The following is a 139,688-nucleotide window of genomic DNA, read 5'->3' on the forward strand; positions in this document are numbered from 1 at the left end:
TGGCTTTTTAGAGCAGCTTGTTGTTGAGCCCACTAGGGGATCGGCTGTACTGGATTGGGTATTGTGTAATGAACCGGAGGTGATTCGAGAGATTGAGGTGAAGGAACCCTTAGGAGGCAGTGATCATAACATGATTGAGTTCACTGTGAAATTTGAAAAAGAGAAGCCGAAATCTGATGTGTCGGTATTTCAGTGGAGTAAAGGAAATTACAGTGGCATGAGAGAGGAACTGGCCAAAGTTGACTGGAAAGGGACACTGGCGGGAAGGATGGCAGAGCAGCAGTGGCTGGAGTTTATGTGAGAAATGAGGAAGGTGCAAGACAGGTATATTCCAAAAAAGAAGACATTTTCGAATGGAAAAAGGATGAAACTGTGGCTGACAAGAGAAGTCAAAGCCAAAGTTAAAGCAGAGGGCATACAAGGAAGCAAAAATTAGTGGGAAGACAGAGGATTGGGAAGTTTTTAAAAGCTTACAAAAGGAAACTAAGAAGGTCATTAAGAGGGAAAAGATGAACTATGAAAGGAAGCTAGCAAATAATATCAAAGAGGATACTAAAAGCTTTTCCAAGTATATAAAGAGTAAAAGATAGGTGAGAGTAGATATAGAACTGATAGAAAATGATGCTGGAGAAATTGTAATGGGAGATAAGGAGATGGCGGAGGAACTGAATGAGTATTTTGCATCAGTCTTCACTGAGGAAGACATCAGCAGTATACCGGACACTCAACGGCGTCAGGGAAGAGAAGTGTGCGTAATCACAACTACGACAGAGAAAGTACTCGGGAAGCTAATAGCCTAAGGGTAGATAAATATGGACTTCATATTGCCTATATGGACTTCAGTAAGGCCTTTGACAAGGTCTCACATGGAAGGTTGGTTAGGAAGGTTCAATCGTTAGGTATTAATATTGAAGTAGTAAAATGGATTTGTACTGGGTCCAATGTTATTTGTCATATACATTAATGATCTGGATGATGGGGTGGTAAATCGGATGAGTAAGTATGCAGATGATACTAAGATAGGTGGAGTTGTGGATAATGAAGTAGGTTTTCAAAGCTTGCAGAGAGATGAGTGGGCTGTTAGAAGAGTGGGCTGAAAGATGGCAGATGGAGTTTAATGCTGATAAATGTGAGGTGATACATTTTGGTAGGACTAATCAAAATAGGACATACATGGTAAATGGTAGGACATTGAAGAATGCAGTAGAACAGAGGAATCTACTGTTACGTAACCGGCAACAATGAATATCAGTTGAGACAGGTTATATAAAAACAACCAAACATTAATTAAACACGGATAAAAGATAAGGAAAAAAAAAACAAACGAAAACTTTAACCGGAAGTTAACCGCTATGCAGCCGTTCAACAACTCGTCATTCGGCACTGGTTCTTAAAGCGTTAAATGCGAAAACAGTTCTTAAAGCAATAAAGTCAGATATAGTTCTTAAAATGGTAAATTCGAAAGTCCAACAGCTTTATACGTTCAATTGGGAGAGACTTCTCTGGAGAAGGACTTCTTCATAGACGCGACTTTCCTGCTGGTTCTGTCCAAAGGATTCACGATGAAAGAAATAAACAGTTTAAAACAACTGACCTTAAATTCCTTTTAGATAGAGAGAGAGAGCACCTTGCATGAACTCTTTGCTCTTTTGGCAAGAGTTATCTCGATGCAGGTCGCTACTCCTTCAACGAAGACTCAATATGGTTGATCCTCTGTTAAACTGCCGAAGGATGCTGACTCCTCTCAATCCTTCGGGTCCTGTACTTCGATAAAGCCTTCACTCTCCCTTCTACTGCTGGAATAGAGTAAATCAGCACATCTAGCCAAAAATTTCCAGTCCAATAATATTGTATCTTGCAACAGAACGCAACACTCCGTTTTAAAAATGAAACTACGTCACAAAAACAAACACGCAACAGAAACGGAGACACAGCACGTTCTACCTGGAAATCTACAAACTAAAAACTGACTGCGTCATCTGTGATCTTCCCTTTATATACCTGTGGTACACACGTCATCACGTGACCTCAGCGGCAGGAAAATTACATCAGGTGACCTCCAAAAGACCATTACATCATTCTCACACAAAAAACAGATCTCCTTGAGCATATAACACTAGGAATAATGGTGCACAGTTCCCTGAAGGTGGAATCTCATGTGGATAGGGTGGTGAAGAAAGCTTTTGGTTTGCTGGTATTTATAAATCAGAGCATTGAGTATAGGAGTTGGGATGTAATGTTGAAATTGTACAAGGCATTGGTGAGGCCACATTTGGAGTATTGTGTCCAGTTTTGGTCACCAAATTATAGGAAAGATGTCAACAAAATAGAGAGAGTACAGAGAAGATTTACTAGAATGTTACCTGGGTTTCATCTCCTAAGTTACAGAGAAAGGTTGAACAAGTTGGGTCTTTATTCTTTGGAGCGTAGAAGGTTGAGGGGGGACTTGATAGAGGTATTTAAAATTATGAGGGGGATAGATAGAGTTGACGTGGATAGGCTTTTTCCATTGAGAGTGAGGGAGATTCAAACAAGAGGACATGAGTTGAGAGTTAAAGGGCAAAAGATTGGGGGTAACATGAGGGGGAACTTCTTTACTCAGAGAGTGGTAGCTGTGTGGAACAAGCTTCCAGCAAAAGTGGTTGAGGCGGGTTCGATGTTGTCGTTTAAAGTTAAACTGGACAGCTATATGGACAGGAAAGGAATGGAGATGCAGCACAGAGCGTCATAGGAAGTCATTCCTGCCTGTGGCCATCAAACTTTACAACTCCTCCCCTGGAGGGTCAGACACCCTGAGTCAATAGGCTGGTCCTAGACTTATTTCATAATTTACTGGCATAATTTACATATTACTACTTAACTATTTATGGTTTTATTACTATTTATTATTTATGGTGGAACTGTAACAAAAACCAATTTCCCCCAGGATCAATAAAGTATGACTATGACTATTAGCGATGATCTTTCAAAAGTCGATAGATTCTGTCATGGTTCCGGAGGACTGAGAGATTGCAAATGTCACTCCGCTATTTAAGAAGGGGGCAAGGAAGCAAAAAGGAAATTATAGACCTGTTAGCTTGACATTGGTGGTTGGGAAGCTGTTGGAGTCGATTGTCAAGGACGAGGTTACGGAGTACCTGGAGGCATATGACAAGATAGGCAGAACTCAGCATGGATTCCTTAAAGGAAAATCCTTCCTGGCAAACCTATTGCAATGTTTTGAGGAAACTACAAGTAGGCTAGACAAGGGAGATGCAGTGGATGTTGTATATTTGGATTTTCAGAAGGCCTTTGACAAGGTGCCACACATGAGGCTACTTAACAAGATAAGAGCCCATGGAATTACGGGAAAGTTACATACGTGGATAGAGCGTTGGCTGATTGGCAGGAAACAGAGAGTGGGAATAAAGGGATCCTATTCTGGTTGGCTGCCGGTTACCAGTGGTGTTCCACAGGGGTCCGTGTTGGGGCCGCTTCTTTTTACATTGTACATCAACGATTTGGATTATGGAATAGATGGCTTTGTGGCTAAGTTTGCTGATGATACAAAGATAGGTGGAGGGGCCGGTAGTGCTGAGGAAACAGAGAGTCTGCGGAGAAACTTGAATAGATTGGGAGAACGGGCAAAGAAGTGGCAAATGAAATACAATGTTGGAAATTATATGGTTATGCACTTTAGTAGAAGGAATAAATGGGCAGACTATTATTTAAATGGGGAGAGAATTCAAAGTTCTGAGATGCAACGGGACTTGGGAGTCCTCGTACAGGATACCCTTAAGGTTAACCTCCAGGTTGAGTCGGTGGTGAAGAAGGCGAATGCAATGTTGGCATTCATTTCTAGAGGAATAGAGTATAGGATCAGGGATGTGATGTTGAGGCTCTATAAGGAGCTGGTGAGACCTCACTTGGAGTACTGTGGGCAGTTTTGGTCTCCTTATTTAAGAAAGGATGTGCTGACGTTGGAGAGGGTACAGAGAAGATTCACTAGAATGATTCTGGGAATGAGAGGGTTAACATATGAGGAACGTTTGTCCACTCTTGGACTGTATTCCTTGGAGCTTAGAAGAATGAGGGGAGACCTCATAGAAACATTTCGAATGTTGAAAGGCATGGACAGAGTGGATGTGGCAAAGTTGTTTCCCATGATGGGGGAGTCTAGTACGAGAGGGCATGACTTAAGGATTGAGGGCGCCCATTCAGAACAGAAATGCGAAGAAATTTTTTTAGCCAGAGGGTGGTGAATCTATGGAATTTGTTGCCACGGGCAGCAGTGGAGGCCAAGTCATTGGGTGTATTTAAGGCAGAGATTGATAGGTATCTGAGTAGCCAGGGCATCAAAGGTTATGGTGAGAAGGTGGGGGAGTGGGACTAAATGGGAGAATGGATCAGCTCATGATAAAATGGGGGAGCAGACTCGATGGGCCGAATGGCCGACTTCTGCTCCTTTGTCTTATGGTCTAAGTGCAATTATGAAGAAAGCACCTCTACTTCTTTGAGAGTTTGCAGAGAATCAGCATGACATCTAAAACTTTGACAAACTTCTATCGATGTGCAGTGGAGAGTGTATTGACTGGCTGCATCATGGCCTGGTATGGAAACACCAACACCCTTCAACAGAAAGTCCTACAAAAAGTAGTAGATACAGCCCAGTCCATTGCAGGTAATGCCCTCCCCACCATTGAGCACACCTACACAGAGTGTTGTCATTGGAAATCAGCATCTATCATCAGGGACCCCACCACCCAGGACATGCTGTCTTCTCAACACTACCATCAGGGAGAAGGCACAGACCTTCAGGACTCACGCTATCAGGTTCAGGAACAGTTATCAACCCTCAGCCATCAGCCATCAGCCTCTTGAACAAACGGGGATACATTCATTCAGCTTCACTTGCCCCATCATTGAAATGTTCCCACAGCCTGTGGACTCAATTTCAAAGACTCTTCGTCACATTCTTGATGTTTGCTTATTGTTATTATTTCTTTCTTTTTGTATTTGCACAGCTTGTTGATTTTTGCATTCTGGTTGAACACCCAAGTTGGCTGGTCTTTCATTGATTCTGTTATGGTTATTATTCTATGGATTTATTGAGTATGCCTGCAAGAAAATGAATCTCAGAGGCAGATGGAGTTCAACTCAGAAAAGTGTGAGGTGGTTCATTTTGGTAGGTCAAATATGATGGCAGAATATAGTATTAATGGTAAGACTCTTGGTAGTGTGGAGGATCAGAGGGATCTTGGGGTCTGAGTCCATAGGACACTCAAAGCAGCTGCACAGGTTGACTGTGTGGTTAAGAAGGTTTAAAGGTGTATTGGCCTTCATCAACTGTGGGATTGAGTTTAAGAGCCGAGAGGTAATGTTGCAGCTATATAGGACCCTGGTCAGACCCCGCTTGGAGTACTGTGCTCAATTCTGGTCGCCTCACTATAGGAAGGACATGGAAACCGTAGAAAGGGTACAGAGGAGATTTACAAGGATGTTGCCTGGATTGGGGAGCATGCCTTATCAGAATAGGTTGAGTGAACTCAGCCTTTTCTCCTTGGAGAGACGGAGGATGAGAGGTGACCTGATAGAGGTGTATAAGATGATGAGAGGCATTGATCATGTGGATAGTCAGAGGCTTTTCCCCAGGGCTGAAACGGCTAACACGAGAGGCATAGTTTTAAGGTGCTTGGAAGTAGGTACAGAGGAGATATCAGGGGTAAGTTTTTTATGCGGAGAGAGGTGAGAGTGTGGAATGGGCTGCCAGCGCTGGTGGTGGAGGCGGAATTTTTGTGTACTTTATGCAGTCCTGGGTAGGTCTGTACTCTTGTGCAGTTTTTGTGTTGTTTTACATAGTTCAGTGTAGTTTTTAGATTGTTTCACATAGCACCATGGTCCTGAAAAATGTTGTCTCGTTTTTACTGTGTACTGTACCAGCAGTTATGGTTGAAATGACAATAAAAGTGACTTGACTTGACTTGAAACGATAGGGTCTTTTAAGAGACTCCTGGACAGCTACATGGAGCTTAGAAAAATAGAGGGCTATGGGTAAAGCCTAGGTAGTTCTAAGGTGGGGACATGTTCGGCACAGCTTTGTGGGCCGAAGGGCCTGTATTGTGCTGTATATTTCTATGTTTCTATGTATATGGTGACATATATGTACTTTGATAATAAATTTACTTTGAACTCTGAAGTTGTACAGTCAAAGGGGAAGCCACAGGACCAGCCCAGGAGAGAGGTCTCTGGCGAGCTGCATCACTGGGAGTTTAACATCAAAGGATATACTTTGTATAGAAAGGACAGGCAGGAAGGCATAGGTGCTCCTGTGGCTCTGTTGGCAACAGATGGAAATAGATCTTTAGAAAGAGATGACATAAGGTCGGAGAATATTGAATCTTTGTGGGTGGAGTTAAGAAATTGGAAGGATAAAAAAACTATTATGGGAATCATATATAGGCCTCCAACTGGTAGCCAAGATGTGGGGTTGAGATTGAAAAGGGAGCTGGAAAAGGCATGTAATAAGGGTAATGACGCAATTGTAATGTGACATTTCAATATGCAAGGGGATTGGGAAAATCAGGTTGGTGTCGGATCGCAAGAGAGGGAACTTGTTCAATGCCTATGAGGTAGCTTTTTAGAACAGTTTGTGCTTGAGCCTACTCGGGGAAAGACCATCTTAGGTTGGGTGTTGCGTAATAACCCAGATATTATTAGGGGGCTTAATGTAAAGGAACCCTTAGGAGACAGTGATCATAATATGACTAAATTCATACTGCAATTTGAGAGGGAGAAGCACAAGTCACATAGAAACATTGAAAACCTACAGCACAATACAGGCCCTTCAGCCCACAAAGCTGTTCCGAACATGTCCCTACCTTAGAAATTACGTAGGGATACCCATAGCCCTCTATTTTTCTGAGCTCCATGTACCTGTCCAGGAGTCTCTAAATGGTTCAGAGGTGCAGAGGGACTTAGGAGTCCTCGTCTAAGACTCTCAGAAGGTTAATTTACAGGGTCTGGATAAAGAAGGCAAATGCAATGTTAGCATTTATTTCAAGGAGAATAGAATATAAAATCAAGGAGATAATGCTGAGGCTTTATAAGACACCAGTCAAGCTGCACTTCAGAATCAGAATCAGGTTTATTATCATCGGCACAACGTGAAATGTGTTAACTTAGCAGCAGCAGTTCAATGCAATACATAATATAGAAGAAAAAAATAATAAATGAATAAATTACAGTATACATATATTGAATAGATTTAAATTGTGCAAAAGCAGAAAAATATATACTTAAAAAGTGAGGTAGTGTTCACGGGTTCAATGTTCATTTAGGAATTGGATGGCAGAGGAGAAGAAGCTGTTCCTGAATCGCTGAGTGTGTGCCTTCAGGCTTCTGTACCTCCTACCTGAAACTATGCCTCTCGTAACAGTGAGAAAAGGGCATGCCCTGGGTGCTGGAGGTCCTTAATAATGGACGCTGCCTTTCTGAGACACCGCTCGGGAGTATTGTCAACAGTTTTAGGCCCCATCTCATCTCAGAAAGGATGTGATGTCATTGGAGAGAGTCCAGAGGAATTTCATGAGGATGAGTCCAGGAATTAAGGGGTTAACATATGAGGAGCATTTGGCAGCTTTGGGTCTGTACTCACTGGAATTTAGAAGAATGTGGGGGGGGTTCTCATTGAAACCTACCAAATTTTGAAAGGACTAGATAGGAAACATCCTCCCTACATCTGCCCCATGTGTCCTGAAGTAGAGGGCACAGCCTCAGAGTTGAGGTAGCAATCCCTTAGAACGAGGTAAGGAGGATTTTTTTTAGCCAGAGAGTAGTGAATCTGTGGAACGCTCTGCCACAGACTGTGGTGGAGGCCAAGTCCGTGAGAATATTTAAGGCAGAAGTTGATCATTTCCTGGTCAGTCAGGGCATCAAAGGACATGGCAAGAAGGCAGGTGTATGGGGCTAGTGGGATCTGGGAGCAGCCATGATGGAATGGCAGAGAAAATTCAATGGGCTGAATGGCCTCATTCTGCTCCTATGTCTTGTTGTCTTACTCTTGCCTCTCTTTTACACTTTATTTATCTGAAGAAACTTCTAGTATCCTCTTTAATACTATTGGCTGGCTTACTTCTGTATTCTATTTTAACCTTTTTAATGTCTTTTTCTGTTGCCTTCTGTTGGTTTTTAAAAGCTTCCCACTAATTGTTGCTGTATTGTATGGCCCCTCTCTGGATTCTGTACTGACTCACTAAACTGTTACACAGTGGAATTATGTTTAATTAGTGCAGGAGAACTGCAAAAAGGAAGATTTTTTAAAAAGTCCAGCAGATATTGAGGAAGTTGTACCAGATTTACAAACGTATAAAAAAACCAAATGATTAAAAATAAATCTAGTCAAAGATAATAGAGACAATGACAGCAGAAAATTATTAAATATTTTGTGAAGGGGAAGATTCGGCACGGACTAGAAGGGCCGAGATGGCCTGTTTCCGTGCTGTAATTGTTATATGGTTATATGGTTGGAGGCATCGGATGAATGGGCAAGGGAAACTTGGACAAAATTTTCTTTTGCTCCCTTTTTGCACTAATTTTTAAATTTCTGAATATGTATTTATAGTTTTTATGTATTACAGTGTGCTGCTATCACAAAACAAACTTCACGACATATGCCAGTGATAGTAAACTGGATACTGATTATCTCCACTTTTGGCAATTGTTCTCTCTTATCAGTCTTAAGTGTCTTTAACGTTATTAGGTGGAGGCATGGTTACCACACTGAGTGTTTTTGTGTATTTTTCAGATTACACATCAGTGTAAAATTGGAGCCCACTGGAATCTGGGGAAGGACATGCACACAGCTGTGAATCCAATAGTAGTACCATCATTGCCCACGTGAGGGCAGCTGTGAGCACAGGAACATGAAATGACGAACAAACGGCACAAAATGCTGAAGGAACTCAGCAAGCCTAAACCATCGACTGTGCTCTTTTCCATAGACGCTGCCTGGCCTGTAGAGTTCCTCCAGCACTGTGTGTGTGTTGCTTAGATTTCCAGGATCTGCAGATTTTCTCTTGTTTGTGATTAAATTGCTAGCAATGACAGGAAGACTTTCCTAACGAAGGCTGGAGACACAAAATCCATTCCTCTTTCCACAGAAACTGCCTGACCTGATGAGTTTTGCCAGCAATTTTGATTTAAACTAACCATCTGTACACCCTCACTGGATTTAGCACTCCTGATGTGATCGCCTCTAGTGAGAGCAAGCTGCAGCGTGCACTGTCTGGAATGCCCAGCCCGAGTTCCCAGGCATGCGTCATTTCAACTCTGTTTCTCCACACTGACCTAACAGCCTTTGGTCTCCTCCACTGCCGGGGTGAGGCACCACCTCATATTCCACCGGGGCAGTGTACAACCCAATGGTATGAACATTGAATTTGTTATTTACTTATTGATGAGGCCTCTCCGGCCCACCAGGCCTTGCCACCCAGCAACCCACCTATTTAACCCTGGCCTAATCTCAGGACAATTTACAATGACCAATTAACATAAGAACATAAGAAACAAAAGAATTATGAGCAGGAGTAGGCCATCCCGCCCATCCAGCCTGCCCCGCCATTCAATAAGATCATGGCTGACCTGTCTGTAACTCAGCTCCATCTCCCTGCCTTTTCCCCAGAACCCTGAATTCCCTTACTATGTAAAAACTTACTGTACCAAACTGTTTCTTAAATATACAGTGTTTAGTGAAGAAGCCTCAACTGTTTCCCTGGGCAGAGAATTCCACAGATTCACCGCTCTCTGGAAAAAAACAGTTTCTCCTCATCTCTGTACAAAATCTTCTCCCCTGAATCTTGACGTAATGTCCCCTAGTTCTAGTCTCACCTACGAATGGAAACAACATTCCTACTTCTATCTTATCTATCCCTTTCAAATTGTTGTATGTTTCTATAAGATCCCCTCTCATTCTTCTGAATTCCGGAGACTATAGTCCAAGGTGACTCAATCTCTTCTCATAGGTTAACCCCTTCATCTCTGGAATCAACCTGGTGAACGTCCTCTGCACTGCCTCCAAAGCCAGTATATCCTTCCTCAAGTGTGGAGACCAGAACTGCACACAGTACTCCAGGTGCAGCCTCACCAGTACCCTGTATAGTTGCAGCATGACCTCCCTGCTCTTGAATTCAATCCCTCTAGCAATGAAGGCCAACATTCTGTTTGCCTTCTTAATAACCTGTTGTACCTGCAAGCCAACTTTTTGCGATTCATGGACAAGCACTCCCATGTCCCTCTGCACAACAGCGTGCTGCAATCTTTCACCATTTAAATAAAAATCTGCTCTTCTATTATTCCTTCCAAAGTGGATGATCTCGCATTTACCAACATTGTATTCCACCTGCCAGACCTTGGCCCACTCGCCTAACCTATCTATATCCCTCTGCAGACTCTTCACATCCTCTGTACAATTTGCTTTTCCACTCAGTTTAGTGTCATCAGCAAATTTTGCTACGCTACACTCAGTCCCTTCTTCCAAATCATCAGTGTAAATGGTAAACAGCTGTGGGCCCGCACCGACCCCTGCGGCACCCCACTCACCACTGGCTGCCAACCGGAGAAACACCCATTTATACCAATTCTCTGCCTTCTGTTGGTTAACCAATCCACTATCCATGTCAATACACTTCCTCCGACTCCATGCATCCGTATCTTACTTATAAGTCTCTTGTGTGGCACCTTGTCGAAAGCCTTCTGGAAATCCAAGTATACGACATCCACCTGTTCCCCTCTATCCACTGCACTCATTATGTCCTCAAAGAGCTTCAGTAAGTTTGTCAAACAGGACCTGTCCTTTCTGAATCCATGCTGCGTCTGTCTAATGGAACCACTCCTTTCTAAATATTTTGCTACTTCTTCCTTAATGACAGCTTCAAGCATTTTCCCGACGACAGATGTTAAACTAACTGGCCTATAGTTGCCCGTCTTTTGCTTACATCCTTTTTTAAAAAAGTGACGTGACATTTACTGTCTTCCAATCCGCCGGGACCTGCCCAGAGTCTGGAGAGTTTTGATAAATGATTACCAACGTGTCTACTTTGGCATTTTGGTTCCAGTGATCATAACACCATTAGTTTCAATTTGATCATGGACAAGGATAGATCTTGTCCTAGGGTTGAGGTTTTGAACTGGAAGAAGGCCAAATTTGAAGAAATGAGAAAGGATCTAAAAAGCGTGGATTGGGACAGGTTGTTCTCTGGCAAAGGTGTGATTGGTAGGTGGGAAGCCTTGAAAGGGGAAATTTTGAGAGAGCAGAGTTTGTATGTTCCTGTCAGGATTAAAGGCAAATTGAATAGGAATAAGGAACCTTGGTTCTCAAGGGATATTGCAACTCTGATAAAGAAGAAGAGGGAGTTGTATGAAATGTATAGGAAACAGGGAGTAAATCAGGTGCTTGAGGAGTATAAGAAGTGCAAGAAAATACATAAGAAAGAAATCAGGAGGGCAAAAAGAAGACATGAGGTTGCCTTGGCAGTCAAACTGAAGGATAATCCAAAGAGCTTTTACAAGTGTATTAAGAGCAAAAGGATTGTAAGGGATAAAATTGGTCACCTTGAAGATCAGAGTGGTTGGCTTTGTGCGGAACCAAAGGAAATGGGGGAGATCTTAAATAGGTTTTTTGCATCTGTATTTACTAAGGAAGCTGGCATGAAATCTATGGAATTGAGGGAATCAAGTAGTGAGACCATGGAAACTGTACAGATTGAAAAGGAGGAGGTGCTTGCTGTCTTGAGGAAAATTAAAGTGGATAAATCCCCGGGACCTGACAGGGTGTTCCCTCGGACCTTGAAGGAGACTAGTGTTGAAATTGCGGGGGCCCTGGAAGAAATATTTAAAATGTCGCTGTCTACGGGTGAAGTGCCGGAGGATTGGAGAGTGGCTCATGTTGATCCGTTGTTTAAAAAAGGATCGAAAAGTAATCCGGGAAATTATAGGCCGGTGAGTTTAATGTCGGTAGTAGGTAAGTTATTGGAGGGAGTACTAAGAGACAGAATCTACAAGTATTTGGATAGACAGGGGCTTATTAGGGAGAGTCAACATGGCTTTGTGCGTGGTAGGTCATGTTTGACCAATCTGTTGGAGTTTTTCGAGGAGGTTACCAGGAAAGTGGATGAAGGGAAGGCAGTGGATATTGTCCACATGGACTTCAGTGAGGCCTTTGACAAGGTGCCGCATGGGAGGTTAGTTAGGAAAATTCAGTCGCTAGGTATACATGGAGAGATGGTAAATTGGATTGGACATTGGCTCGATGGAAGAAGCCAGAGAGTGGTGGTAGAGAATTGCTTCTCTCAGTGGAGGCCTGTGACTAGCGGTGTGCCACAGGGATCAGTGCTGGGTCCATTGTTATTTGTCATCTATATCAATGATCTGGATGATAATGTGGTAAATTGGATCAGCAAGTTTGCTGATGATACAAAGATTGGAGGTGTAGTAGACAGTGAGGAAGGTTTTCAGAGCCTGCAGAGGGACTTGGACCAGCTGGAAAAATGGGCTGAAAAATGGCAGATGGAGTTTAACACTGAGGTATTGCACGTTGGAAGGACAAACCAACATAGAACATACAGGGTTAACGGTAAGGCACTGAGGAGTGCAGTGGAACAGAGGGATCTGGGAATACAGATACAAAATTCCCTAAAAGTGTCGTCACAGGTAGATAGGGTCGTAAAGAGAGCTTTTGGTACATTGGCCTTTATTAATCAAAGTATTGAGTATAAGAGCTGGAATGTTATAATGAGGTTGTATAAGGCTTTGGTGAGGCCGAATCTGGAGTATTGTGTTCAGTTTTGGTCACCAAATTACAGGAAGGATATAAATAAGGTTGAAAGAGTGCAGAGAAGGTTTACAAGGATGTTGCCGGGACTTGAGAAACTCAGTTACAGAGAAAGGTTGAATAGGTTAGGACTTTATTCCCTGGAGCGTAGAAGAATGAGGGGAGATTTGATAGAAGTATATAAAATTATGATGGGTATAGATAGAGTGAATGCAAACAGGCTTTTTCCACTGAGGCAAGGGGAGAAAAAAACCAGAGGACATGGGTTAAGGGTGAGGGGGGAAAAGTTTAAAGGGAACATTAGGGGGGGCTTCTTCACACAGAGAGTGGTGGGAGTATGGAATGAGCTGCCAGATGAGGTGGTAAATGCGGGTTCTTTTTTAACATTTAAGAATAAATTGGACAGATACATGGATGGGAGGTGTATGGAGGGATATGGTCCGTGTGCAGGTCAGTGGGACTAGGCAGAAAATGGTTCAGCACAGCCAAGAAGGGCCAAAGGGCCTGTTTCTGTGCTATAGTTTCTATGGTTCTATGGTACTATAACCTCTGCCAATTCCTTCAGTATCCTGGGATGCAACCCATCAGGACCAGGGGACTTATCTACCTTCAGGCCCTCTAGTTCGCTCATTTTATTGAGGTGCTCACCTCCCATTTCATCCATAACATCATTCTTTGGCATATTAGACGTGTCCTCCACCATGAAGACCGACACAAAATAGCCATTTTATGCCTCAGCCATTTCCTTATCACCCAATATCAATCTCCCTTCTCGTCTTCCAAGGGACCTACGTTAACTTTAGCCACCCTTTTCCGCTTTATATATTTATAAAAACTTTTGCTATTTGTTTTTATATTTTGGGCTAATTTACTTTCAAACTCTATCTTCCCCTTCCTTATTTCTTGTTTCGTTGTTCTCTTGTTGCTTTTTAAAGTTTTCCCAATCCTCCAGTCTCCCACTACTCTTCGCGACTTTGTACACATGAGCTTTTAATTTGATACTATCTTTTATTTCCTTAGTTATCCAAGGCTGGCTCTTCCCACTTACTATCCTTACTTTTGACAGGAATATACTTTTGTTGAGCACTGCGAAAAATCTCTTCAAAAGTATTCCACTTTTAAAGAACATAGAACATAGAACAGTACAGCACAGTACAGGCCCATCAGCCCACAATGTTGTGCTGACCCTCAAACCCTGCTTCCCAAATAACACACCACCTTAAATTCCTCCATATACCTGTCCAGTAGTCTCTTAAACTTCACTAGTGTATCTGCCTCCACCACTGACTCAGGCAGTGCATTCCATGCACCAACCACTCTCTGAGTAAAAAACCTTCCTCTAATATCGCCCTTGAAATTCCCACCCCTTACCTCAAAGCCATGTCCTCTTGTATTGAGCAGTGGTGCCCTGGGGAAAAGGTGCTGGCTATCCACTCTGTCTATTCCTCTTATTATCTTGTACACCTCTATCATGTCTCCTCTCATCCTCCTTCTCTCCAGAGAGTAAAGCCCTAGCTCCCTTAATCTCTGATCGTAATGCATACTCTCCAAACCAGGCAAATCCTGGTAAATCTCCTCTGTATCCTTTCCAATGCTTCCACATCCTTCCTATAGTGAGGTGACCAGAACTGATACAGTACTCCAAGTGTGGCCTAACCAGAGTTTTACAGAGCTGCATCATTACATCGCAACTCTTAAACTCTATCCCTAGACTTATGAAAGCTAACACCCCATAAGCTTTCTTAACTACCCTATCCACCTGTGAGGCAACTTTCAGGGATCTGTGGACATGTACCCCGAGATCCCTCTGCTCCTCCACACTACCAAGTATCCTGCCATTTATTTTGTACGCAAACAACAGGAATTCTGCAGATGCTGGAAATTCAAGCAACACACATCAAAGTTGCTGGTGAACGCAGCAGGCCAAGCAGCATCTGTAGGAAGAGGTGCAGTCGACGTTTCAGGCCGAGACCCTTCGTCAGGACTAACTGAAGGAAGGGTGAGTAAGGGATTTGAAAGTTGGAGGGGGAGGGGGAGATCCAAAATGATAGGAGAAGACAGGAGGGGGAGGGATGGAGCCAAGAGCTGGACGGGTGATAGGCAAAAGGGATACGAGAGATCATGGGACAGGAGGTCCGGGAAGAAAGACGGGGGGGGGGGGGGGACCCAGAGGATGGGCAAGAGGTATGTTCAGAGGGACAGAGGGAGAAAAAGGAGAGTGAGAGAAAGAATGTGTGCATAAAAATGAGTAACAGATGAGGTACGAGGGGGAGGTGGGGCCTTAGCGGAAGTTAGAGAAGTCAATGTTCATGCCATCAGGTTAGAGGCTACCCAGATGGAATATAAGGTGTTGTTCCTCCAACCTGAGTGTGGCTTCATCTTTACAGTAGAGGAGGCCGTGGATAGACATGTCAGAATGGGAATGGGATGTGGAATTAAAATGTGTGGCCACTGGGAGATCCTGCTTTCTCTAGCGGACAGAGCGTAGATGTTCAGCAAAGCGGTCTCCCAGTCTGCGTCGGGTCTCGCTAACCAGCACGCCTTGGGACTGGGGGAGGAAACCAGAGCCCCCGGAGAAATCCCAGGCACTCGTGGGAAGGAGCGTGCAAACTTGCTTACGGAGGATGTTGGAATTGAACTTTGAAGTCCTGAGCTGTAATACTCTCAGGCTAACTGCTACACTACCATGACACTCCAAGAAAACACCTTACCCAACTTAGTGCTCAAACGCACAACTCTGAAATTAAACAGCTCACGCTCCACTGACTGAGCTACCTGGGCTTACAGGTAACTCCCTCCCTGGTGCTTCCCTCTCTATCTCTGCAATCCACCTCCCATCTTTTGTTCCATTTCTTACAATGCGTTCCGACCCCCCCCCCCCCATCAGCCATTTCTGTCCCCTTCCTGACTCTGGTCCTCATCTCCTCCCCCTTCTGGGTCCACCTTCCCTTTACGGTTCCCATTATCACCTTCCTTACTGCTCAGGCTCGAGCACTTGCATCAACTTATCACCCAGGACGTGCCCTCTTCTCTCTGCAACCATCGAGGAAGAGGTACAGGAGCCTGACAACACACACGCAACATTTCAGGAACCATTTCTTCCCCTCCACTATCAGATTTCTGAATGGACAATGAACCCATCAACAACACCCATTTTCCTTGCTCATTTTTGCACTACTTGTTCTATTTCTTACATCCTTCACATACATGAGTAAATATTTTTACGTTACGTCTCCGTCTAAATGTGCAATGAGCAATCATAGTAATTTATAATAGATAGAACAGTCAATGTAATATAGAGTACACTCAGATCAGCGTGAATTAATCAGTCTGATGGCCTGGTGGAAGAAGCTGTCCCGGAGCCTGTTGGTCCTGGCTTTTATGCTGCAGTACCATTTCCCGGATGGTAGCAGCTGGAATAGATTGGGGTTGGGATGACTCGGGTCCCCAATGATCCTACGGGCCCTTTTTACTCACCTGTCTTTGTAAATGTCCCGAATGACAGGAAGTTCACAATTACAGATGCGCTGGGCTGTCCGCACCACTCTCTGCAGAGTCCTGCGATTGAGGGAGGTACAGTTCCCATACCAGGCAGTGATGCAGCCAGTCAGGATGCTCTCAATTGTGCCCCTGTAGGAAATTCTTAGGATTTGGGGGTCCATACCAAACTTCTTCAACCGTCTGAGGTGAAAGAGGTGCTGTTGTGTCTTTTTCACCACACAGCTGGTGTGTACAGACTACATGAGGTCCTCGGTGCCAGGCAGTGATGCAGCCAGTCAGGATGCTCTCAATTGTGCCCCTGTAGGAAATTCTTAGGATTTGGGGGTCCATACCAAACTTCTTCAACCGTCTGAGGTGAAAGAGGTGCTGTTGTGTCTTTTTCACCACACAGCTGGTGTGTACAGACTACATGAGGTCCTCAGTGATGTGGATTCCGAGGAACTTAAAGCTGTTCACCCTCTCAACCCCAGATCCATCGATATCAATAGGGGTTAGCCCGTCTCCATTCCTCCTGTAGTCCACAACCAGCTCCTTTGTTTTTGCGACATTGAGGGAGAGGTTGTTTTCTTGACACCACTGTGTCAGAGAGATGATTTCTTCCCTGTAGGCCACCTTGTTATTGTTTGAGATAGAGCCGATCAATGCAGTGTCGTCAGCAAATTTAATTAGCAGATTAGAGCTGCGAGAGGCGATTATTGTACTTTATAGATTTTATTATATATTGCACTATACTGCTGCCACAAAGCAAATTTCACAACATAAGCTGGTGATATTAAACCTGACTTTCCTCTCCCACTTGCTTCCACATCCGTTTTTTTTAAACCCTCGTCTGATTTCATCTTTCATCCACCTGCCTTCGTCTCCCAATTCCACAGTTTCCCTCCTCCTGCTCTTGCTCGAACTGGCCATCATCGCTCTTTGATCCATTATTATCTACTGCTCCCCCTTTAGATCAGCCCTTCCGCATGCCTCGTGCTGTCGACAATTCCTTTCTCCCTGGAAATTCGCTAATGAAGGAACAGATAAAATACTGCACTTACGACATATGTCTACGATTTGGACTATGGGATTAATGGAATTGTGACTAAATTTGCCGATGATACAAAGATAGGTGGAGAAGCGGGTAGTGTTGAGGAAACAGAGAGCCTGCAGAGAGACTTAGATAGTTTAGGGCAGTGATCCCCAACCACCGGGCCGCAAAGCACGCGCTACCAGGCCGCGAGGAAATGATATAATTTGGCAATATGAGTCAGCTGCACTTTTCCTCATTCCCTGTCATGCCCGCTGTTGAACTTGAACACACGTGTCATCCATGTCAGCGCGGGAAGGAGATCAACTCCTCGAGCTTGCAAATGACGGCGGGCTGAAAAGTATGTTTGACATAACATCTCTGCCGGCATTCTGGATCAAAGTCAAGGGTAAAAATCCTGAGATAGCCACGAAAGCACTGAAAACGTTGCTTCCATTTCTAACATATCTCTGCAATGAATGCAACAAAAACTAAATTGCAGAATAGACTGGACATAAGGAACCCCCTTCGAGTATCGCTGTCTCCCATCACCCCTCGATAGGACCGTCTTGTTGCAGGAAAACAAGCCCAGGGCTCCCACTGATTCAGCGATATTGGTGTGTTACAATGATTTTACATGTTCATACGGGGAAAATATGTGCTATGTGTTTAATATCCAAATGTTACTTAAAATGTTATGATGCTATTGACTTATAAGTGACTTATAATTGACTTATCACTATATTCATGCGAGGAAAATATGCGCTGTGTGTTTAATATTAAATTCGTTAGATAAACCCTTTTAGAAACAAAATTGAGTGTATTGGCCACTTATAAGTGACTTAACACCTATATTCCGGTCATGATTAACACCACCACCCACCCCAACCAGGGTTGCCAACTGTCCCGTATTAGCCGGGACATCCCGTATATTGGGCGAAATTGGTTTGTCCCATACGGGACCGCCATTGTCCCATATTTCCCCCGCTAAGGTACAGCGTTCCTATGAAACCATTCGTAAAATGAAATGGCGTAAAGCGAAGAAGCAATTACCATTAATTTACAGACGTTTGTATATGCGAACAGTTTTTGAGCGTTCCCAGACCCAAAAAATAACCTACCAAATCATACCAAATAACACATAAAACCAAAAATAACACTAACATATAGTAAAAGCAGGGATATGATACACAGCCTATATAGAGTAGTTTCACTGAACAGAATCGCCAAAAATGATTTGTAGAAAAAAAAATCGGCACGTACACAGCACGCATGCGCACACAGGTGCCCGCGCAAGGCTTCATGGTCATTGAAGTCTTTCTGAGGTAAACACAATGTATTTGACTGCTACTCTTGTACGTTGGCAACCCTACCCCCACCCCCACTTCCCCCACCCGGTCAGCTGGTCCGCAAGAATATTGTCATTAATAAACCGGTCCGCGGTGCAAAAAAGGTTGGGGACCCCTGGTTTAGGGGAATGAGCAAAGAAGTGGCAAATGAAATAAAATGTTGGAAAGTGTATGGTCATGCACTTTGGTGGAAGAAATAAACAGGCAGACTATTATTTAGATGGGGAGAGAATTCAAAATGCAGAGATGCAAAGGGACTTGCGTATCCTTGTGCAGGATACCCTAAAGGTTAACCTCCAAGTTGAGTCAGTGGTGAAGGCGGCAAATGCAATGTTGGCATTCATTTCTAGAGGTATAGAATATAACAGCAGGGATGTGATGTTGAGGCTCTATAAGACACTCGCGAGACCACACTTGGAGTATTGTGTGCAGCTTTGGGCTCCTTATTTTAGAAAAGATATACTGACATTGAAGAGGGTTCAGAGAAGATTCACGAGAATGATTCCAGGAATGAAAGGGTTACCGTATGAGGAATGTCTGGCAGCTCCTGGACTGTATTCCCTGGAGTTCAGAATGAGGGGGGACCTCATAGAAACATTCCGAATGTTAAAAGGCCTGAACAGATCAGCAAAGTTATTTCCCATGGTAGGGGATTCTAGGACAAGAGAGCACGACTTCAGGATTGAAGAACGTCCATTTGGAACTGAGATGCAGAGAAATTACTTTAGTCAGAGGGTGGTAAATCTGTGGAATTTGTTGCATGAGCGGCTGTGGAGGCCAAGTCATTGGCTGTATTTAAGGCAGAGATAGATAGGTTCTTGATTAGCCAGGGCATCAAAGAGTATGGGGAGAAGGCAGGGGAGTGGGGATGACTGGAGAAATTGGATCAGCCCATGATTGAATGGTGGAGCAGACTCGATGGGCCAAATGGCCTACTTCTGCTCCTATATCTTATGGCCTTATGGTCTATTCAGGTCAGATTACAGAACAGAACCTGATGACATTGACATGTGCCACCTTTTCTCATTCCTGTATTATGGAATAATGTTGAACATATATTTAAGAATCAACATTTTTGGAATGAGTTTATTAAAAGATATTGCACAATCAAGTTGTTTCCGTCCCTCAGTATAACTACATAACCACCATGTATGTACAGGTTCTAATGCGTATGGCAATTGTGAAAATGCCAAGATAAGAGGCTGAAAATTAAAACTCTCAAACTACTGATTTGGTGATTAAAGCCAATAGTTAACTGGTTCTGCAGTTTGCATTGACATATTGGTATAGTTATGTGTGTACAGAGCAACCCAAATCCCTCTCTGATGGGTCCATATCCATTTCTTCTCACTTGCCGCCCGGTTGTGAGGAACCATGGTGGATCTCCGGGGTGTAAGTCAGGAGCACTATCATCACCCACAAATGCAGCAGCACCTACAAGAGAAATAATCTTTTAAATAATCTTTTCACCAAACTAGTATCATCACCCACAAGTGCAGCAGCACCTACAAGAGAAATACTCTTTTAACCAAACAGGGTAAGGAAATGTTGAGAGAAGCATCTACTCTATGATTTTGAGAAAATCAGAGAGTTTCACTAACAATCAGTTTTCAGTAGTTTGGGCTGCAGGATTTATTAGTGGCCTCTTCATCATTCACACCCTGTAGCTGTGTCAAACCCAACAGGCCCATATAAAATCCAGCAAAAAGCATTAAGAGAGCTATGAGAAGGGAAAAGATGAAATGTGAGGGCAGTTTAGCCAATAATATAAAGCAGGATACCAAAAGTTTTTACAGTTATATCAAGAGTAAAAAGAAGGTGAGATTTGATATTGGACCACTGGGAAATGATGCTGGTGAGGTAGTAATGGGGGACAAAGAAATGGCCAATGAACTTACTGGGTATTTTGCATCTGGCTTCACTGTGGAGGACACTAGTAGTGTGTCAGAGGTTCGTGAGTGTCAGGGAGCAGGAGTGAGTGCCATTGCTATTACAAAGGAAAAAGTGCTAGGCAAACTGAAAGATGGTAAGGTGGATAAGTCAGCTGGGCCAAGTCTTGAGAGAGGTTGCTGAAGAGATAACGGATGCCTTGGTCATGATCTTTCAAGAATCACTTGATTCTGGCATGGTCCCAGAGGACTGGAAGATTGTAAATGTCACTCCACTCTTTAAGGAGGGAGGAAGATAAAAGAAAGGTAATTATAGGCCAGTTAGCCTAACCTCAGAGGTTGAGAAAGTCTATTATTAACGATGAGGTTTTGAGGTAGTTAGAGTCTAATGATAAAATAAGCCAAAGTCAGCATGGTTCCTGTAGAGGGAAATCTTGCCTGACAAATCTGTTAGAGTTCTTCGAGGAAGTAACAAGCAGGGTGGACAAAGGAGAGTCAGTGGATGTCATTTACTTGGATTTTCAGAAGGCGTTTGATAAGGTGCCACTCATGAGGCTGCTTAACAAGATAAAATCCTATCTTAGATACTGGCATGGATAGAGGAATGGCTGACAGGCAGGAAGCAATGAGTGGGAATAAAAGGGTCCTTTTCTGGTTGGCTGCCAGTGACTAGTGGTGTTCCTCAGGGGTCAGTATTAGGACCACTACTCTTCACATTGTCAATGATTTAGATAACGGAATTGAGGGCTTTGTGGCAAAGTTTGCAGATGATACGAAGATAGTTGGAGGGGTAGGTAGTGCCGAGGAAGCAATGTGATTGCAGCAGAATTTAGACAAACTGGAAGAATGGGCAAAAATGTGGCAGGTGGAATACAGCGTTGGGAAATGTATGGTAATGCACTTTGGTAAAAGAAACAACTGTGCGGACTATTGTCTAAATGGGGAGAAGGTTCAAACATCAGAGGTGCAGAGGGAGTCCTCGTGCAAGACTCCCAGAAGGTTAATTCACAGGTTGAGTCTGTGGTAAAGAAGACAAATGCAACGCTGGAATTTATTTCAAGGGGAATAGAATATAAAAACAAGGAGATAATGCTGAGCCTTTATAAGACATGAGTCAGGCCTCACTTGGGAGTATTGTCAACAGTTGTGGACCCTATATCTTAGAAAGGATGTGTTGTCATTGCAGAGTCCAGAGGAGGTTCACAAGGATGATTCCAGGAATGAAAGGTTAACATATGAGGAGCATTTGGCAGCTTTGGGCCTGCACTCACTGGAATTTAGAAGACTATGGGGAGATCTCAATGAAACCTACTGAATGTTGAAAGGTCTAGATAGGGTGGATGTGGAGATGATGTTTCCTATGGTGGGGATATCCAGAACTAGAGGGCACAGCCTCAAAATTGAGGGGTGACCCTTTATAACAGAGGTATGGAGGAATTTTTTTAGCCAGAGTAGTAAATCTATGAAATGCTCTGCCACAGACTGCGATGGAGGCCAAGTCCGTGGGTATACTTAAGGTGGAAGTTGTTAGTTCCTGATCAGTCAGGGCATCAAAGGATATGGCGAGAAGGCAGGTGTATGGGGTTGAGTGAGATCCAGGATCAGCCATGATGGAATGGCGGGGCAGACTCAATGGGTTGTATGGCCTCATTCTGCTCTTATTTCTTATGGCCTGATGGTCTAAATTGAATCCTGTAGTGTGATTTTAATACAGATTTAAACTCACATCTTTTTCCTTTAAGTTAGTAGCCAGCACTGTGAATCCAAACAAAAAGTGACTGAACCTGTCTGCAATGAGCAGGTAATCGGCAGGGTAGATTTTAGTCAGAACAGACTTTATCCTTCCTCACACTCAACTGTCCAAACGTGGAGACAAACGGAACTTCTCTCACCAGTTGTACCTTCCTCAGTAATGAATTCCAGAGCATTGTGTGTTGGTACGCTGAACAATCTAATATCACAGCACTTCAGGATCATTAGTATTGAATTCCCCAGTTTCAAACACTTGTCAATTTATAACTAATAACAGACTACACCTGTGCAGCTATGCCGAAATGTTGCTGTGCAGGACAACCTCATTTCCCGTGTCCTTCAGTGCAGAATGCTGGGAAACAGAGACCAGAATGGACATATAGCTACTAACAGGCTGAGGGAAGATTTGATGGAAGTTTAAAAGATTATGAAAGGCAGAGAGTAGACAGACAGTATTTTTTTTCCCAGGCTAAAAAGTTATAATATCAGAGGGCATGCATTAAAGGTCAGAGAGAGTAACCTCAAAGGAGATCTGAGGAGTAATGTTTTTACAAACGGAGAGTAGTGAGGTGCCTGGAATACACTGCCGAGGTGGGGTAGAGGCAGATACACAGAGACTTTTAAGAGATGTTTAGATAGGTACATGAACGTGAGGGAAATGGAGGGATATCGAGATTGTGTAGGCAGAAGGGATCAGTTTAATTGGCCATTTGATCACTAATTAAGTTGTTTGGTTGGGCCGAGGGGCTTGTTTCTGTGCTGGACTGTTCGATGCTCTATGTTCTAACCCTCGGTTTAGCAAGACTGCAATAAAAGAGTGATATTTAAAAAGAGCATTTAGAATTTATCTCACTCTCATTTTTGCCTTCAGTCAGCAGCTCAAGAGAATAACTCATCATTCACTCAGACAGACAGACCATGAAGAGGGTTGACACAACCCGGCCTGACGGGAATCCTTCAGACTTCTTGGGAGCCAGCACCGAGGGTGAACACATCAGCCTGTGGTTTATGCAGCTGCATTTTCAGATCAGATTTTTCAATCTCCATTTCATTCAGTGTGACATCAGCAGCAGGAACATCGATGAAGAGTTCAGTGGAGTTAGAATATTTGTTGTTGTGTGAACCCCCCCCGGTTCAGTGTAGACAGAGCAGTTGTTGTGTAACCACCCCCCACCCCCCCGGTTCAGTAAAGACAGAGCAGTTGTTCTGTGACCGCCCCCCCCCCCCAGCGGTTCAGTGTAGACAGAACAGTTGTTGTGTGACCCCCCCCCCCCCCGCCCCAGTTTAGTGTAGACAGAGCAGTTGGAAATGCAGGTTTGAACTCAGTGTGGTATTAAAGGTTTTCCGTGGTGCTATTAACTCATTGGCCTGGCAGAGACCACTAATTCCAGTAGACGCTTTAAGCTAAGTCAAACCCTAAGCACTATGACATACTATAATACTTCAGTCATACATTGTAACCGGTAAAAGAATAAACTCACCATATAAATAATTACAAATACCCTTGCGATTGGATATCGCCTCAGAAAAATTCCTAACCGGATGCTGTGAAAGACATGAGGTGTTATTTCGAAAGCCATCAATAAAATGAAAATAAAATATTAAATCACCTTATGAAATATAAAATTCCAATCAAATGTGTACAAAAAGTACACAATTACTGCAGATTCAGTAAAGAAAATGTTAGAACAAACAGTTAGCAGCAGACACTTACCTGAATCGATCAATTGTATTTGCAGCTTTGCGAACTTTGCCATACATTCCTACTGAACCGTCTGGTTCACCAAAAAGAACCGGGACGCTTCTCAAACGAGCACCTAGTTCAAGTACAACTTATTCATTAAAATATTTCAGCAATTCAGACATTTGTGTCTTTTTTAAAGAAAGCAAAACTGAATGGAAATGTGAGTGAGATCTCCATGGACCAAGGGTGATCATTGATTAACGGCACAGTGCACCAGTACAACAGGCCACCCACTCTGAGTCACCAACATAATGCAGCTATGATGTCCTGTGTAGGTGAAATGCTGGTGCTGCTCCCCAGTGTCAGCTCAGTGCAAGACAAGCTGGACTGCCTTTGTCTGCAGCTGCTCTTACACAGGATGAGGAACTCTATGGGCTCATTCTTGCAGAAACGTGGCCCCAGGACAACATCCCACACACCATCAATCCACAGGCCATGACACTCCGGGACTTGGGATACATTACTATCATTTTATCGGTTTTTTTGTAACTTCTTTTCTGCTGTCATAATCATCCATGCTGTGTGATAGAAATACAATAGTAAATTTAACTTCAGTGAACTCAATTACAGATGCTCGCCTTGCAAGTAAATTAATTCAAACTAAGGGTTTAATATTAACCTTAGGGTTGGCACGGTTGTATAGCTAATAGTGTAACACTTCACAGTACCAGTGATCACCAAACTGGGATTTAGTTCCTGCCGCTTGTATGGTCTCCCTGTGATCAGTCCGTAAGGACCTTGTACGGTCTCTCTGTGATCGCACTGTAAGGACTTTGTACGGTCTCTCTGTGATCACGCCATAAGGACTCTGTACGGTCTCTCTGTGATCATGCTGTAAGGACTCTGTACGGTCTCTCTGTGATCACGCCATAAGGACTCTGTACTGTCTCTCTGTGATCGCGCTGTAAGGACTTTGTACAGTCTCTCTGTGATCAGCCTGTAAGGACTCTGTACGGTCTCTCTGTGATCACGCTGTAAGAACTTTGTACGGTCTCTCTGTGATCGCGCTGTAAGAACTTTGTACGGTCCCTCTGTGATCAGGCTGTAAGGACTCTACGATCTCTCTGTGATCGCGCTGTAAGGACTTTGTACGGTCTCTCTGTGATTGCGCTGTAAGGACTTTGTACGGTCTCTCTGTGATCAGGCTGTAAGGACTTTGTACGGTCTCTCTGTGATCGCACTGTAAGGACTTTGTACGGTCTCTCTGTGATCGCGCTGTAAGGACTTTGTACGGACTCTCTGAGGTCGCGCTGTAAGGACTCTACGGTCTCACTGTGATCGCGCTGTAAGGACTTTGTACGGTCTCTCTGTGATCACGCTGTAAGGACTTTGTACGGTCTCTCTGTGATCGTGCTGTAAGGACTTTGTACGGTCTCTCTGTGATCGCGCTGTAAGGACTTTGTACGGTCTCTCTGTGATCAAGTTGTAAGGACTTTGTACGGTCTCTCTGTGATCAGGCTGTAAGGACTCTGTACGGTCTCTCTGTGATCACATTGTAAGGACTTTGTACGGTCTCTCTGTGATCGCACTGTAAGGACTTTGTACGGTCTCTCTGTGATCAGGTTGTAAGGACTTTGTACGGTCTCTCTGTGATCAGGCTGTAAGGACTCCGTACGGTCTCTCTCTGATCACGTTGTAAGGACTCTGTATGGTCTCTCTCTGATCACGTTGTAAGGACTTTGTACGGTCTCTCTGTGATCGCGCTGTAAGGACTCTGTACGGTCTCTCTGTGATCACGTTGTAAGGACTCTGTACAGTCTCTCTGTGATCACGTTGTAAGGACTTTGTACAGTCTCTCTGTGATCAGGCTGTAATGACTTTGTACGGACTCTCTGTGATCGTGCTTGTAAGGACTCTGTACAGTCTCTCTGATCGCGCTGTAAGAACTTTGTATGGTCTGTGATCACGCTGTAAGGACTCCGTACGGTCTCTCTGTGATCGCACTGTAAGGACTCTACGGTCTCTCTGTGATCGCGCTGTAAGGACTTTGTACGGTCTCAATGTGATCGCGCTGTAAGGACTTTGTACAGTCTCTCTGTGATCAGCCTGTAAGGACTCCGTACGGTCTGTCTGTGATCAGGCTGTAAGGACTCCGTACGGTCTCTCTGTGATCGCGCTGTAAGAACTTTGTACGGTCTCTCTGTGATCGCGCTGTAAGGACTTTGTATGGTCTCTCTGTGATCACGCTGTAAGAACTTTGTACGGTCTCTCTGTGATCGCGCTGTAAGAACTTTGTACGGTCTCTCTGTGATCGCGCTGTCAGGACTTTGTACAGTCTCTCTGTGATCAGGCTGTAAGGACTCTACGATCTCTCTGTGATCGCGCTGTAAGGACTTTGTACGGTCTCTCTGTGATCAGGCTGTAAGGACTTTGTACGGTCTCTCTGTGATCGCACTGTAAGGACTTTGTACGGTCTCTCTGTGATCGCGCTGTAAGGACTTTGTACGGACTCTCTGAGGTCGCGCTGTAAGGACTCTACGGTCTCTCTGTGATCGCGCTGTAAGGACTTTGTACGGTCTCTCTGTGATCACGCTGTAAGGACTTTGTACGGTCTCTCTGTGATCGTGCTGTAAGGACTTTGTACGGTCTCTCTGTGATCGCGCTGTAAGGACTTTGTACGGTCTCTCTGTGATCAAGTTGTAAGGACTTTGTACGGTCTCTCTGTGATCAGGCTGTAAGGACTCTGTACGGTCTCTCTGTGATCACGTTGTAAGGACTTTGTACGGTCTCTCTGTGATCAGGCTGTAAGGACTTTGTACGGACTCTCTGTGATCAGGCTGTAAGGACTTCGTACAGTGTCTCTGTGATCAGGCTATAAGGACTCTGTACGGTCTCTCTGTGATCACGTTGTAAGGACTTTGTACGGTCTCTCTCTGATCACGTTGTAAGGACTTTGTACGGTCTCTCTGTGATCAGGCTGTAAGGACTTTGTATGGTCTCTCTGTGATCAGGCTGTAAGGACTCTGTACGGTCTCTCTGTGATCGTGCTTGTAAGGACTCTGTACAGTCTCTCTGATCGCGCTGTAAGAACTTTGTATGGTCTGTGATCACGCTGTAAGGACTCTGTACGGTCTCTCTGTGATCGCGCTGTAAGGACTCTACGGTCTCTCTGTGATCGCGCTGAAAGGACTTTGTACGGTCTCTCTGTGATGAGGCTGTAAGGACTCTACGATCTCTCTGTGATCGCGCTGTAAGGACTTTGTACAGTCTCTCTGTGATCGCGCTGTCAGGACTTTGTACGGTCTCTCTGTGATCGCGCTGTAAGGACTTTGTACGGACTCTCTGTGATCGCGCTGTAAGGACTTTGTATGGTCTCTATGTGATCACGCTGTAAGGACTTTGTACCGTCTCTCTGTGATCAGGCTGTAAGGACTTTGTACAGTCTCTCTGTGATCAGGCTGTTACGACTCTGTACGGTTTCTCTGTGATCACGTTGTAAGGACTTTGTACGGTCTCTCTGTGATCGCGCTGTAAGGACTTTGTACGGTCTCTCTGTGATCGCGCTGTAAGGACTTTGTACGGTCTCTCTGTGATCAGGCTGTAAAGACTTTGTTCGGACTCTCTGTGATTGCACTGTAAGGACTTTGTACAGTGTCTCTGTGATCAGGCTGTAAGGACTCTGTACGGTCTCTCTGTGATCAGGTTGTAAGGACTCTGTACGGTCTCTCTCTGATCACGTTGTAAGGACTTTGTACGGTCTCTCTGTGATCAGGCTGTAAGGACTTTGTACGGTCTCTCTGTGATCAGGCTGTAAGGACTCTGTACAGTCTTTCTGATCGCGCTGTAAGAACTTTGTACGGTCTGTGATCACACTGTAAGGACTCCGTAGGGTCTCTCTGTGATCAGGCTGTAAGGACTTTGTACGGACTCTCTGTGATTGCACTGTAAGGACTCTGTACGGTCTCTCTGTGATCACGTTGTAAGGACTTTGTACGGACTCTCTGTGATCGCGCTGTAAGGACTCTACGGTCTCTCTGTGATCGCGCTGTAAGGACTCTGTACAGTCTCTCTGTGATCACGCTGTACGGACTCTGTACTGTCTCTCTGTGATCAGGCTGTAAGGACTTTGTACGATCTCTCTGTGATCAGGCTGTAAGGACTTTGTACGGTCTCTCTGTGATCGCGCTGTAAGGACTTTGTACGGTCTCTCTGTGATCAGGCTGTAAAGACTTTGTTCGGACTCTCTGTGATTGCACTGTAAGGACTTTGTACAGTGTCTCTGTGATCAGGCTGTAAGGACTCTGTACGGTCTCTCTGTGATCACGTTGTAAGGACTCTGTACGGTCTCTCTCTGATCACGTTGTAAGGACTTTGTACGGTCTCTCTGTGATCAGGCTGTAAGGACTCTGTACAGTCTTTCTGATCGCGCTGTAAGAACTTTGTATGGTCTGTGATCACGCTGTAAGGACTCTGTACGGTCTCTCTCTGATCACGTTGTAAGGACTTTGTACGGTCTCTCTGTGATCAGGCTGTAAGGACTCTGTACAGTCTTTCTGATCGCGCTGTAAGAACTTTGTATGGTCTGTGATCACGCTGTAAGGACTCTGTACGGTCTCTCTGTGATCGCGCTGTAAGAACTTTGTACGGTCTCTCTGTGATCGCGCTGTAAGAACTTTGTACGGTCTCTCTGTGATCGCGCTGTCAGGACTTGGTACGGACTCTCTGTGATCGCGCTGTAAGGACTTTGTACGGACTCTCTGTGATCGCGCTGTAAGGACCCTACGGTCTCTCTGTGATCGCGCTGTAAGGACTTTGTACGGTCTCTATGTGATCACGCTGTAAGGACTTTGTACGGTCTCTCTGTGATCAGGCTGTAAGGACTTTGTACGGTCTCTCTGTGATCAGGCTGTAAGGACTTTGTACGGACTCTCTGTGATCGCGCTGTAAGGACTTTGTATAGTCTCTCTGTGATCAGGCTGTAAGGACTCTGTACGGTCTCTCTGTGATCACGTTGTAAGGACTCTGTACAGTCTCTCTGTGATCACGTTGTAAGGACTTTGTACGGTCTCTCTGTGATCAGGCTGTAAGGACTTTGTACGGTCACTCTGTGATCAGGCTGTAAGGACTTTGTTCGGACTCTCTGTGATTGCACTGTAAGGACTTTGTACAGTCTCTCTGTGATCACGTTGTAAGGACTTTGTACGGTTTCTCTGTGATCGCGCTGTAAGGACTTTGTACGGACTCTCTGTGATCGCGCTGTAAGGACTCTACAGTCTCTCTGTGATCACGCTGTAAGGACTTTGTACCGTCTCTCTGTGATCAGGCTGTAAGGACTTTGTACAGTCTCTCTGTGATCAGGCTGTTACGACTCTGTACGGTTTCTCTGTGATCACGTTGTCAGGACTTTGTACGGTCTCTCTGTGATCGCGCTGTAAGGACTTTGTACGGTCTCTCTGTGATCAGGCTGTAAGGACTTTGTACGGTCTCTCTGTGATCAGGCTGTAAGGACTTTGTACGGACTCTCTGTGATTGCACTGTAAGGACTCTGTACGGTCTCTCTGTGATCACGTTGGAAGGACTTTGTACGGACTCTCTGTGATCAGGCTGTAAGGACTCTGTACGGTCTCTCTGTGATCGTGCTTGTAAGGACTCTGTACAGTCTCTCTGATCGCGCTGTAAGAACTTTGTATGGTCTGTGATCACGCTGTAAGGACTCTGTACGGTCTCTCTGTGATCGCGCTGTAAGGACTCTACGGTCTCTCTGTGATCGCGCTGAAAGGACTTTGTACGGTCTCTCTGTGATGAGGCTGTAAGGACTCTACGATCTCTCTGTGATCGCGCTGTAAGGACTTTGTACAGTCTCTCTGTGATCGCGCTGTCAGGACTTTGTACGGTCTCTCTGTGATCGCGCTGTAAGGACTTTGTACGGTTTCTCTGTGATCGCGCTGTAAGGACTTTGTACGGACTCTCTGTGATCGCGCTGTAAGGACTCTACAGTCTCTCTGTGATCGCGCTGTAAGGACTTTGTATGGTCTCTATGTGATCACGCTGTAAGGACTTTGTACCGTCTCTCTGTGATCAGGCTGTAAGGACTTTGTACAGTCTCTCTGTGATCAGGCTGTTACGACTCTGTACGGTTTCTCTGTGATCACGTTGTAAGGACTTTGTACGGTCTCTCTGTGATCGCGCTGTAAGGACTTTGTACGGTCTCTCTGTGATCAGGCTGTAAGGACTTTGTACGGTCTCTCTGTGATCAGGCTGTAAAGACTTTGTTCGGACTCTCTGTGATTGCACTGTAAGGACTTTGTACAGTGTCTCTGTGATCAGGCTGTAAGGACTCTGTACGGTCTCTCTGTGATCAGGTTGTAAGGACTCTGTACGGTCTCTCTCTGATCACGTTGTAAGGACTTTGTACGGTCTCTCTGTGATCAGGCTGTAAGGACTTTGTACGGTCTCTCTGTGATCAGGCTGTAAGGACTCTGTACAGTCTTTCTGATCGCGCTGTAAGAACTTTGTATGGTCTGTGATCACGCTGTAAGGACTCCGTAGGGTCTCTCTGTGATCAGGCTGTAAGGACTCTGTACGGTCTCTCTGTGATCGCGCTGTAAGAACTTTGTACGGTCTCTCTGTGATGACGTTGTAAGGACTCTGTACGGTCTCTCTGTGATCACGTTGTAAGGACTTTGTACGGTCTCTCTGTGATCACGCTGTAAGGACTTTGTACGGTCTCTCTGTGATCAGGCTGTAAGGACTTTGTACGGACTCTCTGTGATTGCACTGTAAGGACTCTGTACGGTCTCTCTGTGATCACGTTGTAAGGACTTTGTACGGACTCTCTGTGATCGCGCTGTAAGGACTCTACGGTCTCTCTGTGTTCGCGCTGTAAGGACTCTGTACAGTCTCTCTGTGATCACGCTGTAAGGACCCTACGGTCTCTCTGTGATCGCGCTGTAAGGACTTTGTACGGTCTCTCTGTGATCGCGCTGTAAGGACTTTGTACGGTCTCTCTGTGATCGCGTTGTAAGGACTCTGTACGGTCTCTCTGTGATCAGGCTGTAAAGACTTTGTACGGTCTCTCTGTGATCGCGCTGTAAGGACTCTGTACGGTCTCTCTGTGATCACGTTGTAAGGACTTTGTACGGTCTCTCTGTGATCAGGCTGTAAGGACTTTGTACGGTCTCTCTGTGATCACGTTGTAAGGACTTTGTACGGTCTCTCTCTGATCACGTTGTAAGGACTTTGTACGGTCTCTCTGTGATCAGGCTGTAAGGACTTTGTATGGTCTCTCTGTGATCAGGCTGTAAGGACTCTGTACGGTCTCTCTGTGATCGTGCTTGTAAGGACTCTGTACAGTCTCTCTGATCGCGCTGTAAGAACTTTGTATGGTCTGTGATCACGCTGTAAGGACTCTGTACGGTCTCTCTGTGATCGCGCTGTAAGGACTCTACGGTCTCTCTGTGATCGCGCTGAAAGGACTTTGTACGGTCTCTCTGTGATGAGGCTGTAAGGACTCTACGATCTCTCTGTGATCGCGCTGTAAGGACTTTGTACATTCTCTCTGTGATCGCGCTGTCAGGACTTTGTACGGTCTCTCTGTGATCGCGCTGTAAGGACTTTGTACGGTTTCTCTGTGATCGCGCTGTAAGGACTTTGTACGGACTCTCTGTGATCGCGCTGTAAGGACTCTACAGTCTCTCTGTGATCGCGCTGTAAGGACTTTGTATGGGCTCTATGTGATCACGCTGTAAGGACTTTGTACCGTCTCTCTGTGATCAGGCTGTAAGGACTTTGTACAGTCTCTCTGTGATCAGGCTGTTACGACTCTGTACGGTTTCTCTGTGATCACGTTGTAAGGACTTTGTACGGTCTCTCTGTGATCGCGCTGTAAGGACTTTGTACGGTCTCTCTGTGATCAGGCTGTAAGGACTTTGTACGGTCTCTCTGTGATCAGGCTGTAAGGACTTTGTACGGACTCTCTGTGATTGCACTGTAAGGACTCTGTACGGTCTCTCTGTGATCACGTTGGAAGGACTTTGTACGGACTCTCTGTGATCGCGCTGTAAGGACTCTACGGTCTCTCTGTGATCGCGCTGTAAGGACTCTGTACAGTCTCTCTGTGATCACGCTGTACGGACTCTGTACTGTCTCTCTGTGATCAGGCTGTAAGGACTTTGGACGATCTCTCTGTGATCAGGCTGTAAGGACTTTGTACGGTCTCTCTGTGATGAGGCTGTAAGGACTTTGTACGGTCTCTCTGTGATCGCGCTGTAAGGACTTTGTACGGTCTCTCTGTGATCAGGCTGTAAAGACTTTGTTCGGACTCTCTGTGATTGCACTGTAAGGACTTTGTACAGTGTCTCTGTGATCAGGCTGTAAGGACTCTGTACAGTCTTTCTGATCGCGCTGTAAGAACTTTGTATGGTCTGTGATCACGCTGTAAGGACTCCGTAGGGTCTCTCTGTGATCAGGCTGTAAGGACTCTGTACGGTCTCTCTGTGATCGCGCTGTAAGAACTTTGTACGGTCTCTCTGTGATCGCGCTGTCAGGACTTGGTACGGTCTCTCTGTGATCGCGCTGTAAGGACTTTGTACGGTTTCTCTGTGATCGCGCTGTAAGGACTTTGTACGGACTCTCTGTGATCGCGCTGTAAGGACTTTGTACGGTCTCTCTGTGATCCAGTTGTAAGGACTCTGTACGGTCTCTCTGTGATCACGTTGTAAGGACTTTGTACGGTCTCTCTGTGATCACGCTGTAAGGACTTTGTACGGTCTCTCTGTGATCAGGCTGTAAGGACTTTGTACGGACTCTCTGTGATTGCACTGTAAGGACTCTGTACGGTCTCTCTGTGATCACGTTGTAAGGACTTTGTACGGACTCTCTGTGATCGCGCTGTAAGGACTCTACGGTCTCTCTGTGATCGCGCTGTAAGGACTCTGTACAGTCTCTCTGTGATCACGCTGTACGGACTCTGTACTGTCTCTCTGTGATCAGGCTGTAAGGACTTTGTACGATCTCTCTGTGATCAGGCTGTAAGGACTTTGTACGGTCTCTCTGTGATCGCGCTGTAAGGACTTTGTACGGTCTCTCTGTGATCAGGCTGTAAAGACTTTGTTCGGACTCTCTGTGATTGCACTGTAAGGACTTTGTACAGTGTCTCTGTGATCAGGCTGTAAGGACTCTGTACGGTCTCTCTGTGATCACGTTGTAAGGACTCTGTACAGTCTCTCTCTGATCACGTTGTAAGGACTTTGTACGGTCTCTCTGTGATCAGGCTGTAAGGACTTTGTACGGTCTCTCTGTGATCAGGCTGTAAGGACTCTGTACAGTCTTTCTGATCGCGCTGTAAGAACTTTGTATGGTCTGTGATCACGCTGTAAGGACTCCGTAGGGTCTCTTTGTGATCAGGCTGTAAGGACTCTGTACGGTCTCTCTGTGATCGCGCTGTAAGAACTTTGTACGGTCTCTCTGTGATCGCGCTGTAAGAACTTTGTACGGTCTCTCTGTGATCGCGCTGTCAGGACTTGGTACGGACTCTCTGTGATCGCGCTGTAAGGACTTTGTACGGACTCTCTGTGATCGCGCTGTAAGGACCCTACGGTCTCTCTGTGATCGCGCTGTAAGGACTTTGTACGGTCTCTATGTGATCACGCTGTAAGGACTTTGTACGGTCTCTCTGTGATCGTGCTGTAAGGACTTTGTACGGTCTCTCTGTGATCGCGCTGTAAGGACTTTGTACGGACTATCTGTGATCAGGCTGTAAGGACTCTGTACGGTCTCTCTGTGATCACGTTGTAAGGACTCTGTACAGTCTCTCTGTGATCACGTTGTAAGGACTTTGTACGGTCTCTCTGTGATCAGGCTGTAAGGACTTTGTACGGTCACTCTGTGATCAGGCTGTAAGGACTTTGTTCGGACTCTCTGTGATTGCACTGTAAGGACTTTGTACAGTGTCTCTGTGATCAGGCTGTAAGGACTCTGTACAGTCTCTCTGTGATCACGTTGTAAGGACTCTGTACGGTCTCTCTGTGATCACATTGTAAGGACTCTGTATGGTCTCTCTCTGATCACGTTGTAAGGACTTTGTACGGTCTCTCTGTGATCAGGCTGTAAGGACCCTACGGTCTCTCTGTGATCGCGCTGTAAGGACTTTGTAAGGTCTCTCTGTGATCGCGCTGTAAGGACTTTGTACGGTCTCTCTGTGATCAGGCTGTAAGGACTCTGTACGGTCTCTCTGTGATCAGGCTGTAAGGACTCTGTACGGTCTCTCTGTGATCGCGCTGCAAGAACTTTGTACGGTCTCTCTGTGATCGCGCTGTGAGGACTTTGTACGGTCTCTCTGTGATCAGGTGTAAGGACTTTGTACGGTCTCTCTGTGATTAGGCTGTAAGGACTTTGTACGGTCTCTCTGTGATCAGGTGTAAGGACTTGGTACGGGCTCTCTGTGATCTCGCTGGCTTCCTCCCACATTCCAATGCACGTTGTACATTCGCTACGCTGCTGCCGGAAGCATAGCAACACTTACGGGATGCCCAGCACAATCGCCACTGATCTGATTTGATGCAAACAATACTTGACACTGTTTCGATGTACTTGTGACAATAAACTTCATGTGAATCTGAAGAAACATGCCACCCACCAGTCAAGAACCCCAGAGGCCAGAAAATGAAAGCAATGACTACCTGCATACCTTCGTTAGTTTCCAATGCTGATACATTAATAACAGGGCCGTTAACATTGCTGCCCTGGCTATTTTTCAGTTGCTGCTCAAGACGTTCCAGCTGGAAGCAAAGTGAGTTCTTCTCAGTACTGAGGGCCTCTAACACAGTCTGCTTCTGGATCAGAGTTTCAGTCAGCTGGTGCAGCCGGTTCTCCAGTTCCGTGTGGCTGCTACTCAAAGTTTTGTTTGTAAGCTGAAGGTAAAACAATAACAGAGAATTAAGACCAGTTTTGCCAGCTCTTTGATAAAACTATCCATGAGACATAGGAGCAGAAATAGGCTATTTAGCCCATTGAGTCTGCTCCACCATCCCATCATGGCTGATTTATTATCCCTCTCAACCCCATTCTCCTGCCTTCTCCCCATAACCTTTGATCCCTCAACTAATCAACCTCCACTTTAAATACTCGCAATTACTTGGTCTGCACAGCTGTTTGTGGCAATGAAGTCCACAGATTCACTACTCTCTGGCTAAAGAAGTTCCCCCTCAGCTCTGTTCTAAATGGACTGCTCTATTCTGAGGCTGTCCTAGACCTCCCCCACGATACAAACGTCCTCTCCACATTCACTCTATCTAGACCTTTCACTGTTCGATAGATTTCAATGAGATACCCCCCCCCATTCTTCTAAACTCCAGCCAGTACAGCATCAGAGCCATCAAACGCTCCTTATATGTTAACCCTTTCATTCCTGGGATCATTCTTATTAGATTAGATTAGATTAGATTCAAGTTTATTGTCATTGTGCCGAGTACAGATACAAAGCCAATAAAATGCAGTTAGCATCTGACCAGAAATGCAAAGAATAGTATTATTTACAAAATAACTGCGAATAAAACCTAAGTGCTACAGCACACAAATATAAAAGTACTGAGACAGTACAATATGGGTGCAATACTGCTTAGCGCTGTGATGTGAGGTTCAGCAGTGTCACAGCCTCAGGGAAGAAGCTCTTCCTGTGCCTGCTGGTACGGGAGCAGAGGCTCCTGTAGCGCCTACCAGATGGGAGGAGAGTAAAAAGTCCATGGTTAGGGTGAGATGCATCCTTGATAATGCTTTTCGCCCTGCCCAGGCAGCGTTTATGGTAGATGTTCTCAATGGTGGGCAATTTGGTGCCGATAATCCACTGGGCAGTTTTCACCACACGCTGAAGTGCTTTGTGGTCCGGAACTGGACAATTGCCATACCACACTGAGATGCAGTTGGTCAGTATGCTCTCAATGGTACGGCGGTAAAAGTCCTTCGGTATCCTGGGACAGAGGCGAGCTTTCTTGATGCTCTGCAGGAAATAAAGGTGCTGTTGTGTCTTTTTGATCAGGATGGAGGAGTTCAGGGACCAGATGAGATCTTCGGAAATGTGGACACCAAGGAATTTGAAGCTTGATACACACTCCACTACAGTTCCGTTGATGTAGATGGGGACGTGAGTGTGACTCCTGGCATGCCTGAAGTCCACAATGATCTCCTTGGTCTTCTGGGTGTTAAGGGCCAGGTTGTTGTCGGCACACCATGCGGCCAGGTGCTGGACCTCGTCCCTGTAGACTGTCTCGTCATCCTCCTCTATGAACCTCCTCTGGATCCTCTCCAATTCCAACACATCTTTTCTCAGGTAAGGGACGCTAAGCTGCTGACAATACACCAAGTGGGGTCTGACTAATGCCTTATAAAGCCTCAGCATTACATCCTTTCTTTTATATTCTAGTCCGCTTCAAATGAATGTTAACATTCCTTCCTCACCACCAACTCAAGCTGTAAATCGACCTTTGGGGAAGCCTCCACAAGACTCCCAAGTCCCTCTGCAGCTCTGAATATGGAATTTTCCCACCATTTGGAAAATATTCAATGCTTTTATTCCTTCTACCAAATTTGCAGATACAACTATTGCTGGCAGAACCTCAGATGGTGATGAGAGGGCCTACAGGAGTGGCATATACTGGTTAGCTGAGTGGTGTCACAGCAACAACCTGGCATTCAATGTCAGTCAGACCAAAGAGCAGAGGGAACACAACACCAATCCTCACAGAGGGATCAGAAGTGGAGAGAGGGAGCAATTTCAAGTTCTTGGGTGTCAAGATCTGTGAGGATCTAACCTGGTCCCAACATATCAACACAGTTATAAAGAAGACAAGGCTGTGGCTATATTTCATTAGAAGATCAGCAGAAAGCCATTGATTAGACAATCAAGATTTGAATAGCTCAGACTCAGCGGAAAGCAGCTGATTGGGCAGTCGAGGTCAGGTGGCCAAGCATTTTGAAAAGCTCAAACAGATAAATAGAGGGATAGCTCAAGTGGAGTGGCCAGTGAGTGAGTGGGCCAGTGAAGGAGTGGAGCTTTGAGGCTTTGACTCGAGAGGCTTCGACGAGAAGAGGCGGAGGACAAGCTTGCTTGCAGTTAGTTTTTACAATGCCTCCTGAGACGGTGATGTGCCTCTCCTGTGAGATGTGGCAGTCTTGGGGGAACGACCCTCTCCCGCAGAGTCTCATCTGCCAGAAGGGCATATGGCTGGGCGATCTGGAAGACCATGTAAGGAATCTGGAGCAGCAGCTGGATGATCTTCGACTCATAAGGGATGATGACGCTCGGGGGGGCGCTGCCAGCGGTGACCCTCCGCAGGACACGGTTGACAGTGACGCTCGGGGGGACGCAGCCGACGGTGACCCTCGGGGGGATGCTGCCGGCAGTGACTCTCGGGGGACGCGGCCGACAGCGACCCTCGGGGGGATGCGGCCGGCGGTGACTCTCGGGGGGGCACGGCCGACGGCGACCCTCGGGGGGCGCTGCCGGCAGTGACTCTCGGGGGGGGGGGGGCGCGGCCAACAGCGACCCTCGGGGGACGCGGCCGACGGCGACTCTCGGGGGGACGCAGCCGGCGGTGACTCTTGGGGGGACGCAGCCGACGGTGACCCTCGGGGGGGCGCTGCCGGCAGTGACCCTCGGGGGGACGCGGCCAGCGGTGACTGTCTAGAGGATGTTACCATCAGTGACACTCTAAATAACGGACACTACCAATAATGACTCTGCAGAGGACACTCCCGGTGTTTTCCCTCCAGAGGATGTTACTGATGCTGGTGAGGTCGTAATGGGGACTAAGAAATGGCTGATGAATTTAATGGGTACTTTACATCTGTCTTCACTGTGGAAGACACTAGCTGTGTGCCAGAGGTCCGTGAGTGTCACTGCTGATAATAAGGAAAAAGTGCTAGTCAAGTTTAAATGTCTTAAGGTGGATAAGTCACCTGGACCAGATGGACTACATCCCAGAGTCCTGAGAGAGGTTGCTGAAGAGATAACAGATGAATTGGTCATGATCTTTCAAGAATCACTGGATTCTGGCATGGTCCCAGAGGACTGGAAGATTACAAATGTCCCTCCACTCTTTAAGAAGGGAAGAAGGCAATAGAAAGGACATTATAGGCCAGTTAGTCTAGCCTCAGTGGTTGGGAAAGTGTTGGGAGTCCATTATTAAGGATGAATTTTCAAGGTGCTTGGAGACTAATGATAAAATAAGTGAAAGTCAGCATGGTTCCTGTAAAGGGAAATCTTGCCTGACAAATCTGTTACATGTTCCGTAAGGAAGTAACAAGCAGGGTGGACAAAGGAGAGGCAGTGGATGTCATTTACCTGGATTTTCAGAAGGCATTTGATAAGGTGCCCACATGAGGCTGCTTAACAAGATAAAATCCTATGGCTTTACAGGAAAGATACTGGCATGGATAGTGAAATGGCTGACAGGCAGGAAGCAGCAAGTGAGAATAAAAGGGGCCTTTTCTAGTTGGCTGCCAGTGATTCAGGGGTCAGTATTGGGATTGCTCCTTTTCACATTGTTTGTCAGTGATTTAGATAATGGAATTGATGGCTTTGTGGCAAAGTTTGAGGATGATACGAAGATAGATGGAGGGGGAGATAGTGCTGAGGAAGCAATGTGATTGCAGCAGGACTGCGACAAATTGGAAGAACGGGCAAAAAAGTAGCAGATGGAATACAGTGTTGGGAAATGTATGATAATGTATTTTGGTCAAAGGAACAATACTGCGGACTATTGTCTAAATGGGGAGAAGGTTCAAACATCAGGTGCAGAGGGACTTGGGCGTCCTCATGCAAAACCTTCAGAAGGTTAATTCACAGGTTGAGTCTGTGGTAAAGAAGGCAAATGCAATGTTGGCATTTATTTTTTGCTTTCATTTTGCACTACATTTTCAATATATATATATATCAAAAAATTATCATCTGCAATATATATCTTATTGTAATTCATAATTTGTTGATTATGCTTTGCATCGTACAGCTGTTGTAAAACTCCATTTCACGAGTTATGCCAGTGCTATTAAACCTGATTCTGAAGTGAGCACAACCAACATTTCAGGCCAAAACCCTTTATCAGGATTTAGTAATCCTTGCAAGCTCAGCATATCTATTTGTTATTCGTTATTAGTGGGCCACTACCTATTGGTACCTTCGGAATACCTGCATTACACAGACGGCTGCAGCTCTTGGTGGAAAATCCACCACAGACAGTCCCAACCCAGCTGTGAGAAGAGGCAGGTTGGCCATGGGCTAGCAACCCTACCCCATAAACACCCAGAGCTACTGAAATGCCAACGGAAGCCCCGGAGACCTCATCCCTGGGGGAGGAAGGATCTTACCAAGCTGGAGAAACGTGAAAGACTGGCCCAGGACAGAGTATTCTGTCAAGCAGTGTTGCCAGTCTACGTCCCAGTGATCAACAATAGCAGTAATCAGCTCCTCGTGGGGATGAGGGTGGGAATATTAATACTGCCTTTGCCAGCCACACTTGCATTACAAAAATAAAGAGTACTTACTACATTACAATAGAATCTCTGAAAGAGAGAATAAAACTACTTCATGTGAATACAAACTAATCATCTGAAGCGCTACCTGATTCCGGAGTTTCTGAATTTCGTCCTCTCGATCCTTCACTCTCATCTGCAGTGTGTTCTTTGTACGGTGAAGTTCATCTTCTATATATTGAAACTCCTGAATTCAACAGGGAGGGAAAAATACAAGTAATTACTTACTAAAAATGCACAGGAACTTAACCTCTCACAGACTGATGATATTTACACACACCAATATTGTAGTTATCCTTCCGTGTGGTTACAGATGAACTCCATTAGAAACAGCTCTTAGCTAATTGTCGTCAACTATTTTGATATTTATGAAATAGTCTGACAGAACACAGTTCATATTCTTAAAAAGCAAAATCCTTTGCAAATGTTAGCATCCTGATGTGCTATTGTACCTACATTGAAGCCTTACAGAGTCTAGAAAAGCAGGAGGTTCACGGGAATGATTTTGGAAATGAAATGGTTAACATACGAGAAGCTTTTGATGGTTCTGGGCCTGTATTCACTGGAATTCAGAAGAATGAAGGGGCATCTCATTGAACCCTTTCAAATATTGGAAGGCTCAATATAGAGGATGTAGGGAGAATGTTTCCCCAGAATTAGGCCATTCGACCCACTGAGTCTACTCCACCATTCCATCAGGGCCAATTTATTATCCATCTCAACCCCATTCTCCTGCCTTTGATGCCCTGCTAATCAAGAACCTATCAACCTCTACTTTAAACATACTCAATGACTTGGCCTCCACAGCTGTCCGTGGCAATGAATTCCACGGTTCACCACCCTCTAACGAAAGAAATTCCTCATCTCAGTTCTAAATGGGCGTTCCTCTATTCTGAGGCTGTGTCCTCTGGTCGTAGACATCCCCACAATCGGAAACATCGTCTCCACATCCACTCTGCCAAAGCCTTTCAATATTCAATAGGTTTTAATGACACTAGACTATAAATGCAAGGACGTTACACTGAGGCTTAAAAGGCTTTGGTCATACCACACTTGGAATACTGTGTGCAGTTTTAAGAACATTAAGAACTTAAGAAACAGGAGCAGGAGTAGGCCATCTGGCCTGTCGAGCCTGCTCTGCCATTCAATAAGATCATGGCTGATCTGGCCATGGACTCATCTCCACCTATCTGCCTTTTCCCCATAACCCTTAATTCCCCTACTATGCAAAAATCTATCCAACCTTGTCTTAGATATTTTTACTGAGGTAGCCTCCACTGCTTCATTAGGCAGAGAATTCCACAGATTCACCACTCTTTGAGAAAAGCAATTCCTCCTCATCTCTGTCCTAAATCTACTACCCTGAATCTTGAGGGTATGTCCCCTCGTTCTAGTCTCACTGACCAGTGGAAACAACTTTCCTGCCTCTACCTTATCTATCCCTTTCATAATTTTATATGTTTCTGTAAGATCTCCTCTCATTCTTCTGAATTCCAGCGATTAATCCCAGGTGACTCAATCTCTCCTCATAGTCTAACCCCCTCATCTCTGAAATCAACCTGGTGAACCTCCTCTGCACCACCTGCAAAGCCAGTATATCCTTCCTCAAGTATGGAGACCAGAACTGCACACAGTGCTCCAGGTGCGGCCTCACCAGTACCCTGTATAGTTGCAGCATGACCTCCCTGCTCTTGAATTCAACCCCTCTAGCAATGAAGGCCAACATCCCATTTGCCTTCTCGACAGCCTACTGCACCTGCAAACCAACCTTTTGTGATTCATGCACAAGCACTCCCAAGTCCCTCTGCCCAGCAGCATGCTGCAATTTTTTACTGTTTAAATAATAATTCGCTATTTCATTTTTCCTTCCAAAGTGATTGACCTCGCATTTACCAACATTGTATTCTATCTGCCAGACCCTTGCCCACTCACTTAACCTATCTATAACCCTCTGCAGACTTTCCGTAACTTCTGCATAATTTGCTTTTCTTCTCAATTTAGTGTCATCAGCAAACTTAGGTACAACTACACTCAGTCTCCTTTCCAGATCATTAATGTATATCGTGAACAGTTGTGGGCCCAGCACCGACCCCTGTGGCACACCGCTCACCACTGATTGCCAACCAGAGTAACACCCCTGTATCCAACTCTCTGCTTTCTATTAGTTAACCAATCCTCTATCCATGCCAATACATGGAACCTTTTTCTCGGGTCCCTTATCTAACAAAAGATGTGCTGGCATCAGAGAGGGTCCAGAGGAGGTTTGCGTGAATGATTCTGGGAACAAAATGGTTAATGTACGAGGCCGCTGTTGGGTATGGTCCTTCATTGATTCTGCTGTGTTCCTTGGATTTACAGAGTATGCCCACAAGACAATGAATATATGTACCTTGATAATAAATTCCAAGTACAGGCCCAGAGCTAAATGCTCCCCATACATTAACCCTTTCATTCCAGTAACCATTCTCATGAATCTCCCCTGGACCCTCTCCAATGTCAGCACATTTTCTTAGCCAGGGACTCAAAACTGCTCACAATACTCCCAGTGCGGTCTGACCAATGCCTTATGAAGCCTCAGCACTACACGCTTGCATTTATATTCTAGTCCTTTCAAAATGAATGCTACCATTGCATTTGTCTTCCTCACCACAGACTCAACCTGCAAGTTAACCTTTAGGGAATCCTGCACAAGGACTCACAAGTCCTTTCACATCTCTAATTTTTGAATTTTGAATTTTCTACCCATTTAGAAAGTTGTCAGTGCCTTTATTCCTTCTACTAAAGTGCATGACCATACACTTCCCCACACTGTATTCCATCTGCAACTTCATCAATTCTCCCAATCTGTCCAAAGCCTTCTACTTCCTCAACACTACCTGCCCCTCCACCTGTCTTTGCATCGTCTGCAAACTTGACCACAAAGCCACCAATACTGTCAACCAAATCGCTGACATGTATCATGAAAGTAAATGGTCCCAATACCAACCCCTGCACAACACCACTTGTCAGTGGAAGCCAACCAAAATAGGCCCTTTTACTCCCACTCTTTGCCTGCTAGGAGTCAGCCAGTCATTTGTCCATGCTAGAATCTTTCCTGTAAAACCACAGGCTCTTATCTTGTTTAGCAGCATCCTGTGTGGCACCTTGTCAAAGGCCATCTGAAAATCCAAGTAAACAACATCTACTGACTCTCCTTTATCTATCCTGCCTGTTATTTCCTCAAAAAATTCCAACAGATTTGTCAGGCAAGATTTTCCCTTGAGAAACCATGCTGACTACGGCTTGTTTTCTCATGTGCCTCCAAGTACCCTGGGACCTCATCCTTAATGATCGACTCCAACATCTTTCCAGCCACTGAGGTCAGTCTAACTGGCCTAAGAAATCGATGTTCATGCCATCAAGTTGGTGGCAACCCAGATAGAACATAAAGTGCTGCTCCTCCAACCTGAGTGTGGCCTCATCGCAGCAGTAGAGGTGGCCGTGAACGAACATGTTCAAATGGGAATAGGAAGAGAAATGAAAATGGGTGGCCACTGGGAAATCCTGCTTTTTCTGGTGGACGGACCGCAGATGCTCGGCAACACGGACTCCCAATCGACCTCAGGTCTCATGGATAGTCAGGAAGCACCGGATTCAGTAGATGACCCCAAAAGGCTCACGGGTGACATGTCGCCTCTCTTGGAAGGACTGTTTGGGACCCTGAATGGTGGTGAGGAAGGAGGTGTAGCGGCAGGTGTAGCACTTGTTCTGCTTGCAAGGGTAAGTGCCAGGAGGGAGATCAGTGGGGAGGGACGAATGGACAAGGGACTTACATAGGAAGCAATCCCTAAGGAAAGCAGAAAGTGGAGGGGAGGGAAGGATGTGCTTGGTGGTGGGATCCTGTTGAAGATGGTGGAAGTTTCAGAGAATTACGTACTGGATGCGGAGGTTGGTGGGGTGGTAGGTGAGGAAAAGAGGAACCGTATCCCTGGTGGGGTGGCAGGAGGATGGCGTGAGGGCAGATGTGTGCGAAATGGAAGAGATGCAGGTGACAGCAGCATTGATGGTGAAGGAAGGGAACCCCCTTTCTTTGAAGGAGGAAGATATCTCCTTGGTTTTGGCCTATAGTTTCCTTTCTTCTTCCTCCCTCCCTTCTTAAAGAGTAGAGGGACATTCACAACTTTTCTCTGGGAACATTCCAGAGTCTAGTGACTCTTGGTGAAAGATCATTACTCATGCCTCCACAATCTCTTCAGACACCTCTTTCAGACCCAACAGTATAGTCCATCTAGCCCAGGTGACTTACCTAACTTCAGACATTTCAACTTTCCGAGCACCTTCTGCTTGGTAATAGGAGCTATTCTCACTCTTGCCCCAACACTCACGGATTTCTGGCATACGCTGGCGACTTCCACAGTGAAGATTAAAGCAAATTACTTACTAAGTTTGCCTACCATTTCTTTGTTCCCCATTACTACCTCGTCAACATCACAGAAAAAAAACATAGAAAACCTACAGGCCCTTCAGCTTACAATCTTGTGCCAAACATGTACTTACTTTAGAATTTACCTAGGGTTACCCATAGCCCTCCATTTTTCTAAGCTCCATGTACTTATCCAGGAGTCTCTTAAAAGACCCTATCATATCCGCCTCCACCACCACCGCCGGCAGCCCATTCCACACACTCATCACATTCTGCGTAAAAAAACTTACGTCTGATATCTCCTCTGTACCTACTCCCAAGCACCTTAAAACTGTGTCCTCTCGTGTTAGTCATTTCCACTCTCATATATATTTAATTCTTTATATATCTGGAAAGACTTTTGGTATCCTTTTCAATACTATTAGCTAGCTTACCATCATATTTTATTTTTTTCTCTCCTTACGGCTTTATTAATCACTTTCTGTTGGTTTTTAAATATTTTTCAAATCTCTGAAGTCCCACTAATTTTTGCAATATTATATGCCCTCAAAAGACCCGGTTGCCATATCCTGCCTTTAAAATATGTATCTATCCTGCATCTTCCAAGTTGCCCCGAGAAACACCAGCCATTGCTGTGTAGCTACCATTCCTGCTAGTGTTCCCTTACAATCAACTTCAGCCAGGTTCCCTCTCATGCCCCAGCAATTCCCTTTACTCCACTGTAATACTGATACATCTGACTCTATCTTCTCCCTCTTAAAATGCCGGGTGTATGCTATCATTTTATGATCATTGTCTCCCAAGGGTTCCTTTACCTTAAGCTCCCTAATCAAATCTGGTTCATTACATAACACCCAAACCAGAATTGTCTTTCCCCCTAGAGGGCTCAACCATAAGCTGCTCTAAAAAGATACCTTGTAGGCTAAGTTCCCTGTAAGCTGTGCGCGTGCAACCAGCACACAAAGGAAATTAATGTGCGCACAAAAGGTAAAATAATGTAGTAATTAATAATTATACTTATTGAAAATAATCTTTTAGCTAAATATTTCTGTTAACTAGTTAGGCGGTTTTTGAAATACCACAATGCACGTCACTCACTAATTTACGTCACCTCATCTTTCCTGTTCCGGTCTGTACAGCTGCATCACGGCGGCAGCCATCTTTGGCAGACAGTGTTCATATTGTAGTTTACAAAGATCGGTTTCAAATCCTGTAGATAACTTACTAAGTTTTTATTGAAAAAGATCAGTCAAGTGACCCTGTGGCTAAATACTGTCACAAGAAATTGATAAACATCACATACAAAGTCGCTTGACAGGTTTTAAGTGATGTCTTTGATGAACTGGCTGCACTGTGCAAGATTCTGCAAAAGGGTGGCCTGACACCGATTGATTCATTTCATTTTGCACGAGACAAAATTAACAAGATAAGAAAGCAGTTTCTGGGAGACAATGTTTCGTGGAGTGACAAAGTTAAAGTTTTGCTAAGCCAACAACGTGAAGAAAATGTCACAGTAGATACAAGTTCTCTGTTGTCTTTGTGTTCATTTAGAAGAAAGGTTTCCTGAAGATGAGGTACAAGAATGGTCAGCTTTTGATTTCTCCGCAATTGCAGATTGTGACTTCACATTTGGCAATAAACAAGTTAATGCCTTATGTCTAAAATATCATGATTTTCTAGTTGAAAATACTGTAATAGTTGGACAGTTTAATGATTTCAAATTTTCCGTGCAAGAAAAAATTAAATCCAAACTGATTTCAAACTTTGCTCAAATGGTGGCATTTGTACTTCAAAATGAACAGTTTTGCGACCTTGCACAGTTGATGGACATTGGGGGAACCTTTCTTGCGTCTAGTGTGGACTGTGAGCGAGGTCTTAGCCTAATGAATCAACTCAAAAACAAGCTGAGAAGCCATTTAGGTGAATGTCATTTGGACATGTTAATGAGAATCAAAAGCTATCAATTGGATGGAAGTTCTATTAGTCCAGATAGAGTTTACGAAGAATGGGTAAATGCCAAAGACAGGAGAGTTTTGCCTCCATGTTACAATTCAATTCATCCCATCGACTGCAATTTTGCTGCCACCTACCTGTCCTTTCTCAGTCTCACTACACACTGCCTCCGCTTGTTTTACCAACTGCCCCATCCTCAGCCCTGTCACTGTGATTTCCATTCATGTGCCAAATTTGTTTTAACCCTCCCAAACAGCTTACCTGTGAGGATATTGGACCACCTCAGGTTCAGGTGCAACCCATCCCTTTTGTACAGATCCCAATGATCCAGAAATCTGACCCCCTGCCCCATTTCCTCAGCCATTCATTTATCTGTCCTACCATCCTACTCCTACCCTGATTAAGCACGTTGCACTGGGAGTAATCCCAGTTTGACATCCTGCTCTTCAGTCTCTTCCCTAGCTCCCTACACTTACTGTGCAGGACCTCTTCCCCCTCTCTACCTGTCACTGGTGGCAAAGTGCAGCACGACTTCTGGCTGCTCACCATCCATCTACTACCCGAAGCCTGCACGCTGGGCGTGACCACCTCGGTAAAAGAGTCCACGATGGTCCTCAGTACATCCAGCGCCAGTTCCTTGGCCTTGTCAGTCAGGAGCTGAATTTGGGTGCAATTCCTGCAGAAGCCATCATCAGGGAGACTGTTAGATACCCTGAAATCCCACATCTCACAGGAGGGGGAGTCTAGGACCAGAAGGAACAGGCTCTGAATTGAGTAAGATCCATTTAGATGAGGAGGAATTTCTTTAGCCAGAGGGTGGTTAGTCTGTGGAATTTATCGCCCCAGGCATGCCAAGTGATTGGGTATATTTAAAGCAGAAGTTAATAGGTTCTTGATTGGTCAGGGCATCAAAGATTACCGGGAGAAGGCAAAGGAATGGGGTTGGGAGAGATAACAAGTCAACTGCGATGGAATGACAGAACAAACCAATGGGCCGAATGGCCTTGTGCTACTCCTATGTCTTATGCCGTTGAAATAAATAATTTTAACGCATCAATTTAATGTAAGCTTTATTTACTTAGGTGCTCTGTAAAAGGGGAACATCGTGGCATTCCACCACATAACTGTTCACAGCTTCTGACTTACCAGGTCCATTTTCAACAAGATTCAAGAAATGTAACGATACATTGAACACTACGCTCATTACTGAGATGCTAAAGAACTATGATTTAATAGTTTTAAATACCTCTAGGTACATGTCACATCATTGAAAAAGTTAGAAACCATTTTATTTTGTTGATACTCACAATAATGATTTCACCTTTTTCTAGAAACGCTCTGAGGCCGCACACTGGATGGTGCTCAACAATCTGCTGGAACAACTCAGTAGATGGAGCAGCATTTGCATAAGAAATGGATTATCGACTTGTCAAGTCAAAACCCTGCTTCAAGACATCCAAAGAAAAGGTGGCCTTTCACCCTCTCTTATGCAGGGTTTCTACCCAAAACCACAGCGATTCACTTCCTCGCACTGATGCCATTTGACCTGCTGAGTTCCAACAAACTGCATCTGCACACCCCTGTGGTCCATCACACAATCAAAGCTTTATCAAAACTGTTAATATTTTGCATTTTATATTGTGTGAACTTATTTGTGTTAATATTTTGTTTTATCTGCTGTGTGTGATACGTATTGTGAGTCACCACAGCCTGGAGGAATTTTGTTTCATTTTGTTGTATACATGTACAGTGAAATGACAACAAACTTGGTCTTGAACCTGATTTTACTTTGACACATACCTGTTTCTGACGTTCTAGTTCAGCTTCCATTTCCTTTTTGGATGCTAGTAGTGAATGGATTTGTTCTTGTAGTTCTTGAATTTGTTCCCTGAACGATTCTACCTCACCTAACTGTTGAGCCTCAGTATCCTAAAATCAAATTCAAGTGTAGAAGTTGAATCAGTCAGCAATGCTTCATTACACAGACCATTCCAGGGTTCCAAATTGCACAAGACTTCTTCAAATAAATTTACATGGGATCAATTTCAGATCATTTCACCGTAAAGTGTATGCTTCATATCAGAATGGAATATAATTACAAATTTACCTCTGTCGCAAAATAAATCCCCACCCATCAAAATCAGCAATGATAATTAACAACTGCATTTACATTTGCCAAAATAGTTACATCATGCATGTACAATAACCTATACTGGGATTTTTTAAATTTAAAACAATTTCTGTCAGACTGTGGTCTACAGTGGCAAAACTGTCATTTACTAATTATTCTAAAGTTAACTTCAGTCTCCTTTATTTATCACAGAGGGAGAATATATAGTCCTTAAAGGTTTCAGGGCAAATTAACAAGGATCTAGTTCAGGGGTTCCCAGCCTAGGGTCCACGGACCCTTCGGTTAACGGCAGGGTTCCCAGCCTAGGGTCCACGGACCCTTCGGTTAACGGCAGGAGTCCAGGGCATAAACGAGGTTGGGACCCCTGATCCAGATCAAGAAGAGCTTGAAATAATTGCCCCTTCCTGAACTATCAATGGACCACTGGTAGACTGAGAAATACTCAATTCAGTAGCAAATTTCACCCTTTTGCAATTCACAGTTAATACAGGGGATTTTTTGAGAACACACCAATTTCCTGAGTTTCCAACAATCTTTCAATAGAACGCTGGGCTCCCATTTAAAACCCCATCCAAACATCGAACCACAGATATGAGGCAAAGAGTGGGAACAAAGGGAGCTGCCCGTGACTAGTGGTGTTCCACAGGGATCCGTGTTGGGACCGATTCTTCGTTGGGACAACACGAAGAAAGGTGATCCACAGGGATCCGTGTTGGGACCGATTCTTCGTTGGGACAACACGAAGAATGGTGATCCACAGGGATCTGTGTTGGGACCGATTCTTCGTTGGGACAATACGAAGAAAGGTGAATGAGGTAGGTAGTGCTGAGGAAGTAGGAAGTCTGCAGAAAGATTTGGACAGATTGAAAGACAGGGCAAAGTGATAGATGGAAAATAGTGTAGGGAGATGTTTGATCATGCACTTTGGTAGAAGGAATAAAGACGTAAACTATTTCCGGAATGGGGAGAAAGTTCAAGAATCAGAGGTACAGAGGGACTTTGGGATCCTTGTGCAGGATTCCTTAAAGGTTAACTTGCAGGTTGAGCTGGTGGTGACGAAGCCAAATGCAACATTAGCATTCGTTTCTAGAGGAAAAGAATATAAAAGGAAACAGGAAGATCAAACAGTTTAACACGTAGCTAAGAAGTTGGTGCAGGAGAGGGGACTTTAGATTTTTGGATCATTGGGCTCTCTTCCAGGGAAGGTGGAACTGTAAACCTGTACAGAAAAGATGGTTAGCACCTCAGCTGAAGAGAGATTACTAATATCCCAGTGGAAGGTTTGCTAATGCTGCACTGGCGGGGTTGGGGGGAGTGTTAAACTAGAGTTGCAGGGGGATGGGAACCAGAGAGCCAGAGTAGACAGTGTTCATGGGTTAAGGGTGAAAGGTGAAGAGTTTACAGGGAACATGAGGGGCAATTTCTTCTCTCAGAGGTTGCTGACATTGCAGAACAAGCAGCCAGTGTGAGTGATGGATGCGCATTGATTTTAACATTTAAGGGAAATTTGGATGGGAGAGGTGTGGAAGGCGATGGTCAGGGTGCAAGTCCATGGGACTAGGCTTGGACTTGATGGGTCGAAGAGCTTACTCCTGTGCTGTGGGTGTTCTATCAATATGAAATTCTTCAGCCAGAGGGTGGTGAATCTCATTGCCACAGACAGCTGTGGAGATCAAATCACTGGGCATATATAAAGCAGAGGTTGATAGTTTATTGTTTATTCAGGGCGTCAAAGGATACGGGGAGAAGGCAGGATAATGGGGTTGAGAAGAATAATAAATCAGCCATGATGGAATGAAAGGCCGAATGGCCTATTTCTGCTCCCAACTCACTGGGCTTCCATTTAAAATCCCACCCAAAAAGCACACCATGGAGAAACGCAGAGCCAAAATGCCAGGTTTTCCTGTCAGAGCCATTTCCATCTTGTGGTGCTTTGTTCAGTCACAGCTAAAGCAAGCAGGAAGAGTTTTACAGCTGATGACAAGAGGTACCTACCTGCAGTTCTGTCCTCAGTGATTGGATCTGACCCAACAGTCTCTGGATCTCTTCCCGCTGCATGTCACGTTCATGCCGCACCTCCTCCAGCTCCAGTGTGCTAATCGCATGGCTCTCAATACCTTCAATCCCTGAACCCTCCTTTAGGCTGTTAATCAGTTTCTCTTTGGACTGTGGAAGAACAGCGTAAAGATTTGATAACAAGTTTGTGTTAAGTAATTTTAGTATGGTAACGGAGAAAAACGATGAACATTCCTTATATAGGCCTATTGACACCTGTATTGTTGAAAGTTCAAAGTACAATTTATTATCACAGTGTATACATGTCACCACATACAACCCTGAGATTCTTTTTCCTATGGGCGTACATAGAACATAGAATAGTACAGCACAGTACAGGCCCTTCGGCCCACACTGTTGTGCCGACCCTCAAATCCTGCCTCCCATATAAGCCCCCACCTTAAATTCCTCCATATACCTGTCCAGTAGTCTCTTAAACTTCACTAGTGTATCTGCCTCCACCACTGACTCAGTGCATTCCACACACCAACCACTCTCTGAGTAAAAAACCTTCCTCTAATATCCCCCTTGAACTTCCCACCCCTTACCTTAAAGCCATGTCCTCTTGTATTGAGCAGTGGTGCCCTGGGGAAGAGGCGCTGGCTATCCACTCTATCTATTCCTCTTAGTACTCAGCAAATCGATAGAACAGTAACTGTAAACAGGATCAATGAAAGAGCAAGACCATAGAAGAGAACAAACTGCAAATGCAAACATAAATAAATCGCAATAAAAAACGAGAGCATGAAATAACAAGATAAAGAGGCCTTAAAGTGAGATCATTGGTTGTGGGAACATCTCAATAGATGAGTGTCATTATCCTCTTTTGTTCAAGAGCCTGATGGTTGTGGGATAGTAACCGGGTGGTGTGTCCTGAGGCTCCTGTATCTTCTACCTGATGGCAGCAGTGAGAAAAGAGCATGGCCTGGGTGGGGAGGGTCTCTGACGATGGATGCTGCTTTTCTTCGACAGCATTTCATGTAGATGTGCTCAAAGGTTGAGAGGGCTTTACCCGTGAGGTATTGGGCCAAATCCAGTACGTTTTGTAGGATTTTCTGTTCAAAGGCTTTAGCGTTTCCATACCAGGTCATGATGCAACCAGTCTATTCAGTCCTCACTGCACATCAATACAAGTTCGTCAACAACTGGCAAACCCATGTTATGGGAGGGGGAATTGCTTTCAAGAAAATGGTCTACAAGTGATTTTCCTTAACACAAACCTCCACACACAAATCTGTAAGGGTAGAGCTTGGGTAGTGGTTTGTGAACTCTAAAGCAAATTTCTGACACCCAAACAGCTGTAATCTGGGGATCACCTGGACTACACTTGCTCCTCTTTGATGCAATTTTGACGTCCTACTCAACGTGAACCATTCATTAGTCATGGAACACTCCAGCACAGAAATATGCCTTTCCTTCCTGAACTACTAATCTGGCTATTCCTATTCCATAGCCCTCCATACCCCTCCAATCCATGTGCCTATCCAAATTTCTCTTAAACGTTGAAATTGACTCTGCAACCAGCAGCTGTGCTGGCAGCTCATTCCACACCCTCAACATCCTCCAAGTGAACAAGTTCCCCCCACGTTCCCGTTGGGTGCAGTCTTTCACTGATTCTATTACCTTTCTTGGATTAATGAGTATGTACGCAAGAAAACAAATCTCAGGGTTGTACTGTGATAATAAACTTACTTTGAACTTTAAAGATTTCACCTTTCACCCTTAACCCATAATCCATAGGGTAGTCCCACCCAACTTTAGTGGAAAAAAACCTGCTTGCATTTACCCTATCTATACCCCTCATAATTTTGTGTACTTCTATCAAATCTCCTTTCAAACATATCAAATTAAAACACCTTGACTGTATATTTAGGAGTCTAATCTAAAATTGGCATTTTCTGCCGGAAAGTTGCAAAAGCATCTCATGATGGGATAAGGTAAATACAAAAATTACTCCAAACTATCAAATAAAGCTCATTCTTGCCACCTAGTGACCACATTCCAGTATTGCAATGCACCGGTGAAAAACATTAAAGTTCAAATGAAAGTTTGTGTCCCCCCCTTGTGAAAGTAGTTCAAAGGAGCCTAATGCTGTTGTTCAGTTCTGCCCTCTAACAGCAACATTCTGTTAACATAGAAACATAGAAAATAGGTGCAGGAGTAGGCCATTCGGCCCTTCGAGCCTGCACCGCCATTTATTATGATCATGGCTGATCATCCAACTCAGAACCCTGCACCAGCCTTCCCTCCATACCCCCTGACCCCCGTAGCCACAAGGGCCACATCTAATTCCCTCTTAAATATAGCCAATGAACTGGCCTCAACTGTTTCCTGTGGCAGAGAATTCCACAGATTCACCACTCTCTGTGTGAAGAAGTTTTTCCTAATCTCAGTCCTAAAAGGCTTCCCCTTTATCCTCAAACTGTGACCCCTCGTTCTGGACTTCCCCAACATCGGGAACAATCTTCCTGCATCTAGCCTGTCCAATCCCTTTAGGATTTTATACGTTTCAATCAGATCCCCCCTCAATCTTCTAAATTCCAACGAGTACAAGCCTAGTTCATCCAGTCTTTCTTCATATGAAAGTCCTGCCATCCCAGGAATCAATCTGGTGAACCTTCTTTGTACTCCCTCTATGGCAAGGATGTCTTTCCTCAGATTAGGGGACCAAAACTGCACACAATACTCCAGGTGTGGTCTCACCAAGGCCTTGTACAACTGCAGTAGTACCTCCCTGCTCCTGTACTCAAATCCTCTCGCTATAAATGCCAGCATACCATTCGCCTTTTTCACCGCCTGCTGTACCTGCATGCCCACTTTCAATGACTGGTGTATAATGACACCCAGGTCTCGTTGCACCTCCCCTTTTCCTAATCGGCCACCATTCAGATAATAATCTGTTTTCCTATTTTTGCCACCAAAGTGGATAACTTCACATTTATCCACATTAAATTGCATCTGCCATGAATTTGCCCACTCACCCAACCTATCCAAGTCACCCTGCATCCTCTTAGCATCCTCCTCACAGCTAACACTGCCGCCCAGCTTCGTGTCATCCGCAAACTTGGAGATGCTGCATTTAATTCCCTCATCTAAGTCATTAATATATATTGTAAACAACTGGGGTCTCAGCACTGAGCCTTGCAGTACCCCAGTAGTGACTGCCTGCCATTCTGAAAAGGTCACATTTATTCCCACTCTTTGCTTCCTGTCTGCTAACCAATTCTCTATCCACATCAATACCTTACCCCCAATACCGTGTGCTTTAAGTTTGCACACTAATCTCCTGTGTGGGACCTTGTCAAAAGCCTTTTGAAAATCCAAATATACCACATCCACTGGTTCTCCCCTATCCACTCTACTAGTTACATCCTCAAAAAATTCTATGAGATTCGTCAGACATGATTTTCCTTTCACAAATCCATGCTGACTTTGTCCGATCATTTCACCGCTTTCCAAATGTGCTGTTATCACATCTTTGATAACTGACTCCAGCAGATCCCCCACCACCGACGTTACGCTAACCGGTCTATAATTCCCCGGTTTCTCTCTCCCTCCTTTTTTAAAAAGTGGGGTTACATTAGCCACCCTTCAATCCTCAGGAACTAGTCCAGGATCTAACGAGTTTTGAAAAATTATCACTAATGCATCCACTATTTCTTGGGCTACTTCCTTAAGCACTCTGGGATGCAGACCATCTGGCCAGGGACTTCGGTGGTGCTGAACTAGCCTATGTTTTAGACAGTAAGATGTTTCACTTTTAATTCAGCTTTATTGAAGATGTTACACAAATGAATCTGGTCATTTGAATGGAACACAGGAATGGGAGCCCCAGCGAGAGAAGCCAGAGAGGGCCAGGTACAATTTTATTTACTTATTTAGACATGCAGTGTGGAACAGACCCTTGCGGTCCTTCAACCCGTGCCACCCAGTAACCCAATCTAATCACAGGACAATTTGCAAACCTATTAACTGGTACGTCTTTAACTTGTGGGAGCTAACCCGCCTTCTCAAAGGGGATGCCAGAATTGAACTGCAAACTCCGACGCTCCGAGCGGTGAGCCAGATGCTGAACCATTGGGATTTTTGATTAGTTGGATAACTGTTCATCATCCTCTCCAAGAGCAATTCCAGGCTCTCTAAATACTTTCTCCTCTACCTCAATGCTTTCTAGCCATAGAGCACTCTAACTCTTTATTCCCAAAGTGATCATCACAAATTACACATCTAAAAAAAATCACAAGGATGTTGTCGGGACCTGAGGGCCTGAGTTATAGGGAAACATTGATTAGGGTTAGGGTTCCATTCCCTGAAACACAGGAGAATGAGAGAGATTCGATAGGGGTATACAGAATTATGTGGAGTACAGAAACATAACAGAATGAGGGAGATTCAATAGGGGTATACAGAATAATGTAGAGTACAGAAACATAACACAATGAGGGAGATTCGATAGGGGTATACAGAATTATGTGGAGTACGGAAACATAACAGAATGAGGGAGATTCGACAGGGGTGTACAGAATTATGTGGAGTACGGAACATAACACAATGAGGGAGATTCGATAGGTGTGTACAGAATTATGTGGAGTACGGAAACATAACAGAATGAGGGAGATTCGACAGGGGTATACAGAATTATGTGGAGTACGGAAACATAACAGAATGAGGGAGATTCGATAGGGGTATACAGAATTATGTGGAGTACGGAAACATAACAGAATGAGGGAGATTCGATAGGGGTATACAGAATTATGTGGAGTACGGAAACAACACAATGAGGGAGATTCGATAGAGGTATACAGAATTATGTGGAGTATAGATAGAGTAAATGCAAATATCATGGGTTTAAGGGTGAAAGGTGAAATGCTTAAGGAGAACATATGGGGAACTTGGTCATTTAGAGGGTGGTGAAGGTATGGAACAAGCTGCCAGTTGTGGAAGCAGTGCTAATCTCAATATTTAGTACAAATGTGTAGAAGATGATGCGAGGCATTGATCGTGTGGATAGTCAGAGGCTTTTTCACAGGGCTGAAATGGCTAACACGAGAGGGCACAGTTTTAAGATGCTTGGAAGTAGGTACAGAGGAGATATCAGGGGTAAGTTTTTTTACGCAGAGAGTGGTGAGTGCGTGGAATGGGATGCCAGTGACAGTGGTGGAGGAAGATATGATAGGGTCTTTTCAGAGACTCCTGGATGGCTACATGGAGTTTAGAAAAATAGAGAGCTATGGATAAGCCTAGGTAGTTCTAAGGTGGGGACATGTCCGGCACAACTTTGTGGGCTGAAGGGCCTGTATCGTGCTGTAGATTTTCTATGTTGAAGTACATGGAAGGGAGAGGTTTGGAGGGCTATGGCCTGGGTGCAGGTCGATGGGACTAGACAGGTTAATACTTGGTGTGGAGCAGAGAGCCTGTTGCTATGTTGTAGTGCTCTATGTTATGCTATTATGTGTTGTATATGTTTATAGGCTGTAAATTGTCTCCATTGCTGAGTTGGGACCCTCGTGGCTCAAAGTACGTTCCACATAATAAATTATCCATTTGACATTACTTAGCTAAATATACAAGTTTGTTGTACTTCTTCATAACTTTGTCCTCACTTGCAGGATTCGGGAGGCCTTTTGCTTGTACTCCACCAGTTCCTGTTTAGCAGAATCCAGGCTGGTCTTGGCAAGTTTGAGCTGCTGCTGGTGATCTTCTGCCCTCCTCTTCTCTTCAATCGCCTTTCTCTCAGCTGCTGTCAGCGCTTCTGCGAGACTTTGACGCTCACACTCTATCTTACTGAGGCGAGCTGCAAATTCAGTCTGAACAGAAAGAACAAAAGTGTTTTATTTTCTTCAGAGATACAGTGCAGAACAGCCCTTTCTGACCCACTGAGCTCTACTCCCCAGCAACACACTTATTTAACCCTACCTCAATCACAGACAATTTACAATGACCTACTAACTGGTAAGTCCTTGGACTGTGGGAAGCAACCACAGCACCCGAAGGAAACGCACGCACTCACAGGCAGGATGTACAGAGGACACTGGAACTGAATCCCAGACTCCCAACACCACAAGCTGCAACAGCATTGCAGTAACCACTATGCTACCGTGACAACCTTGCTCTTGATTTTTGATTTTTCAGCAAGTTCAAGTCACTGTGCTAAACAGATTCTGGGAAGAAGACTGTATCACTTTATAACAGCTTTCCAGCACATACAATTATAAGAATTTCTCTCTCACGTTTACCTACTTCATCCTTACTGTCCAGTCTCATTAAATGACTGACTGTGTTGCACAGCACACTCAAATGCCTTCTTCATCCAGATGAGAAATAAAGTCACACACATTAAAACAAAAATACAGTGGACTCTGGTTAATTGGACAGCTGTTTATTTGGGACAACTCTTAAAAGAGCAGAAACTAATCAAGAAAATAGGATTCCCTTGTTTATTTGGGACACTATACCGCCTAATTGGGACAGGAGACAATGACCGAACAGTTTCTAATTAGCATCAGTTACACGCACTTGTGTGGTCATTAGACTCTACATCGTGTTTAGGACGAACAGTTTTTAAATAGCATCAGTTGTCTGCGTTTGTGTTACGTTATCTATTTGGGCCGATGGACTGCAATACAAAACATAGTGATTTTTTGATAATGTTATTCCTTTATTTTGACTTTAGAAAACTTCAGACACTTGCCAAGAAGTCACAAAAATATTTGACACAAGCCAAAGCACAACCCTAGGTATGTATCTGCGCTGATTTTGCTTATTTACAGTCAATCAAAAGAACACGGCAACGTACACTGGATGAATTCCTCCATGGGCAACTATTTGCAACTAATAACAGTTTTATAGTACTGTAGTGCTATTTGTACTGTTTTAATTTGCTCTGTATTTCATTTAAATACATAATTTGTTATTCAGTTAAATGGTAATTTGTCTTTCTATACCTTTTTAACTACTTCCATGAAAGTTCATCTAATTGGGGCATCCAACATACACTGGTTCCAACATGTCCCAGTTACCCGGAATCCACTGTATTAATTTTAAACGAGAGATACAAACATCATGAGTTGAGAATAAAGAAATAAGAGGTGAAACTGGGACAAGGGTGAACTCTGGTGGAATTCCACAAACACAATGAAAGGTTCAGTGCAGATGTTCTGCATGTCAGCTGTCATGGACAGTATACTACTTCAGTCCAAGGATTAGAAACACATCCTCAATTATGTATGGTAACTATATATTCACAGCTGGGAACTGTACTCTACTGCAGATTTCCAGTGGAATTGAGTTTCAGAGATGGAGAACCAATGTGATCGTACTTTTGCTAACAACAGGAATTCTGCAGATGCTGGAAATTCAAGCAACACACATCAAAGTTGCTGGTGAACGCAGCAGGCCAGGCAGCATCTCTAGGAAGAGGTGCAGTCGACGTTTCAGGCCGAGACCCTTCGTCAGGACTAACTGAAGGAAGAGTGAGTAAGAGATTTGAAAGTGGGATGGGGAGGGGGAGATCCAAAATGATAGAAGACAGGAGGGGGAGGGATAGAGCCAAGAGCTGGACAGGTCATAGGCAAAAGGGGATACAAGAGGATCATGGAACAGGAGGTCCAGGAAGAAAGACAAGGGGGGGGACCCAGAGGATGGGCAAGAGGTATATTCAGTGGGACAGAGGCAGAAAAAGGAGAGTGAGAGAAAAAATGTGTGCATAAAAATGAGTAACAGATGGGGTACGGGGGGAGGTCTCTAACTTCCGCTAAGGCCCCACCTCCCCCTCGTACCCCATCTGTTACTCATTTTTATACACACATTCTTTCTCTCACTCTCCTTTTTCTCCCTCTGTCCCTCTGAATATACCTCTTGCCCATCCTCTGGGTCCTCCCCCCCCCCTTGTCTTTCTTCCCGTACCTCCTGTCCCATGATCCTCTCATATCCCTTTTGCCAATCACCTGTCCAGCTCTTGGCTCTATCCCTCCCCCTCCTGTCTTCTCCTATCATTTTGGATCTCCCCCTCCCCCTCCAACTTTCAAATCCCTTACTCACCCTTCCTTCAGTTAGTCCTGACGAAGGGTCTCGGCCTGAAACGTCGACTGCACCTCTTCCTACAGATGCTGCTTGGCCTGCTGCGTTCACCAGCAACTTTGATGTGTGGTACTTTTGCTATGTGCTGCCAAGGACAAATTTCTATCCTATTGTACTTCTCTGCATCACAGACAAATTCTCCCTAATCACAATCAATGAAGTTTGTTTTAAACTGTTATAAGAAAAAAAACATTTGCCTCTGTGCTATGGCATAATGATAAAATACCACTTGTCACCATGACAAGTTTTAGAAAGCATGACTGCATCAGACAATGAAATCTGTATTTATTCTGCTGAGCAAAGTGTGCGACATAAACAAAATCCATCGTGTGATTTTTGTGCTTTTTTATATAACGATTGACGCTTAAGGTACAGACACAAACAATATGAGAATTAACTACTTATAAAAGTCTTCACACTTTATGCTTGGATTTACATATTTAATTTTTCCTTTCTTAATTGCTTGGAAAGCAAATGGACACAAAATAAAAACGCTTTTGTCCATTTCAGCTTCATAGAGCATAGAACAGTACAGCACAGGAACAGGTCCTTCGACACACAAGGTTGTGCCAAACCAATTAAATTAGTAATCAAATTGCCAGCTAACTTAATCTCTTCTGCCTCAACAATGTCAATATCCTTTCATTTTACTCACTTTCATGTGTTTATCTAACAGCCTCTTAAATGCCTCTGCCATAACTGCCTCTATCACCACCCCAGGGAGCAGATTCCAGGCACCCATTCACTCTCGATGTGAAAAACTTTCCCCTCACATCTTTAAAATTACCCCCTCTCACCTTAAATTCACACCCTCTGATATTAGACATTTCAACCCTGGGAAAAAGATACAGTCCGTCTACTCTATCTATGCCTCTCCTAACTATATAAACACCTATCCAATCTCCCATCAGCCCTCACCAGTCCAGAAAAGCAGTTTGTCCCACCGCACGTTACAACGCATGCCCTGTAATCCAGGCAGCTTCGAAAGTGCGTCGTCCAACAAACCAGTTAAAATAGCTCCATAATCTGATTTAATGCAAATTACAAATCAGACCAAGTTAAATCCTAACTGGAATTCAGCTTCCCGTTCTGGGTACCTTTTGTTCAGACCAACCTGCATCTGAGTATAATTCTCTTGTTCTCTTTTAAGGGTTGATTCGGCATCCAGAAGACTCTCTTGCATCGTCTGGTAGGCTTGGTTATGCAAGCTGCTGCCTTCATTATGATCCTGCAGAATCCTTTCAGTAAAACAGGAGTGTCACTATAAAACTCTCCTTGGGATTTGATAGATGTAATGTGTAAATACACAGTACAACGACATGGATTAGTCTATATTATCTCACTTCCATAACATTTAGGAATTTTCAATTTGCTCACCGTTTAATACTGCCAGTTAGAGGCACTAACAATCATCTTATTACATCAACGAGGGTGTATGTCAACAGCAAAACTTACTTAACCCCCAGTAAATGGGCAATTAAATTGAAGCTCCAGCATGCATAATGAGGAAAGTCTCAATGCCAAGAGGAACAATAAACCCAGCACATGGTAATATACATTAAATATGGAAAAAAGGCAACACTTTGGATATTGAAGTACAGGAGCTATACAGTTATGCTAGCTTAATGAGGAAAGTGAAATCAGGAAACCAGCACATTCTTTGACATAACTGATTAGAATGGATGTGAAATATGTTAACTTGTAATGATGTACCTCGGGCATACAACAATTTAACACATTTATTCCGCAAACCGACATCACCACAAATAGTAGCATAAACATTTGAGCATAAGTAGTGAACTCTAATATACATATCACCTTCACTCTTGTATTCATCACCCTTTTTGATTTTACCCCCATGATACACTGCAATGATTGGCCATTGTTGTTTGGCACGCCAAAGGCTCGGCCTAAGAGTCTGGCTCAGATTTGAAAGCCTAGGATCTCGGGGCTCTGCAGATGGGCAGATCAAGGGTCCGTGTCACGACAGGAGACTCATGTGTCTTTGGTGGATCAGGTTATCTGCGACTGTGTGCCTGGAGACCCGGGATCTTTGCGAAAAAAGCGTTGTAACGAACTTTTAACATTGTAAACCAGCGAGTTGTTTGTTATGTCTCCCCGCTGAGACACCTCTTCCTCTCTTATTAGGGAAGGAGAGAACCTGTCATATGTCGTATACTGGGTGAAACGCTAAGTCTTTGGGATAACTGCAAGTCTCTGTCTTTGCTGTTGCTTTGCTCATGCTTGGGTGCTTGGTGGCAGTGCTGATGCTTTTTTTTGCCGATGGTGGGGGGGGAGGGGAGATTGTTGCTTGCTGCCGTTTAACATGGGAGGGGAGAGCTGGGGGAACTTTGGGTTCTAACATTTAACTGTCATTCATTCTGTGGGGCACCCCTCTGTTTTTGTGGATGCTTGCAAAGAAAAAGGATTTCCAGATGTACAGTGGCATGCAAAAGTTTGGGCACTCCTGGTAAAAATTTCTGTTACTGTGAATAGCTAAGCGAGTAAAAGATGAACTGATTTCCAAAAGGCATAAAATTAAAGATGACACATTTCTTTAATAGTTTAAGCAAAAAAACTTTTTTATTCCCATCTTTTACAGTTTCAAAATAACAAAAAAGGAAAAGGGACCGAAGTAAATTTTGGGCACCCTGCATGGCAGTACTTAGTAATACCACCCACCCCCCCGCCCCCCTTGGCAAGTATCACAGCTTGAAAATGCTTCTTGTAGCCAGCTAAGAGTCTTTCAATTCTCGTTTGGGGGATTTTCACCCATTCTTCCTTGCAAAAGGCTTCTAGTTCTGTGAGATTCTTGGATGGTCTTGCATGCACTGCTCTTTTGCACCAGGAATTGAACCTGGGTCACTGGTACTGTGAAGGGCTAAGCTAACCATCGTGCTACCCAGCCAGACGTGAAGTGTTGCACCTTGGCAGGTCAAATGTAAAGAGACAGTACACTGTTAAGGACAAGACCCTTAACAGTCTTGATGAGGTCCAAGTTCTTAACTCTCTAAAAGTGGCAATGCAGGCTGATAGGGTGATTAAGAAGGTATACGGCAGGTCGATGGGGTTATTAAGAAGGTATACGGCAGGCTGATAGGGTGATTAAGAAGGTATACAGCAGGCTGATGGGGTTATTAAGAAGGTATACGGCAGGCTGATGGGGTGACTAAGAAGGTATACGGCAGGCTGATAGGGTGATTAAGAAGGTATACGGCGGGCTGATAGGGTGATTAAGAAGGTATACGGCGGGCTGATAGGGTGATTAAGAAGGTATACGGCAGGCTGATGGGGTTATTAAGAAGGTATACGGCAGGCTGATGGGGTTATTAAGAAGGTATACGGCAGGCTGATGGGGTTATTAAGAAGGTATACGGCAGGCTGATAGGGTGATTAAGAAGGTATACGGTAGGCTGATGGGGTTATTAAGAAGGTATATGGCAGGCTGATAGGGTGATTAAGAAGGTATGCGGCAGGCCAGTGGGGTGACTAAGAAGGTATACGGCAGGCTGACCTTTATGAGTTGAGCCACTGAGCTCAAAAGTTAGGAAGTTGCTCTCCACATCGTCCTGCCCAGGCTTGCGTATTTAGACAGCTAAGAACAATATCCATGGTCAGCTCTGACCAACAAGGGCCCTCACTGTGAACTGCATCCTTGATTTCACTAAATGTTATAAATGAAGAGCTGCATGTTTTTCCTTTCAAAAACGCCATGAAATAAATAAAAATCTCATGAAAGGAACAAGTGTTAAAATCTCTTTTTCAGTCTGTTTCTCATCCAAATTCAGTGCCTTTTGGAAGCTTTATGGAATAAATTTTATCTAATGAACAACATGCATGCCAACAGAGTCATTGCTACCTGTTTTTCTCACTCTGCAGCATGTCTATCACTTCAGTGCGCGTCTTCAGCAGCTGATCTGCCTCTTCCAGCCTCACTTTGAGCACTGCCAGCTGAGAATCCTTGGCACTCAGCACCTCGTTCAGGTCGTCCACCTGAGAGCGCAGCTCCCGACTGATCCTGTCTGTCTTCCAGTTTTCCGTATTCCATTTCTCAATCTGTTTCCTGGATTTATTTAACTCTACAAACACAAAAATTACCATGACATGAAAGTACAGATCACAGAGGCTGTTCACCCCAACCAACTGCATCTGGAATAATGCAATGTTTTTTGCGCAAATTTCCAAATTAAAGGACTATTGTAAAACAAAATATCATGGCTCTTGAGATCTTTGGCTTCTCTTACTTGTTTAATCCTTTCAAATTTAATTTCTCTCATTGCTGTATTTGAGTTCACTTAGGAATAATTAATGTAACCCTCATCAGTTTAATACCTTCTCTACTTATTGTCGCTCAGGCTGTCTATTGGAACGAGTGTCAGAAAAATTCCAACTTTTCCTTGTACGTACAACCCCTGGTTCTGGAAATCAGTCAGGAATTTGCTTAGGCCCCACGTCGCCCCCTACTCACCGCGTTTCCTCCCACTTCCTGCATCAAACCCACTCCCCACATCGCCCCCACACCCCTACTCCTCATGTCGCAGCCACTCTCCACGTTTCCCCCACTCCTCGTCGCCCCTACTCCCCGCATCGCACCTATTCCCCCACTCCCCATGTCGCCCACACTCCTCACATTGCCCCCACATAGAACATAGAATAGTACAGCACAGTACAGGCCCTTCAGCCACAATGTTGTGCCGACCCTCAAACCCTGCCTCCCATATAACCCCCCACTTTAAATTCCTCCATATATCTGTCTAGTAGTCTCTTAAACTTCACTAGTGTATCTGCCTCCACCACTAACTCAGGCAGTGCATTCCACGCACCAACCACTCTCTGAGTAAAAAACCTTCCTCTAATATCCCCCTTGAACTTCCCACCCCTTACCTTAAAGCCATGTCCTCTTGTATTGAGCAGTGGTGCCCTGGGGAAGAGGCGCTGGCTATCCACTCTGTCTATTCCTCTTAATATCTTGTACACCTCTATCATGTCTCCTCTCATCCTCCTTCTCTCCAAAAAGTAAAGCCCTAGCTCCCTTAATCTCTGATCATAATCCATACTCTCTAAACCAGGCAGCTGTACCCTTTCCAATGCTTCCACATCCTTCCTATAGTGAGGCTACCAGAACTGGACACAGTACTCCAAGTGCGGCCTAGCCAGAGTTTTATAGAGCTGCATCATTACATCACAACTCTTAAACTCTATCCCTCGACTTATGAAAGCTAACACCCCATAAGCTTTCTTAACTACCCTATCTACCTGTGAGGCAACTTTCAGGGATCTGTGGACAGGTACCCCGAGATCCCTCTGCTCCTCCACACTACCAAGTATCCTGCCATTTACTTTGTACTCTGCTTTGGAGTTTGTCCTTCCAAAGTGTACCACCTCACGAACTCCATCCGCCACTTCTCAGCCCACTTCTGCATCCTATCAATGTCTCTCTGCAATCTTCGACAATCCTCTACACTATCCACACCACCACCAACCTTTGTGTCGTCTGCAAACTTGCCAACCCATCCTTCAATCCCCACATCCAGGTCGTTAATAAAAATCACAAGAAGTAGAGGTCCCAGAACCAATCCTTGTGGGACACCACTAGTCACAATGCTCCAATTCGAATGTACTCCCTCCACCACCACCCTCTGCCTTCTGCAGGCAAGCCAATTCTGAATCCACCTGGCCAAATTTCCCTGGATCCCATGCCTCCTGACTTTCTGAATAAGCCTACCTTGTGGAACCTTGTCAAATGCCTTACTAAAATCCATGTAGATCACATCCACTGCACTACCCTCATCTATATGCCTGGTCACCTCCTCAAAGAACTCTATCAGGCTTGTTAGACATGATCTGTCCTTCACAAAGCCACACTGACTGTCCCTGATCAGACCATGATTCTCTAAATGCTCATAGATCCTGTCTCTAAGAATCTTTTCCAACAGCTTTCCCACCACTGACGTAAGGCTCTCTGGTCTATAATTACCCGGACTATCCCTACTACCTTTTTTGAACAAGGGGACAACATTCACCTTCCTCCAATCCTCCAGTACCATTCCCGTGGACAACGAGGACATAAAGATCCTAGCCAGAGGCTCAGCAATCTCTTCTCTCGCCTCGTGGAGCAGCCTGGGGAATATTCTGTCAGGCCCCGGGGACTTATCCGTCCTAATGTATTTTAATAACTTCCTGCATTTCCCCCACTCCCCTACTCCTTGCGTCACCCCCACTTCCCTACTCCCCACATCTTCCCTAAAATCGCCCCTATACCCCACATCGCCCCCTACGCCCCCACTCCCTGCGTCTACCTCTCGACTCCTAAATTCAGACCTACGGTTGATGAAGGTCAATGCACCGTATGCCTTCTTAACCACAGAGTCAACCTGCGCAGCTCCTATGGACTCGGACCCCAGGATCCCTCTGATCCTCCACACTGCCAAGAGTCTTATCATACTATATTCTGCCATCATAAGAGCAGAATGAGGCTATTGAAAATGCACCACCATTCCATTAATTCGAGAAATGTGTAATTTTGTGGCAGCAGTATATTGCAATACATAATGAAAGGAGCGCAGAGTGGGGACTCAGGACAGTGTGATCGCGGGACCGTCGCGGCAGGGGGAGGAGCGAAGGGCTCCGGACAGTGTGATCGCGGGACTGTCACAGCAGGACGAGGAGCGAGGGGCTGGGGAGAGCGCTGAGTGCTGGGAAACAGCTGAGGAGCTGAGGTGAGTGTGATTTAAAAGGAGTGCGGAGGGCAACTGAAGGGTTAAACAGTGTTGATTAGTTGATTAGAGGGAGTGAGTATTGGAGATAATTGGCAGGGACAAATAAAAGGAGGGGTAACTGAAGAGGAGTGGCCAGTGTGCGAGTGGCTCAGGGTAGGAGTGGAGCTTTGAGGCTGAGGCTGAGGCTGAGGCTGAGGCTGAGGCTGAGGCTGAGGCTGAGGCTGAACCTGCTCCCAGTGAGGTAAGGCTGGGTAAGTTCCTTTAATTACTCTAATTACCTTAGGAGTAGGAAATGGAGGCAGCAGTTAGGGCAGTCAAGTGCTCCATTTGCTGTATGTGGGAAGTCAGGGTGAGCACAATTGTCCCTGATGACTACACCTGTAAAAGGTGCATCCAGCTGCAGCTCCTGACAAACTGAGTTAGGGAACTGGAACTGGAGCTGGAGCTGGATGAACTTCAGATCATTCGTGAGGCAGAAATAGACAGGAGTTACAGGGAGACAGTCACCTGTAAAAGTCAGGAGGCAGGTAGCTGGATGACTGTCAGGAGAGGGAAGGGGAATAGACAGAATGAGCAGAGCACCCCTGTGGCCATTCCCATCAATAATAAGTATACCATTTTGGGTTCTGTTGGTGGGGACAACCTACCAGAGACAAGTTGTAGTGGTTGCATCTCTGGCTCTGAGACGGGATCCTCAGCTCAGAAGGGAAGGAGGGAAAAGAGAGGAGCAGTAGTGACAGGGGATTCGATAGTTAGGGGACAGATAAGAGGTTCTATGGGAGAGATCGAGAATCCTGGATGGTCTGTTGCCTGCCTGGTGCCAGGGTCCGCGATACCTCGGATGGAGTTCTCGGTATTCTCAGGAGGGAGGGTGAGCAGCCAGATGTCGTGGTCCATGTAGGGACCAATGATGTGGATAGGAAGAAGGAGGAGGTCTTGCAAAGAGAGTTTTGGGAGTTCGGTGCAAAGTTGAAGGATAGGACCTCCAGGGTTGCAATCTCAGGATTGCTACCTGTGCCACGTGCTAGTGAGGCTAGAAACAGGAAGATAATGCAGCTAAATACGGGACTAAGGAGTTGGTGCAGGAGGGAGGACTTCATGTTTCTGGACAATTGGGCCTTGTTCCAGGGAAGGTGGAACCTGTTACGACGGGACGGGTTGCACCTGAACTGGAGGGGGACTAACATCCCTCCAGGTAAGTCTGCTAGTGCTGCCCTGGGGGGTTTAAACTAGATTTGCAGGGGGAGGGGAACCAGAGTGTTAGAGCAGATAGTGAGGTGGAGGAGGGTAAAGGTCATGAGAGGACTGCATGTATAGACAGTAATCAAAGGTTTGTACAAAATAGAAATGTCCTCAGGTGCATCTATTTCAATGAAAGGAGTATTGTAGGTAAGGCAGATGAATTTAGGGCGTGGATCGACACATGGGATTACGACATTATTGCTTTTAGTGAGACTTGGTTGCAGGAGGGGCAGGACTGGCAGCTTAATGTTCCGGGGTTCTGTTGTTTCAGATGCGACAGAGGGGGAGGGATGAAAGGGGGAGGAGTGGCATTACTAGTCAGAGAGACTATCACAGCTGTGCATAGACAGGACAGCCCAGAGGGCTCATCTACAGAGGCCATATGGGTGGAGCTGAGGAACGGGAAAGGTGTGACCACACTAATAGGGTTGTATTATAGCTCGCCCAATAGTCAGAGCGAATTGGAGGCGCAAATCTGTGGAGAGATAGCAGACCGATGTAAGAAACAGGAAGTTGTAATAGTAGGGGATTTTAACTTTCCACATATTGACTGGGATTCCCACATTGTGAAAGGGCTAGATGGCTTGGAGTTTGTCAAATGCGTTCAAGAAAGTTTTCTAAATCAATATATCGAGGTACCTATGAGAGAGGATGAAATACTTGATCTCCTATTAGGGAACCAGACAGGTCAGGTGACAGAAGTATGTGTAGGTGACCACTTTGGATCCAGTGACCGTAATGTCATTCGCTTCAAGTTAATTATGGATAAGGATAGGTCTGGTTCTTGAGTTGAAGTTCTAAATTGGAGAAGGGCCAATTTTGTGGAAATGAGAAAGGATCTAGGAAGAGTGGTTTGGGATAAGCTGTTTTCTGGCAAGGATGTGTTCAGTAAGTGGAAGGCCTTCAAAGGAAAAATTTTGAGAGTGCAGAGCTTGCATGTTCCTGCCAGGATTAAAGGCAAAGTTAACAAGCATAGGGAACCTTGGTTTTCAAGGGATATTGGTGATCTGGTTAAGGAAAAGAGAGAGGTGTATAGCAGGTATAGGCAACAAAGAACAAATGAGGTACTTGAAGAGTATAGAAGATTTAAGAAAATACTAAAGAAGGAAATCAGGAAGGCAAAAAGACATGAGGCAGATGATGTGAAGGTAAACCCAAAGGGTTTCTACAAGTATATTAGAGTAAAAGGATAGTAAGGGACAAAATTGGTCCCCTAGAAGATCAGAGTGGTTGTCTGTGTGGAGCTACACGAGATGGGGGAAATCTTAAACAGTTTTTTTTGCATCAGTATTTATTCAGGAAACTGGCAATGTGTATATGGAAAGAAGGGAAACAAGCAGTAGTGTCCTAGAACATATAGAGATTAAAGAGGAGGAGGTGCTTGCTGCCTTACAGCGAATAAAGGTAGATAAATCCCCCGGGCCTGACATGATATTTCCTCGATCTTGAGAGAGACTAGTGTAGAAATTGCAGGGGCCCTGGCAGAAATATTTAAAATGTCCTTAGCCACGAGTGCAGTGCCAGAGGATTGGAGGGTAGCTCATGTTCCGTTGTTAAGCAAGGCTCCAAAGGTAAACCAGGTAATTACAGGCCAGTGAGCCTGACATCAGTAGTAGGTAAACTATTGGAGAGATCAGATATACAAGTATTTAGACAGCCAAGGGCTGAGTAATGATAGTCAGCATGACTTTGTGCGTGGTAGATCGTGTTTAACGAATCTTGTAGAGTTTTTCGAGGAGGTTACCAAGAAAGTAGATGAAGGAAAGGCTGTGGATGTTGTCTACATGGACTTTAGTAAGGCCTCTGACAAGGTGCCACATGGGAGGTTAGTTCAGAAGGTTCAGACACTAGGTATCCATGGAGAGGTTGTAAACTGGATTTGAAATTGGCTGTGTGGGAGAAGACAGTGGTAGTGGATGATTGCTTCTCAGACTGAAGGCCTGTGACTAGTGGTGTGCCTCAGGGATCTGTGCTGGGACCATTGTTGTTTGTTGTCTATATCAATAATCTATTGGATCAGCAAGTTTGCTGATGACACTAAGATTGGAGGTGTTGGAGACAGCGAGGAAGGCTTTCAAAGCTTGCAGAGGGATCTGGGCCAACTGGAAAACTGGGCCAGAAAATGGCAGATGGAATTTAACGCAGACAAGTGAGGTGTTGCATTTTGGAAGGACAGATCAAGGTAGGACATGCACAGTAAATGGTATGGCACTGAGGAGTGTGGAGGAACAAAGGGATCTGGGAGTTCAGATATATAATTCCCTGAAAGTGGCATCACAGATAGACAGGGTTGTAAAGAAGGCTATTGGTATCCTGGCATTCATAAATCAAAGTATTGGGTATCGAAGTTGGGATGTTATGGTGAGGTTGTATAAGACATTGGTGAGACCAAATTTGGAGTATTGTGTGCAGTTCTGGTCACCTAACTATAGAAAGGATATCAGTATGAAGATTTACTAGGTTGCCGGGTCTTCAGGAGTTGAATTTCAGGGAAAGATTAAACAGGTTAGGACTTCATTCCTTGGAGCGTAGAAGAATGGGCGGGGGGGGAGATTTGATAAAGGTTTACAAAACTGAGGGGTATAGACGGAGTAAATGCAAGTAGGCTCCTTCCACTTAGATTAGGAGAGATATGAGAGGACATGGCTTTAGGGTGAAAGGGGAAAGTTTTACGGGGAACTTCTTCACTCAGAGAGCGGTGGGAGTGTGGAACGAGCTGCCATCTGATGCGGTAAATGCGGGCTCACTCAAGTTTGAAGAATAAATTGGATAGATACATGGATAGGAGAGGTCTGGAGGGTTATGGACTGGGTGCAGGTCAATGGGATTAGCGGAATAAAGTTTTGGCACAGACTAGATGGGCCGAACAGCCTGTTTTCTGTGCTGTAGTGTTCTATGGTTCCAATAAATAACTATAAACTGAGAAAAATCAAATTACATAGTACAGTACTACTCTAGGTGCTAGTAGGTCATCAGAAGTTCTAGATAGCGGAAGGAGGCAGTGAATAGTGAACACACACTTCAGCAGGTAAGTTTTGTTTATAAAAAAACAAAATATACAAAATATTTACATGAATAAGAACAAATTAAAATTCCAACATGCTGTTAGGTTCCAAATCTATCAAATTCCTTTTCAGTTAGAATCAGTAAGATTCATTAGAATAACCTTTATTACTCCAATTTCTCTAATTAGTTCTAGTGTTATTCCCTATTTAAAAGTTTACAGACTAACCTTTCCTTTTTATTTATCCCTAGTTAGAAAACTAATTGAATTTCTATTCCTGAGTATAATGGTTAGCTTTAGTTCTAGTCAGTATGTCTACAAATTCAAATTCAAAAATTATATATAAACAACTTAACTCCTTTCACAGCAATTCTCCAACATCATGACTTTTAGACAAAGTAAATCTCCTTCAGTAAGTTATTAAAGTCTTTGCAAAAATAATCAGTTCTTGCAGAAAATCAAATTCAGATCCTTCGAATGAAAATAAACTTGTACGTCCAACCGCATTAAATCTTCTACACCATTAAACATTTCATTCCCATGCAGGTTCTTCAGTCTTGGTTGGTTCGCCATCTTGTTTATTGTTTTGTTGGATGAAATAGTTGATCATCCACAGAAAGTCGATTCATAAAACAATACAAAAAAAAAAACCATTTCCCTTGGTGTGGTTTAACAGAACGAATTCCTGGTTATACAGTAAAGATCTTAGACACTCATCTGTGCTGATACTGTCTCGTTACAGCTGATACTTGTCATAGCTGTAGCTTCAATAAATCTTTTATCGCTATCGTCTCTCCTCCAGGGGTTTCACCCTTCGGTTTTCAAGTGAGGTAGAGATACTCACTACTAATTCCACTTTTAACAGTTGCTATCTTTAGTTTCTAATAGTTTGCTGCATTTCTCTCGCTTTCCCATGCTGCGTCAGCCACACATTGTTCTCACATAGCTTCCCCCCACCCCCATCCCCCAAGTTCTCTTTTAATTCTGTAATACCTCGTTTTCATCCGTCCACAGGTTTAATTAACCTGGGTCATATCTAACTATACCCTTATAGTTTTGTATGGCTCTGTCAAATCTCCTCTCAACCTTTGACATTAGAAAAAATACAGTCCTAACCTATTTAATCTTTCCTTATAACCCAGATCCTCCAGACCCAGCAACATCCTTGTAAATTTTCTCTGTACCTGATACATTGATTTATGAAGGCCAATGTGCCAGGAGTTTTCTTTACAACCCTGTCTACCTGTGATGTCACTCTCAGTGACTTATGTACCTGTATTACCAGAACCCTTTGTTCTACCACACTCCTCAGTGCCCGACCATTCACTGTGTAAGACCTACCCTGGTTGGTCCTACTGAAGTGCAAACCATTGCACGTGTCTGCATTAAACTCCATTCGACACTTTCCAGCCCATTTTTCTGCAGATACAGATCCTGCTGCAAGCCATGATAGCTTTCCTCAGTGTCCACTACACCCCCAAAACTTGGTGTCATCCGCAAATCTGCCGAACAAGTTAACCACATTATCATCCAGATCACTGATATAGATGACAAGTAACAAAGGACTCAGAACCAGTCCCTGTGGCACACCACTAGTCACAGGCCTCGAGTCAGAGAGGCAACCATTTATTACCACTCTCTGGGTTCTCCCACAAAGCCAATGTCTAATCCAATTTACTACCTCATCCTGAATGCTGAGTGACTGAACTGGTCTTGACCATCTTCCCATGTGGGACTTTGTCAAATGCTTTTCCAAAGTCTACATGCTTTACAACATCCACTGCCTTGTCTTCATCAACTTTCCTAGTAACTTCATTGAAAAACTCTGCATGATTGGTTAGACATGACCTATCACGCGCAAAGCCACGCACACTATCCTTAATCCGTCCATTTCTATCCAAATACTTATATCCGGTTCATTAGAATACTTTCCAATAACTTTCCTACACTGATGTCAGACTCACTGGCCTATAATTTCCTAGTTTATGTTTAGAGCCTTTTTTTTAAAACCCGTGAACAACATCGGATATCCTCCAAACCTCTGGTACCTCACCTGTTGCTAAGGATGTTTTAAATACCTCTGCTAGGACCCCAGCAATTTCTGCCTCCCATTGGGTCAGAGGGAATAACTGGTCAGGACATGGGGCTTTAGCCAACCTCATTTGCCTCAGGGTAGCAAACACCTTTTCTGTAATCTGTACAAACTCCATGAAATTGGTGCCTCTTTGCCTCACTTCTATAGACTCTATATCCATCTCCTGAGTAAAGAGGCAAATAATTAATTTAAGATCTCCCTCATTTGTTTTGGCTCCATTCTGGTCTTCCATAGGACCAATTTTGTCTCTTGTAATCCTTTAGCTCTCAACATGCTTACAGTATCTCCTGGACTCTCCTTCTCCTGGCCTATAAGTTCCTTTCTTCTGCTTCTCTCCCTTAATTGCAATTTTCCGGTCTTACGGAACCACTCCAGAATCTATTGCCTCCACAATCTCTTCAGCCACCTCTTTCACAACCTTGGGATGTATACCATCTGGTCCAGATGACCCAATTACCTTCAGACCATTCAATTTCCCAAACACCTTCATCCTAGTAACATCTGGCATTCTACTAGTGTCTTCCACAGTGAAGACTGATGCAAGATAATTAATCAGTTTGTCCACCATTTCCTTGTTCCCCATTACAACCTCTCCAGCATCATTTTCCAGTGGTCTGATATCTACTCTCTCCTTTCTTTCACACTGATTGTACCTGAAGAAACTTTTTTGTATTCTTTTTAATATTATTGGCTAGCTTACCTTCATTGTCCATGTTTTCCTCCTTTATGACTTTTTTAGTTGCTTTCTATTAGTTTTTAAAAGCTTCCCAATTCCCTCACTTCCCACTAATTTTTGCCCTCTTTGGTTTTTATGTTAACTTTGACTTCCCTTGTCAGCCATGGTTGTGTCATCCTGCCTTTAAAATATTGGCACAACATTACCCTCCCTCAGAGACATTTATACTGGCAGACTTCAAAAGAAGGCTACTTGTATTTCAAAGGATCCCACTCATCCTGGACATCACCTGTTTTCCCCTCTACCTTCTGGAAAGAGATACAGAGCATTAAGGACGACAGCAAAGAGACTCCTTAACAGCTTCTACCCACAAGCAGTGAAATGTATAACACCTCCTTCCCTTCTCCTGCCCCCCTCCTAAGATGGCGACAGCTAAATGCATCACACTTCCAGGAATGGCAGGTGTGCAATAGTCCTACCACCCCCCCATCCATATTATTAATTTTGGACTGCACTCCTGAGGTTTTAGAGTTGATTTTATGTATATATTCTTTGTCATGCTGCAAAACGTTGAGCTGCTAAACTGTTTCATTGCTCCACAACAATGACAATAAAGATATTAAATCACAATTACTTTTTTGGGAAGTATCTATCCTATGCCTCCTGACTTGCTCCCAGAAAGTACAGCCATTGATGCTCTGCTGTCATCCCTGCTGGTGTTCCCTTCCAATCAATTTTGGCCAGCTCCTCTTTCATGCCTCTGTAATTTAGCACCTCTGGTGGGGGAACATGTCGCGTCCTTTTCGGGGTGGCTTGTCCACCTTTGGTCCCCACCTGGCACTCGGCTCTCACTTGTGGCTCCCCGTAGCTGTTTGCATGTGACAGCGGCCACACCCCAGGCAATGGCTTCAACAAGCCGGCTAAACCAGGTGAGGGTAGCTGACGGGTCTCAAACCCTCGGTGAGATAGGGAGTTGTCTATCCCAGCATATGAAGGCAGACTCCAGCGGATTGAGCGGACAAGGCCAACAGAAGGTCCAACAGTCAAGAAGGCGGTCTCTGCCAGCGTCGTGGAAAGTGTAGAGCAGAACAAGACACAGAAGACGTCCTGGTCATCCACTGCGCCTAGTCCCATCTCCAGCCGTCTCCACTCTTGTCTTGCCGCTGGATCCAGATGGGAATTGGGAAGAGAGAGTGAGGCTGATGCTGCGCAACTCTCCCTCACTTAAATCCAAATCACACACTAGTCTTGACACCATCATAATGGTGTCGAGGTCTTCATCGACGACAACGATGGACGAACAACAACTACAACTCCATTCTAATACTGACTTTAGCTCCTTCTCAAATTGCAGGGTGAATTCTAACATTATGAACACTGGTCCCTAAGGGTTCCTTTAGCCCATGCTCTCTAATCAATTCTGGTTCATGCATAACAACCAATCCAGAATAGCTGATCCCCTGGTGGGCTCAATCACGAGCTGCTCTAAAAAGCCAATCCAGCACTAAACTGATTTTCCCAATCTACCTGCATATTGGGGTACTCCTCTGTTTTTGTGGATGTTTGCAAAGAAAAAGTTCCAGGACGTATATTATATACATTTCTCTGACATTAAATGTACCTATTGAATTCCCCCATGATTATTGTAACATTGCTCTTTTGGCACACATTTTCCATCGCCCATTGTAATTTGCAGGCCACATCCTTACTATTGTTTGAGGGGTCTGTACACAACTCCAATCAGGGTCTTTTTACCCTTACAGTTCCTTAGCTCTACCCACAACGATTCTGCATCTTCTGATCCTACGTCACTTGTTTCTAATGATTTGATTTCATTTTTTCCCCAACATAGCCACCCCATGCCCTCAGCCTACCTGCCTGTTCTTTCGATACAATGTGTATCCTTGGACATTAAGCTCCCAGCTATAATCTTCTTTCAGCCACGATTCAGTGATGTTCACCTCATACTTGCCAATCTGTAACTGTGCTACAAGATCATCTACCTTATTCTGTATACTGCGCACATTCAGATGCAACACCTTGGAGTCCTGTATTCATCCTTCTTATTTTGTCCCCCTTTTACATTGCAACTCATCCCATTGACTAAAATTTTGCCTTATCACCAGCCTTCCCTCGCTAGCAGCCTCACAATATACTGCCTCTGTTTGTGAACTAACTACCTCATCGTCAGTCCTTCTCTCCGGTTCCCACCCCTCTGCCAAATTAGTTTAAACCCACCCAAACAACTCCAGCCAACCTGCCCAAAGGGATTTTGGTCCCCTCGGGTTCAGGTGTAACCTGTCCCTTTTGCAAAGGTAGTACCTTCTGGAGTAGAGATCCCAAAGATCCATAAATCTGAACTCCTGCCCCCCGCACCAGCTCAACCAAATCATCCTATTCTTGCCCTCACAGATGTGTGGCACAGTCAGCAATCCAGAGATTACTACTCTGGGGATCCTGCTATTTGACTTGCTACCTAGCTCCCTAAAATCTCTCTTCAGGACTTCCTCAGTTTTCCTATCTCTGTCATTAGTGCCAATATATACCAAGACTTCTGGCTGCTCACCCTCCTCCTTGAGAATGCTGTGGTCCTGATCCTGGAACCCTGGGACCTGGAAGGTAACATACCACCTGGGTGTCTCTAGATTGCGTCCACAGAATTGTCTCTGTTCCTCAAACTATAAAATCGCCTATCACTACTACAGTCTGCTTCAGCTCCTCTTCTCCACCACAGTGCCAGAGAGCAGTCGCTGCAGCTCCCCTCTGGTACGTCGTCCTGCTCAAGTGTCCAAAACTGTCTACTTGTTATTGAGGGGAACGGCCACAGGGGTGCTCTGCACTAGCTGTCTATCTCCCTTTCCTCTCCTGACACTCACCCAGTTACTTGCATCCCGCAACTTTGGGCTGACTACCTCCCTGTAGCTCCCGTCTATCATTTCCTCAGTCTCCCATATGAGTCAAAGGTCTTTGAGCTGTAGCTCCAGTTCTTTAAAATGTTCTGAGGAGCTGCACCTGGTGTAGATGTGGCTATCTGGGAGGCACTAACAGATGAGGAATGAGAAATAAAGAGGATGAAGAAACTTATCAGATACTTAGCTCACACAAGCCTAATAAGCCAAAGCCACTCCAACAACGGTCCAGCCACACAACGGCTTCTCCGCTTACCCTGCCTTATTTTTGTCTTTTCTAGTGAACACCTAGATAGAGTGGCCATGGAGATGTTTCCTATGGGGGGAGTCTAAGGCCAGAAAGCACAGCATCACAATGCAAGGATGTCCCTTTACAACAGAGATGAGGAAGAATTTCTTTAGCCAGAGGGTAGTGAATATGTGCAATGCAATGCATTGCCACGGACACCTGTGGAGACCAAGTAGGTAGGTACTGTATACTTAAAGCAAAGGTTGATAAGTTCTTGATTAGTAAGGATATCAAAGGTTATGGGTAGAAGGCAGGAGAACAGGGTTGAGAGGGATAATAAATCAGCATGATGGAATGGCGGAGCAAACTCGGCGGGCCGAAACACTGATTGTTTATTCATTTCCACAGGTGATGCTGCCTAATGTTTTATGGTCTTATAATTTGTCACTGTCGTGTCAATTTCCATACTTTCAAATAATAAATTCTTTATTTTTCGTTTGTTTTCAGCCAGGCTTTGTGTTGGTGGAGCATATCCACATCCAAATGACACTCATTCACACGTTTGAGCCGACAACACACTCTGGAATTCTGCGTCATTCAATGCTCTTTTCAGACTGCAGCTGCCAAAAATAGATTCCATCTTCCCCTCCGAGACACTGACTCACCTGTGCCGGATATTCCTCAGCTGCTTATTAGCTGTTAATAAGTGCTGTATAAAGAAAGACTGCAGGGGAGTTCAGTCTCTCACACAAGGTCCAAACCTGTACTGAACTCCTGTCAAAATCAGTAGCCCCATTAGTGCTTCTCCCTCTTACTTTAGCTCAGGAATACAGACGTCAATGTTGTCAGTATGAAACAGTGAAGCTGTCCTTCATTGAAGATAGTGCCTGCAAACAAAGCGACCAAGGGCAACATCCTTCAGACAGTTCAAGAAAGTCAAACAAGAGACAATCTGCAGATGCTAGAAATCCAAGCAACACAACAAAATGCTGAAGGAATTCAGCAGGCCAGGCAGCATCTCTGGAAAAGTGTACAGTCGATATTTTGGGCTGAGAACCTTCGGCAGCACTGGAGGAAAACAGATGAGTAGATTTAAAAGGTGGGGAAGGGGAGAGAGAAACACAAGGTGGTATGTGAGGGGGAGGGATGAAGTACTGAGCTGGGAAGCTGTTTGGTGACAGCAACAGACAGCCATGGAAGAAACAAAAGGGGGAGGCGATGGGCAGGCAAGGACTTAAGGTGAGAGAGGGAAAAGGGGATGGGGAATGGTGAAGTGGGGGGGGGGGGGCATAACCAGAAGTTCAGGAAATCGATATTCATGCCATCAGGTTGGAGGCTACCCAGACTTCCTCCACCATCTCTCGCAATTCCTTTCATCTCCGCCGCATCTGCTCTCAGGTTGAGGCTTTTCATTCCAGGATGAGGGAGATGTCTTCCTTTTTAAAAGAAAGGGACTTCCCTTCCTCCACCATCAACTCTGCTCTCAAACGCATCTCCCCCATTTCACGCACATCTGCTCTCACTCCATCCTCCCGCCAGCCCACTAGGAATAGGGTTCCCCTGGTCCTCGCCCACCACCCCATCAGCCTCTGGGTCCAATGTATTATTCTCCGTAACTTCCGCCACCCTCCAACGAGATCCCACCACTAAGCACATATTTCCCTCCCCCCCTCTCTCTGCCTTCCGCAGGGATTGCTCCCTACGCGACTCCCTTGTCCATTCGTACCCCCCATCCCTCCCCACTGATCTCCCTCCTGGCACTTATCCTTGTAAGCGGAACAAGTGCTACACATGCCCTTACACTTCCTCCCTCACCACCATTCAGGGCCCCAGACAGTCCTTCCAGGTGAGGCGACACTTCACCTGTGAGTCAGCTGGGGTGATATACTGCGTCCGGTGCTCCCGATGTGGCCTTCTATGTATTGGTGAGACCCAACGCAGACTGGGAGATCATTTTGCTGAACACCTATGCTCTGTCCGCCAGAGAAAGCAGGATCTCCCAGTGGCCACACATTTTAATTCCACATACCATTCCATTCTGATATGTCTATCCATGGCCTCCTCTACTGTAAAGATGGGGCCGCATTCAGGTTGGAGGAACAACACCTTATATTCCGTCTGGGTAGCCTCCAACCTGATGGCATGAACATTGACTTCTCTAACTTGCGTTAATGCCCCACCTCCCCTTCGTACCCCATCCATTATTTATTCACATACACACATTCTTTTTCTCTCTCTCTCCTTTTTCTCCCTCTGTCCCTCTCACTACACCCCTTGCCTATCCTCTGGTTCCCCCCTCCCCTTTTTCCTTCTCCTGGGCCTCCTGTCCCATGATCCTCTCATATCCCTTTCACCAATCACCTGTCCAGCTCTTGGCTCCATCCCTCCCCCCCCCCCCGTCTTCTCCTATCATTTTGGATCTCCCCTCCACTTTCAAATCTCTTACTAGCTCTTCCTCCAGTTAGTCCTGACGAAGGGTCTCGGCCTGAAACGTCGATTGTATCTCCTCCTAGAGATGCTGCCTGGCCTGCTGCGTTCACCAGCAACTTTGATGTGTGTTGCCAGAATATAAGGTGTGGCCTGATCGCGTCAGTAGAGCAGGCCATGGATTGACATATTGGAATAAGAATGGGAAGTGGTATGTCAGAGGGCTGCAGAGATCACAGAGGGGGAGCAGTGAGAGAGGGGTTCACTGCACTCCCGTTAAAGGGAAGATTTAAGAGAGAATGGGTAGAACAGACCGTGGCAACTGACACCGAACCAGGATGGCAGACTGTGGGTATTTTGGTCAATTGGAGAACTCGTGAAGATATTTCTCCGTCCTCTTTGAACAGAACCTCTGGAACCACATCTCAGAAATAATTATCTATTGTAACATGCACAAAATGCTGGAGGAATTCAGCAGGTCATGCAGCATTAATGCAGTGAATAAGTGGTTGGCATTTTGGACCAAAACCTGATAAGGTTACGACCCAAAACATCAACACTTTATTCCTCTCCATAGATGCTGCCTGTCCTGCTGACTCCTTTATCAACTTGTGCGTGTTGCGTTAGTTTTCCGTCATCTGCAGAATCTCTTGTATTTACAATGACCTATTCATGGAAAGGAGAACCAGCACTTGCCACATACCTAAAGCTTCAATTCCCTTCTTACCTTCTTGAGTTTGCACTGATTTCTGAATCACCGAAGCCATTTCTTGGTTTAAGGAGTTCACCTCATTCCGCAACAACTGGTTTTCAAGCCGAAGGTTTGATAGCTCTTGTGACTGATTCTCATCCTTATTCAAGAAAGTTGTGCCTCCTGCATTCCCCAATGCTTCTTCCTTTGATGGCTCTATTTGGGTACTCTGATTCACACTGGAGCTTTCCAATCTTTCTGAATCTTTTAAAATAACAATTAATAAATCAATCTAATAGTATACATGGAAATTCAGTTTACAATTCAAAGTTTCCAATATTTATACAAATAAATTGTAAGTCAATGATTTGCCTGTCGGCAGTTGTTGTGATGAGGAACAGGCCCTTCCAGGCCGTCACCTCAGCAACACCCCACAACCCCGCTTCAACCCAGATCTAATCACCGGACAATTTACAATGACCCAGCGTATCTTTGGACTGTGGAGGAACCGGAACATCCAAGAAAAACCATGGAAGGACGTACAGAGACTCCCTACAGGGAATATTGGAATTTGACTCTGAACTACAACATCCTGAGCTGTAATAGCATAGCACTAACCGCTATTTGCTATTACCACTTCAAAATCTGTTTCAGTGAATCAGTTTACTAACGTTCCAGTACAAAATATTTATGATAGATTCTTCAGGATTTTACGTGTACAGCATTCCTTATTAGGATTGCAGATCAGTAGTTTCGGAAGCCTTCGTAACTAAATAATCGTATTGACAGAATTAATTTTAACGATCAAAAATTGTATGCAACTCCAATTTGGGTTAGTTGACCTTTGTGCCCATTGGCCCAACATGGTGCCTAGTTCAAGGAGGCCCACTGGTTAGAAACATAGAAAACCTACAGCACAATACAGGCTCTTTGGTCCACAAAGCTGTGCTGAACACGTCCCTACCTTAGAAATTACTAGGGTTACCCATAGCCCTCTATTTTTCTAAGCTCCACGTACCTATCCAAAAGTCTCTTATAAGACCCTAGGGAATTGAGTAGAAGAGCAAGGAAATCCTTTTGCATTTGTACAGGGCCCTGGTGAGACCACACCTGGAGTATTGTGTGCAGTTTTGGTCTCCAGGGTTAAGGAAGGACATCCTGGCTGTGGGGGAGGTGCAGCGTAGGTTCACTAGGTTAATTCCTGGGATGTCCGGACTGTCTTACGCAGAAAGGTTAGAGAGACTGGGCTTGTACACGCTGGAATTAAGGAGATTGAAGGGGGATCTGATTGAGACATATAAGATTATTAAGGGATTGGACAAGGTAGAGGCAGGAAATATGTTCCAGATGCTGGGAGAGTCCAGTACCAGAGGGCATGGTTTAAGAATAAGGGGTAGGTCATTTAGGACAGAGTTGAGGAGGAACTTCTTCTCCCAGAGAGTTGTGGAGGTGTGGAATGCGCTGCCTCAGAAGGCAGTGGAGGCAATTCTCTGGATGCTTTCAAGAAGGAGCTAGATAGGTATCTTATGGATAGGGGAATCAAGGGTTATGGGGACAAGGCAGGAACCGGGTATTGATAGTAGATAATCAGCCATGATCTCAGAATGGCGGTGCAGGCTCGAAGGGCCGAATGGTCTATTGTATCCGCCTCCACCACCGTTGTTGGCAGCCCATTCCACGCACTCACCACTCTGAGTAAAAAAACTTACCCCTGACATTTCCTCTGTACGTGCTCCCCAGCACCTTAAACCTGTGCCCTCTTATGGCAACCATTTCAGCCCTGGGAAAAAGCTTCTGACTATCCATACGATCAATGCCTCTCATCACCTTATACACCTCTATCAGGTCACCTCTGTCGCTCCAAGGAGAAAAGGCCAAGTTCACTCAAACTGTTTTTCATAAGGCATGCTCCCCAATCCAGGCATCATCCTTGTAAATCTCCTCTGCACCCTTTCTATGGTTTCCACATCCTTCCTGTGGTGAGGTGACCAGAACTGAGCACAGTACTTCAAGTGGGGTCCTATATAACTGCAACATTACCTCTCCACTCCTAAGTTCAATTCCACGACTGATACAGGCCAATACACCATATGCCTTCTTAACCACAGAGTCAACCTGCACAGCTGTTTTGAGCGTCCTATGGACTCGGACCCCAAGATCCCTCTGATCCTCCACGCTGCCAAGAGTTTTACCATTAATACTATATTATGGTTGTAATGAAAAATCTCAAATTATTTTCCTCCACTGCACAACTAGAAAATAAATCCACACTCTAATATGCAAATCCATCTATTTTTGAAGTGTCAAGATCCAGCAAAAGAAAAAAATATTTCTGGCATAAATCAAGTAGTGTGTAGATTGTATATCGGTCACCCAGAACAGCACAGTCAATAATTTTTTCTACTCTGCTTTATTTCTATGGCAACAGATTCTAAATGTATTACTACCAATTTCAAGAGAAAACATTTCTCTGTCCATTATCAGAACTTCTCCTGCAGCCTCCCATCTGATTTGAAAACCTACTCCAAGCTCAAGCAAGATTCACTCTCGCATTACCAGTTCTTCTGCCACTCTCTATCCACTCCCTCGCCAAACTTCACAACGCCCGAGATTCCTATTTTCATGTTGTTTTTCCTAACTACATTCCATAAGACCATAATATACAGGAGCAGAATTCGGCCATTTGGCCCATCATATCTGCTCCACCATTTCACCATGGCTGATCCATTTTTCCTCTCAGTCCCAATCTCTAGCCTTCACTCTGTATCCCTTCATGCCCTGACTAATCAAGAATTTATCAACCTCTGCCTTAAATATACATAAAAACTTGGCCTCCACAGCTGCCAGTGGCAAAAAAAATCCAGATTCACCACTCATTGATTAAAGAAATTTCTCCTCATCCCTGTCCTAAGAGGACGCCCCTCTATTCTGAGGCGGTGACCTCTGGTCTTAGACTCTCCCACCACAGGGAATATCCTCTCCACAGCCACTTTATCAAGACCCTTCACCATTCGATAGGTTTCAATTAGGTTGAAACTCCTCATCCTTCTGAATTCCAGTGAATACAGGCTCAGAGCCATCAAACATTCTTCATATGTCAAGCCATTCACTCCTGGAATCATCTTCATGAACGTCCTTTGAACCCTCTCCAGTTTCAGGACACCCTTTCTAAGATGAGGGGCCCAAAATTGTGCACAATACTCCATGTGAGGCCTCACCAATGCTTTATAAAGTCTCAACTTTATATTTTTGTCCTCTTAAAATTAATGTTAACATTGCATTTACCTTCTTCACCACTGACTCAACCTGCAAATTAACCTTCAGGGAATCCTGCACAAGGACTCCCAAGTCCCTTTGCACCCCAGTTTTGTATTTTCTCTCCATTTAGAAAATAATCAACCCTTTCATTTCTTCTACAAAGTGCATGATCATACACTTTCCTGACACTATATTCCATCCGCCGCTTCTTTGCCCATTCTCCTAATCTGTCTAATCCTTCTGTAGCCTCTCTACTTCCTCAAAACTACCTGCCCCTGCACCTTTCTTTGTATTGTCTGTAAACTTTGCAAAAAAGCAATCAATTCCATCATCCAAATCATTGACATATAACGTAAAAAGAATCGGTCTCAACACAGACCCCTGTGGAACACCACAGTCATTGGCAGCCAACCAGAAAAGGCTCCCTTTATTCCCACTCTTTGCCTCCTGCCAATCAGCCACTGCTTTATCCATGCAAGAATCTTTCCTGTAATACCATGGCCTCGTAGCTTATTAAGCAGCCTCATGTGTGGTACCTTGTTAAAGGCCTTCTGAAAATCCAAGTACACATCAACTGATTCTCCTTTGTTACTTCTCTATCTTACTTGTTATTTCTTCAAAGAATTCCAACAGATTTGTCAGGCAAGATTTTCCCTTGAGGAAAGCATGCTGACTATGGCCTATTTAGTCATGTGCCACAAAGCAGCAGAAACCACATCTTTAACAATCAACTCCAACATTTTCCCAAATCAATGAAGTCAGACTCACAGGCCTAAAATTTCCTTTCTTCTGCCTCTCTCTCTCGAAGACTGAAGTGACATTTGCAATTTTCCAGTCTTCCAGAACCATTCCAAAATCCAGTGATTCTTGAAAGATCATTACTAACACCTCCACAATCTCTTCAGCCATCTCTTTCAGAACTCTGGCGTAGACACCATCTGGCCGGGTGATTTATCTATAGACCATAAGACATAGGAGCAGAATTAGGCCATCGGCCCATCCAGTCTGCTCCGCCATTCAATCATGACTGATCCTTTTTTTCCTCTCCTCAACCCAGTTCCTGGCCTTCTCCCTATAACCTTTGATGCCATGTCCAATCAAGAACCTATCAATCTCTGCCTTAAGTACACCCAACGACCTGTCCTCCACAGCTGCATGTGGAACAAATTCCACAAATTCACCACCTTTTCAATGGGCGCCCCTCTATCCTGAGGCTGGGCCTTCTTGTCCAAGACTCTCCCACCATGGGAAACATTCTTTCCACATCCACTCTGTCTAGGCCATTCAACATTTAAAAGGTTTTTGATGGTGATACTTTGAACAATATCCTAATCTCTGAAATTCTTATTACTTCCTTTCTTTCTGTCTTTCTTTCAGGATACAGTGGGCAACAGGCCCTTCTCTCCCTACGAGCCACGCTGCCCATCTATTTAACCCTCACCAAATCACAGGACAATTTACAATGACCAATTAACCTACTAACGGGTATGACTTTGGACTGTGGGAGGAAACTGGAGCCCCTGGAGGAAACCCACACACGCTCCCAGAAACATGGGGTGCTACCGTGGTGCCCCACACAGTAATGAGAAGAAATTTTCGAATGAAAGAAGGACACTACCATGGCTGACAAGTGAAGTCAGAGCCAAAGTAAAAGCAAAAGAGAGGGTATACAAGGAAGCCAGAGCTAGTGGGAAGATAGAGGATTGGGAAGCTTTTGAAAACTTGCAGACGGAAACTGAGAAGGTCATTAGATGAATTATGAAATGAAGCTGGCAACCAATATCAAAGAAGGGTTGTATTCCCTGGAGTTCAGGAGAATGAGGGGGGATCTCATAGAAACATTCTAAATGTTAAAAGGCCTGAACAGATTAGATACGGCAAAGTTATTTCCCATGGTAGGGGAATCTAGGACAAGAGGGCACGACTTCAGAATTGAAGGACATTCATTTAGAACAGAGATGCGGAGAAATTACTTTAGTCAGAGTGTGGTAAATCTGTGGAACTTGTTGCCATGAGTGACTGTGGAGGCCAAGTCATTGGGTGTATTTAAGGTAGAGATAGATAGGTTCTTGATTACCCAGGGCATCAAAGGGTATGGGGTGAAGGCAGGGGAGTGGGGATGACTGGAAGAATTGGATCAGCCCATGATTGAATAGCGGAGCAGACTCGATGGGCCAAATGGCCTACTTCTGCTCCTATATCTTATGGTCACACTGTATTCTACTTCCAGATTCAAGATTGTTTAACCTCATTTCCAGTAAACAAATGTCAATAACAAAATAATTGTTACTCCAGATCCGATGCAGCACAAAAGGTAAAGAACAGAATCAGATTCTGCCGAACAATCCTACAGCTTAGAAAAGTAACTGTTCCTGAGTCTGCTGGCCCTGGTGTGGATACCACACAGCCTCCTCCCTGATGAGAGTGGCACAAACAGTCCACGAGCAGGGTAGGTGAGGTCCCCATGATGTGACTGGCCCTTTTCCAGCATCTTTCTCTATAACTGTCCTCAGTGCTTGGCTGGTGCCTGGTGATGTCTTAACCATTGGCTGCAGTGCAGCCTGTACACTAATCAGAGATGTGGCTTGTTAGAATGCACTTTCGTCCTTAAATCCGAGCCCTCTCCCCACCAGGGAGCCAGGTTCATCCCACATCATCAGTTTAATACTACCCGCGGCAGCCCACAAGAGACATCCCCAACGCTAATCCTAACTTCCAATGGACCAACTAAGCCGGACAGCACCCCAAATAAACCAAGCCATACCCTCACAAAGGGGCTTACGTAACACCAGGCCCCACCATCCCCTCTCACATCCCCAGTCCTCAGCCCTACCCCTAAACCTAACATCTCCAACACACCCCCATAAACCCAAGCCCTCTTCTCCCCCCCCAGGGGCCAAATTCACCCAACATCACCAGCAGTTCAGTTCCTCTTTCAAACATCCCCCTCTCCTTCAAGGTCCTGCACTACCCCTCCCCCACACTGTCAATTCCCACCCCACCTTCCTTCACCGTGAAACCTCCACCCCTAGTTGGCAATCAGTGGTGAGCATGTGGTCCAAAGGAATGTGAAGCAGTACATTTGGCATCAGCTTGGTTGCAGGAGCTGCCAGGAGGTGACGTGATATGTCATCCAACCGCCTTAGGGGCTCCACTCCGGATTTGTGTAGGGTTTACTCCTTAGCCTTCTCTTCTCCTGAAAACACCCACAAGGCAGTGGGATCCATAACCCTGGATAGGGGCCCATACCGGGTACTGTCAGCCGGAGCCAGCTGAGCCCAGGACTCGTGTACGGCAGGGTCGTCACGCCCTGTATAGTGACATATGGAGCCGCTACCCACTACCTACACTATTTAAGCCTGGCCTAATCACTGTCCTGTGATTAGGCCAGGCTTAAACAGGCGGGTTGCTGTACGGTACGATTCACTGGACTCGAAGGAGCTCTTCTGTGCTGTATCTCTAAAGAAAATACATCCATAAAATGTTCTATCTGCATAACTGAAATTGTGTATAGAAAATTAGTAAACAATAATTTGTTTTCATTGAAACTTTTTCTTACCATATCCAGAAGCAGAACTGTCCTTGATAAAGCTCTCCTCAGCCGTCTTACTATTGGTGCCCAATTTTACTGAACTGTGACTAGAAGTCCGAGAATGAGTCTTTGGTGTGGTAGGCTTTGCTACCTCTTGCTTAGTGTCCACCTTTCCATTTAATAATTTTTCTGAACTATTTAGGAAATCAAAAAGTTGGTCATCATTGGGCTCGTTCCGTTTTGGTCGCACGAACTGCACCGAGGGCCTGCTTTGAGAAGAGCTTGCAGGCACACCAGCCGAGGTGTCAACATTCGATGGTGATGATACATTAGAAACTCCAGCCAAAAGGGTGGCCTTCTGTCTCTTAATGTTACTGGCAGCGGAGGAGACATAATCAGGGCTTGTGTGGATCTGCTGATCAGATTTACGACTCAGCTGGTTCAGGGCCGAATACTGGCTCTGAGAAGTGGCTCCGTCACTATCGCTGTGCGGGTGTGTGGCTGTGGCGGCATTATGGGGTGCATTCTGCAGTGCAGCCGCAGCCCCCTGGTCCACTTTGTTCAGGAAGTTTTCCGCCTTCCCTGCCAAATCAGCAAACCATGACATTCTGAACTGAGATCAAAGATTTATAACATGACCTAATAACAAAAGAACAAAAAGCACACCTTAGTCCACAAACTAACATCTTAGTCCACACACACCTTAATTAGTTGATATGAAACAAAGCTGGAGGCCAAACATTTTAATTCCGATTCCATCCTCATTTCCAAAGCCTTCTCTCGTGCCACCCTCAGGGTGGAGGAGCAACAGCTTATATTCCATCTGGGTACCTTCCAACCTGATGGCATGATTACTGACTACTCTTCCAGTAAACAAATGCAACCCCTCTCACCATATTCCCCACTCTGATAATAAATTTTAGATTTAATACATTATTTGTTACTGAGTTCAATGATAGTTTGCCTTTTTTATGCCTTTTTAACTACTTCCATGAAACCTCTGCTAATTGAGGCAGCCGCTGAATTGGGCCAAAATATACTGGTCCCGACTGGTCCCAATTAACGGGAATGCACTGTATAATAAATCGACAAATAGGACCATTTCATATTTTAGCTCTTCTCACCTTCCTATCATTTCCCCCTGGGTCCTGCAGCTGTACAGGGCCCTTGTGAGACCACACCTGGAGTACTGTGTGCAGTTTTGGTCTCCAAATTTGAGGAAGGACATTCTTGCTATTGAGGGAATGCAGCGTAGGTTCACAAGGTTAATTCCTGGGATGGCGGGACTGTCACTATGTCGAAAGATTGGAGCGACTGGGCTTGCATACGCTGGAATTTAGAAGGCTGAGAGGGGATCTTATTGAAACATATAAGATTATTAAGGGATTGGACACACTGGAGGCAGGAAGCATGTTCCTGCTGATGGGTCCAGATCCAGAGGCCACAGTTTAAGAATAAGGGGTAGGCCATTTAGAACGGAGTTGAGGAAAAACTTTTTCACCCAGAGAGTGGTGGATGTATGGAATGCTTTGCCCCAGAAGGCAGTGGAGGCCAAGTCTCTGGATGCTTTCTTGAAAGAGATGGATAGAGCTCTTAAAGATAGTGGAATCAAATGTTATGGGGATAAGGCTGGATACTGATCGTGGATGATCAGCCATGATCACAGTGAATGGCGGTGCTGGCTCGAAGGGCTGAATAGCCTACTCCTGCACCTATTGTCTATTGTCCTGGGTCCTTCCCTCGCTCCCCTTCTATCAGATTCTTTCTTCTCCAGCCCTTTACCTTTCCCACCCACCTGGCTTCACGTAGCACCTTTCAGCAAGCCTCTTTCACTTCCTCCCCCCTTCTTGCAGGCGTACTCAATAAATCCAATAACCATAATAGAATCAATGAAAGACCACACCAACAGGGCGGACAATGTGTGCAAAAAAACAACAAACTGTGCATTTACAAGAAGAAAGATTAGAAAAACAGTAATACTAAAGAAAGAAACAATAAATATTGAGAACACGAGATGACGAATCCTTGAAACTGAGTCCAGAGTTTATGGGAAAAACCAGTGTCCGGGTGAGTGAAGTTATCCCCTTTGGTTGAGGGGTAGTAACTGTTCCTGAACTTGCTGGTGTGAGTCCTGAGTCTCCTGTACCTCCTTCCTGATGGCAGCAATGAGAGGCGATAATTGCATCCTCCAAATCTTGATTTTCATTGCAATATTCAAAATGATTTTCGATACCTTTAAATTCTTCATAGCTTAAAAACAATAGAAGGCAACTAAAAAAGCCATGGGGGTGGGGGGGGGGAGAGATGAAAAATGAAGGCAAGATAGCCAATATCAAAAAGGATACCAAACATTTTTTGAGATATTTCAAGAGTAAAAGAGGTGAGAGTATATATTGGACCACTGGAAAATAAATCAGAATCAGGCTTATTATCACCAGTATGTGACGTAAAATTTGTTAACTTAGCAGCAGCAGTTCAATGCAATACATAATCTAACAGAGAGAGAAAAAAAACAAATAACTTTTTTTTTTAAAGTAAATCAATTATGTATATTGAATAGATTTTTTTAAAACATGCAAAAACAGAAATACTGTATATTAAAAAAAAAGTGAGGTAGTGTCCAAAGATTCAATGTCCATTTAGGAATGGGATGGCAGAGGGGAAGAAGCTGTTCCTGAATCGCTGAGTGTGTGCCTTCAGGCTTCTGTACCTCCTACCTGATGGTAACAGTGAGAAAAGGCCATGCCCTGGGTGCTGGAGGTCCTTAATAATGGACGCTGCCTTTCTGAGACACCACTCCCTAAAGATGTTCTGGGTAATTTGTAGGCTAGTACCCAAGATGGAGCTGACTAGATTTACAACCTTCTGCAGCTTCTTTCGGTCCTGTGCAGTAGCCCCTCCATACCAGACAGTGATGCAGCCTGTCAGAACGCTCTCCACGGTAGAGGTTTTGAGTAGATTTGCTGACATGCCAAATCTCTTCAACCTCCTAAGAAAGTCTAGCCACTGTCTTGCCTTCTTTATAACTACATCGATATGTTGGGACCAGGTTAGGTCCTCAGAGATCTTAACACCCAGGAACTTGAAACTGCTCACTGTCTCCACTTCTGATCCCTCTATGAGGATTGGTGTGTGTTCCTTTGTCTTACCCTTCCTGAAGTCCACAATTAGCTCTTTCGTCTACCGGGCGATAGATACTATGGCAGCCACATTATTCTTCTTCACACTGGTATAATTATTGCCTTTTTAAAGCAAGTGGGAACTTCCACCCGTAGCAGTGAGAGGTTGAAAATGTCCTGAACGGAGTTTATTTTATGTATATATTCTTTGCCATGCTGCAAAACATTGAGCTGCTAAACTGTGTTTCATTGCTCCACAACAATGACAATAAAGATATTCTTATTCTTAATACTCCCGCTAGTTGGTTGGCACTGGTTTTCAGAGCCTTACCAGGTACTCCATCGGGACTTTACGCCTTGCGAGGGTTTACTCTATTTAAAGACAGCCTAACATTGGCCTCTGAGACAGAGATCACAGGGTCATCAGGTGCAGCAGGGATGTCCACAGCTGTAGTTATATTCTCCCTTTCAAAGCGTGCATAGAAGGCATTGAGTTCATCTGGTAGTGAAGCATCGCTGCCATTCATGCTGTTGAGTTTCGCTTTGTAGGAAGTAATGATGCTGGAGAGGTAGTATTGGGAGATAAGGATTGGCAGATAAACTGAATAAGTATTTTGCATCAGTTTTCACTGTGGAAGACTGTGGCAGCCTGCTGGAACTCCAGAGTGTCAGGGGGTTAGAAGTGTATGAAATTGCCATTACTGGAGAGAAGGTTCTTGGGAAACTGAAAGGTCTGAAGATAGATAAATGACCTGGACTAAATGGTCTACACCCCAGAGTCCTGAAACTGGTGACCGAAGAGACGGTGGAGGCATAGTAATGATCTTTCAAGAATCAATTGTCTCTGGCATAGCTCCAGAGGACTGGAAAATTGCAAATGTCACTCCACTCTTCAAAAAGGGAGGAAGCAAAAGAAAGGAAATTATAGACCAGTTAGCCTGACCTCAGTGGTTGGGAAGATATTGGAGTTGATTATTAAGAATAAAGGTTTGGGGTACTTGTGATGAAGTTTAAGGGAATGGGGGATTCTCAAGATTCCTGTAAACAATGGATTCGGAACTGACTATGTCTGTGACTGCAGTGTGTTTGAATAATGTCTCACAGCTGCCTTCTTTGGAGCAAGATGATTAAAGTTCGCCCAGATCCACATAAGATGTCTGGGCTTTTCACACCTTTTGATTTTGACAAAAAGCAGTACCTAATGGAAATTAGACAGAACATTCCTTTCTTAATTAAAGCATAAATTTAATGGATGTTCTTATCTTTGTAATTAAGTTGTGGCTCCAGCAAACCAGGTAGGACATTTCTTTCTTTAATTAAGGTGGCTGGAGTGTCTAACAAATTGATGGTACTTTTGTATCAATAGTCCATTGACTTGGCCGGAATGGTTATCAGACTGATTGTTCTTTGTATCAATAGTCCATTGACTTGGCCGGAATGGTTATCAGACTGATTGTTCTTTTGTATCGGTGGCCTTATAACTTCTGACAATTCGGACATTGGGCAGTGAACTTGTAGAACCGCCAGGGAGATGAGAAAGGGTCTCTCCCTGATGTCGGGTCCAGGTTCACTCGCCGGCTGAGCTCGAAGAAATAAACAGGTGAAAAGATAAGTAACGATCTTTTTGTGCTATTATTATTTGATCCAGCAAAGTTACGTTTACACTTGGAGGCAGATGATAAAATATGCCAAAGTCAGCATGGTTTCCTTAAAGGAAAATATTGCCTAACAATTCTGTTGGAATTCTTTGAAATAACAAGCAGGATAGACAAAGAAGAAACGGTTGAAGTTGTGTACTTAGATTTTTAGAAGGTCTTTGACAAGGTGCCACACATGAGGCTGCTTAACAAGATAACAGCCCATGGTATTACAGGGAAGATTCTAGCATGGATAAAACACTGGCTGATTGGCAGGAGACAAAGACTGGGAAGAAAGGGAGCTTTTTCAGGTTGACTGTCGGTAACCAGTGATGTTCCACAGGGGGTCTGTGTTGGGACTGCTTTTTATGTTATATGTCAATGATATTGATGACAAAATTGATGGCTTTATGGCCAAGTTTGCAGATGATACAAAGATAGGTGGAGAGACAGGTAGTGTTGAGGAAGCAAGGGGGCTGCAGAAGGATTTTGACAGGTTAGGAGAATGGCAGGAAGTGTATGGTCATGCACTTTGGTAGAAGGAATAAAAGTATAGAATATTTCCTGAACAGGGAAAATATTCAAAAATCTGAGGTGCAAAGGTTAACTTGCAGGTTGAATTGGTAGAAAGGAAGGCAAATGTAATGTTAGCATTCATTTCGAAAGGACTAGAATATATAAAGCTTTGGTCAGCCTACATGGAGTACTGGGCTCCTTATCTGAGAAACGATATGCTGACGTTGGAGGAAGTTTAGAGGAGATTCATGAGAATGATTACAGGAATGAAAGGGTTATCATATGAGGAGCTTTTGATGGCTCTGCACCTGTACTCACTGAAATTTAGAATGTAGGGGGGATCTCATTGAAACCTATCAAATGTTGAAAGTCCTCGATAGAGTGGATATGGAGAGGATGTTTCTTATAGTGGGGAGTCTCGGACCAGAGGGCACAGCCTCAGAATGGAGAGACATCCACTTAGAATGGAGATGACAAAGGATTTCTTTAGCTGGAGGCTGATGAACCGACGGAATTTCTTGTCATAGGCAGCTGTGGAGTCCAAGTCATTGGCTGTATTTAAGGGAGAGGTTCATAGGTTCTTGATTAATCAGGGTGTGAAAGTTTACGAGGAGAAGGCAGGAGACTGGGGTTGAGAAGGATGGAATGGCAGAGCAGCCATGATGGGCCAAATGGCCTAATTCTCCTTCTATGTCTTATGGTGTTGTAGCTTCTAACTTGAAAAGCAGAGAAATTTTTCATTCACCTCCGGCCGTTTCTGGCATCTCCAAGCCTGAATGCTTGAAACCACACTGCACAGAACAGATCTGAATTGTCTTACTGCTTATTTCTCGCCAACTGTCAGAGACAAAATTCACTGCTTTTTGAGCACAAACATACACTATTTAAAAATTGTTTGCTTGAAGCACTGAGTGCTAATGACCATGCAAGTGCACATGACTGATGTTTGTTAGAAATTCCTTGGCAACAGTCTCCTGCCCCAATGAAGTGACATAGTGTTACAAATAAACAAAGAGAATCCCGGCGATTTTCTCCGTTTGTCCCTCACCTCTACTGAAAAAAAACATCAGGATCCGGTTTAATGTCACTGCATATATCATGAAATTTGTTTTGCCGCAGTACATTGCAATAAACAACGATAAATTACAAAAATATAATGTACATTCAAGAAATTAAATAAGTTGTGCAAAAAGAGAGCAAAAGAAGAAAAAATATTGAGGAAATGTACACGGGTTCATTGTCCGTTCAGAAATCTGATGGCGGGGGGACTGAGGTAGTGTACACGGGTTCATTGTCCGTTCAGAAATCTGATGGCAGGGGGACTGAGGTAGTGTACACGGGTTCATTGTCTGTTCAGAAATCTGATGGCGGGGGGACTGAGGTAGTGTACACGGGTTCATTGTTCATTCAGAAATCTGATGGCAGGGGGACTGAGGTAATGTACACGGGTTCATTGTCTGTTCAGAAATCTGATGGCGGGGGGACTGAGGTAGTGTACACGGGTTCATTGTCCGTTCAGAAATCTGATGGCGGGGGGACTGAGGTAGTGTACACGGGTTCATTGTCCGTTCAGAAATCTGATGGCAGGGGGACTGAGGTAGTGTACACGGGTTCATTGTTCATTCAGAAATCTGATGGCAGGGGGACTGAGGTAATGTACACGGGTTCATTGTCCATTCAGAAATCTAATGGTGGAGGAGGAGAAGAAGCTGTTGCTGAAATGTTGAGTGTGTGCCTTCAGGGCACGTGCTAGATGATGGGCCACCTCTGAGGCACCACCTTTCGAAGGCATCCTTTATGCTGGGGAGGCCAGTGCCCACAGCGGAGGTGGAACATTTCAGATGCAGCTTTCTAAGATTAACCAACTGACCCATATCCAACTTCCCATTTTTTAAATCACCAGCAAACAATGAAATAAAACACTGTAAAGTGGTGCAGAAAGGTGCTGTTGCAATAAATCACATAACATTAGTAAACAATGACCAGTAGTTCCAACACACACAATAGTTTCGTCTGAAGGCAGTACTCATTGGAGGATCAGAGATGGAGTGGATCAGTAACTTTAAATTCCTGGGTGTCACTATCTCAGAGGACCCGTCCTGGACCCATCTTACAAACGCAATTGCAAAGCAAGCACGACAGCACCTCTGTTTCCTTAGGAGTCCTAACGAAATTCGGCATGACATCAAAAACCTTGGCAAACCTATAGATGTGGGGCGGAAAGTGTGCTGACTGGCTGCATTACAGCCTGGTGTGGGAACACCAATGCTCTTGAAAGGGAAATCCAACAAAAGGTAGTGGATTCGGCCCAGTACAACCTTTCCAAACATTGAGCACATCTACATGAAACACCATGTAGTAAAGCAGCATTCAGCATCACAGATCCTCAGCACCCAAGCCATGCTCTTTTCTTGCTGGTAGAAGGTATCAAGGAAAGGAAAAGGAAATTGCCTTTTAAACTCATGAGAGAGCATAGGCCATTAACTTTTTGCTGTTGATGTTTCTGTAGCAGGCAATTTCTTTTTTACGAGGTCGAGTTGCTAGCTCGATGCTCAACGCAGCACCAATGGAAAGCATGCCTGGGCAGCCGGCTAGGTTCGAACTCGGGAGCCTTCACTCCAAAGTCCGGTGCTGATGCCACTACGCCACCAGCCGGCCAGGTAGAAGGTACAAGAGACCCAAAATTCGCACCACCTGGTTCAAGAACGGTTACTACCCCACAACCAGCAGCTCTTAAACAAAAGAGGATAATGACACTCATATACTGAGATGTTCCCACAACCAATGATCTCACCTTAAGGACTCTATCTTGTTATTTCGTTCTCTCGTTATTTATTGCTATTTATTTATGTTCGCATTTGCAGTGTGTTGTCTTCCATGGTCTTGCTGTTTCATTAATCCTGTTTATAGTTACTGTTCTATAGATTTACTGAGTATGCCCGCAGGAAAACGAATATTAGAGTTCCATGTGGTGACATGTATGTACACTGATATTAAATTTTACTTTGAACTTTTGAACTTTGAGAATACTTCATAAGACCATAAGACATAAAGCAGAATTAGGCCATTCAGCCCATCAAGTCTGCTCCACCATTCCATCATGGCTGATCCTGGATCCCACTCAACCCCATACTCCTGTCTTCTTGCCATATCCTTTGATGCCCAGACTGACCAGGAAACGATCAACTTCCATCTTAAATATACCCACGGACTTGGCCTCCAGCAGTCTGTAGAGCATTCCACAGATTTACTACTCTTTGGCTGAAAAAAAATTCCTCCTTACTTCTGTTCTAAAGGGTCACCCCTCAATTTTCAGGCTGTGCCCTCTAGTTCTGGATACCCCCACCATAGGAAACATCCTCTCCATATCCAGCCTGTCTAGTTCTTTCAACATTCAGTAGATTTCAATGAGATCACACCATATTCTAAATTCCAGTGAGAACAGGCTCTAAGCTGCCAAACCCTCCTCACATGTTAACCCCTTCATTCCCGGAATCATCCTCCTGAACCTCCTGTGGACTCTCTCCAATGACGACACATCCTGAGATATGGGGCCCAAAACCGTTGACAACACTCCAAGTGTGTCCAGACTAGTGTCTTATAAAGGCTCAGCGTTATCTCATCTCTCTTATATTCTATTCTCCTTGAAATAAATGCCAACATTGCTTTAGCCTTCTTTACCCCGGACTCAACCTGTAAATTAGCATTCGGGAGTCCTGCACAAGGATTCCCAAGTTCTTCTATACCTCGAATATTTGAATTTTCTCCCATTTTAGATAATAGACCACACTATTTTTCCTTTTAGCAAAATGCATTATGGTACATTACCCAACACTAGTCCATCTGCCAGTTTTTGTTCATTTCTCCAATTTGTCCAATTCCTGCTGCAATTGCATTGCTTCCTCAGTACTACCTACCCCTCCATCTGCTTTCATATCATCTGCAAACTTTGCCACAAAGCCATCAATTCCATTATCTAAATCATTGACAAACAATGTGAAAAGTAGCGGTCCCAATACTGACCCGAGTCACTGGCTGCCAACCAGAAAAGGTCCCTTTTATTCTCACTCGCTGCCTCCTGCCTGTCATCCATTCCTCTATCCAGCATCTTTCCTGTTACCCCATAGGATTTTATCTTGTTAAGCAGCCTCATGAGTGGCACCTTATCAAACGCCTTCTGAAAATCCAAGTAAATGACATCCACTGACTCTCCTTTGTCCACCCTGCTTGTTACTTCCTCGAAGAACCCTAACAAATTTGTTGGGCAAGATTTCCCTTTACTGAAACCATGCTGACTTTGCCTTATTTTATCATTCGTCTCCAAGCACCCCAGAACCTTATCCTTAATAATAGACTCCAACATTTTCCCAACCATTGAGGTTACGCTAAGGCTGTCTACAAGAAGGGTCAGAGCCGTCTCTATTTCCTGAGGAGACTGAGGTCCTTTAACATCTGCCGGACGATGCTGAGGATGTTCTACGAGTCTGTGGTGGCCAGTAAAATCATGTTTGCTGTTGTGTGCTGGGGCAGCAGGCTGAGGGTAACAGACACCAACAGAATCAACAAACTCATCCATAAGGCCAGTGATGTTATAGGGATGGAACTCGACTCTCTCACGGTGGTGTCTGAAAAGAGGATGCTGTCTAAGTTGCATGCCATCTTGGTCAATGTTTCCCATCCACTACATAATGTACTGGGTGGGCACAGGGGTACATTCAGCCAGAGACTCATTCCACTGAGACGCAGCACAGAGCGTCATAGGAAGTCATTCCTGCCTGTGGCCATCAAACTTTACAACTCCTCCCTTGGAGGGTCAGACACCCTGAGCCAATAGGCTGGTCCTGGACTTATTTCATAATTTACTGGCATAATTTACATATTACTATTTAACTATTATGGTTCTATTACTATTTATTATTTATGGTGCAACTGTAACAAAAACCAATTTCCCCTGGGATCAATAAAGTATGACTATGACAATGACTAACTGGTCTATAATTTCCTTTCTTTTGCCTTCCTCCCTTCTTAAAGAGTGGAGTGGCATTTGCAATCATCCAGTCCTCCGGGACCATGCCAGAGTCAAGTGATTCTTGAAAGATCATGACCAATGCATCCATTATCTCTTCAATAACCTCTCTCAGGACTCTGGGATGTAGTCCATCTTGTCCAGGTGACTTACTGACCTTAAGAGATTTGAGCACTTTTTCCCTTGTAATAGAAAAGGCGCTCATTCCTGCTCCCTGACACTCTCAGACCTCTGGCACACTGCGAGTATCTTCCACAGTGAAGCCAGATGCAAAGTACCCATTAAGTTCATCTGCCATTTCTTTGTCCCCCATTACTACCTCACCAGCATCATTTTCCAATGGTCCAATATCAACTCTCATCTCCCTTTTACTCTTTATAAAACTGAAAAAACTTTTGGTATCCTGCTTTATATTATCAGCTAATCTGCCCTCATATTTCATCTTTTCCCTTCTTATAGCTTTTTTAATTGCCTTTAGTTGGATTATAAAAGGTTCCCAACCATCCAATTTCCCACTCACTTTTGCTACCTTATGTGCCCTTTCCTTGGCTTTTATGCAGTCCTTAACTTCCCTTGTCAGCCATTGTTGCCTACCCCTGCCATCTGACAACCTTTTTTTCTGTGGGACCTATCTATCCTGTGCCTTGTGAACTATTCCCAGAAACTTCAGCCATCTCTGCTCTGCCATCATCCCTGACAGTATCCTCCTCCAACCAACCTGGACAAGCTCCTCTCTCATGCCTCTATAATTCCCGTTATTCCATTACAATACAGACACATGTGATTTAAGCTTCTCTCTCTTAAATTGCAGTATGCATTCAATCATATTATGATCACTGCCTCCTAAGGGTTCCGTTACATTAAGCTCCCTAATTAGATCTGGGTTATTACACAACACCTAATCTAAGATAGCATTTTCCAGAGTAGGCTCAAGCACAAACTGCTCTAAAAAGCCATCTCATAAGTATTCAACAAATTCCCTCTCTTGTGATGCAACACCAACCTGATTTTCCCAATCCCCTTGCATTTTGAAGTCCCCCAACATAATGCCTTTTCCAGCTCCCTTTGCAATCTCATCCCCACATCTTGGCTACTATTTAGAGGCCTATATATGATTCCCATAAAGGTATTTTCACCCTTGCAGTTTCTAAACTCCACCCACAAAGTTTCAACATTCTCTGATCTTATGTCGTCTCTTTCTAAAGATGTAATTCCATCTGTACCAACAGAGTCACACCACTGTCTCTGCCTTCCTGCCCGTCTTTTCGATACAAAATATATCCTTTGAAGTTCAGCTCCCAATTATGGCCTTCTTTCAGCCACGACTCAGTGATGCCCAGAAGGGTCTCTCTCCCTCTCGCTGTTCCTGGAGGAAAGTGCCCGCGTGTGTCCGGTCTCTCTCCCTCTCGCTGTTCCTGGAGGAGAGTGCCTGCGTGTGTCCGGTCTCTCTCCCTCTCGCTGTTCCTGGAGGAGAGTGCCTGCGTGTGTCCGGTCTCTCTCCCTCTCGCTGTTCCTGGAGGAAGGTGCCTGCGTGTGTCCGGTCTCTCTCCCCCTCGCTGTTCCTGGAGGAGAGTGCCTGCGTGTGTCTGGTCTCTCTCCCCCTCGCTGTTCCTGGAGGAAGGTGCCTGCGTGTGTCCGGTCTCTCTCCCCCTCGCTGTTCCTGGAGGAAGGTGCCTGCGTGTGTCCGGTCTCTCTCCCCCTCGCTGTTCCTGGAGGAAAGTGCCTGTGTGTATCTGGTCTCTCTCCCTCTCGCTGTTCCTGGAGGAAAGTGTCTGCGTGTGTCCGGTCTCTCTCCCTCTCGCTGTTCCTGGAGGAAGGTGCCTGTGTGTGTCCGGTCTCTCTCCCCCTCGCTGTTCTGGAGGAAGGTGCCTGCGTGTGTCCGGTCTCTCTCCCTCTCGCTGTTCCTGGAGGAAGGTGCCCGCGTGTGTCCGGTCTCTCTCCCTCTCGCTGTTCCTGGAGGAAGGTGCCCGCGTGTGTCCGGTCTCTCTCCCCCTTGCTGTTCCTGGAGGAAGGTGCCTGCGTGTGTCCGGTCTCTCTCCCCCTCGCTGTTCCTGGAGGAAGGTGCCTGCGTGTGTCCGGTCTCTCTCCCCCTCGCTGTTCCTGGAGGAAGGTGCCTGCGTGTGTCCGGTCTCTCTCCCTCTCGCTGTTCCTGGAGGAAAGTGCCTGTGTGTGTCCGGTCTCTCTCCCCCTCGCTGTTCCTGGAGGAAGGTGCCTGCGTGTGTCCGGTCTCTCTCCCTCTCGCTGTTCCTGGAGGAAAGTGCCTGTGTGTGTCCGGTCTCTCTCCCCCTCGCTGTTCCTGGAGGAAGGTGCCTGCGTGTCTCCGGTCTCTCTCCCTCTCGCTGTTCCTGGAGGAAAGTGCCTGCGTGTGTCCGGTCTCTCTCCCTCTCGCTGTTCCTGGAGGAAGGTGCCTGCGTGTGTCCGGTCTCTCTCCCCCTCGTTGTTCCTGGAGGAAGGTGCCTGCGTGTGTCCGGTCTCTCTCCCTCTCACTTGTTGCTGCTGAAAGGTGGTGGCAGAGTCCTGGGCTTTAGGTAAGGTTTAAGTGACCCTGTTGTTGGATTGTACTCTGTAAGTTGGCGTTATGATGTGTTTTCTGATTTCTGGTCACCCCTTTTTCATTGCTACTTTGTGCGGTTTTGGTCAAGCTGGGCTGATTCTGCGGCCTGAACTCCACAGATGACAACACGCTGGATTGAACTGAACTGAACTGAGCTAAGATAAATATTCCTCAACTCTTCTGATGACTTGTGGTTTGCTGTTTTATATTCTGCGGGTTTTGCTTGTGTTTTTATTGGTGGTTTTTTTTGCACATTGGGGGTTTGATACGTTTTCTTTCAACAGGCTCCATGATATTCTTTGTTTCGTGGCTGTCTGTAGAAAGATAAATCTCAGGGTTGTCTACTGCATATGCACTTTGAATCTTGGAAAGGGAGAAAGAAACTCTGATCTTAAACCTCCACTGCCTTGTGGCTACACCCACTCGCAGAAAAGATTTTGGATGTAAAGCAAGGGAAAAATCCAGAGCTGGTGTCCTACGTTGACTGGCAGCTCCTGCGACACTGCTGGTGCCAGACTGTATGATTTTCTGCTGTTCCTTTGGATTCATCAGCTACGTGGCCAGCAGTTTGCTCTCCATATTGCACAGCATATCAACAGACAGCTAGAATACAAACCCATGGTCAGTCCTCTGAGGCAGTGAAAACTACATGTTAACGGTTTAGGTGTATTGAAGGTTGACTTTAATAATTCATTCTTCAAACATAACATGGCCAGAACTCTACTTTACAAACTGCTGCAGTTTATTTTACAGATGGCCACATAGCACTGAAACTTACAATATCCTGCAATGACCTCATTTTAAGTCCTAGAAATCTGACCAAGCAACACATCCAAATGAGAATGGTCTTTGACTTGGCGTTGATTCAATTCCCTCACCAATACGATCAATGTCATGTTTAGCAGACAGGAGTCACGGCTTCAGTGGCGCTGTTAAAGAGCTGATGCTCTGCATTCTACGAACTATTTGTAATGCAACGCCATCAACTACAGGAAAGGAGTAACCATTCCCAATGGTGCTGACGGCCAGATGCCAGGAATTCAACTCTGGAGACCAAGAAAGCTACAAGAAGTACAGGCATGCTACCCGGAAAGCCACCTCATGGGCCAGGTGGAGATTCCAGACCACGCCTGAATCAACGAGGGATGCTTGACAGCTGTGGCAGGGCACCTCCTACAAAGTGAAATCAAGTGATATGGCAGACAGCAGGGTTTCGCTTGGATGACCGCGGAGGTGCGTGCGCTGCTGAGGACCCGTGACTCCGCCTTCAGAGCAGGTGACAAGGCAGCCCTAACAACAGCCAGGGCCAAACTGTCCCTGGCCATCAGAGAGGCAAAGCGTGCACACACCCAGCGGATCCACAGCCACTTCCAGGACAGTGGAGACACACGGCGCATGTGGAAGGGCATTCAGGACATCACCAACTACAAGACAACACCACCTGCCTGTGCTGGTGATACCTCCCTCCCAGATGCGTTGAATAACTTCTACGCTCGTTTTGAGGCGGAAAATGACGTGGCGGCGAGGAAGACCACCCCTCCTCCAAACAACCAGGTGCTGTGTCTTACCGTGGCCGATGTGAGGGGAACCCTGTGCAGGGTCAACCCACGGAAGGCTGCTGGTCCAGACAATATTCCTGGCAGAGTGCTCAGAGGATGTGCAGACCAGCTAGCTGAGATTCTCACTGACATCTTCAACATCTCCCTGAGCAGCGCCGTTGTTCCAACGTGCTTCAAGGCTGCCACCATCGTCCCTGTGCCGAAGAAGTCTTCAGTGTCCTGCCTCAATGACTACCGTCCCATTCACTCACACCCATCATCATGAAGTGTTTCGAGAGGCTCGTCATGAGGCACATCAAGACCCTGCTGCCTCCCTCACTGGACCCCCTGCAGTTCGCGTACCGTCCCAACCGTTCAACAGACAACGCCATTGCCATCACCCTCCACCTGGCCCTAACCCACCTGGACAAAAAAGACACATTCGTTCAAATGCTGTTCATAGACTTCAGTTCAGCATTCAACACAATCATTCCTCAGAAACTGATTGGAAAGCTGAGCCTACTGGGCCTGAACACCTCCCTCTGCAACTGGATCCTAGACCTCCTGACTGGGAGACCTCAGTCAGTCCGGATCGGGAGCAGCATCTCCAACACCATCACACTGAGCACGGGGACCCCCAGGGCTGTGTGCTCAGTCCACTGCTGTTCACTCTGCTGACCCATGACTGTGCTGCAACACACAGCTCGAACCACAGCATCAAGTTCGCCGATGACACGACCGTGGTGGGTCTCATCTGCAAGAATGATGAGTCAGCATACAGAGAGGAGGTGCAGCAGCTAACGGACTGGTGCAGAGTCAACAACCTGTCTCTGAATGTGAACAAAACAAAAGAGATGGCTGTTGACCTCAGGAGGACACGGAGCGACCACTCTCCGCTGAACATCAACATCTCCTCCGTAGAGATTGTTAACAGCACCAAATTGCTTGGTGTTCACTTGGCGGAGAATCTCACCTGATCCCTCAACACCAGCTCCATAGCAAAGAAAGCCCAGCAGCGTCTCTACTTTCTGTGAAGGCTGAGAAAAGTCCATTTCCCACCCCCCACCCTCACCACATTCTACAGGGGTTGTATTGAGAGCATCCTGAGCAGCTACATCACTGCCTGGTTCGGAAATTGCACCATCTCGGATCGCAAGACCCTGCAGCGGATAGTGAGGTCAGCTGAGAAGATCATCGGGGTCTCTCTTCCTGCCATTACAGACATTTACACCACACGCTGCATCCGTAAAGCAAACAGCATTATGAAAGACCCCACGCCCCCCTCATACAAACTCTTCTCCCTCCTGCCATCTGGCAAAAGGCACCGAAGCATTCGGGCTCTCACGACCAGATTGTGCAACAGTTTCTTCCCCAAGCCATCAGACTCCTCAATACCCAGAGCCTGGACTGACACCAACCTACTGCCCTCTACTGTGCCTATTGTCTGGTGGGGGAACATGTCGCGTCCTTTTCAGGGCGGTTAGTCCACCTTTGGTCCCCACCTGGCATTCAGCTCTCACCTGTGGCTCCCTGTAGCTGTTTGCATGCGACAGCGGCCACACCCCGGGCAACGGCTTCGACAAGCCGGCTAAACCAGGTGAGGGTAGCCGACGGGTCTCAAACCCTCGATGAGATAGGGAGTTGTCTATCCCAGCATGTGAAGACAGACTCTGGTGGATTGAGCGGATGAGGCCAATGGAAGGTCCAACGGTCAAGAAGGCGGTCTCTGCAAGCGTCGTGGAACGTGTAGAGCAGGACAAGACACAGAAGATGTCCTGGTCATCCACTGCGCCTAGTCCCATCTCCAGCCGTCTCGACTCTGTCTTGCCACTGGATCCAGATGGGAATTGAGCAGAGAGAGTGAGGCTGACGCTGCGCAATTCTCCCTCACTTAAATCCAAATCACGCGTTAGTCTTGACACCATCATAATGGTGTCGAGGTCCTCATGGACGAACAACATTTATTGTAATGTCTGCACTGTTTTGTGCACTTTATGCAGTCCTGGGTAGGTCTGTAGTCTAGTGTAATTTTACATAGTTCAGTGTAGTTTTTGTATTGTTTCATGTAGCACCATGGTCCTGAAAAACATTGTCTCATTTTTACTGTGTTCTGTACCAGCAGTTATGGTCAAAATGACAATAAAAGGTGACTTGACTTGACTAAATGACCTGGATGAGGAAGTGGAGGGATGGGTTAGTAAATTTGCTGATGACACAAATGTTGGGGGTGTTGTGGAAAGTGTGGAGGGCTGTCAGAAGTTACAGTGGGACATTGATAGGATGCAAAACTGGGCTGAGAAGTGGCAGATGGAGTTCAACCCAGATAGGTGTGAAGTGGTTCATTTTGGTAGGTGAAATATGATGGCAGAATATAGTATTAATGGTAAGACTCTTGGCAGTGTGGAGGATCAGAGGGATCTTGGGGTCCGAGTCCATAGGACGCTCAAAGCAGCTGCGCAGGTTGACTCTGTAGTTAAGAAAGCATACGGTGTATTGGCCTTCATCAACTGTGGGATTGAGTTTAGGAATCGAGAGGTAATGTTGCAGCTATATAGGACCCTGGTCAGACCCCACTTGGAGTACTGTGCTCAGTTCTGGTCACCTCACTACAGGAAGGATGTGGAAACTATAGAAAGGGTGCAGAGAAGATTTACAAGGATGTTGCCTGGATTGGGAAGCATGCCTTGTGAGAATAGGTTGAGTGAACTTGGCCTTTTCTCCTTGCAGCAATGGAGGATGAGATGAGACCAGATAGAAATGTACAAGATGATGAGAGGCATTAATTGTGTGGATAGTCAGAGGCTTTTTCCCAGGGCTGAAATGGCTATCACGAGAAGGCACAGTTTTAAGATGCTTGGAAGTAGGTACAGAGGAGATGTCAGGGGTAAGTTTTTTTACACAGAGAGTGGTGAGTGTGTGGAATGGGCTACCGACGGTGGTGGTGGAGGTGGATACAATAAGGTCTTTTAAGAGACTCCTGGACAGGTATATGGAGCTTAGAAAAATAGAGGGCTATGGGTAACCCTAGTAATTTCTAAGGTAAGTATATCTTTGGCACAGCATCATGGACCGAAGGGCTTGTATTATGCTATAGGTTTTCCATGTTTCTTCCCTCTGCCATCTGATTCCTAAATGGACACTGAACCCTTGGACACTACCTCACTTTTTTTTTTAATATATAGTATTTCTGTTTTTGCACGATTTTTCACCTATTCAATATACGTATACTGTATAAAGTATAATGAATAAGATTTTTTTTTCTTCTAGATTATGTATTACATTGAACTGCTGCTGCTAAGTTAACAAATTTCACGTCACATGCCGGTGATAATAAATCTGATTCTGATTCAATTGTGCCCCTGTCAAAAATTCTTTGGATTTGGGGGTCCATACCAAACTTCCTCAACCGGCTGAGGTGAAAGAGGCGCTGTTGTGCCGTTTCCAGCACACAGCCGGTACGTACAGACCACATGAGATGTATACAAGGAACTTAAAGCTGTTCACCCTCTCAACCCCAAATCCATCGATATCAATAGGGGTTGGCCTGTCTCCATTCCTCCTGTAATCCACAACCAGCTCCTTTGTTTTTGCGACATTGAGGAAGAGGTTGTTTTCTTGACACCACTGTGTCAGGGCGGTGATTTCTTCCCTGTAGGCTGCCTCATTATTATTTGATATAAGGCCAATCAATGTAGTGTTGTCAGCAAATTTCATTAGCAGATTGGAGCTGTGGGTGGCGACACAGTCATGGGTATACAGAGCGTAAAGGAGGGGGCTTCGTACACAGCCCTGAGGGGTTCCTGTGTAGAGGGGCAGAGGGGCAGAGGTGAAGGAGCCCAGTCTTAGCAGTTGTCGGCGATCTGACAGGAAATCCAGGATCCAGCAACCCAAGGCAGGATCAAAGCCAAGGTCTCTGAGCTTCTTGTCAAGCATGGAAGGAATTATGGTGTTGAATACAGAACTGTAGTCCAAAAACAGCATCCTTCTCGAGATGTGTAAGGACAGTCTGTGGATCTGTGGCTATTGCGTCATCTGTCCATCAGATGTGTCGGTGGGTAAATTGTAGGGGTCCAGTGTGGGTGGTAGCAAGCTGCAGATGTAGTCCTTGATCAGCCTCTCTAAGCATTTGAGGTGAGTGCGACAGGACCCCAGTTGTTCAGGCATGTTACCTTGATCTTGTTGGGTCCAGGAACAATGGTGGACGTTTTGAAGCAGGAGGGCACTCTACACTGGGAGAGGGAGAGATTAAAAATGTCTGTAAACACACCTGCCAGTTGTGCCGTGCACATCCTGAGTACCCGCCCTGGGATGCCGTCCGGCCCCGCAGCCTTGCAACTCATTGGAAACACCTGTGTACCTCAGCCTCAGAGATGACCAAGGTGCAGGTCGCTTCAGCAGCTCTCCTCGGGGGCTCAGTGTTGGCGACATCAAGCTGAGTGTAAAAATGATTTAGCTCATCTGGGAGAGAGGCAGCGATGTTGGAATCTCCACTGTGTTTAGCTTTGAAGTCTGCGATGGTGCGCAGACCCTTCCATAAGCTGCTTGTGTTGTTGGTGGAGAGTTGAGTCTGGATCTTGTCCCTGGATTGTTGTTTCACTGGCTTGATGACTTTGTGTAGATCGTAGCTGCATTTCTTGAGTTCCTGTTGGTCACCGGCAACATAAGCTCTGTCTCGTGTGGTTAGTGCTGATCACTGGGAGCTGTTCCTCCAAGGTTTCTGGTTTGGGTAGACCCTGACCAATTCCTGAGGGACAATATCCTCGATGCACTTCCCGATGAAACCCGTGACCCCTTCCGTGAACTTGGAGACATCCTCATTATGGAAGGCATTCCAGTCAACGTCATCAAAGCTGTCCTGTAGCATGGAGACTGATTGGTCGGACCAACAGTGGACGGTTTTTAACTATGGCTGCCTCTTGTTTCAGCTTCTGTCTGTACTTTGGCAGCAGCAGATGGAGGAGTGATCCGATTTTCCAAATGGGGGGTGGGGCACGAAGGAGTGCTTTGTAAGCGTTGCAGAAGGGAGAGTAGCAGTAGGCGAGTATGCTATCTCCATGAGTGCTCACCTGGATGTGTTGGCAAAACTTTGGAGAGACCTTAGTCAGCGATGCTCTATTAAAGTCTCTGGTGACGATGAAGGCAGCCTCCGGCTATGCAGTCTCCAGGGTGCTGATGGTCTCCTACAGTTCCTTGAAAGCCAGGTCAGTAGCAATCTGCAGCGAAGTATGCAGTGAGATAACAGCCGTGAACTCCCTCGGCAGCCAGAAGGATCTACACAGCAGCACCAGTCACTCCAGATCTGGGGAACGAAAGGATTTGAGGGCATGCGCGTTCTGGGGGTTGCACCAAGCATATTGACCATGAAGCATACCCCTCCTCCTTTACTCTTCCCAAAGAGGTTATTCGACCTGTCCACCCGGAACAGGGAGAACCCAGAGGGTTCGATGGCATGATCCGGCATCTCCTCCATCAGCCAGGTCTCCACGAAGCATAAAATGTTACATTCCTTTGTTTCCCGCTGGAAGGAAATTCTGGCTCTCAGTTCAAACAGCCAGAAGTTGTGGTTCATGTCAGTACCAGTGACGGGTAGGAGGAATGACGAGGTTCTGCATAGGGAGTTCAGGGAGTTAGGTGCTAATTTACAAGACAAGACCTCCAGGGTTGTGACCACAGGATTGCTACCCATGCCATGTGCTAGGAAGATTATAAAGTTTAACATGTGGCTAAGGAGTTGGTGTAGGAGGGAGGGCATCAGATTTTTGGATCATTTCTTCCAGGGAAGGCCTCTACAGAAGAGATTGTTTGCACCTGAACTGGAGGAGTCTGCTATCCTATTACTATAATTATGCTGTCAAGTATTTTCTTTGTGGGCACGTGGCCAAGTGGTTAAGGCATTGGACTAGCGACCTGAAGGTTGTAAGGTCAAGCCCCAGCCGAGGCAACTTGTTGTGTCCTTGAGCAAGGCACTTAATCACACAGTCCTCTGCGATGACACCGCTGCCAAGCTGTATGGGTCCTAATGCCCTTCCCTTGGACAACATTGGTGTCGTGGAGAGGGGAGACTCGCAGCATGGGCAACTGCTGGTCTTCCATACAACCTTGCCCAGGCCTGCGCCCTGGAGAGTGAAGACTTTCCAGGCACAGATCCATGGTCTCGCAAGACTAACGGATGCCTTTAATTTTATTTTAAACAGCTTTTCTGTAAAACGCAGTGTTCTGTTCAAACTTTACACAATACTCCAAATGGAATTTAATGCAGAACAAGTGTGAGGTGTTGCATTTTGGAAGGACAGATCAAGGTAGGACATGCACAGTAACTGGTAGGGCACTGAGGAGTGTGGAGGAACAAAGGGATCTGGGAGTTCAGATACATAATTCCCTGAAAGTGGTGTCACAGGTAGACAGGGTTGTAAAGAAGGCTTTTGGCATCCTGGCATTCATAAATCAAAGTATTCAGTATAGGAGTTAGGATGTTATGGGCAGGTTGTATAAGACATTGGTGAGGCCAAATTTGGAGTATCGTGTACAGTTCTCGTCACCTAACTATAGGAAGGATATCAGTAAGATTGTAAGAGTGCAGAGAAGATTTATTAGGATGTTGCCGGGTCTTCAGGAGTTGAGTTACAGGGAAAGATTGAACAGGTTAGGACTTTATTCCTTGGAGCGTAGAAGAATGAGGGGAGATTTGATAGAGGTTTACAAAATTATGAGGGGTATAGACAGGGTAAATGTGAATAGGCGCTTTCCACTTAGATTAGGAGAGATAAATACGAGACGACATGGCTTTAGGGTGAAAGGGGAAAGTTTTACGGGGAACTTCTTCACTCAGAGAGCGGTGGGAGTGTGGAACGAGCTGCCATCTGACGGGCTCACTCTTAGGTTTTAAGAATAAATTGGATAGGTACATGGATGGGAGAGGTCTGGAGGGTTATGGACTGGGTGCAGGCCAAGGGGACTAGTGGAATAATGTTTCAGCACAGACTAGAAGGGCCGAATAGCCTGCCTTCTGTGCTGTAGTGTTCTATGGCTCTAGTATTTGGGTTTTTGTTAAAATAAGGAGACATTTGATCTGCTTAGGAATGTTGTATCAGCCAGTTGGGCTTGTCTTGATAACATTCTGTCCAGTGGGATTCCGTAGAACATACGAGAGAGATTGGCTGCATCAGATTTGTAGAACATGGGTTGGTTTTGGGGTCTTTTTGCAGGAGTTAGTGGAGAAGTGAGTGCGGCAAGCACAAATGGAAGGCGCTTGTGGAATACTGCCTGAAGGACAGGCACAGTTGTAGGAAGCTTTTTGTGCAGACAAATGGTTCCACAGAGGAAGTGCCAATTAGTTAGATACAAACTTCGAAGGAAGTTTGAATTGTGGCTGGTGTCATCCAAGCAGAACGTAGGTTCAGCGCCATGAATAATTAAAGCGAAGCACCCGACTAGCCGGCAATGAGTTCCAATGTTTATGTGCACATTACAGACTGGTTTAACTGTAATGGGTCCTTTCTCTGTTAACTGTTTGTTAAGTTGAAATATTTGTAAATATACTTCCACTTTAAGTTTATGCCAGTGTATATTGCCGTTATTTTCTGGTGAATGATAACTTTGCATAAGACAATATTTACACAACATTCACCATAATTTTCATTGCCTCAAGGGAACATTCCAACTTACCTGCTTGGTTGAACCTGAATCATAATGTGTGTTGCTTATTGGAGATGGCTGCCTCACTGTTACCCATGTATTGCTGAGTCATGTGGCTGCCAGCCAGAGATAGCTAACAAGCCTAATTTGTTACGAGCCACAGTGAGAGAGTTACAATAGCAATACAAAAGTCTAATAAAAGAAGGTGTATAGATGCTCCTCACACAAAATACAAGAGGAACTCAGCATGTCAGGCAGTATCATCCATGGAAATGAATAAACAATCGATGTTTCAGCCCACTGAGTTTGCTCCGCCATTCCATCATGGCTGATTTATTTTCCCTCTCAACTCCATTCTCCTGTCTTCTCCCCATAACCTTTGATGCCTTGACTAATCAACAACCTATCAACCTCTGCTTTAAATATACCCAATGACTCGGCCTCCATAGCCACCTATGGCAATGAATTCCACAGATTCACTACCCTCTGGCTAAAGAAATTCTTCCTCAACTCTGTTCTAAATAGAGGTTCCTCTATTCTGAGGTCGTGCCCTCTTGTCCTAGATTCCTGTGAGTTTTTGGAGTTACAAAACATAATTGAAAGAAAAAACACAGGAGCCAGGGATAAAACATGTTCATTTCATTTTACTTTAGTGAGGCGCATACACATGACGTGGTGCCACAATGACGTATGTCATTCCCGTACTTTTACATATAACCTGTAATGAATTCTGTAACAAGAAATGCTTCAAACAAAACATTTACAATATTACTCAAATATTAAATGCATAACATTCTTCCCTGCTTAGTTATAAACTCCAACTCAATGTGTCTCAACTCAAATATGTAATTTGTATTTGTACACAGTATTCAACCGCCACAGCTTTCCACATTTTACTGTCTCATTTTCTAAACTTAAAAAAATTGAAGTAAGATTTTTGAGCAAATCTACAAAACATTGTGTCTCATGTCAAATCAAAAGAAAAATTCCAAAACCTGTCAATAATTTACTAAAATTTAAAAAACCAAAGTCATGAGGCTGAAAAAGTATTCATCCTCTTTGTAATTACAACACTAACTTTCCTCAGGTACCATACTGTATATCACCTTACCAACTCACCCAACTTGTTGATGTAGAAAATTAGAGGATCACCTGTTTTCAATGAATTCATAAGAATAAGTACCTCCTCTGTCTATAAAGTCCAACAGTATGGTAGATTGTCAATAGAACAAACCAAAATGAAGACAAAAAAGTATTCAAGACAAGTCAAGGAAATGAGAGAGAAGCACAGATCTGGGTAAGTGTACAAGACCAACTCAAAGGCACTGAACAAACCCCAAACCTCAGTGCAGTCCATCATAAAAAAGAGAGGACATTTGAATATCAAAATGATATTTTGATATTCAAAATGAGGGGTCACAGTTTGAGGATAAAGGGGAAGCCTTTTCGGACTGAGATGAGGAAAAACTTCTTCACACAGAGAGTGGTGAATCTGTGGAATTCTCTGCCACAGGAAACAGTTGAGGCCAGTTCATTGGCTATATTTAAGAGGGAGTTAGATATGGCCCTTGTGGCTAAGGGGATCGGGGGGTATGGAGGGAAGGCTGGTACAGGGTTCTGAGTTGGATGATCAGCCATGATCGTACTGAATGGCGGTGCAGGCTCGAAGGGCCGAATGGCCTACTCCTGCACGTATTTTCCATGTTTCTACGTCTTTTTATGTTTTATTGATTTCACTAAAGCATTCGACGAAGTGCAGCATGAAAAATTATTTCAAATTCTCGCTAAACTAAACATTGATGGAAGGGACCAACAACTCCTTCAAAATTTATACTGGAACCAAACGACAATGGTAAAAATTGATAATATAAGCAGTTGGACTAAAATTCAAAGAGGAGTTAGACAGGGATGCGTTGCCTCACCAGAATTATTTAATATCTATAGTGAAATGATTCTCAGAGAAAAAGACCTAGATGGGATAAAAATTGGAGGTGTTAACATTAACAATAAACGATATGCAGATGATACTACCCTAATTGCAAGTGCTGCAGAAGACCTACAAATCCTCCAAGACAAAGTAGTACAAACAAGTGCAGATTCTGGTCTAACCAACTGTAAAAAAAAAAAACAAATGTATGGTAATATCAAAACAGCAGGATACTCCCAACTGCCAATTGTACATCGGTAACCAAGAGATTGAACAAAAGACCAGCTTTATTTACCTTGGTAGCTTTTTATCACAAGATGCTAGAAGTAGAAATAAAAAGAATTGCCATTGCCAAAACCAACTTCCAAAAAATGAAACCCATTTTTACCAACAGACACATTTCCATAACAACAAGGCTTAGGCTACTAAAATGTTACATCTGCTCTATCTTACTGTATGTTTCCGAAACATGGACTATAACACCAGAACTACAAAGAAACTTAGAAGCAACAGAAATGTGGTTTCTTAGAAGAAAGCTGAAAATATCATATGGAGATAGGGTAACTAATGAGACAGTACTCCAATGTGCCCATACAAAAAGATCTTTAATGAGAACATTAAATGAGAGGAAACTTAAATTCCTGGGCCACGTCATCAGAAAGGGAGAAATAGAATGCCTTACATTACAAGGCCGTATGCCTGGGAAACGTGGAAGAGGAAGGCAAAGAAGAAAATATATGGACACTGTGAAAGAACTAACAGATCTCAGTGTGCGAGATAGCATTGACACTTCGAGGGATCGTTCGATGTGGAAAGCCATGATCACCCAAGCGTGTAACGCGCAAGGCACATGAAGAAGAAGAAGAAAAGCGATTTAATGAAAAATACAACTGGCTGTATTAGCTGTGAGAGGTGGTTCAACTAGGTATTGATCAAAGGGGAATGAACTTTTAAACTGCTGACAGTGAAGTCTTTGAATTTTTAGTTTTTCATGCTTTACAATCTTCCCTGTTTTTTGAACTCTACTGTGAAAAAAGGAGCATATGATTCACTAATAAAAATTCTCAGTTAAATTGATAAAATCCCTGGTTGTAATACTTATTTATGTGAACAAAGGGCTGGGGGCTGAATACTCGGACAAGTCAGTGTATATAAACACATACATAATCGCGAAATTCAGCTACAGATTGGTAAGTATAATGTTGTGGCCATCTCTGAAACTTGGCTAAAGGATGACTGCCATTGGGAGCTGAACGTCCAAGGGTATACAGTGTATCGGAAAGATAGCTTTGTAGGCAGAGGGGGTGTGGTTCTGTGTATAAGAAATAATATTAAATCATTAGAAAGCGATGACATAGGATCGGAAGGTATAGAGCCTCGATAGGTTGAGTTAAGAAATGACAAGGGTAAAAGGACCCGAATGGCAGTTGTATACAAGCCTCCAAACAGCAGCCGGGATGTGGATTACAACTTACAGCAGGAGATAGAAAAGGCATGTCAGAAAGACAGTGTCATGATAATCATTGGGGATTTTAACATGAAAGTGGATTGGGAAAACCAGGTCAGTACTGGACCTCAAGAGAGAGAATTTGTAGAATGTCTAAGGGATGGTTTTTTAGAACAGCTTGTTGTTGAGCCCACTGGGGGATCATCTGTGCTGGATTGGGTGTTGAGTAATGATCCGGAGGTGATAAGAGAGCTTAAGGTTAAGGAATACTTAGGGAACAGTGATCACAATATGATCGAGTTCACTTTGAAATTTGAGAGGGAAAAAATAAAATCCAGTATGTCAGTATTTCAGTGGAATAAAGGAAATTACAATGGCATGAGAGGGGAACTGGACGAAGTTGACTGGAAAGGGACATTTGCAAGAAGGACTGGGGTTTCTGCAAAAAACGAGGGAAGTGCAAGACAGATATATTCCAAATAAGAAGAAGAAATTTCAAAGGGAAGAAAGACACTACCATGGCTGACAAGTGAAGTCAGAGCCAAAGTAAAAGCAAAAGAGAGGGCATACAAGGAAGTCAAAGCTAGTGGGAAGATAGAGGATTGGGAAGCTTTTGAAAACTTGCGGAAGGAAACTAAGAAGGTCATTAGGAAGGAAGAGATAAATTATGAAAGGAAGCTAGTGACTAATATCAAAGAAGATACTAAAAGCTTTTTTAAGTATATAAAGGGTAAAAGGGAGTCGAGGGTAGATATAGGACCAATACTAAATGATGCTGGAGATATTGTAATGAGAGATGCAGAGATGGCAGAGGAACTGAATGTGTATTTTTCATCAGTCTTCACAGTGGAAGACGTCTGCAGTATACCAGACATTCAAGAGTGTCAGGGAAGTGAAGTTTGTACAGTGAAAATTACGACTGAGAAGGTGTTGAGGAAGTTTAATGGTCTGAGGGTGGATAAATCTCCTCGACCTGATGGAATGCACCCTCGGGTTCCGAAGGAAGTAGCTGGAGAGATTGCGGAGTCACGAACAATGATCTTTCAAGAATCGATAGATTCTGGCATTGTACCGGATGACTGGAAAATTGCAAATGTTACTCCACTATTTAAGAAGGGTGGCAGGCAGTAGAAACGAAACTATAGACCTGTTAGCCTGACATCAGTGGTTGGGAAGTTGTTGGAATTGATTGTAATGGCTGAGATTATGGAGTACCTGTAGGCACATGACAAGATAGGCCAAAGCCAGCATGGTTTCCTGAAAGGAAAATCCTGCCTGACTAACCTACTGAATTTTTTTGAGGAAATTACAAGCAGGGTAGACAAAGGGGACGTAGCAGATTTGGTGTACTTGGATTTTCAGAAGGCCTTTGACAAGATGCCGAACATGAGGCAGCAAGATAAGATCCCACGGAATTACAGGGAAGTTACTAGCATGGGTGGAGCATTGGCTGGTCGGCAGAAGGCACAGAGAGGAAATCAAGGGACCCTATTCTGGCTGGCTGCTGGTTACCAGTGGAGTTCCACAAGGGTCAGTGTTGGGACCATTACTTTTTACAATGTACGTCAATGGTTTGGACTACAGCATTAAGGGATTTGTGGCTAAATTTGCTGATGATACAAAGATAGGTGGAGGAGCGGGTAGTGTTGAGGAAACAGAGAGCCTGCAGAGAGACATGGGAATAGGCAAAGAAGTGGCAAATGAAATACAATGTTGGAAACTGTATGGTCATGCACTTTGGTGGAAGAAATAAATGGGCAGACTATTATTTAGGTGGAGAGAGAATTCAAAATGCAGAGATGCAAAGGGGCTTGGGAATCCTTGTGCAAGATACCTAAAGGTTAACCTTCAGATTGAGTTGGTTCTGAAGAAGATGAATGCAATGTTGACATTCATTTCTAGAGGTATAGAATATAAGAGCAGGGATATGATGCTGAGGCTCTATAAGGCACTCATGAGACCACACGAAGTACTGTGTGCAGTTTTGGGCTCCTTATTTTAGAAAGGATATACTGACATTGGAGAGGGTTCAGAGAAGATTCACGAGAATGATTCCAGGAATGAAAGAGTTACTGTATGACGAATGTCTGGCAGCTCTTGGGCTGTATTCCCTGGAGTTCAGGAGAATGAGGAGAGATCTCATAGAAACATTCTGAATGTTAAAAGGCCTGAACAGATTAGATATGGCAGAGTTATTTCCCATGGTAAGGGAGTCCAGGACAAGTGGGCACGACTTCAGGATTGAAGGACATCCACTTAGAACAGAGATGTGGAGAAACTACTTTAGTCAGAGTGTGGTAAATCTGTGGAATTTGTTGCCACAGGCGGCTGTGGAGGCCAAGTCATTGGGTGTATTTAAGGCAGAGATAGATAGGTTCTTGATCAGCCAGGGCATCAAAGGGTATGGGGAGAAGGCAGGGGAGTGGGGATGACTGGAAGAATTGAATCAGACCATGATTGAATGGTGGAGCAGACTTGATGGGCCGAATGGCCTGCTTCTGCTCCTATATCTTATGGTCTTATAAATACATATCACCCACTATAGTAAACAACCCTCCCCAAGCACACTTTCAATATTCGATAGATTTCAGTGAGATTCTACTCGCCCCCTCAGTCTCTATAACTCCAGTGCATACAGCTCAGCGCCATTTAACGCTCCTCATTCGTTAACCCTTTTATTACCGGAATTATTCTTATCAATCTCCTCAGGATCCTTTCCTATGCCAACACATCTTAAGGCAGACAAGGGATAGAAAACTGCTGGACATGCGTGCTCCTGGAAGAGGCAAGGTACTCAATGCTTTCTCAAATCCATTCTGCGTTGTGGGCCAGAGATTCCTATAAACTGGTGGAGATGTCACACTTTCTGAGAGAAGCTTTGAGAGGATCCAATTGTTTTCCTGTGACTACATGTAATCTCCTCCAGTGAAGGCGTTTGACAGATGTTTACCGAGTCACCACACATCCTGCCACATTGCACATTCCAGCGAGTTTATTTGCATTAAATAAACCAGCCCGAGGTAATGTTCCAATACCAAAATGGCAACATATCGCCGTTGTCTGCTCGCAGGAATCCCTGCACCTCAACCCGAAACCTGCAGAATTCAGAATACTTTCAAAGGAAACCAAAGCTGTTAGTTAGCCCATGAATCTGGACCTGACTTCCAGCGAACACGAAACGCGCAGCGATTCCCTGAAAAGGGCCTCACCAAGCGGGGAGAGAAGTCAGCTTCGGCAGGCCCGCGTCCGGCCGGTCGAGGGGGAAGAGAGGTGCAGCTTCAGCGGCCCGAGGATCAGACCCGAGCCCGGCCGATACGACCCCCTCCTCCGATCGCACCTGCCCGGCCCGGCCCGGCCCGGGACGACGGACACCTCAGGACGGGGACGGGGAGCGAGCTGTCACAAGCCCCGGCCCGAGGATGACACTTACCGGGAGCAGACAGGCCCGGCCCCGGAGAGACGGACACCTCAGGACGGGGAGCGAGCTGTCACAAGCCCCGGCCCGAGCGGGACAGCAGACGTGGAGCTGAACCCGGAAATGCTCACTCAGGACCCCGCGGCAAGGAGTCCGTATAGAATGCCTGCGAGTTTAAAACGGAGCCGGTGAACGACTCCTCTCGGGAGGAGGGCGAGAATGGGGCTTGGAAGGTGTTGACCGCCCCTGCTGCTGGGAGGACCGTCTCCAGCTGCTGGGAGGACCAACAATACAGCCCCAACTGGTTGGGGACGGACTTCACCGCCCCTGCTGGCGGGAGGACCGACATCACCTCCCCTGGCATTACCGGGAGTTTGAGAAATTGATGTTCATGCCATCAGGTAAGAGGCCAAATGGAATATAAGGTGTTGTTCCTCCAACCTAAGTGTTTCCTGCTGGAGGGTTTCGGCCTAAAACATCAGCCTGCCTTGCTGAGTTCCTCCAGCAGTTTGTGTGTGTTGCTCACCTCCCTTGGTGGTGGGAGGACCAATATCACCACCCCTGGTGGTGGTAGAACTGGCATCACTGGGAGCACCTATGTCCTGAAGAAAGGTCTCAGCCTGAAACGTCAACCATTTACTCTTTTCCATGGATGCTTCCTGACCTGCTGAGTTCCTCCAGCATTTTGTCTGTGTAGCTTGAATTTCCAGCATCTGCTGATTTTCAACTGTTTGGACCAATATCACCGCCCACTGGTGATGGCAGGGTCAGTATCGCCGCCCACTGGCGGTGGGAGGGTCACACTCCGCACTTCCCGTTTAGTCATAGTCATATTTTATTGATCCCGAGGTTTCTACCTCCTACCCAAGTTCCACAAACCTGCCTGTCCTGGCAGACCTATTGTCTCAGCTTGCTCCTGCCCCACCGAACTCATTTCTGCATACCTTGACACTGTCTTATCCCCCCTTGTTCAATATCTTCCTACCTATGTTCATGACACTTCTCAGGCTCTTAAACTTTTTGATGATTTTAAGTTCCCTGGCCCCCACCGCTTTATTTTCACCATGGATATCCAGTCCCTATATACTTCCATCCCCCATCAGGAAGGTCTCAAAGCTCTCCGCTTCTTTTTGGATTCCAGACCGAACCAGTTCCCCTCTACCACCACTCTGCTCCGTCTAGTGGAATTTGTCCTTACTCTTAATAATTTCTCCTTTGGCTCCTCCCACTTCCTCCAAACTAAAGGTGTAGCTATGGGCACCCGTATGGGTCCCAGCTATGCCTGTCTTTTTGTTGGCTTTGTGGAACAATCTATGTTCTGTACCTATTCTGGTATCCGTCCCCCAAATCCGTCCCCCACTTATCCTTTGCTACATTGACGACTGCATTGGCGCTGCTTCCTGCACACATGCTGAGCTCGTTGACTTCATTAACTTTGCCTCCAACTTTCACCCTGCCCTCAAGTTTACCTGGTCCATTTCCAACACCTCCCTCCCCTTTCTAGATCTTTCTGTCTCTATCTCTGGAGACAGCTTATCCACTGATGTCTACTATAAGCCTACTGACTCTCACAGCTATCTGAACTATTCCTCTTCTCACCCTGTCTCTTGCAAAAATGCCATCCCCTTCTCGCAATTCCTCCGTCTCCACCGCATCTGCTCTCAGGATGAGGCTTTTCATTCCAGGACGAGGGAGATGTCTTCCTTTTTTAAAGAAAGGGGCTTCCCTTCCTCCACTATCAACTCTGCTCTTAAACGCATCTCCCCCATTTCAGGCACATCTGCTCTCACTCCATCCTCCCGCCACCCCACTAGGAATAGGGTTCCCCTGGTCCTCACCTACCACCCCACCAGCCTCCGGGTCCAACATATTATTCTCCGTAACTTCTGCCACCTCCAACGGGATCCCACCACTAAGCACGTCTTTCCCTCCCCCCCCCCCCGCATTCCGCAGGGATCACTCCCTACACAACTCCCTTGTCCATTCGTCCCCCCCATCCCTCCCACTGACCTTCCTCCTGGCACTTATCCTTGTAAGCGGAACAAGTGCTACACATGCCCTTACACTTCCTCCCTTACCACCATTCAGGGCCCCAGACAGTCCTTCCAGGTGAGGCGACACTTCACCTGTGAGTCGGCTGGGGTGATATACTGCATCTGGAGCTCCCGATGTGGCCTTCTATATATTGGCGAGACCCGACGCAGACTGGGAGATTTCGCTGAACACCTACGCTCTGTCCGCCAGAGAAAGCAGGATCTCTCAGTGGCCACACATTTTAATTACACATCCCATTCCCATTCTGATATGTCTATCCACGGCCTCCTCTAATGTAAAGATGAAGCCACACTCAGGTTGGAGGAACAACACCTTATATTCCGTCTGGGTAGCCTCCAACCTGATGGCATGAACATTGACTTCTCTAACTTCCGCTAATGCCCTACCTCCCCCTTGTACCCCATCCATTATTTATTTATATACACACATTCTTTCTCTCTCTCTCCTTTTGCTCCCTCTGTCCCTCTCACTATACCCCTTGCCCATCCTCTGGGTTTTCCCCCCTCCCCCTTTTCCTTCTCCCTGGGCCTCCTGTCCCATGATCCTCTCGTATCCCTTTTGCCAATCACCTGTCCAGCTCTTGGCTCCATCCCTCCCCCTCCTGTCTTCTCCTATCATTTTGGATCTCCCCCTCCCCCTCCCACTTTCAAATCTTTTACTCACTCTTCCTTCAGTTAGTCCTGACGAAGGGTCTCGGCCCAAAACGTTGACTGTACCTATTCCTAGAGATGCTGCCTGGCTACTGCGTTCACCAGCAACTTTTATGTGTGAAGCTTGAATTTTCAGCATCTGCAGATTTTCAACTGTTTGGATCAATATCACCGCCCACTGGCGGTGGGAGGACCTACAAGTGGAAGAACCAACAACACTGCCAATAAACACAGATTAATTGTATGTCCATAAAGTGACACACAGCACAGGAGTGTCTGTACATAAGGTGACTGACAGGAATTGATAAAGTAGTGATGGTGGGGGGTGTGGAGGGGTGGGTTACTGGGTGGAAGTGTTGATCAGCCTTACTGCTTGGGGAAAGTAGCTGTTGTTGAGTCTGTTGTTCCTGGTGTGGATGCTATGTAGTTTCCTCCCTGATGGGAGTGGGACAAACAGTCCAAGCAGGGTGGTGGGATCCTTTAAGATATTACTGGCCCTGTTCCAATACATTTGTGTGTCCTTGATGGTGGGTAGGCTGGTGCCGGTGCCAGTGATGTGCTGGGCGGTTCTGACTACCTGTTGTAGAGTCTCCCAGTCCACCACAATTGCAGATTCCATGCCATGCAGAGATGCAGCTTGTTAGGATGCTGTCTACTGCACATCTGCAGAAGGACATGGTTATAGATGTGCATAATCAAACTCTCTTCAAGCTCCTCAGAAACCAGAGGCACTAGACAGAGAGAGAGAGAGAATGTGTGGGAGGGTGGATGAATGGAAGTGGAGGGGAACAAATGAGGGAGAGGGCGAGAAAGAGATAGATAGATCTCTCAAAAGCAGGGGTGGAGGAGTACGCCCTATGATCAACTATTCTTGATGCACAAATATATCAGTGCTGTCCCAATACTGCTCACCAGAACTAGAATATCTTGCAGTTAAATGCCATCCATTCTACCTGCCACGGGAGATTTCTGGGAACATTTTGGTGGCAGTATACATTCCACCTCAGGCCAAAGTCAATCAGACTTTAGATGATCTGAACAATGGAATCAACATGCACAAAACAGCGCACCCTAACACCTTCACTATCGTTTTGGGAGATTTTAACCAGGCCAGTCTGAAAAAATCACTAAGCAATTACCATCAACAGATCACTTGCAATACCAGAGGAAACAACACACTGGACCATTGCTACACCACCTTCAAAAACACCTACTGTACTATTCCACGCCCTCACTTCGGGAAGTCTGATCACCTGGCTGTACTTCTACATCCTGAGTATAGGCAGAGACTGAAGACTGCAGCACCAGTAGTGAGGACCAAGAAGGTATGGACAAGGGAAACACAGGAGCGCCTACAGGACTGCTTTGAATCAGTGGACTGGACTGTATTCAGGGATTCATCTTTGAACCTGGATGAGTATGCTGCAGTTGTCACCGACTTCATTAAAACCTGTGTGGATGAGTCGGTGCCTACCAAGACTTGCTGCACATTCCCAAACCAAAAGCCATGGATGAACAAGGAGTTACGTCACCGACTGAAGGCTAGATCTGTGGTATTCAAGTTTTGCGACCCAGGCCTGTACCAGAAAACCAGGTATGATTTGCGGAGGGCTATTTCAATAGACAATAGACAATAGGTGAAGGAGTAGGCCATTCAGCCCTTCGAGCCAGCACCGCCATTCACTGTGATCATGGCTGATCATCCACAATCAGTACCCTGTTCCTGCCTTCTCCCCATATCCCTTGACTCCACTATCTTTAAGAGCTCTATCTAATTCTTTCTTGATAGAATCCAGAGAATTGGCCTCCACTGCCTTCTGAGGCAGAGCATTCCACAGATCCACAACCCTCTGTGTGAAAAAGTTTTTCCTCAACTCCGTTCTAAATGGTCTACCCCTTATTCTTAAATTGTAGCCTCTGGTTCTGGACTCCCCCAACATCAGGAACATGTTTCCCGCCTCTAGCATGTCCAATCCCTTAATAATCTTATATGTTTTAATCCCCTGTCATCCTTCTAAATTCCAGTGTATACAAGCCCAGTCACTCCAATCTTTCAACATATGACATTCCCACCATCCCTGGAATTAACCCAGTGAACCTACGCTGCACTCCCTCCATAGCAAGAATGTCCTCCCTCAAATTTGGAGACCAAAACTGCGCACAATACTCCAGGTGTGGTCTCACCAGGGCCTTGTACAACTGCAAAAGGACCTCTTTGCTTCTATACTCAACTCGCCTTGTTATGAAGGCCAACATGCCATTAGCTTTCTTCACTGCCTGCTGTACCTGCATGCTTACTTTCAGTGACTGATGAACAAGGACACCTAGATCTCGTTGTACTTCCCCTTTTCCTAACTTGACACCAATCTGATCATCATCTGCCTTCCTGTTCTTGCCACCAAAGTGGATAACCTCACATTTATCCACATTAAACTGCATCTGCCCACTCACCCAGCCTGTCCAAGTCACCCTGCATTCTCATAACATCCTCTTCACATTTCACACTGTCACCCAGTTTTGTGTCATTTGCAAATTTGCTAATGTCACTTTTAATCCCTTCATCTAAATCATTAATATATATTGTAAATAGCTGTGGTCCCAGCACCGAGCCTAGCGGTACCCCACTAGTCACTGCCTGCCATTCTGAAAAGGACCCGTTAATCCCTACTCTTAGTTTCCTGTCTGCCAGCCAATTTTCTATCCATGTCAGTACCCTACCCCCAATACCATGTGCTCTAATTTTGCCCACTAATCTCCTATGTGGGACCTTATCAAAGGCTTTCTGAAAGTCCAGGTACACTACATCCACTGGCTTTCCCATGTCCATTTTCATAGTTACATCCTCAAAAAATTCCACAAGATTAGTCAAGCATGATTTCCCCTTTGTAAATCCATGCTGACTCAGACCGATCCTGTTACTGCTATCCAAATGTGCCGCTATTTCATCCTTTATAATTGACTCCAGCATCTTCCCCACCACTGATGTCAGAGTAACTGGTCGATAATTGCCTGCTTTCTCTCTCACTCCTTTCTTAAAAAGTCGAGGGCGAAGAGACAATTTCGAACAAGGTTGGAGGCAATATCAGTTATACGACAACTCTGGCAGGGTCTGCAAGACATTACTTCCTACAAAGTGAAACCCAATGGCATGAATGGCAGCAGTGCTTCACTAGCAGATGAACTCAACGCCTTCTATGCCCACTTTGAAAGGGAGAACACAACTACAGCTGTGAAGATTCCTGCTGCACCTGATGACCCTGTGATCTCTGTCTCAGAGGCCGATGTTAGACTGTCTTTAAATAGAGTGGACCTTCACAAGGCGTAAAGTCCCAATGGAGTACCTGGTAAGGCTCTGAAAACCAGTGCCAACCAACTAGCGGGAGTATTCAAAGACATTTTCAAACTCGCACTGCTACGGTTGGAAGATCCCACTTGCTTCAAAAAGGCAACAATTATACCAGTGCCTAAGAAGAATAATGTGAGCTGCCTTAATGACTATCGCCTGGTAGCACTCACATCTACAATGATGAAATGCTTTGAGAGGTTGGTCATGACTAGTCTGAACTCCTGCCTCAGCAAGGATCTGGATCCACTGCAATTTGCCTATCGCCACAATAGGTCAACGCCAGATGCAATCTCCACGGCTCTTCACACGGCTTTAGACCACCTGGACAACACAAGCACCTACGTCAGGATGCAGTTCATCGACTATAGCTCAGCATTTAACACCATCATTCCCACAATCCTGATTGAGAAGGGCCTCTGTATCTCCCTCTGGAATTGGATCCTCGACTTCCTAACCAGAAGACCATAATCTGTATGGATAACATCTCCTCCTTGCTGATGATCAACACTGGCACACCTCAGGGGTGTGTGCTTAGCCCACTGCACGACTCTCTCTACACCCATGACTGTATGGCTAGGCATAGCTCAAATACCATCTATAAATTTGCTGATGATACAACTATTGTTGGTAGAATCTCAGGTGGTGACAAGAGGGCGTACAGGAGTGAGATATGCCAACTAGTGGACTGGTGCCGCAGCAACAACCTGGCACTCAATGTCAGTAAGATGAAAGAGCTGATTGTGGACTTCAGGAAGGGTAAGACGAAGGAACACACACCAATCCTCAGAGGGGGATCAGAAGTGGAGAGAGTGAGCAGTTTCAAGTTCCTGGGTGTCAAGATCTCTGAGGACCTAACCTGGTCCCAACTTAACGATGCAATTCTAAAGAAGGCAAGACAGTGACTATACTTCATTAGGAGTTTGAAGAGATATGGTATGTCAACAAAAACACTCAAAAATTTCTGTAGTCGTACCGTGGAGAGCATTCTGACAGGCTGCATCACTGTCTGGTATGGAGGGGCTACTGCACAGGACCTAAAGAAGCTGCAGAGGGTCATAAATTTAGTCAGCTCCATCTTGGGTACGAGCCTACAGAGGACACCTTCAAGGAGCGGTGTCTCAGAAAGGCAACGTCCATTATTAAGGACCTCCAGCACCCAGGACATGCCCTTTTCTCACTGTTTCCATCAGGTAGGAGATACAGAAGCCTGAAGGCACACACTCAGTGATTCAGGAACAGCTTCTTCCCCTCTGCTATCTGATTCCTAAATGGACATTGAATCTTTGGACACTACCTCACTTTTTTAATATATGTTATTTCTGTTCGTTTGCACAATTTTTAATTTCTTTAATATATGTATACTGTAATTGGTTTACTTATTTATTTTTACTTTTTTATATTATGTATTGCATTGAAATGCTGCTAAGTTAACAAATTTCATGGCACATGCTGGTGATAATAAACCTGGTTCTAATTCTGAAGAGAGACAGTGGGGTTGGTAGGTGGGGGGGGAGTGAGAGAGGGGGAGAGAGATGAGTGAGAGGGGAGGACAGACAGGGAACTGCTATTGCTGCTTCAAACACCAGAGGGCAGTGCTAGTTACAGGGACGGTCACAAGCAGACTGAATGAAAGTTCCTCAGTGCGGTATCTGTGCAGGGAGAGGAATGGTCAGTGTTTCGGGTAGAAAACCTGCCGCAGCAATAAGAGTATAGAGGGAAGAGAACCAGGGTAGTTCAGGGTGAAGGACCAGAGTAATTCAGGGTGAAGAAACTGATGGCTTTGTGGCCAAGTTTACAGACAATATGAAGTTAAATGGAGGGGCAGGTAGTGTTGAGAAAGCAAAGCGACTGCAGAAGGACTTAAAAATATTAGCAGAATGGGCAAAGAAGTGGCAGCTGGAATATAGAGTAGGGAAGTGTATGCTCATGACCTTTGGTGGAAGGAATAAAGCTGAAGACTATTTTCTAAAGGAATGATTGCTTCTCAGACTGGAGGCCTGAGAGTAGTGGTGTGCCTCAAGGATCTGTGCTGGGACCATTGTTGTTTGTTGTCTATATCAATGATCTAGATAATAATGCGGTAAATTGGATCAGCAAATTTGCTGATGACACTAAGATGGGAGGTGTTGGAGACAGCGAGGAAGGCTTTCAAAGCTTGCAGAGGGATCTGGACCAACTGGAAAAATGGGCCAGAAAATGGCAGATGGAATTTAATGCAGACAAGTGTGAGGTATTGCATTTTGGAAGGACAAATCAAGGTAGGACATACACAGTAAATGCTAGGGCACTGAGGAGTGCAGAGGAACAAAGGGATCTGGGAGACCAGATACATAATTCCCTGAAAGTGGCGTCACAGGTAGACAGGGTTGTAAAGAGGGCTTTTGGTATCCTGGCATTCATAAATCAAAGTATTGAGTACAATATAGGAGTTGGGATGTTATGGGGAGGTTGTATAAGACATTGGTGAGGCCAAATTTGGAGTATTGTGTGCAGTTCTGGTCACCTAACTATAGGAAGGATATCAGTAAGATTGAAAGAGTGCAGAGGAGATTTACTAGGACGTTGCTGGGTCTTCAGGAGTTGAGTTACAGGGAAAGATTGAACAGGTTAGGACTTTATTCCTTGGAGCGTAGAAGAATGAGGGAAGATTTGATAGAGGTTTACAAAATTATGAGGAGCATAGACAGAGTAAATGCGAGTAGGCTCTTTCCACTTAGATTAGGAGAGATAAATACGAGAGGACGTGGCTTTAGGGTGAAAGGGGGAATTTTTAGGGGGAACTTCTTCACTCAGAGAGTGGTGGGAGTGTGGAATGAGTGCCATCTGATGTGGTAAATGCGGGCTCACTCTTAAGTTTTAAGAATAAATTGGATGGGTACATGGATGGGAGAGGTCTGGAGGGTTATGGACTGGGTGCAGGTCAAGGGAACTAGCGGAATAAAGTTTCAACGCAGACTAGAAGGGCCAAATGGCCTGTTTTCTGTGCTGTAGTGTTCTATGGTTCTATGGAAAAAAATTCAAAAATCAGCATTGAAAAGGGATTTGGGAATCCTTGTGCGGGATTCCATAAAGGTTAACTTACAGGCTGAGTCGGTGAGTATGGTTAGTATTCATTTCGAGAGGACTAGAGTATAAGAGCAAGGATATAACATGTTTTCTTAGTCTGTTGTTGCCAGTATAATCTTCTATGCAGTGGTGTGCTGGGGCAGTGGCATCAACAGAGGTGATGCCAACAGGCTCAATAAACAGATTAGAAAGGCTGGCTCTGTTACAGGAGTCAAACTGGACACTTTGGAGACTGGTAGAACAAAGGACCCTCTGGAAAATCCTGGCAATTCTGGACAATGTTTCTCACCCTCTGCATCCACCTTGGCTGAACAGAGGAGCACTTCTAGTAAAAGGCTAAGACAACTGTGCTGTCCCGAAGAGTGCCATATGAGGTCATTCTTGCCCTTGGCCATTAGGCTCTATAATGAGTCAACCTATAGCTGGGGAAGTGATGACCTCATCCTGTTAGACTGTTTGTGGTAAGTTAATTTTTATTCTTTCTTACTTCTCTTCTATTTGTATATCTGTGCATTTGGAAGGCTAGCGTGACACTGTAATTTCCTTTGGGATCAATAAAGTATCTATCTATCTAAAACGGAGGCTTTATAACTCATTGGTCAGACTGCACTTGGAGTATTGTGAGCAGTTTTGGCCCCTTTTCTAAGAAAAGATATGCTGGCATTGGAGAGAGTCCAGAGGAGGTTCACAAGAATGATTGCAGGAAAGGAAGGGTTAACGTATGAGAAGCATTTGATAGTTCTGAGCTGGTACTTACTGGAGTTTAAAAGAAACAAGGGGGAGCTCACTGAAATCTATTGAATATTAAACTCGAGTTGCAGGGGGATAGGAACCAGAGTGCTAGAACAGTTAGTGGAGAAGTTGTGGAGACAGATGTTGGTGAAACCTTTGTCAAAGTCAGAAATCAAAAGGTTGAGCATGGTGTGACTAATTTCCTGAGCTGTGTATATTTCAATGCAAAAAGTATCATAGGAAAGGCAGATGAACTCAGGGCATGGATCAACACATAGAATTATAATATTGTAGCCATTAGTGAGAGCGTTGCAGGAGATGACTATCGCCCATTGGCACTTACATCCACAGTGATGAAGTGTTCTGAGAGCTTGGTATTGAAGTATATCAGCTTCTTACTGAGTGGCAACTTGGATCTGTCCCATTTTGCCTACTGAAGCAACAGATCCACAACAGATGCCATCTCATTGACTTTTCACACAACCCTGGAACATCTGGACAGCAAAGATGCATACGTCAGGATGCTCTTTACCATTTACAGATCAGCATTTAATACCATCATCCCTCAAAACTAATCAGTAAACTCCAAGACCTGGGCCTCAACACCTCTTTGTACAATTGGATCCTGAATTTCCTCACTTGCAGATCCCAGTCAGTTCAGATTGGCAAAAACATCTCCTCCACAATCTCCATCAGCACGGGTGCACCACAGGGCTGTATACCTAGTCCCGTCACTTTACACTTAATGACCGTGTGGCTAAGCAAGCTCCAATGTCATATTCAAGTTTGCCGATGACACCACTGTTGTGGTGTGATGAATCAGCAAACAGGAGGGAGATTGAAAACTTGGCTGAGTGGTGTAATAACAACAGCTCAATGTCAATAAGACCAAGAAACTGATTGTAGACTTCAGGAGAGGGAAACCACAGATTCATGAGCCAGTGATCATCAGAGGATCAGAGATGGAAAGGATCAGTAACTTTAAATTCCTGGGTGTCACTATCTCAGAGGACCCGTCCTGGACCCATCATATAAACGTAATTGTGAAGAAAGCATGACAGCTCCTCAACTTCCTCAGGAGTCTGTGGGGAGTTGCTATGTCATCAAAAACCTTGGCAAACTTTTATAGATGTGTGGTGGAAAGTGTGCTGACTGACTGCCTATGGCCTGGTATGGGAACACCAATACCTTTGAGTGGAAAATCCTACAAAAGGTAATGAATTCGGCCCAGTACGTCAGGGATAAAGCCCTCCGAACCATTGAGCACATCTACATGAAACATTGCCGTAGAAAAGCAGCATCCATCATCAAAGGTCCTCGCCATCGAGGCCATGGTCTTTTCTCACTGCTGCCATCAGGTAGAAGGTACAACTGCCTCAGGATTCACACCAACAGGTTCCCTAACAGTTACAACCAACCCCTCAACCATCAGGCTCTTCAAGAAAAGGGGATAGCTATACTCACTTAAGGACTCTTGTGTCTTGTTATTTCACGCTCGTTATTTATTGCTATTTATTTATATCTGTGTTGGCACAGCTTCTTTAGTTTACAGTTCCTGATGTTTACAGTTTACAGATCCTGTTTACAGTTACAGTCTATAGATTTGCTAAGTATGCCCGCAGAAAAAGAATCTTAGAGTTGTATATGGTGACATGTATGTACTCTGATAATAAATTTTACTTTGAACTTTGATGCTAGTACAGATAGATTTGTGTTTCGATCCATGTTTCTGTAGCAAGCCCTGTATCATTGTCTGCTGTTCACAATGTACACAAGGATGATCCTTGGGTCAACATAGTCTTGGCGGAATTTGGAGTTTGACCATTGCTGGCCTAAAAGTTAAAAAAAACATTCAGAATTGCTCTTCCTGATTGCTGTTGTTTGTTTGTGGAATGAATTTGAGCATGAACAATGATTATTCTGAACACGAGAAATTTTGCAGGTGCTGGAAGTCCAAAGCGACACACACAACATGCTGGAGGAACTCTGCAGGTCAGGCAGCATTAATGGAACATTTCAGGCTGAGACCCTTCTTCAGGATGTTTTTGTTGGATTTCTCGGTGCTAATTATCCTGTAAAAGTAATCACTTAGCAAGTGCCTGATCAGAATCAGCTTTATTATTACCGGCATATGTTGTGAAATTTAAAGGTATAATCACTTTAGTAAAGTACTAGTAGTCTGTGTTCCTAAAAACTTTATCCAGTATATATCTGAAAAGGATCAAATAAAAAAAAAACAAATTAAAAGAACAAAAGAAATATGTTTTGGACATGTTTGCCAAAAATACGTTTGTAGTTCTTAAAAACTTTTAAGAAGTATTTTGTAGCACAAACTGTATATTAAAAGAACTAACCTTTTTCCAAAATTCTCACTGCACAGTTTGTTTACAGTTTACAGTTCCTGATGTTTACAATTTACAGATCCTGTTTACAGTTACTGTTCTATAGATTTGCTAAGGATGCCCGCAGAAAAAGAATCTCAAGGTTGTATGTGGTGACATGTATGTACTCTGATAGTAAATTTTACTTTGAATTTTGAAATTAATCAGTACATAGAAGTCCCAATGAGAGAGCGTGCAATACTTGATCTGCGATTGGACAATGAGACAGGGCAGGTGACAGAAGTTTATGTAGGGGAACACTTTGCATCCAGTGATCACTGTGCCATAGATTCAGAGTAAATACTGTATGGAAAAAGATGAATCTGGTCGATGGGTTGAGATTCTAATCTGGAGAAAGGCCAATTTTGATGGTATCAGAAAGGATCTGGCAAATAGATTGGGACAGGCTGTTTTCTGGCAAAGGCCTACTTGGTAAGAAGGAGGCCTTCAAAAGTGAAATTTTGAGAGTACAAAGCTTGAATGTGCCTGTCAGAATAAAAAACAAGCATAACAGGTGTGGGGAACCTTGGTTTTTGAGAGATATCGAAGTCCTGGTTAAGAAGAAAAAGGAGGTGCATAGCCAGTACAGGCAGGAAGGAACAAATGAGGTGCTTATGGAGTACAAGAAATGCAAGAGAACTCAAGAAAGAAACCAGGAGGGCTAAAAGAAGGCACAAAGTTGCCTAGCAGTCAAGGTGAAGGAGAATCCAAAGGGATTCTGCAGGTATGTTGAGAGCAAAAGGATTACAAGGCAGAAAATTGGTCCTCCAGAAGATCAGAATGGTAATGTATGTAAGGAGCCAAAACAGATGGGAGAGATCTTAAATGAATTCTTTGCACCTGTATTTACTCGGGAGATGGAAACAGAGTCTATAGAGGTGAGGCAAAGTAGCATCAACTTCACGGAGCCTGTACAGATTACGGAGGAGGAGAGTTTGCTACCCGGAGGTAAATCAGAGTGGATAAATCCCCAGAGCCTGATAAGGTGTTCCCTCTGATCTTATGGGAGGCAAGTGTAGAAATTGCCAGGGCCCAAGCAGAGAAATTTAAATCATCCTTGGTGACAGGAGAGGTACCAAAGAATTGGAGGATAACCAATTTTGCCCAAAAAGGCTGTAAATGTAAACTAGGAAATTTTTGGCCGATGAGTCTGACATCAGTCGTGGGAAGGTTATTGGAAGGTATTCGAAGGGACCGAATGTATGAGAATTTGGATAGATAGGGACTGATTAGAGATAGTCAGCATGGCTTTGTGCATGATAGGTCGTGTCTAACAATCTATTTTCGAGAAAGTTACCAGGAAAGTTGATGAAGCTATGCAGTGGATGTTGACAAGGTCCCACATGGGAGGATAGTCGAGACGGTCACTTGGCATTCAGGAGTACATAGTAAAATGGATTAGACATTGGCTTTATGGGAGATGCCAGAGCGTGGTAGTAGAGGGCTGCTTCTCTGACAGGAGACTGGAGGCCTGTGACTAGTGGTGTGCCACAGGGACTGGTGCTAGATGTTTGTGGTTAACTGGATCAGCAAATTTGCAGTTGACACCAAGATTGGGGAAGTACTGAAGAGTGAAGAAGGCTATCATGACCTGCAGCAGGATCTGTTCCAGATTGAAAAGTGGGCTGAAAAATGGCAGACGGAATTTAATGCAGACAAGTGTAAGGCTTTGCACTTGGGTGGGACCAGCCAGGGTAGGTCTTACACAGTGAACGGTAGGGTGCTGAAGAGTGTGGCAAAATAAAGGGATGTGGGAATACAGGTCATAATTCATTGAAAGTGGTATCACAGATAGAGAGTTGGAAAGAAAGCTATTGGCACATTGGCCTTGATAAATCAATGTATAGAGTACAGGAATTGGGATGTTGTGTTGAAATTGTCTAAGACATTGGCGAATAACACACACAAAGTGCTAGAAGAACTCAGCGGGCCAGGCAGCATCTATGGAAAAGAAGGGTCTCAGCCTGAAACGTCAACTGTATTCTTTTCGATAGATGCTGTCTGGCCTGCAGAGTTCCTCCAGCATTTTGTGTGTGTTGCTCGGATTTCCAACATCTGCAGATTTTCCCTTGTTTGTGAAGACATTGGTGAGGCCTAATTTGGAGTATTGTGTGCAGTTTTAATCACCTAAATACAGGAAAGATGTAAATAAGGTTGAAAGAGTAGAGAGAAGACTTACAAAGATATTGTCAGGTCTGGAGGACCTGAGTAACAAGGAAAGATTGTATAGGTTAGGACTTTATTCCTTGAAGCACAGAAGACTGAGGGGAAATATGATGAGAAATATGCCCACCACTGTGAGCTTCACGGCTGAACAAGTGAGAAGAGAGCTGAAACGTCTCAACCCAAGCAAGGCTGCAGGACCGGATGGTGTCAGTACAGGGTGCTCAAAGCCTGTGCCCCTCAGCTATGTGGAGTATTTCACCATGTATTCAACCTGAGCCTGAGGCTCCGGAGGGTTCCTGTACTGTGGAAGACGTCCTGCCTCGTCCCTGTGCCGAAGACGCCACGCCCCAGCGGCCTCAGTGACTACAGACCGGTGGCATTGACCTCCCACATCATGAAGACCCTGGAGAGACTTGTTCTGGAGCTGCTCCGGTCAGGCCACACTTAGATCCCCTCCAGTTCTCCTACCAGCCCCAACTGGGAGTTGAGGATGCCATCGTCTACCTGCTGAACCGTGTCTACGCCCACCTGGACAAGCCAGCGAGCACTGTGAGGGTCATGTTTTTTGACTTCTCCAGTGCATTCAACACCATCTGCCCTGCTCTGCTGGGGGAGAAGCGCTGACAGCGATGCAGGTGGATGCTTCCCTGGTATCATGGATTCTTGATTACCTGACTGGCAGACGACAGTACGTGTGCTGGCAACACTGTGCGTCCGACAGAGTGATCAGCAGCAGTGGGGCTCCACAGAGGACTGTCTTGTCTCCCTTTCTCTTCACCATTTACACCTCAGACTTCAACTACTGCACAGAGTCTTGTCATCTTCAGAAGTTTTCGGATGACTCTGCCATAGTTGGATGCATCAGCAAGGGAGATGAGGCTGAGTACAGGGCTACGGTAGGAAACTTTGTCACATGGTGTGAGCAGAATTATCTGCAGCTTAATGTGAAAAAGACTAAGGAGCTGGTGGTAGACCTGAGGAGAGCTAAGATACCGGTGACCCCTGTTTCCATCCAGGGGGTCAGTGTGGATACGGTGGAGGATTACAAATACCTGGGGATACAAACTGACAATAAACTGAACTGGTCAAAGAACATTGAGGTTGTCTACAAGAAGGGTCAGAGCTGTCTCTATTTCCTGAGGAGACTGAGGTCCTTTAACATCTGCCGGACGATGCTGAGGATGTTCTACGAGTCTGTGGTGGCCAGTGCTATCATGTTTGCTGTTGTGTGCTGGGGCAGCAGGCTGAGGGTAGCAGACACCAACAGAATCAACAAACTCATTCGTAAGGCCAGTGATGTTATAGGGATGGATCTGGATTCTCTCACGGTGGTGTCTGAAAAGAGGATGCTGTCTAAGTTGCATGCCATCTTGGTCAATGTCTCCCATCTACTACATAATGTTCTGGGTGGGCACAGGAGTTCATTCAGCCAGAGACTCATTCCTCCAAGATGCAGCACAGAGCGTCATAGGAAGTCATTCCTGCCTGTGACCATCAAACTTTACAACTCCTCCCTTGGAGGGTCAGACACCCTGAGCCGATAGGCTGGTCCTGGACTTACTTCATAATTTACTGGCATAATTTACATATTACTATTTAACTACTTATGGTTCTATTACTATTTATTATTTATGGTGCAACTGTAACGAAAACCAATTTCACCCTGGGATCAATAAAGTATGACTATGACTATGATAGAGGTGTACTAAATTACGAGATGTATAAATAGGGAACATGTAAGCAGGCTTTTTTCACTGAGTTTGGGTAGGAATATAACTAGAGGTCATGGTTTAAGGGTGAAAGTTGAAGAGCTTAAGGGGAACATGAGAGGAAACTTCACTCAGACGATTGTGAGAGAGTGGAACAAGCTGGCAGCGCAAGTGGTGCATGTGAGCTGGATTTCAACGTTTGAGGGAAGTTCAGCTAGGTACCTGTGTTAGGGTGTGGAGGGCTATGGTCCCAGTGCAGGTCAGTCGGAGTAAACGGTATAAGTAGTTCAGCATGGACTAGATGAGCCAAATGGCCTGGTTCTGTGCTGTACTTTTCTATGTCACTATTACACTAATATGCAAAGGCCTAGACAGAGTAGTTGAGGAGAAACTGTTTCCGATAGTGGGGGAGTCTGGGACCAGAAGGCACAGAGTCAGAATAGAGGGAAGTCCATTTGGAATATAGAAACGTAGAAAACATACAATACAGGCCCTTCGGCCCATAAAGGTGTGCCGAACATGTCCCTACCTTAGAAATTACTAGGGTTACCCATAGCCCTCTATTTTTGTAAGCTCCATGTACCTATCCAAAAGTTTCTTAAAAGACCCTATCGTATCCGCCTCCACCACCATTTCTGGCAGCCCATTCCACGCACTCACCACTCTCTGAGTAAAAAAACTTACCCCTGACATCTCCTCTGTACCTACTTCCAAGCACCTTAAACCTGTGTCATCTTGTGGCAACCATTTCAGCCCTGGGAAAAAGCCTCTGACTATCCACACGATCAATGCCTCTCATCATCTTATACACCTCTATCAGGTCGCCTCTCATCCTCCGTCGCTCCAAGGAGAAAAGGCCGAGTTCACTCAACCTGTTCTCATAAGGCATGCTCCCCAATATAGGCAACATCCTTGTAAATCTCCTCTGCACCCTTTCTATGGCTTCCACATCCTTCCTGTAGTGAGGTGACCAGAACTAAGCACAGTACTCCAAGTGGGGTCTGACCAGGGTCCTATATAGCTGCAGCATTACCTCTCAGTTCCTAAACTCAATTCCACGATTGATGAAGGCCAATACACCGTAAGCTTTCTTAACCACAGAGTCAACCTGCGCAGCAGCTTTGAGTGTCCTATGGACTCGGACCCTAAGATCCCTCTGATCCTCCACACTGCCAAGAGTCTTACCATTAATACTATATTCTGCCATCATATTTAACCTACCAAAATGAACCACTTCACACTTATCTGGGTTGAACTCCATCTGCCACTTCTCAGCCCAGTTTTGCATCCTACCGATATCCCACTGTAACCTCTGACAGCCCTCCACACTATCCACAACACCTCCAACCTTTGTGTCATCAGCAAATTTCCATACCCATCCCTCCACTTCCTCATCCAGGCCATTTATAAAAATCATGAAGAGTAAGGGTCCCAGAACAGATCCCTGAGGCACACACTGGTCACCGACCTCCATGCAGAATATGACCCATCTACAACCACTCTTTGCCTTCTGTGGCCAAGCCAGTTCTGGATCCACAAAGCAATGTCCCCTTGGATCCCATGCCTCCTTACTTTCTCAATAAGCCTTGCATGGGATACCTTATCCACTGCCTTGCTGAAATCCATATACACTGCATCTACTGCTCTTCCTTCATCAATGTGTTTAGTCACATCCTCAAAAAATTCAATCAGGCTCATAAGGCACGACCTGCCCATGACAAAGCCATGCTGACTATTTCTAATCATATTATGCCTCTCCAAATGTTCATAAATCCTGCCTCTCAGGATCTTCTCCATCAACTTGCCAACCACTGAAGTAAGACTCACTGGTCTATAATTTCCTGGGCTATCTCTACTCCCTTTCTTGAATAAAGGAAACAACATCCGCAACCTTCCAATCCTCTGGAACTTCTCCTATCCTCATTGATGATTCAAAGATCATCGCCAGTGGCTCAGAAATCTCCTCCCTCGCCTCCCACAGTAGCCTGGTGTACATCTCATCCAGTCCCAGCGACTTATCTAATTTGATGCTTTCCAAAAGCTCCAGCACATCCTCTTTCTTAATATCTACATGCTCAAGCATTTCAGTGTGCTGCAAGTCATCAATACAATCACCAAGATCCTTTTCCATAGTGAACACTGAAGTAAAGTATTCATGAAGTACCTCTGCTATTTCCTCCAGTTCCATACATACTTTCCCACTGTCACACTTGATAGGTCCTATTCTCTCACGTCTTATCCTCTTGCTCTTCACACACTTGTAGAATGCCTTGGGGTTTTCTTTAATCCTGCCCACCAAGGCCTTCCCATGGCCCCTTCTGTCTCTCCTAATTTCCTTTATAAGCTCCTTCCTATTAGCCTTATGATCTTCTAGATCTCTAACATTACCTAGCTCTCTGAACCTCTTGTAAGCTTTTCTTTTCTTCTTGACTAGATTTACAACAGCCTTTGTGCACCATGGTTCCTGTACCCTAACATAACTTCCCTGTCTCATTGGAACGTACCTCTGCAGAACTCCACACAAATATCCCCTGAATATTTGCCACATTTCTTCCGTACTTTCCCTGAGAACATCTGTGTCCAATTTAAGCTTCCAATTTCCTGCCTGATAGCCCCATAATTCCCCTTACTCCAATTAAACGCTTTTCTAACGTCTGTTCCTATCTCTCTCCAATGCTATTGTAAAGGAGATAGAATTGTGATCACTATCTCCAAAATGCTCTCCCACTGAGAGATCTGACATCTGACCAGGTTCATTTCCCAACACCAAATCAAGTACAGTCTCTCCTCTTGTAGGCTTATCTACATATTGTGTCAAGAAACCTTCCTGAACACAAACTCCACCCCATCTAAACCCCTTGCTCTAGGGCTATGCCAATCGATATTTGGGAAATTAAAATCTCCCATCACGACAACTCTGTTATTATTACACCTTTCCAGGATCTGTTTCCCTATCTGCTCCTCGATATCCCTGTTACTATTGGGCGGCCTATTAAAAACACACAGTAAAGTTATTGACCCCTTCCTGTTCCTAACCTCCATCCACAGAGACTCTGTAGACAATCCCTCCATGACGTCCACCTTTTCTGAAGCCGTGACACTATCTCTGATCAACAGTGCCACACCCCCACCTCTTTTGCCTCCCTCCCTGTCCTTTCTGAAACATCTAAAACCCGGCAGTTGAAGTAACCATTCCTGTCCCTGAGCCATCCAAGTCTCTGTAATGACCACTACATCATAGCTCCAAGTACTGATCCATGCTCTAAGCTCATCTGCTTTGTTCACAATACTCCTTGCGTTAAAATAGACACATCTCAAACCGTCCGTCTGAGCGTGTCCCTTCTCTATCACCTGCCTATCCTCCCTCACACACTGTCTTCGAGATTTCTCTATTTGTGAGCCAACTGCCTCTTCCCCAGTCACTTCAGTTTGGTTCCCACCCCTCAACAATTCTAGTTTAAACTCTCCCCAGTAGCCTTAGCAAACCTCCCCGCCAGGATATTGGTCCCCCTGGGATTCAAGTGCAACCCGTCATTTTTGTACAGGTCACACCTGTGCCAAAAGCGGTCCCAATGATCCAGAAATCTGAATCCCTGCCCCCTGCTCCAATCCCTCAGCCACGCATTTATCCTCCACCTCATCCTATTCCTATACTCACTGTCGTGTGGCACAGGCAGTAATCCCAAGATCACTACCTTTGCGGTCCTGCTTCTCAACTTCCTTCTTAACTCCCTGTAGTCTGTTTTCAGGACCTCTTCCCCTTTCCTACCTGTGTCATTGGTACCAATAGGTACCATGACCTCTGGCTGTCAGTAATGAGAAGGAACTTCTTTAGCGTTGGGGTGGTGAATCTGTGAAAATCATTGCCACAGTTAGCTGTGGAGCCCAAATCATTAGGTATATTTAAGGCAGAGATTGATAGGTTCTTGATTAGTCAGGGGCATAACACCATAACACCCTTTTGCCTTCCTCTCATCTTAAAGAGTGGAGTGACATTTGCAATTTCCCAGTCCTCTGGGACCATGCCAGAATCAAGTGACTCTTGCAAGATCATAACCAATACATCTGCTATCTCTTCAGCAATCTTTTCAGAACTCTGGGGATGTAGTGTATACGGATTTCAGCAAGGCATTTGATAAGATACCCCATTGCAAGGCTCCTTCAGAATGTAAGGAGGCATGGGATCCAAGGGGACATTGTTTTGTGGGTCCAGAATTGGCTTGTCCACAGAAGGCAAAGAGTGGTTGTAGACGGGTCATATTCTGCATGGAGGTCGGTGACCAGTGGTGTTCCGCAAAAATCTGTTCTGGGACCCCTCCTCTTTGCGATTTTTATAAACGATCTGGATGAGGAAGTAAAAGGGTGAGTTAGTAAGTTTGTTGATGGCGCAAAAATTGAGGGTGTTGTGGATAGTGTGGAGCATTGTCAGAGGTTACAGTGAGACATCAATAGGATGCAGAACTGGCCTGAGAAGTGGCAGATAGAGATCAACGCTGATAAGTGTGAGGTGGTTCATTTTGGTAGGTCAAATATAAAGACATAATATAGTATTAATGGTAAGACAGTGCGGAGGATCAGAGAGATCTTGGGGTCGGAGTCCATAGGACACTCAAAGCTGCTGTGCAGTTTAACAGTGTTGTTAAGAAGGCGTATGGTGTGTTGGCATTCATCAACTGTGGGACTGAGTTCAAGAGCCAGGAGGTAATGTTACAGCTGTATAAGACCTTGGTCAGACCCCACTTGGAATACTGTGCTCAGTTCTGGTCTCCTCACTACAGGAAGGATGTGGAAACCATAGAAAAGGTGCAGAGGAGATTTACAAGGATGTTGCCTGGATTGGAGGGCATACCTTATGAGAATAGGTTGAGTGAACTCTGCCATTTTTCCTTGGAGCAGCAGAGGATGAGAGGTGACCTGAAAGAGGTGTATAAGATGATGAGAGGCACTGATCATGTGGATAGTCAGAGGCTTTTTCCCAGGGCTGAAATGGCTAACATGAGGAGGCATAGTTTTAAGGTGCTTGGAAACAGGTACCAAGGGGATGTCAGGGGTAGGTTTTACACTAGTGGTCACCAACCTTTTTAAGCCCAAGATCCCCTACCTCGACCTCAGTGAAAGGCAAGATCTACCTACTAAATTGTTTAGAGAAAAAACAGCTCAGATTGTACTGCCAATTTGAGGCCTTTTATTTGGGCTAATTCTATTTGAATTACACAAAATACTTTTGTCAAACTTTCAAATTAATTCAAACAAGAAAACACTGTAACTAGCATATCTTTATTTAAGAATATTACAATACTTCACACCTTTAATTTGAAGTTTCATTATTTAATTTTATTTCAACACAAAAAATAAATGAATAAAAATTGACTGTTGCACTCAGTGTGATGACTGGGGCTGAATACTTATTGCTACTTCCCTGAAATTTTGCTCGTAACCACAGACAGCCAGTCTGAGGCAGTCTGTGAGGTGTCTGTCAGTAAGACAGTTCCTGTACTTAGATTTAATAATTTTTCATCTGTGAAAATGCAATTTCACATAGATAAGTTGACCCGAAGTAGGCACTGACTTTTAGTGCTATAAAACCAACGCGCACATCGCACATTGCTGAGGCCCCATCAATAGTAATTGCCACCAGTTTATGAATGGGGATGTCATTTTCACAGACATATTTTTTAAACTCATTGTAGATATCCTCACCTCTCGTTCTCTCCTTTAATTGCAAAAGAATGAGGAAGCTCTCCTTTGTTGTAAAATCCTGGAAAGCCATTCTGACAAATACAACATGCTGAGCTGTTTGCATTACATCCAGGGATTCATCGAACTGTAGTGAAAAATATTCACAGAGTGACAAGTCCTTTAACACTTGCTGATCCACGTCCTCTGACAGTGACTCTACCCTCCTTGTCACTGTTGCAGGGCCAAGCGGTATATTATGTATTGCGGCTGTGATGCCGTTTTTGTTTTTAAAGTCATTAAAAACAGTCTCTGCGGTAATGGCCATTGCTTCCTTGAATAAATCGCCATCTGTAAAAGGCTTCTTGCGTTTAGCCAAAGGATGACTTACACAAGATGATGCTTCAATAGCAGCCTTATTTTGAGCAGCATGTTTTGTGAAAAACGATTGCTGAGCCTTCAACCCTGATTTCAGCTCCTCAACTTTCCAGGCACGAATTGCGCTCTTTGGGGGGTAGGTGTCTTTAAATTCCTGGTGGTTGGTGTTGCGGTGCCGCTCCAGATTCCCTCTTTTAGTCAGTGCTTGTGTTTGGTGGCACAACATACATACACACTTGTCTTTCACCAAGGTAAATAGAAATTGCTCTTCCCATTCTGGATGGAATTTGTACATTTTCGCCTTCTTTCGTGGAGCCTCTGCCATGCTATCAGGATATCACGAGTGATTGCTGATTGCGTCGCCTCTGATCTGGGCCAACATTTACGTGCCGGGCAGCACCTAAACAATTAGCTTGTTTATTTCGGCTTTTTTCTTAAAGATGTACTGGGTGCGTTCCGACTACCGCTGTACCGCTGCATTCTTCGCAGCCCGGTGGTTGGGGACCACTGCGTATCTAATTTAATTGGTCACTTTGATGCAGCACAAGCTACGCTGAAAACGCAGTTCATGGTGGGGGTGCTACACACATGTGCTCTAGGCAGAAAGAACAGAACAAAAACCCCATAACCCGGAAACAATCTCTCTTTACAAACAGCTTTGTAGCAAAAGTATTGCTATATTACCATTATCCTCATTAATATTACTTACTTTTATAATGCTCACATTACAACAGTATTTCTGTATTTAATTTTGTTTTTTTTTCGGGATCTACTGAGAAAGTCTCAAAGATCAACCGGTCGATCGTGATTGACAGGTTGGCGACCCCTATTTCACACACAGAGTGTGGTGGGTATGTGGAATGCGCTACCGGTGACGGTGTGGAAGCGGATACAATAGGGGTCTTCTAAGAACCTCTTAGATAGGTTCATGGAGCTTAGAAAAATAGAGGACTATGTGCTAGGGAAATTCTAGGCAGTGTCTAGAGTAGGTTACATGGTCAGCACAACATTGTGGGCCGAAGGGCCTGTAATGTGCTGTAGATTTCTATGTTCTAGACAATCTGGTCCAGGTCACCTATCCACCTTAAGATCTTTCAGTTTGCCTGGCACTTTTTCCTTTGTAATAGAAATGGCACTCACTGGACCTCTGGCACTCTGCTCGTGTCTTTCACAGTGAAGACTGATGCAGAGTACCTATTAAGTTGCTTCTATCTTGTGCTTCCCCCTCTGAAATTGCAGTATGGATTCAATGATATTATGATCGCTGTCTCCCAATTGTTCCTTTACCTTAAACTCCCTAATAATATCTGGATTATTGCACAACACACAATCTTCAATAGCCTTTCCCCAAGTAGGCTCAAGCACAATCTGCTCTAAAAAGCCATCTCTTAGGGGTTCAACAAATCCCTTTCTTGCAATCTGACACCAAACTGATTTTCCCAATCCCCTTGCATATTGAAATAAGAACATAAGAAATAGGGAGCAGGAGTAGGCCATCCGGCCCATCGAGTCTGTCCCGCCATTCAATAAGATCATGGCTGATCTGTCCATAAACTCAGCTGCATCTACCTGCCTTTTCCCTATAACCCTTAATTCCCTTACTATGTAAAAATCTATCGAACTGTATCTTAAATACGTTTGTATGTTTAGTGAAGAAGCCTCAACTGCTTCCCTGAGCAGAGAATTCCACAGATTCACCACTCTCTGGGAAAAACAGTTTCTCCTCATCTCCGTCCTAAATCTTCTCCCCTGAATCTTGAGGCAATGTCGCCTAGTTCTAGTCTCACCTACCAATGGAAACAACTTTCCTACTTCTATCTTATCTACACCTTTCAAAATTTTGTATGTTTCTATAAGATCCCCTCTCATTCTTCTGAATTCCAGAGAGTATAGTCCCAGGCAACTCAATCTCTCCTCACCTTCACCTCTGAAATCAACCTGGTGAACGTCCCCTGCACTGCCTCCAAAGCCAGTATATCCTTCCTCAAGTGTGGAGACCAGAACTGCACACAGTACTCCAGGTGCGGCCTCACCAGTACCCCGTATAGTTGCAGCATGACCTCCCTGCTCTTGAATTCAATCCCTCTAGTAATGAAGGCTAACATTCTATTTGCCTTCTTAATAACCTGTTGTACCTGCAAGCCAACTTTTTGCAATTCATGAACAAGCACTCACAAGTCCCTCTGCACAACAGCATGCTGCAATCTTTCACCATCTAAATAATAATCTGCTCTTCTATTATTCCTTCCAAAGTGGATGATTTCGCATTCACCAACATTGTATTCCATCTGCCAGACCTTGGCCCACTCACTTAACCTATCTATATCCCTCTGCAGACTCTCCACATCCTCTGTACAATTTGCTTTTCCACTCAGTTAGGTGTCATCAGCAAATTTTGCTACGTTACACTCAGTCCCCTCCTCCAAATCATCAATGTAAATGGTAAACAGCTGCGGGCCCAGCACCAACCCCTGCGGCACCCCACTCACCACTGCCTGCCAACTGGAGAAACACCCATTTATACCAACTCTCTGCCTTCTATTGGTTAACCAATCCACTATCCATGCCAATACACTCCCTCCAACTCCATGCATCCATATCTTATTTATAAGTCTCTTGTGTGGCATCTTATCGAAAGCCTTCTGGAAATCCAAGTACACGACATCCACCTGTTCCCCTCTACCCACTGCACTCATTATGTCCTCAAAGAACTCCAGTAAGTTCATCAAACAGGACCTGCCCTTTCTGAATCCATGCTGTGTCTGTCTAATGGAACCACTCCTTTCTAAATGTTTCGCTGTTTCTTCCTTAATGACAGCTTCAAGCATTTTCCCAACTACAGATGTTAAGCTAACTGGCCTATAGTTGCCCGTCTTTTGCCTGCATCCCTTTTTTGAAAAGTGATGTGACAATTGCTGTCTTCCAATCCACTGGGACCTGCCCAGAGTCCAGAGAGTTTTGATAAATGATTACCAACGTGTCTACTATAACCTCTGCCAATTCCCTCAGCACCCTGGGATGCATCCCATCAGGACCAGGGGACTTATCTACCTTCAGGCCCTCTAGTTTGCTCATCACTATCTCTTTAGTGACAGTGATTTTATCGTGGTGCTCACCTCCCATTTCGTCCATAACATCCTTCTTTAGCATTTTAGACGTGTCCTCCACCGTGAAGACCGACACAAAATAGGCGTTCAATGCCTCAGCCATTTCCTTATCATCCAATATCAATCTCCCTTCTCGTCTTCCTATGTTGGCTTTAGCCACCCTCTTCCGCTTTATATATTAATAAAAACTTTTGCTATCTGTTTTTATATTTTGTGCTAATTTACTTTCATACTCTATCTTCCCCTTCCTTATTTCTTGTTTAGTTGTTCTCTGTTGCTTTTTAAAGTTTTCCCAATCCTCCCGTCTCCCACTACTGTTTGTGAATTTACAATCCCCCATTACAATTGCGTCATTACCCTTATTAAATACCCTTTCCAGCTCCCTTTGCAATATCAACCCCACATATTGGCTACCATTTGGAAGCCTATATATGATTCCCATGATTTTTTTTTTTACCCTTGCAGTTACTTAACTCCACTCACAAAGATTCAATATTCTCTGATCCTATGTCGCCTCTTTCCATCTCTTACCAACAGAGCCACACCATCACCAATGCCTTCCTGCCTGTCCTTTTGATACAAAGTATATCCTGTGAAGTTTATCTCCCAACTATGGCCCTCTTTCAGCCATGATTCAGTGATGCCCACAATGTCATACCGACCAATCTCTAATTGTGCCATGAGTTCATCCA

General features: G+C 44.9%; 1 protein-coding gene across 2 annotated transcripts; it reads right to left on the reverse strand.

Moving 5' to 3' along the window:
• Nucleotides 1-19,722: 19,722 nt before the first annotated feature.
• Nucleotides 19,723-113,899, reverse strand: golga5 (golgin A5). Of its 2 annotated transcripts, none has more exons than XM_072274814.1 (13): nt 113,746-113,899; nt 84,944-85,555; nt 78,163-78,390; nt 61,994-62,213; nt 59,249-59,372; nt 55,659-55,862; nt 49,996-50,166; nt 47,670-47,798; nt 39,603-39,701; nt 34,677-34,899; nt 24,020-24,122; nt 23,787-23,850; nt 19,723-20,098 (listed from the first exon to the last, which is right to left on the reverse strand). In XM_072274814.1, the coding sequence occupies exons 2-13, from the start codon at nt 85,521-85,523 to the stop codon at nt 20,012-20,014; spliced, it is 2,232 nt and encodes a 743-aa protein (XP_072130915.1). In that variant the 5' UTR covers nt 85,524-85,555; nt 113,746-113,899; the 3' UTR covers nt 19,723-20,011. The 2 variants fall into 2 exon arrangements, with proteins under 2 accessions (XP_072130915.1, XP_072130914.1); XM_072274813.1 differs by having other exon boundaries at nt 113,525-113,899.
• Between the last annotated feature and the right edge of the window lie 25,789 nt (nt 113,900-139,688).

The sequence above is a fragment of the Mobula birostris genome, chromosome 1 (assembly GCF_030028105.1).
Source record: "Mobula birostris isolate sMobBir1 chromosome 1, sMobBir1.hap1, whole genome shotgun sequence".
NCBI lineage: Eukaryota > Metazoa > Chordata > Chondrichthyes > Myliobatiformes > Myliobatidae > Mobula > Mobula birostris.

Coding starts and splice junctions, on each gene's coding strand:
- golga5 (XM_072274814.1), bottom strand. CDS start 85,523: ATGTCATGGTTTGCTGATTTGGCAGGGAAGGCGGAAAACTTCCTGAAC. Junction 59,373..61,993: donor CTGCAGAGTGAGAAAAACAG/GTAGCAATGACT, acceptor TTTTACTGAAAG/GATTCTGCAGGATCATAATG. Junction 50,167..55,658: donor AGGCCTCCCGAATCCTGCAA/GTGAGGACAAAG, acceptor GTTCTTCCACAG/TCCAAAGAGAAACTGATTAA.